General features: G+C 43.3%; 9 protein-coding genes, 1 long non-coding RNA gene and 1 other non-coding gene across 24 annotated transcripts in view; 4 read left to right on the top strand and 7 right to left on the bottom strand.

Annotated features, from left to right (window-relative positions):
- Positions 1-4035: 4035 nt before the first annotated feature.
- On the bottom strand, positions 4036-17604 carry LOC115194145 (splicing factor 1-like). Its single transcript, XM_029753578.1, has 12 exons — positions 17199-17604; positions 16488-16619; positions 14164-14239; positions 8351-8503; positions 7943-8032; positions 7612-7795; positions 7339-7454; positions 7094-7201; positions 6588-6774; positions 6159-6417; positions 5795-5959; positions 4036-5566 (listed from the first exon to the last, which is right to left on the bottom strand). Exons 1-12 carry the CDS (start codon positions 17452-17454, stop codon positions 5238-5240), a joined length of 2055 nt encoding a protein of 684 aa, XP_029609438.1. The 5' UTR covers positions 17455-17604; the 3' UTR covers positions 4036-5237.
- Positions 6844-6969, bottom strand: LOC115195063 (small nucleolar RNA SNORA17). The gene has a single exon (XR_003878601.1). It is a non-coding gene; the product is annotated as a small nucleolar RNA SNORA17 (small nucleolar RNA).
- Positions 17605-21874: 4270 nt separating the features above from the next.
- Positions 21875-30941, bottom strand: LOC115194143 (RNA-binding protein 4.1). Of its 7 annotated transcripts, none has more exons than XM_029753572.1 (4): positions 26690-26821; positions 25658-26085; positions 24334-25225; positions 22550-22663 (listed from the first exon to the last, which is right to left on the bottom strand). In XM_029753572.1, the coding sequence occupies exons 1-3, from the start codon at positions 26767-26769 to the stop codon at positions 24354-24356; spliced, it is 1380 nt and encodes a 459-aa protein (XP_029609432.1). In that variant the 5' UTR covers positions 26770-26821; the 3' UTR covers positions 22550-22663; positions 24334-24353. The 7 variants fall into 7 exon arrangements, with proteins under 7 accessions (XP_029609437.1, XP_029609432.1, XP_029609434.1 ...); XM_029753576.1 differs by lacking the exons at positions 22550-22663; positions 24334-25225; positions 25658-26085; positions 26690-26821 and adding exons at positions 26985-28236; positions 28475-29302; positions 29609-30044; positions 30814-30920; XM_029753577.1 differs by lacking the exon at positions 24334-25225 and having other exon boundaries at positions 21875-22663; positions 26690-26822.
- Positions 30942-31278: 337 nt separating this feature from the next.
- Positions 31279-48531, bottom strand: map4k2 (mitogen-activated protein kinase kinase kinase kinase 2). 3 transcript variants are annotated; one of them, XM_029753568.1, is made up of 32 exons: positions 48131-48531; positions 44691-44748; positions 44343-44433; positions 43415-43479; positions 43257-43312; positions 41503-41550; positions 41342-41384; positions 41085-41157; positions 40683-40814; positions 40118-40180; positions 39824-39905; positions 39016-39126; positions 38756-38834; positions 37613-37671; positions 37376-37428; positions 37007-37045; positions 36556-36589; positions 36252-36408; positions 35805-35980; positions 35224-35265; positions 34862-34946; positions 34690-34769; positions 34546-34606; positions 34157-34280; positions 33929-33990; positions 33725-33828; positions 33412-33595; positions 33226-33306; positions 33042-33128; positions 32809-32879; positions 32632-32687; positions 31279-32514 (listed from the first exon to the last, which is right to left on the bottom strand). In XM_029753568.1, the coding sequence occupies exons 1-32, from the start codon at positions 48224-48226 to the stop codon at positions 32427-32429; spliced, it is 2640 nt and encodes an 879-aa protein (XP_029609428.1). In that variant the 5' UTR covers positions 48227-48531; the 3' UTR covers positions 31279-32426. The 3 variants fall into 3 exon arrangements, with proteins under 3 accessions (XP_029609428.1, XP_029609429.1, XP_029609430.1); XM_029753569.1 differs by having other exon boundaries at positions 33929-33987; XM_029753570.1 differs by lacking the exon at positions 35224-35265.
- A 121-nt stretch (positions 48532-48652) lies between these two features.
- LOC115194141 (menin) lies at positions 48653-58045 on the bottom strand. 3 transcript variants are annotated; one of them, XM_029753566.1, is made up of 10 exons: positions 57974-58045; positions 55329-55849; positions 54872-55080; positions 54520-54648; positions 53643-53683; positions 53381-53468; positions 53053-53189; positions 51763-51895; positions 51392-51565; positions 48653-50409 (listed from the first exon to the last, which is right to left on the bottom strand). In XM_029753566.1, the coding sequence occupies exons 2-10, from the start codon at positions 55762-55764 to the stop codon at positions 49903-49905; spliced, it is 1854 nt and encodes a 617-aa protein (XP_029609426.1). In that variant the 5' UTR covers positions 55765-55849; positions 57974-58045; the 3' UTR covers positions 48653-49902. The 3 variants fall into 3 exon arrangements, with proteins under 3 accessions (XP_029609426.1, XP_029609425.1, XP_029609427.1); XM_029753565.1 differs by lacking the exon at positions 57974-58045 and adding an exon at positions 57239-57533; XM_029753567.1 differs by lacking the exon at positions 57974-58045 and adding an exon at positions 56325-56439.
- Positions 58046-61440: 3395 nt separating this feature from the next.
- LOC115194139 (reticulon-3) lies at positions 61441-95361 on the top strand. Of its 3 annotated transcripts, XM_029753562.1 has the most exons (8): positions 61441-61792; positions 67726-67773; positions 87243-87450; positions 88183-88321; positions 89531-89600; positions 91774-91820; positions 92527-92585; positions 92743-95361. In XM_029753562.1, the coding sequence occupies exons 1-8, from the start codon at positions 61696-61698 to the stop codon at positions 92789-92791; spliced, it is 717 nt and encodes a 238-aa protein (XP_029609422.1). In that variant the 5' UTR covers positions 61441-61695; the 3' UTR covers positions 92792-95361. The 3 variants fall into 3 exon arrangements, with proteins under 3 accessions (XP_029609422.1, XP_029609423.1, XP_029609421.1); XM_029753563.1 differs by lacking the exon at positions 67726-67773 and having other exon boundaries at positions 61463-61792; XM_029753561.1 differs by lacking the exons at positions 61441-61792; positions 67726-67773 and adding an exon at positions 77184-79770.
- Positions 95362-95702: 341 nt separating this feature from the next.
- Positions 95703-100959, bottom strand: LOC115194140 (uncharacterized protein C11orf95-like). The gene is made up of 5 exons (XM_029753564.1): positions 100459-100959; positions 99450-99974; positions 98801-99142; positions 98068-98547; positions 95703-97961 (listed from the first exon to the last, which is right to left on the bottom strand). The coding sequence occupies exons 1-5, from the start codon at positions 100592-100594 to the stop codon at positions 97471-97473; spliced, it is 1974 nt and encodes a 657-aa protein (XP_029609424.1). The 5' UTR covers positions 100595-100959; the 3' UTR covers positions 95703-97470.
- A 7489-nt stretch (positions 100960-108448) lies between these two features.
- Positions 108449-111105, top strand: LOC115194138 (uncharacterized). Its single transcript, XR_003878301.1, has 2 exons — positions 108449-108581; positions 110963-111105. It is a non-coding gene; the product is annotated as an uncharacterized LOC115194138 (long non-coding RNA).
- An 80-nt stretch (positions 111106-111185) lies between these two features.
- Positions 111186-117909, top strand: LOC115194931 (uncharacterized). Its single transcript, XM_029754848.1, has 8 exons — positions 111186-111346; positions 111668-114731; positions 115152-116060; positions 116236-116291; positions 116384-116445; positions 117031-117348; positions 117475-117586; positions 117784-117909. The coding sequence occupies exons 1-7, from the start codon at positions 111186-111188 to the stop codon at positions 117576-117578; spliced, it is 4674 nt and encodes a 1557-aa protein (XP_029610708.1). The 3' UTR covers positions 117579-117586; positions 117784-117909.
- Positions 117910-120793: 2884 nt separating this feature from the next.
- Positions 120794-127898, bottom strand: ecsit (ECSIT signaling integrator). The gene is made up of 8 exons (XM_029753560.1): positions 127880-127898; positions 127299-127373; positions 126837-126998; positions 123638-124049; positions 123214-123492; positions 122524-122672; positions 122190-122295; positions 120794-122027 (listed from the first exon to the last, which is right to left on the bottom strand). Exons 3-8 carry the CDS (start codon positions 126975-126977, stop codon positions 121768-121770), a joined length of 1347 nt encoding a protein of 448 aa, XP_029609420.1. The 5' UTR covers positions 126978-126998; positions 127299-127373; positions 127880-127898; the 3' UTR covers positions 120794-121767.
- Positions 127899-128715: 817 nt separating this feature from the next.
- Positions 128716-142060, top strand: part of LOC115194135 (echinoderm microtubule-associated protein-like 3) — a 30128-nt gene continuing 16783 nt past the window's right edge. The window contains exons 1-2 of one of the 2 annotated variants that reach the window (XM_029753558.1): positions 128716-128936; positions 129045-129156. In XM_029753558.1, coding sequence (XP_029609418.1) covers positions 129132-129156 — 25 coding nt within the window. In that variant the 5' untranslated portion in view covers positions 128716-128936; positions 129045-129131. The remainder of the gene's footprint in view (positions 128937-129044; positions 129157-142060) is intronic. The other variant, XM_029753559.1, reaches the window with a different exon arrangement.

Genomic DNA, 142060 nt, shown 5'->3' with positions numbered 1-142060 from the left:
CATGTGTCTGCTCAAACGGTCAGAAACAGACTCCATGAGGGTGGTATGAGGGCCTGACGTCCACAGGTGGGGGTTGTGCTTACAGCCCAACACCGTGCAGGACGTTTGGCATTTGCCAGAGAACACCAAGATTGGCAAATTCGCCACTGGCGCCCTGTGCTCTTCACAGATGAAAGCAGGTTCACACTGAGCACGTGACAGACGTGACAGAGTCTGCAGACGCCGTGGAGAACGTTCTGCTGCCTGCAACATCCTCCAGCATGACCGGTTTGGCGGTGGGTCAGTCATGGTGTGGGGTGGCATTTCTTTGGGGGGCCGCACAGCCCTCCTTATGCTTACCAGAGGTAGCCTGACTGCCATTATGTACCGAGATGAGATCCTCAGACCCCTTGTGAGACCATATGCTGGTGCGGTTGGCCCTGGGCTCCTCCTAATGCAAGACAATGCTAGACCTCATGTGGCATTGTCTCACAATGCTAGACCTCATGTTCCCTTTATTTTTTTTAGCAGTATATATATACATATATACACTGCTCAAAAAAATAAAGGGAACACTAAAATAACACATCCTAGATCTGAATGAATGAAATAATCTTATTAAATACTTTTTTCTTTACATAGTTGAATGTGCTGACAACAAAATCACACAAAAATAATCAATGGAAATCCAATTTATCAACCCATGGAGGTCTGGATTTGGAGTCACACTCAAAATGAAAGTGGAAAACCACACTACAGGCTGATCCAACTTTGATGTAATGTCCTTAAAACAAGTCAAAATGAGGCTCAATAGTGTGTGTGGCCTCCACGTGCCTGTTATGACCTCCCTACAACGCCTGGGCATGCTCCTGATGAGGTGGCAGATGGTCTCCTGAGGGATCTCCTCCCAGACCTGGACTAAAGCATCCGCCAACTCCTGGACAGTCTGTGGTGCAATGTGGCGTTTGTGGATGGAGCGAGACATGGTGTCCCAGATGTGCTCAATTGGATTCAGGTCTGGGGAACGAGCGGGCCAGTCCATAGCATCAATGCCTTCCTCTTGCAGGAACTGCTGACACACTCCAGCCACATGAGGTCTAGCATTGTCTTGCATTAGGAGGAACCCAGGGCCAACCGCACCAGCATATGGTCTCACAAGGGGTCTGAGGATCTCATCTCGGTACCTAATGGCAGTCAGGCTACCTCTGGCTAGCACATGGAGGGCTGTGCAGCCCCCCAAAGAAATGCCACCCCACACCATGACTGACCCACAGCCAAACCGGTCATGCTGGAGGATGTTGCAGGCAGCAGAACGTTCTCCACGGCGTCTACAGACTGTCACGTCTGTCACATGTGCTCAGTGTGAACCTGCTTTCATCTGTGAAGAGCACAGGGTGCCAGTGGCGAATTTTCCAACCTTGGTGTTCTCTGGCAAATGCCAAACGTCCTGCACGGTGTTGGGCTGTAAGCACAACCCCCACCTGTGGACGTTGGGCCCTCATACCACCCTCATGGAGTCTGTTTCTGACCGTTTGAGCAGACACATGCACATTTGTGGCCTGCTGGAGGTCATTTTGCAGGGCTCTGGCAGTGCTCCTCCTGCTCCTCCTTGCACAAAGGCGGAGGTAGCGGTCCTGCTGCTGGGTTGTTGCCCTCCTACGGCCTCCTCCATGTCTCCTGATGTACTGGCCTGTCGCCTGGTAGTGCCTCCATGCTCTGGACACTACGCTGACAGACACAGCAAACCTTCTTGTCACAGCTCGCATTGATGTGCCATCCTGGATGAGCTGCACTACCTGAGCCACTTGTGTGGGTTGTAGACTCCGTCTCATGCTACCACTAGAGTGAAAGCACCGCCAGCATTCAAAAGTGACCAAAACATCAGCCTGGAAGCATAGGAACTGAGAAGTGGTCTGTGGTTACCACCTGCAGAACCACTCCTTTATTGGGGGTGTCTTGCTAATTGCCTATAATTTCCACCTGTTGTCTATTCCATTTGCACAACAGCATGTGAAATTTGTCAATTAATGTTGCTTCCTAAGTGGACAGTTTGATTTCACAGAAGTGTGATTGACTTGGAGTTACATTGTGTTGTTTAAGTGTTCCCTTTATTTTTTTGAGCAGTATATATATACACATATACACATACACACATATATATATATATATACACACACACACACAGTTGAAGTCGGAAGTTTACAGACTTAGGTTGTAGTCATTAAAACTTGTTTTTCAACCACTCCACAAATTTCTTGTTAACAAACTATAGTTTTGGCAAGTTGGTGAGGACATCTACTTTGTGCATGACACAAGTAATTTTTCCAACAATTGTTTACAGATTATTTCACTGTATCACAATTCCAGTGGGTCAGAAGTTTACATACACTAAGTTGACTGTGCCTTTAAACAGCTTGGAAAATTCCAGAAAATGTCATGGCTTTAGAAGTTTCTGATAGGCTAATTGACATCATTTGAGTCAATTGGAGGTGTACCTGTTGCTGTATTTCAAGGCCTACCTTCAAACTCAGTGCCTCTTTGCTTGACATCATGGGAAAATCAAAAGAAATCAGCCAAGACCTCAGAATATAAATCGTAGACCTCCACAAGTCTGGTTCATCCTTGGGATCAATTTCCAAATGGCTGAAGGTACCACATTCATCTGTACAAACAATAGTTCGCAAGTATAAACACCATGGGACCACCCAGCCGTCATACCACTCAGGAAGGGGACGCGTTCTGTCTCCTGGAGATAAACGTACTTTGGTGCGAAAAGTGCATATCAATCCCAGAACAACAGCAAAGGACCTTGTGAAGATGCTGGAGGAAACGGGTACAAAAGTATCTATATCCGCAGTAAAATGAGTCCTATATCGACATAACCTGAAAGGCCGCAAGAAAGAAGCCACTGCTCCAAAACCGCCATAAAAAAGCAAGACTACAGTTTGCAACTGCACATGGAGCAAAGATCGTACTTTTTGTAGAAATGTCCTCTGGTCTGATGAAACAAAAATACAACAGTTTGGCCATAATGACCATCGTTATGTTTGGAGGAAAAATGGTGTGGCTTGCAAGCTGAAGAACACCATCGCAACCGTGAAGCACGGGGGTGGCAGCATCATGTTGTGGGGGTGCTTTGCTGCAGTTCACAAAATAGATGGCATCATGAGGATGGAAAATTAGGTGGATATATTGAAGCAACATCAAGACATCAGTCAGGAAGTTAAAGCTTGGTCGCAAATGGGTCTTCCAAATGGACAATGACCCCAAGCATACTTCCAAAGTTATGGCAAAATGGCTTAAGGACAACAAAGTCAAGGTATTGGAGTGGCCATCACAAAGCCCTAACCTCAATCCTATAGAAAATTTGTGGGCAGAACTGAAAACGTGTGTGGGAAGGAGGCCTACAAACCTGACTCAGTTACACCAGCTCTGTCAGGAGGAATGGGCCAAAATTCATCCAACTTATTGTGGGAAGCTTGTGGAAGGCTACCCGAAATGTTTGGCCCAAGTTCAACAATTGAAAGGCAATGCTACCAAATACTAATTGAGTGTGTGTAAACTTCTGACCCACTGGGAATGCGATGGAAGAAATAAAAGCTGAAATAGTTCTCTACTATTATTCTGACATTTCACATTTTAAGTGATCCTAACTAACCTAACAGGCAATTTTTGCAAGGATTAAATGTCAGGGATTGTGGAAAAACTGAGTTTAAAATGTGTATGTAAACTTCTGACTTCAACTGTACATGTTTTTTGTGTGGTTTTCATAAACCCAACCTCACCTGCACACTTTTGTTTTTACCTGCAAGATTGATTTACACAAGACATGTGAAAGAAACTAAAGTAAAACCAAGAATACAAGTAGTTTTCTTGGATGTAGGACTGCAGACATAGTACACAGAAAAACAGCCTCATGACTGGGATGTTACATAAATTGAGGGAGGCTGAGCAAGCATTCTGTCTACACGGATTAAAACGATGGTCAGCGGAAGCTCTATTCAAGCGTCAGTGATGAAAGACACTTTGCAAGGCAAGAAGAAAATGACTGCAAAATTAAAGATTTCCAGTTTAATAACAATCAAGCAACATTGCAAGGACTATTCATTCAGGCTAGACTGAAAACAGGGCTGACAAACCAATTCCAAAAATAGAGTAAAAATACAATTGTATAACATTTCTTCTTTTTTTCTCATTAAGCAACAAAAAGGGAACAGAAGGCGTGGTGATGTTGCGGAAGCAATATAAGCACTGCACACAGCTACAGATCAAAGCAAGGAGGGGAGAGGTTGTTAACAGAACAATCAAGCATACGATCAGAATCAGAAGTTGTTCAGTGTATCTTTTAAACAAACTCGCTCTAGGATCCTATTCCCTGCTGCATCCTCATGGACCTAAATTAACTCGCATCTGGGGAAAAAGTTCATTAGAAACAGTTTACAGGGTTTAAAAAAAAATACAAACTAAAATTATAGGGGATTAGAAATTATGCAAACAAATTGATAGAACCCAAAACCTATATGAAATCAGACAGTATTAAAAAAGACCCGTTTTCTGACAAAATAATTAGGAAGGAGATTCTCACATCCAAAAGATCTGAGCAATTACACTTCACATCAGGTTTAATTACAAAAATATCCAGTGCCGTGAAACCACAGCAAATGAATGGAACATGACGATGAATGAAGCTTGAGTCCATTGGACTGCCATGCCTACTAAACTGGCTGGATCATCAGAACAGTAAAAGATCACGTAAATGAAAACAAATAGTTACTAAGCTTCAGCTCCAGTCCAGTCGGCAAACCAAAGCTTTTGTTTGAGGTGATTTATTTGGTGTGAGAGATGGTGAGACAGTTATAAACCAACCATGGAGGGAGTAAGCCCTGCAAAATAGATACAAGGCATACCATATACTCTATGCACAGCAACAGTGTTGGATGGACACAAGAGAGCCTACACAGTCAACAAAAACACTAACTTTTAAAAACAGAAATTCTGTAAAGAAAATGTACAAATTCAACCACACCACCTCCCTTGTTTGAGGAGTTTCTCTGCACGTTAACCATGACTGTGATTAAGGGAGTATAGCACAGGTCATGTCATTTTACTGAACAAAAACTATATGCCCTGGGCAGAGCTGTGTATCAGTCCATTGGGTAGCTGGTTGTGTGGTGTGCTGCGAGTCCATGGTGCTGGGTAAAATCTGTGAGGGCTGTGTGGTTGAGACTGAGGAACCTGGGGGGGGTTACAGAGGGTGTTTAATTCTGAGGGGGTGGAGGTGGTGGTGCGGGGGGCATACCGAAGGGGGGCATGCCTGCCACCCCCATCCCCATCATGGTGACAAAGTTGGAGGGGTCCATGGGCGGAGGGGGAGGAGGGGCGTACATCATGCCGGCCGAGCCGGGGGGTGGGGGAGGAGGGGGAGGTGGGGCGCCGGGGGGGAGAGGGGGCTGCACCCCGGGCGGAGGGGGGACCATGGAGGGGTTGCCCATGGGCGGAGGGGGCTGGGTGGCCGAGGCAGCGGACTGTTGGGGCTGCTGCCAGGGGGGAAGGTTGCCAGAGCCAGGACTGGATGTCGTGGTGGTATCTGGGGAGGAAAGAACTTTAGCTAGTAGGACATACAACAAAAAACATGCTGCACTTACTCAACATTAGAAATCCCTCTAAGATCTTACAGGAATGATGAAACACTTAAAACATTTTCTATGTAAAGCAGCCATGTGTCAAATCTCGAAAAGTGTGAGAAACTGGCTGTACTTTTCTGTTTAACTGGTCAAAGCTTCAGAAACAAAGAGCCTGCGGCTAGTGTTCTTACTCTGTTGCCATGGCAGTGGTGCACTAGTGGCCATGCTGCTGGCGGGAGGGGGTGGGGGGGCCTGCTGTTGCCATGGTGGCAGGGGACCTGAAGGTGGCGGGGGAGGCTGGTTGTTGGGGGGCGGAGGTGGTGGTGGCATCATACCCATGGGTGGTGGCAGCAGACCTGAAAACAAACGGAGAAAATATGGACACAAGATGGCACAACCGATTGGATTACAAAGACAAAGCCCAGACGGCCTGTGTTTATTACATTTGTGTGTACATGACACCACCAACGCAATTTACAAACTGGGATAACAAAACGGAAGCGGGCTACAACAACAAAGACGGCACATTTCGACAGCAGGCTGTCTCCCTCCTACCCATATGGTGTCCGTGTCCCTGGCCCATGGGGGGCGGTGGGGGCTGCATCCACGGGGGTGGCATTCCATTGTTGGGGGGCATGTTGTGCCCTCCCATGTTGGACATGGGGGGTGGGAAGTTGTGGTGGCCTCCGTGACCTCCGTGACCCCCGTGGTTGCCATGACCCCCGTGTTGGTTGCCATGACCACCGTGGCCTCCGTGCATGCTGTTGAAGTTCCTGTTCTCAGACTGGCCAGAGTTCATCCAGGGAGGACGGCTCTGCAGTACAAACACAGAATGAGACGAGAGGCACTTGTATTGTTTATCGTCTCGTCTGCTGATGAAATTCAAATCCATCAATCTTCTAACTTGGAATGTAAAGGCCTATTTTTATGGATAGACTAAGAAAATGGAAGCTTGGGTCGTGCTAGTCACTTCATTTAACTCACCGGTGGTGGCTGGTTGTTGTTGTTGCCTCTGTTGTGACCACTGTTCTGGTTGTTGGAGTGTCCCCCGCCAGAGGAGGGAACAGGGGCCTCGCCTAGCTCAGCCATGAGGGACAGATACTCCTTGTCCATACGGGCCTTGTCCTGGGCAGACTGGGGAGGCTCACCGGCCCTGGGCGCCGCAAAGGAGCTAGAGAGAGGAGAGAGGTCCTTATAATACATGGTCGATTTTTGGAAAAGATCCTGAATGGCCTTATTTTCTGTCAGAGCTATAATCACTCCAAGTAGCCACTGTTCTGGGTCCTCTGTGTAGACATGTCACTCTATGCCCCTCATGACACAGACTCCACACTTACAGTCCGACTGCAACGCCTCAAGGGGCAGGTTCCTGGCATCTCTAGTACCAGATTGGGCTAGCAAAAAATGATCTTCCATTCAATGTGTTTAAGCAAAAAGACTGCTTTCTGACCAGAAATCCTTTACACAACAGTATGTAGCTGGTTAGTTACCTGGTGAACTTGCAGTCAGAGGAGATGTGGCCTGCGCCACCGCACTTGGTACAGAGGGTGGTGTTGGTGACACTGCGGGGTTCAGTGCTCTGCCACGGACGAAGGATCCTGGGTGGTGAACAAAGAGAAGCATTTCATATTTAACCAAGAGACGTGAAGAGGAGAGCAGATTTATCCAGGCCAGGCAGGGTACATGATTATGCAACCGTCACAGAATGGCTGCTGTCAAAATGTGGCAGGCTCACCGGTTGTCGTCCTCTCTCAGGGTGCCGTTGAGTCTGGCCAATTCCCTCAGCTGCATCTTCCTGAGGTCGTTCTGGTCCTCGGGGGTCTCGATACCCTGCTTCAGGATGGTACGGATCTACGGAGGAGACAAGATTGGACCACTCTCAGTATGTGTGGACAAATCAAAATACAACTGCATAGTGCCAGCACAATCCAACTCAATGGACACTGAAAGGTAAGCTAATAGTAGATAATGAGTTGTGAGTATGATGGGTGTGGGGGTGTGAGCTGACCTGTTCCACCGCCTTCTTGACGTTCTCCATGGTGTTGGCGGTGACCAGGGCGTGCAGCGGCTCGTCCTCCCCCGGCAGCATCTGACCGTCCTTACGGCCCACCTTGCCCTCCTTCACCGAGCCCTTGCCACGGATCATGATCTTGGCACAGCACTCCTTCTCTATGTTCTTCAGGGTGTTGCCACTGCAAGGACACAAGTAACACACTCAGTGTGTGTGTTGCAGTAAGGACTCATAGGCGCCACCTACTGGACTTCTAGACAAATCCCCAAATAGACCCACAACACAAAAGGAACATTCGATCGATCCATGGTAAAGGACTATAACTCACCGTGGCCCAATGAGCAACCCAACAAAGTTAATCTCGGGGTACTCGTCCTGTGGGATCATCACCTTGTCGTTGACCCTAGTAGCTGGGGGCCTGTGGGGGACAACTATGTTCAGTATAGTGAAGGCTATAACCCAGTCTCTACACATTCATGCCAAGGTGAAGAAAATAAAGCATGGCTGTTCTCAGAAGCCGTGTGAAAAGTACCAGAGACCTACAGCAATAGCTCTGAAATTCAGACCAACCATAAAGGAAAATGAGTTACTGCCACAACACCATAGGGAACAAACAAGTAATAAACAATTCTGGGAGGAGCAGGAAACAAACTAGAGGGTTAACAGTTGTTGCTTTAATAACAGCTAACGGGGATCCAAATAAACAAGACTATGTTAGGAGATTGAGAAAACATACTTGTAGTCAGCGGGGGGCTTGAACTCAGGGTTGAGTGCCACCATGTCGGTGATGAGGGAGTGACGCTCCTCCTCAATCTTCTTGCGTGTGCGGTACTCCCTGGTATTCAGCCTCTTCCCCTCGCTGTTGTAGATGGGCTCTGGAGACGGGGACCTTGGGGAGGGGGAGAGAGTAGACAGACAACCATTAATATCTCTAAGACCATTGACAATCATACACAAGTTTCTCTACGTCTAACTATGCCTTAAACAATGTTACCATGAAATAAAACATTTTAAGGAACACTTCATAATAGCATGGTCATGTCCCCAAGCCACTTATCAGTGAAGGGAAGGCAATGCAAGAGAAACAATGGTTACAGCAAGCATTTCGGTCACTGGTGGAGAAAAGAAAGTGTTCTCTCATAGGGCTTGTTATGAGATATCAATATTGGTGTTAGTTTTTGCATTCTCAAAAGGAAATGTCGGTTGCTAATAGGCTGTAGCGTTTGACTGGCCAATTGGGTTCTGGTATTTTATACACGTCTGAAAAATGGGGACATATCACCTTGTGATATGTAATAAAGACTACTCTGAAGGGGCAACGACAACTTCATCAAATAAATATATCTACACTGAACAAAAATATGAACACAACATGTTGGTCTCATGTTTTATGAGCGAAAATAAAAGATCACAGGAATATTCCATATGCACAAAAAGCTTATTTCTCTCAAGTTTTGTACACATATTTGTTTACATCCCTGTTGGTGAGCATTTCTCCTTTACCAAGATAATCAAATCGACATAAAAAAAATATATATAATAATAATAATAATCCAGCCACCCGACAAGTGTGGCATATCAAGAAGCTGTTTAAACAGCATGATCATTATACAGGTGCATCGTGTGCAGAGGACAACACAAGGCCACTAATTGGCATCTGACGGCAGGAATGTCCACCTGAGCTGTTGCCAGAGAATTGAATGTTAATTTCTCTACCATAAACCGCCTCAAACGTCCTTTTAGACTATTTGGCAGTACGTCCAACCGGCCTCACAACCGCAGACGACGTGCTTGGTGTCGTGTGGGCGAGCTGTTTGCTGTTGTCAACATTGTGAACAGAGTGCCCCATGGTGGCTGTGGGGTTATGGTATGGGCAGGCATAAGCTACGGACAACGAACAATTTTATCAATGGCAATTTGAATGCACAGAGATAACGTGACGAGATCCTAAGGCCCATTATTGTGCCATTCATCCACCGCCATCACCTAATGTTTCAGCATGATACTGCACAGCCCCATGTCGCAAAGATCTGTACACAATTCCTGGAAGCTGAAAATGTCCCAGGTCTTCCATGGCCTGCTTACTCACCAGACATGTCACCCATTGAGCACGTTTGGGATGCTCTGAACTGACGTGTACGACAGCGTGTTCCAGTTCCCGCCAACATCCAGCAACTTCAAACAGCCATTGAAGATGAGTGGGACAACATTCCACAGGCCACAATCAACAGCCTGATCAACTCTGCAAAGGAGATGTGTCACGCTGCATGAGGCAAACGGTGGTCACACCAGATACTGACTTGTTTTCTGATCCACGCCCCTACCTTTTTTAAAGGTATCTGTGACCAACAGATGCATATCTGTATTCCCAGTCATGTGAAATCCATAGATTAGTGCCTCATGAATGTATTTCAATTGAATGATTTCCTTATATGAACTGTAACTCAGTAAACTCTTTGAAATTGTTACATGTTGTGTTTATATTTTTGTTCAGCATAGAAGAAAAAAAGGGGGAGGGGACAGAATTAATCCTGCATACAGGTTATAAAGGGCAACCAAAAAAAGGATGCATTCCTCAAGGAACTGCTGGTTTTGGGAGTCGGATGGTGCCATATTGGATGCTGAGGTGGTGGGTGTTTAAGCCAGGTCCATACCTCCTCTTGGACGGAACACCTGAAAACCTGTTACGCTGCATTAGAGGCTCTGCGTTTGAAAAAGGTTAAGGTGACGAGGGGTAATTTGGGGTTAGAGAAAATGAATTATGATTAGAAGTTAACCCTTTTCATAGAGCGCTCACCCACAAGAGAGCTAACATTTGGGCGAACAATTCAGGAGAGAAAAAGTAGAAAAATCTAAATAGAGGAAAGGGTTCTCTTTTTATATCTTGAAATTTCCACTGGTGACAACCTGAAACACTCCCGTTATTTGTTGGAGTGACATTATTAGCGTCCTGCGATGTGCTTTTTGTTGTCGCTGTGGAAATATCTGATTAAGATTACAATGAAACTATGTCAAATACAGATGACAGGGACAGTGGCCAACAAAGAGATATCAATCTCACACTCAAAAATAATATGACATTTCCTGCTGGAATAATAGATGCAGACTACTACAGTGTCAGAGCCGATCTGTGTCGTTCCGGAATAGCCAGGATCAGAGGGGTTTCTCCTCCAGAGCCTCAAAGTTCCAACCGGAATACTGTCGAACCCACTGGGCGGAACTTTGGGAAGCTTCATTACGGAAAACCCATTAATGACCATGGAAAAACACCCAACGGTTAAATGTTCATTTGTCAGGTTTCAGGTGGAATCTAACAATGGTTGGACCATTTGAATTTACGAGACAAGCCAAGAAAAAAGGGTAACACATTAGGATTAAAGTCAGGTCAAGCACTGGCAGAAAAAGGTTATTCTAAAGAAACCCATTACTGAAAACCAAACTAGTTGGTTGTTCATATAGCAATCTGTATATCATTGAGTAACTATTTAAGATGTTAGATCTGGGTCTACTTACTCACTTTAACTTACAGCTCTATGACTATCAAAAGGAGAAATATACAATCACAAACTCTAAATTATAAGCAATCATAATAAGCTGTTAAACCAATAATAGATTAACTTTGTCATAAGTACTGACCCAAACCTACTTTTAAATTGAAGAAATGGTGTTAATCTAAGATGCATTCTAAAAAATTCAAACACATTGTCAACATCTGAGTTGACAGAAAATGGCTAAACCATGACGCACACTTCGACATATTAGCTCAATTATAGTCAACAAAAATAAGACTATGATAGATAAATACAAGAGGTCACAGCTAAGGCCGTAGGAAATATATAGTAAGTGTGATATACACTCCCCTACGTATTTATTTGGACAGTGAAGCGACATTTGGCTCTTTAGTCTAGCATTTTGGATTAGAGATCAAATGTTTCATATGTTTTACCATTTAGTAATGAAGGAACTTTATGCATCTAGTCCCCCCATTTGAATAAATATATATTAGTATTTGGCAAAATTCCCCTCATAGCGTATTAAAGTAGTCAAAAGTGTAGTATTTGGTCCCATATTCCTAGCACGCAATGACTACATCAAGCTTGTGGCACGTCAAACTTGTTGGATGCAGTCGCAGTTTGTGTTTCAGATTACGTTGTTTTGCCCAATAGGAACTAAATGATAAATAATGTACTGTCTTTTTGTAGTCACTTATATTGTAAATAAGAATATAATATGTTTTTGAAAACTTCTACATTAAGGTGGATGTTACCATGATTCTAGATATTCATGAATTAATTGTGAATAATGATGAGAGAGAAAGTTACAGTGGAACAAATATCACGGCCCGGTTGCATAAAACACCTTAGGTAAATTTCCCCCTCATCTTTTCCCTTAAAGTTTCCTTAACTTGAAGTCAGTTGGACAAAATATTTTAGGGTGAATTTCCCCGTTAAACTAAGTACAAAAGTTAAGGGTGTCCATAAGGTCCCTTAACTGCCTCATTATGTATGGATATCAATGTAAACAACATTTGTATAGGTGAATGTTGATTTCATCTGCTCTGGTTACAAAAGGAAAACGTCAACCAGCTAGCTACTTAGCTAAACAATGGAAGGTGCATGATCCATGGCTACAAAGCTAGCTGGCTAGTTAGCTACAGCTACTCTGTAAGCTAGCTTGACGTACTAGAAAGTAATATAAACAAGCTGAGAAAAAAGTAACTACAAGAAACATGGTTTATTATCTTCTGAAGCAAATTGGTTATCCTGTCTTGGCTGTATAAACTTAACTTTGCTATCTCTTTGAGGAGATGTTTAGTCAGTGAATCAGGCCATCACCATGGTAACCAGATACTCCTCCTGCTATACATGCCTTTAAACTACCCTAAAACCCCTTAAGTATGCCCTTACCTAAGGAAATATTTGAGGGGCTTTATGCAACGCCCTTAAACAATTCCCTTAGGTAAGGGAAAATTATTCGATAAGGTAAACCCTTACGGGAAACACTTAACTTGTTTTATGCAACCAGGCCCATACCCACCTGAAAACTGTTTTTAAGCTTTCAAATGGGGGAGGGAGACTACATGCATAAAGTGCATTCATTTCTAAACGGTAAAACAGACATGTATGAAAATCTCCACAAATGAAAGGTGAAATTCTGTACTTTTGCCTGATAAAACATTTGATACCAGATCCAAAATGCTGGAGTATAAATTCAAATGAAACATTTTAGTTTCACTGTCCAAATAAATACATAGGGCAGTTCAGAATATTAGGGCAATTGTCTTTTGACAGAGCACAAAGTAATGCATAGTAATAATTCCTGTCAGGAGACAATGATACCATTTAAGTATAAGAAAATAATGATGGAATATAAGAATATTATAAGGGTACAAACTCAAACGAGGCTCATTTAGATGGGAATAAACGTAAACTGGAAATGCTTGAACACCAAGTAAGCCAGAGGTGACCATGGTAACTTCACAGCACACCTTGACACAGAGCCATAAGGTTTATATAATTACCACTTTGTAATCCTTCCAATTTAGATTCCTACCAATTCAGAAATGAAGATCTACATCTAACAAATTGGCCGGGGAGTAAAAAAGTAATCATACACACACACACATATATGCACCTTTCTTTTCCTACGACCACTGACTTTTCTGATAACTACTTTGTTGAAGGAAAATGTACTTGCTACAATTGTGATATGTTGTCTCACCTAGCTGTTTTAAGATTAAGGCAACAATGTAAGTCGCTCTGGATAAGAGCACCTGCTAAATGACTAAAATGTACATTTGAACACCTTTGTTTTCTCAATGACATTCAATTCAGCATTGAAAAAAGGTGCAAGTTTGAGTTTGTTCCATCTGAGCGAGACTGACCACAGGTCAGAGACCATTATGATGGCACACCAAATGTGTTTGATGGGTTTCCGGAAAAGAGCAGGAATAGGAATGGGTCCTTTTTGTCTTCTAATGCGTCTAAAGGGGAAGTGATCTCATTAAGGAGTTTGGGTAATCCAAAAGGTACCTAACTGATTACAGTTTTGGACAGGTAACTAGTAGCTAACGGATTACATTTACAAAGTAACCTACCCAACTCTGCAGATTGGGATGTAACACTGAAAAGTAATTCTGAGGAAAACGTTAGTCTTCAGTCTTCCTGGAAGTTGTGACTATAAGCACCCAGAAGTATGACATCCCTAAATACTACTGGAAGGAGAAGCATATCATGTTATATTATGGCGAAACGTTGGATATTAAATTTTTGCATCTGAGCTCCTAGAGTGTGTGGCTCTCCCTTATTTTCAAGTTTTCTACTCCGCTAGCCAGCACCTCGCCTTAATAGGTGTGCGTTTCTTTTTCTTCTATATTATGGCACTACCACTGCTGGATAATAACTAATCCTTACAATGGCTACTAAACTTTAGGACCTAAAGCATCTTCTGAAAAATATGTATAATTTTACCAAAGACCAACATTTGGCGTCAAAAGAACGACAAGGTAGAGAAAATGTTACTGTTCGTGGGTTTAAAACTTTTCCCGACCTGTCCTCAGGGTTAACAGGGATTCCCAGGTCTCCTGTACGCAGTTTACGAGTCAGGTCTTCGATCTGCAGTTGGACTGGAAGAATTCAGGTTAGGAAAGAAAAACAAGAAGGATGGAGAGAAATGTGGTTACAACAATAACATTCAACTGGAGACAGTGCTTGAATTAAGATTGCACTGTCTCATTTGTTTGAAAGGCAAAAACACATGACTACAATGAATGATGAATCATTTACATGAAAATACAAGGAGAATAAAATTACTTTGAATTTCAGCAAATATTCTACACGAGTAAAAACCCTTCTTCATTTCTGGGAAACGGAGGTACCAAAATGACCATGCAAAACTCTAGAAACAATTCATTGAACTGAAAGTGAACTGTCATCAATAGCTAACAAGCTCCAGGATGTTTTACAAATGCACAGGTGAAAAATTTGGCATCCCAGTGATGAAGGGTTTAAACAGCAACATTTTAGCGTGGATCAGTAGACCAGGGTTCCATTCGATGCACGCCAGCATAAATTAACCAGATTCCAAACCCCACCCCAAACGATTCAAGAATAATTCAAATTTGAGATTGTCATACGACGGTAGTTGAATGTGGCTTTGGCATAAAAGGGGAACCTGATCCACAAGTAGGACTAACACAATATACATTAATAAAGTTGAAGAGTCACTGTCTGCACTCCTGTAGAGCTACAGCTGAAGAGCTATTTGTTATGTAAAATGAGAAGGAACAAAAATAAAATCACTCATGACATGCACATTTCTGTCTGTATGGGATCATGACCAAATTTACCCCCCCAACTGCCAAAAACTCCCACCTCTTCCTGGCAAGATTCAACAATGACTCAATTATGAAGTTTCAGCTTAAATGAGAAATTATGCCAGAGATGAAGACAGCCCCTGTAAATTGATATTTCACTGCTATTTCATCTTACGGGCTTCCAACAAATCTCTTTGGACCCCCCCCCCAGTTCTTGTTTTGAATGATTAATGTAAACAGAAGTGAGAACATAAGGCAGGCACAAATTAGGCTTGGGCGGTATGCCATATTCTGAGGTATTTTGAAATACAGACAGCATGACTTAACACCAAAATATATATATATAATAATAATTGCTTATAACTAAGTTAACGATCCAAGATGTGCCAAATCAATTCTCAAGCTCAGGGCTCCAGCTATGCATTTGTCTTGCTAACTTGCCAGCTAAGTGGCTAGCTTGCAAGATCAAGCTTCTTAGGGTACAGCTGACAATCAATCCCCTACTGGATCAAGGGGGGAAAAAAAAGGATCTGGATACCGCCCAACCCTGGCAGAAATGAATGTTTACATACCGAGGAAGACCAACCATAAACAATGACATACATTGATAACCCCTTCTGTTAGTGAGGGGTAGACTCACCTGCTTCAAACACCCTACAAGTGTCTAAAGTCCGTTTGGTGATGTTACACTACTGCTGAAAGGCATTTATTGTCAAGACGACCGTTTCTTAAACTAATTTCGTTTGAAAACATCCTGATGAGTGCCTATTTTAAAGGATGCACTGGAAATGAGTATGATGCTTTCGCCATTGCTCACACATTAAACTCACATGTATGATATCAAGGAATCATTTTACATGTTACAAGGACAACATGGGTAGCCCCTTTCATGCCAGGGCAGCTGGTGAAGTACAAGGGGACAGTGACCTGCAGCCCAAAACAATTACACGGCAAGCAGCAACACCTTTCTGATTTGCTAATGGATGTCCAGTGGTATGCAAACCTTAATGCCACCAAAAGTGTGCTATAGGAGAACCACATTACTGTACCTCCTTGTCTTAGGACAATGGCCTTCCTTCACACTCCACATCAACAAGTTAGTATACTCAATGGATTAGAATACTGAATTTCGTCTGAGCAATAGGATTTTGAATTATAGCTTCAGTTGCATAATTTTTGACAAAGCTTTGTCAATGTATTGGCAAATACTGTACTTGAATCATCTTGAAGAATGCATTTGAACCAGTTTGTGGTTATGCACCAGTCTGGACTTTGGTCAGTCTCCCAGCTCTACCAGTGAGTGACCCAACATGTCCTGTTATCTGATTCAATCAACTCTAACTGATGAAATTTAGCAAACATGTCAGGAACTATGAATAACATTTCAATATGCAAAAAGTGAGGAAATCATGGCAACTGGATCCCACAGAGTCAGGTGAAGAAGAACACGCTACAGTAACGCCCCTTGACTTTGATTTCCTGTAAATCTAAAACACTAGTAAAGTGCAGTTTACAGTTCAGTTAGGTTAGGTTATACTGTAGTGGAAAAGATGGTTACCTATATAGGCCCTCTCCTGATCCCGAGTCAGTCCAGGCGGGATGACGGTGGGCATGCCAGGAATGACCGTCTTCTGGTCGGGTGTCTCGCTACTCCAGCGGCTCCTTTTCCTGGCTTTTTTCTGACCGAAGTCTGACAGATGAGATGGAGGGTATTCTCAATTTGAGTATTTATACATGTTCGTTGAATTTACAAATGGATTAACAGACAACTAGCTAAATGTTAAGTTAGTAACGTTAACGTCAGCTAACGTTACACAGCTAAGACGATGCCAGGGTGAAAGATGCCCTAAAAATAAGGCCTGTTTTTTCGTGATTACTTCAAAACTACGACAGGCAGCTGGGACATACGGTAATATTATGAAACTGGGCTCCACCGCGGATTCAATGAACTAGTTTTTATTACAAAAAAGCATTGTTAAAAGTGTAATGTGTCCAGCCTAACGATGGCTAGGTACTTGTAACTACCACGCATTGTTTGCTAACTAGCGTTAACTATTACTAATTAATGTCTAGCTATCTTTCTTGTTCACTTCACTTGCAAGTGTGATAATGTTGCAATGTTTCGCATAAACGTCAATGAGCAGTTAGTTAACGTTAGCTTTCAGCGTCTAAAACATATCTAGATAGCTATGCCCAGCAACACCAGCCTCGCACATACAGCCCTGCACTCCAGACCTTTCTCTAGATAACGTTAGTTAGCCTGGCTTACCTGACTGAGACGGAATTCCTGCTCCTTGGGGTGGTTGTGGCGGGGTGGGAAAAGCGGCCACCGCAGCAAATACTGGGTGAGCTTGCGGGAAAGAGACGTTTGGAATTGGGGGCTGAAAGTTCGGGAGCGAGGGAAAGGAAACAGGCGGCCCCGGTGTAGGCATTAACCCCGCACCGGGCCCGGCTTCAAAGCCTCGTTTAGCGCCAATACTCGGGTGCAGCTTCCCCAGAGGGGTTGCATTTGCTCCCGTAGCCATTTCCAAATGTGCTCTGTTTCAAATGAAAGTTGTATCAAATTCAATTAGGCTTGTAAATATATTAAGAAATATGAAATTCAACAACTTCCACAACCTTCTCCACTCGCGCTGGGGGGTGTACAAGATGGCGCACGGCGGAATATCACAAAGGAGGACGAACTGTACAGCAAAGCTCAGCTATTGGTGTAGAGCAGTGCTAGCCGAAACGTTCCCGCTTTTCATTGGATAAAACATAGGATCTCAACTTCCTCAAAAAACGATTGGACTCTTATCTTGACAATCATTTAGCCCCACTCTTTGATTGGGCTTTGAAATGTGTTGTCCGCCTACCATTACCCGCGCGCGCGACCGCCCAGTTGTGACTGTAGTGCCCGTTGTTATCATTGGATAAAACATAGCGTCAATCTGCCATCGATCAATGTCCTCGAAAAACGATTGGACTCTAATCTTGACAATCATTGAGCCGCACTCTTTGATTGGGCTTTGACATTTGCCTACCATTACCCGCGCGCGCAGACAGCCCAGTTGTGCCCCTGGTGCCCGTTTTTGTTATACCTCAGTGGTAGCGCCTGGGAAGCACTTCACTTGTCACTTTGGATTAATACATTTAAATAAAAAAATAAACATGCACTGACAAACCTTAAAACATGATTGCATTAAAATTAGGATTATCACCACTCCATACTGCAAATAGTAGATCAAAACATTGAAAAAAATAGTTATGGTGGGTATGCTCTTCTTGATATTAGATTATTATAAATATAGCTGTCAGCAGCAGTGAAGTGAGTTCGAAGGATGGCAGTTGGATAACAAAGCAAGCATTATCATGTAGCATTATCATAATTATCATTATGTCCATGTTTATCTATCAATACCAGAAGGATGACTCAAGTGAAGTTTGATCTAGTGCTGTAGGTTAGTTATCTTTGAATGCAGCAGGTAATCTTCTTAAAGTCATTACTTAATATACTGAGGTCGCAATTGTAAATGAGAACTTGTTCTCAACTTGCCTACCTGGTTGAATAAAAGTGAAATAAAAATAATAAAAAAATATACAGATTCTGGGGTCAATTTGACTAATGGTGTATGTTAACATTTGTGAAATATTCTCAGCGTTAGTGTATTGGTATATTGCAGGCATCTTTGAATACTGGGACTCATTTTGTCTAAATCTGTTCGTGTATTTTTTTATTTAACCTTTATTTATCTAGGCAAGTCAGTTAAGAACAAATTCGTATTTACAATGACGGCCTACGCCGGCCAAACCCTAACCAGGATGACGCTGGACCAATTGTGCCGCCCTATAGGACTCCCGATCACGGCTAGTTGTGATACAGCCAGGGATCAAACCAGGGTCTGTAGTGACGCCTCTAGCACTGCGATGCAGTGCCTTAGACCACTGCGCCACTCGGGAGCCCCGAGTGTTGTAAATTATTTAAATCTGAGTTGGTACACTCCACATTAGCATTCCAAAATACTAAAACACACTCTCACAGCTGTAAAAGGCTGACTGCTCAAGTGGCAGGAATTTTCCTGAATAAAATATCCACATTTCAATAAGTTCAGACCACATAATAGGGCAATATGTGATTATACAGATCGACTAATCACAATATTTCACAGTTAGTCTGCATAATTTAAATCTAACATTAATTTGAAGGACAAAGTCCACTTGATCAATAGTTATTGTTTTAGTATCTAGGGTGACCACGTCTTGGATTGTGCGGGACAGTCCCGAATATATGCCCTTTTTCCTGCGCCGTGCAACCAACCAATCATGTTCCGCATTTTATCAACAGAATTAAAACGCACTAATTGTGAAAAAAGGTCAATTTGTCCCATATTTCAGTCAGACTTCCTATTCATTTGATGAAAAGTGACATTCCAACCTGTCTCTTTTGCGCTTATGACAATATATTATATCATATGGATGTGGTGCTGGTGACGTTAAACATTTCTCCTATCGTTGTTGAGATCTGCTATGATGCGCAGCGCAAGAGACGTACGTCAATGTCATATCACCAACCAATCACATTTGTCAAATCCTTATGGGATAAATTCCAGCTAAACTTGGAGGACAGTTAATTTTGCTGCAGTAGGCTAAATCAGGGTCACACAGAGTGTTTCTTGGTAGTCTTAAACAAATCTACTTTGGAAAACAATTATACACCTCACACACATGGTTATGGGCTTAAAATACAGTGCCTTCAGAAAGTATCGACACCCCTTGACTTTTTAAAAATTTTGTGTTACAGCCTGAATTTAACATTTATTAAATAGATTTTTTTTGTCACTGGCTTACACACAATACCCCATGTCAAATTGGAATTATGTTTTTTGAAATCTTTACAAATTAATAAAAAATGAAAAGCTGAGGGTCTCCTGAGTGGCGCAGCGGTCTAAGGCTCTGCATCTAAGTGCTAGAGGAGTCACTACAGACCCGGGTTTGATCCTAGGCTGTATCACAAACAGCCGTGATCGGGAGTCCCACAGGGAGGTGCACAAATTGGCCCAGCATCGTCCAGCTAGGGGAGGGTTTGGCCAGGGAGGCTTTACTTGGCTCATCGCACTCTAGCAGCTCCTTGTGGCGGGCCAGGCGCCAGCATGCTAACCTCGGTCGTCAGTTGAACGGTGTTTCCTCCGACACATTGGTGCGGCTGGCTTTCGGGTTAAGCGGGCGGGTGTTAAGAAGCTCGGTTTGTTTTGGAGGACGCATGACTCCTTTGCCTCTCCTGAGATCGTTGGGGAGTTGCAGTGATGAGACAAGATCAAAATTGGGGAGAAAAAAATGGGTAAATGTATTGAGTCAATAAGTATTTAACCCCTTTGTTATGGCAAACCTAAATAAGTTCAGGAGTAAAAATGTGCTTAACAAGTCACGTTAAGTTGCATGGACTCACTATGTGTGCAATAATAGTGTTGAACATGCTTTTTGAATGACTACCTCATCTCTGTACCCCACACATACAATTATCTTGAAGGTCCCTCAGTCGAGCAGTGAAAATCAAACACAGATTCAACCACAAAGACCCACCTATTGGTAGATGGGTAAAAAATAAATAAAAGCAGACATTGAATATCCCTTTGAGCATGGTGATAATAATTACGCTTTGGATTGTGTATCAATACACCCAGTCACTACAAAAATACAGGCATCCTTCCTAACTCAGTTGTCGGAGCGGAAGAAAACCGCTCACGGATTTCACCCTGAGGCCTATTGAGACTTTAAAACAGTTTAATGGTTGTGAGAGGAGAAAACTGAGGATGGATCAACAGTGAAAAGAAGGACGCCTGTACAGAAAAAAAATATTTGTAAAAATGCATCCTGTTTGCAACAAGGCACTAAAATAATACTGCAAAAAATGTGGCAAAGCAATTAACTTTTTGTCCGGAATACCTAGTGTTGTTTATGGCAAATCCAATACAACACATTACTGAGTACCACTCCATATTTTCAAACATAGTGGTGGCTGCATCATATTATGTATATGCTTGAAATCATTAAGGACTGGGTCGTTTTTCAGGATAAAACAAAATTACGTAATGGAGGCACAGGCAAAATCCTAGAGGAAAACCTGGTTCAGTCTGCTTTCCACCAGACGCTGGGAGATTAATTCACATTTCAGCAGGGCAATAACCTAAAACACAAGGTCAAATCTACACTGGAGTTGCTTACCAAGAAGACAGTGAACGTTCTTGAGTGGCCGAGTTACAGTTTTGACTTAACTTGAAAATCTAAGGTAAGACCTGAAAATGTTAATGGCTGGAATGGATTAAATGGAACGGCATCAAACACAAACATATGGAAACCAGTTTGACTCGGTTTCATTAATTCCATTCCAGTCGTTCCAATGAGCCCGTCCACCTATAGCCCCCCCTCTGCTACCAACAAAGTCTATAGTCTCTAGGTCAAACGGGGCAACGGATATGAAGGTTTAAATGAAACTGCTTATAACAGTGCCACCTATAGGCCAATTGGTGCTAAAATAAATAAATACCAAGTTACTTATGGCCTCTAGTTTATGTGTGCCAAATTAGGAAAAGCTACCAATCTATGCCTGAGTTATTTGACCATGACAAGAAAAAAAGGAAAAATAATTCGGAATAATTTTTGGGTGAATCATCAAACCAATGTGTAGACCTAACCAAATGGTATGTTTTAACATGATTTGTCCTGGATTAACAACCTATCAGGTGTGTTAATTAACCTACAGTATAGAATAGATAATGGCCATACAATATTACCACTATAATGTTAGGAGTCTAAGAGGAGAAATACACACTAAAATGTTTTCATGCTACTGCTGAGATACTGAGGGGAAACATTTGAGCTTGAAAACTACATTCCAAAAGAAGAGTTCACGGGGGAGTAAAATGAACAAAACATGGAACGAAATCATGAATCAAATGACAAATAGTATGCCTTTTCAGAGTGATTTTATTGAGAAACAAATGGACATAAATATTTCTCATATCATTCAGGGCAAATGGTGCCAAATGCACTCCTAAAACATTTTTTTTTTTCAAGATGGAATGGGCCTATAGGCCTACACAACAGTTTAGAAATTTTCTAAAATGTTCAGAATGTATAAAGTGTAATATTTCATTCAAACACATTTGAGTAATACAGTCATATGTTAAGTGGAAAATTAGATTTGAAGCAGGTGTCCCCTTCTGAGTGCAATTTCACTTTCAAAAGGTATTGAAACATATCAGCCGAAATGCATAATATGCCTCCCCTGCCTTAGGTGTGGAGTAAAATAAAATTTATATTATTTACACATTCATTCACAACACCTGTATCTATTGTTTTAATGGTTTTATATGTATTTTAAAAGGAAGGCGAATGTGATTAGCAAATGATTGCATTCATCGCACTAATGCATAAAACGGCTAACTAGAGTCAAGTGCAATGACTGATTACACTACTGCTACATCACCTCCAACTGAAGGACTCACATTAAAAAATAAACAACGTGCACGTGGTTGCTTTTTGTTAAACACCTCAAACCTAATAATACCTGAAATCTATATTTACATTGTTTTCTGCGGGGAAATACAAACGTTACTAAGCTATCAGTTAACACACAAGACATATCGAACAGCGAAGCTAAATGTCTGCACATTCCCCATCCATCCCACGACCACGTCGAAACGCATAGCGAGACGGAACTAAGATGGCCAACCGAGCACGAAACTGTTGCGATACCTGAAAAGAGAGCATACGAAATAGTAACACGGTCATCCACAAGATGCATTCAAGTTCTACGGCATGCATTCTCTCCTATTTGATCAACCTATGACAAGACAGAAAACCTGACTAATCTAAGACATTACCTAAAGAAAATATCAAACACCCAGTGTTTACATTAATACTGCACCGAACAAAAATATAAACGCAACATGCAACAATTTCAAATGTGTTACTGAGTTACAGTTCATAACTGAACGGCAGCGAAATAAATTCATCGGGCCCTAATCTACAGATTGCACATGACTGGGAATACAGATAAAGAAAAGGTAGGGGCTTCAATCAGAAAACCAGTCTGTCTGGTGTGACCACCATTTGTCTCATGCAGCACAACACATCTCCTTCACATAGAGTTGATCAGGCTGTTGATTATGGCCCGTGGAATATTGTCCCACTCCTCTTCAATGGCTGTTTGAAGTTGCTGTACATTGGCCGGACCTGGAACACGCTGTCGTACATGTAGATCCAGAGCATGCCAAACACGCTCAATGGGTGACATGTCTGGTGAGTACGCAGGCCATGGAAGAACTGGTACATTTTCAACTTCCAGGAATTGTGTACAGATACTTGTGACATGGGGCCGTGCCTTTTCATGCTGAAACATGAGTTGATGGCGGCAGATGAATGGCATGACAATGGGCCTCAGGATCTCGTCATAGTATCTCAGTGCATTCAAATTACCATAAAAAAAATACAATTGTGTTCGTTGTCAGTAGCATCTGCCTGCCTATAGCATAACCCCACTGCCACCATGGGGCGCTCTGTTCACAACGTTGACATCAGCAAACCGCTTGCCCACACGATGCCATACACGCCATCTGCCCGGTAGTTGAAACAGATTCATCCGTAAAGAGTACACTTTTCCAGCATGCCAGTGGCCATCGAAGGTGATAATTTGCCCACTGAAGTCGGTTACGACTCCAAACTGCCGTCAGGTCAAAACCCTGGTGAGGAAGACGAGCACGCAGATGAGTTTCCCTGAGGCGGTTTCTGACAGTTTGTGCAGAAATTATTCGGTCGTGCAAACAGTTTCATCAGCTGTCTGGGTGGCTGGTCTCAGACGATCCCGCAGGTGAAGATGCCGGATGTGGAGGTCCTGGGCTGGCGTGATTACACGTGGGGTCTGCGGTTGTGAGACTGTTTGGACGTACTGCCAAATTCTCTAAAGTGACATTGGAGGCGGCTTACGGTAGAGAAATGACATTCAAAGCTCTGGTGGACATTCCTGCAGTCAGCATGCCAATTGCACGCTCCCTCAAAACTTGAGACACCTCTGGCATTGTGTTGTGTGACAAAACTGCACATTTTAGAATAGCCTTTTATTGTCCCCAGCACAAGCTGCACCTGTGTTATGATCATGCCGTTTAATCAGCTTCATGATATGCCACACCGTTCTGGTGGATGGATTATCTTGGCAAAGGAGAAATACTCACTAACAGGGATGTAAACAAACTTACGTACAAAATTTGAGAGAAATAAGCTTTTTCAGGGTATTGAACATTTCTGGGATCTTTTATTTCAGCTCATGAAACATTGGATCAACACTTTATATGGTTTATATTTTTGTTCAGTGTAGTTCCCAAGGAACTTAAAATCACGCTAACCTGTGAAAGCTAGTCAGGTCTCACCTGGACAAGTGGGAAAAAGGTTAGTAAGCATAGCGCGCCCGCTCGGCGTAGGGGTCCCGCGGGATGTCATAAGCCAAGCTTCTGGGGAGGGAGGACACCGGGGAGAGGCGCGCGCGCTCGTACGCGTAGCCCTCAGCATCAGCAGGGATTCGCCGGATCGGGCTCCGGTCGCGGGAGTAATATGAGGAGATGGAGGCTGGTAGAGGAGGGAGGGGACAGCGCTCGTATAGGTCGAGGCTAGAGGGCGGCAGGCGCTCCCTCATTATGGCCGAGGAGGGGGGAGGTGGGGCTGGCAAAGGGACAGACCGGCGCTCTTCGAAATAACTGGCTCCATACGAGCGAGCCCGGTACTTCTCGTAGAAGTCCACAACACCATAAGGATCCCGGTCCTCGTAAGATGACCGGCGCACTGGGTTGGCTGGGATCGCACCATAGCTCGAGCTGGTGCCGCCGTACACTGCCTCGCTGGCGTATGTCCGGGCCATGCATTGTTCGGCAGCGCTCATTCCATAACCCTGCGGGACACTGTAACTCATTGCGCTCTCGTAGCCCGCGCCCCTGCCATACCCGGGTACACTGCCGCTGCCGTAAGCAGACCCTCTGCTGCCAAAGTCGTGCACGGAAGCGTAGCTGCCACTGTAACCTGGATCGCCGCCACTGAAGCCCCGTTGATAAACGCGGTCGCTGCGACTGCCCTCGCCGAACCTGGGGGCACCGCCATCGAATCCGTCAGAGCTTGGCTCGGCACCCTCTCTGTAGTTGCCCAACGTGTCGAGCGGACATTCTTTGGACCAGTGGCCTTCCTGCCCGCACCGATAACAACCAGTCCTCTCTCCCATGCCAGGCGTAGTACGCAGGCGGCTAGTCGAAAGCTTCACGCTCAGCAGTTTGCCTTAAAAAAAAAAAAAAAAAAGACGCAAGAGTTTACGACGATACAATAAACTGTTCCCTCTATATCTATGCATATGATCTACGGAATCAGAAAGGCGGGCACGTACTAAAACACTACCCTAATAGCCTACATTTTAAAACACCTCTGAACGTAAACACTGACGATTGTTCCAGCCAAGCAACACTGACCCAGGTATACGGAAATATATCCACAACTGACAAGTCCATATTCTGGGTTGAATTTTAAAGATACAAAAATGAGTACAACATGTGCATTTGGAGATAGCGTTTGACTGCCCCTTACCTTTATCCATGACTTACCTATCAGTTTTGTTAAGACCTTTTCTTAGTGAATAGAACTCATTATAATTATCAGGGTGGACCTACACCACACCGGGCACTGACCAACCAAGCCCTGCCTGTGTGAGTTCACCTTGGAAGGCTGTGTTGTCCAGCCCACTGACGGCCTCCATGGCATCCTCCACACGCTCCAAGTGGACAAAGGCGTAGTCCTTCACTATGTCACACTCCACCACTGGGCCGTACTCCTCAAACTTGGCCCGTAGTTCTTGGTTGGTACAGCTGCTGTTGATATTACCCACGTGCAGCTTGGTGGAGGCTTTGGGTCTGCCGCGGCTCATCTCCACATTCATGGCCTGCCCGTTGAGCTCGTAGTGGTGGAGATTCTTGATGGCATCTTCCGCCTTGGCTTTGTCATCCATGTGCACAAAGCCAAAGTTCTTGATGATATCGCACTCTGAGATCTTGCCATACTGGGAGAAGAGGGAGCGCAGCTCCTCTGCCGTGGTGTCTGGAGACAAATTCCCAATGAAGATTTTCACCATGGTGATGATGCTCCTGCTTCAGTATATAAACAGTGGAAGAGGAAATTAAACAGATTTAACAAATTGAAACATTTTAAATAACTTAGCATATTGATTAACCAAACTATTAGAACATCACATTATTTGATAAATTCGCTCTATCAATAATCCACTGTGCAGTGCAAGTGGATGCATTGGATCATTAACAGGACCAATTTACCAATCATAATGCTGGTTACTCTCTGCCACCACTGTCAGAAGTAGCTAGCGGGTTTGGAACTAGACAAGCTGTCCATTGGTCATTAATTCAGCCCAATGATTCAGGCACGTAAGCGAACGTTTAAAATGTATCGCCATTTCAGCGATCAGCATAGTTGAAGCATATATTTGCACGTGTAGTCATTTGTAACGTGCAAGAGAGCTAGCGACACCGAATTGCCTTTTGTGGCAACTCTAGCAAGTGTCTGCATATGCATGCATAACGAGCATGCTATGCTAACAATAGATCCGAAACGCGTTGCATGGTCATATCTTTCATAGCAGTATGTCAGTTATTTGCTGTTCACATAAAGCAATATGCAACGTCACAATTCACATTTTTTTACATTACGCGATAGAACACACATTTTCTACTTTCGTACCTTTCACGGTCGGATGCCACTGGTTTCCGAGGAGATGAAATGGCGCCGCGCCTGCTAGCCACAGCACAATCTCTGCCCATCCCCTCAAAAGGCAAAACCAGATTGGAGGGCGTCGAAATCAGACCGGTTGATTGGACGAAAGAAGCATACATGCGTTTCTTCCCTACTGTACTTGATTTAGTATTACCAGGTTTTAGTAGGAATTATCAGAAACATATTCATTTCAATGAAGTGTAGATGTGGATAAAGTCTGGATAAAGGCTGAAGAGAGCATACATAAAGAAAACTCGCACCAAAATACTTTATGGTTTATTAAAAAATAAAACGCAAAAAACGTACACGCTTGGACTAAGGAAAAATACAAACTACAATTCCCAAAATAGCTTAGCTATAAAGGCACCCATAGAAAGTGATTAAGACAAGAGCCCCTTTTACCTTAATGATTATGTCATAGCCCTGAGTTATGCTCATGTTATTTGCTGTATTGAACATGTTTATGTTGAGTAGCAATGAATACAGGTCAATTTGATGTATTAAAACTTAGATTGTTAGAAAACAATACTTAATATATTTCTATATCCTCTTGAATTGGTGTATATCAGATTGGGCAATCTAAGCAAGAGTACATTTGGAAGTGCATGAATCTATACATGCTATACACACTGTTCAAATTAGTACAAACTGAATGCTTCTTTTTGGTTAGGAGACGTATAAAGATATTATTGATGAAGCAAATCAACTGACACAAATTGGAATGTTTGTTTTGGGATAAGGATGTCACCGTGACAGCCAATAGCAACTCTAAGCAAAAGCAGTATGACGAGGATTTCCTCGACACTAAGCGGAATGTCCTCTTGAAACCAGATGTACATGAACATTCTCCTTAAAGCCAGTGCATGAATTTCACAAATATTCGTACCGGTCTATTCTTAAATTGTGTATTACTGGGGCAAATTCAAAACAAAAATGTGGTTGAATGACTGAGCTATACATGGCATGAATGAGATTATAATTTGTAATATATAGCTGAAAACAATTAAATGAATGAAAAATATTCCTCAAATAAGACAAATGTCTCTAAACTATGGTCACCTCAATACAACAAATTAAAATTGGCCAAATTCAGTGGCCAATTAGCTTTGAGGAGATTCTTAAAAAAAAAAAAAGAAGAAAAAAAAGAAAAAAGAAAAAAAAGAAACAAAGCGAGTGGAAAGCCGGTATAGTTAAGCTAGTATTAACATCACACACACAGTGCCAGACCTGTGGTTTCAGATAGCTAATTGTCCTTGTAAGTGACAACTGTAAATAAAGGAGGTATGTTGACTTGAATATGGATTGATTAGTTAGTTGAGATGAAGATTCATCTGCCGACGGCTGGCACACAGGTGCCAGGAAGATGCACATGCCGATTTCCGCCTGCATCATTCTCGTGCCATCACATTCCGAGTCACGAAAGGTTTGTTTGCGGCACGTGGCACAGCTCGATGGAACCATGCAGCTCGGAGGAGGAATGGTAGCAAAGGAAAAGTCTGGCGAGTCATACACACCTAGAAAAGAGCAGAGCATTCGCTTTGAGAATTGGATTGTATTTTACGGTTTAAAAGCACTGTGGGGGGGACATAGTTTCTGTTCTTCATTGAAGAAATATTAGGATGAACACGAGTCTACAGTTCCCAGCCCCCACTGTGTCATCATCATCATCATGTACCCGTTACACATTCAATGGCACGCACCATTCCAGATGTCACAGAGCAATGGGCCAGTACTCCTGGTTGGTTGGCTCACCTTGGCAGTATGTAGCTCAGTAAGCATAGCGTGTCCGATCGGTGTAAGGGTCCCTGGCCTGTGGGACGGCGTACGAGGAGCTTCTGGAGGACGACACCGGGGACAGCCGTAAACGCTCATAACCATAGCTGTCAGAGGTGACAGGCACTCGTCTGATCGGGCTGCGGTCTCGCAAGTAGTACGAGGCGGCCGCCGAGGATGGTGGTAGTGGGCGACGCTCGTACGGGTCGACACTAGAGGAGAGCCTTGAGAGGGAGGAAGGGGGGAGAGGGGGGATATAGCCCAGGCGGCGCTCTTCGAAATAGCTCGAGCCATATGGTTGTGCCCTGTACTTCTCATAATAGTCAACATGGCTGCTGTAACGGTCTCGCTCATAGGCCGATACCTTCTCGGGATAAGAGCTCGGTAGCCTGCCGCTGTACCGATCCCTGGCATCGGCGCTGTACTCCCGAGCAGAGCCATAGCTAGGCCTACGGCTCAAAGGGGAAAGAGGCGGACCCCCCAGATAACTGGACGCTCTGCTATACCCTAGCCTGCCCATGTAATAGGATGCTGCAGCTCTTGGGGGCATCCCGTAGCCACTCGGGTATCTTTCGCCACTCCTGCTGAAACCCAGGGGACCCCGTGGGAAACCCCTGCCGCGGCCCATCATTAGGCCACCCCTGGGGCGTTCACCATGGTCACCATAGCTACCGCCGTTCTGACCACCGTTCGGGCAATCTTTTGACCAGTGACCCTGTTTCCCGCAGACATAGCAGCCGGTTTGAGCTCCCATTCCCGGGACCGTGCGCAGGCGACTGGTGGACAGATGCACGCTCATCAGCTTGCCTTTTGAGGAGAGAGAAGAGACGCATGAGACGGTTGGGTTCTGACACGCACACCACTCCTTCTTAACGGCTGTCATTTCCTCATTGCAAATACTTATATATTAGCATCAATTGGTTCACCCTGCACTGTTACCTTGAAACCGGATAAAATAATCACGAAAGTCTCACGACTTTACAGTGCCATTACGTATTCATTAAACTCAGAATTAAACCAAAATGCTTTTCGGCATCACGTTACGATCTTTATGCCATCTAAAGGGAAGTGTATTCTGTAACTACAGAAAGCTCAGACTATCTGCGGGTTCACCTTGGAAGGCTGTGTTGTCCAGCCTACTGATGGCCTCCATGGCATCATCCACAGACTCCATGTGGACAAATGCATAATCTTTCACTATGTCAGCCTCCACCACAGGGCCATACTCCTCAAACTTGGTCTTCAGCTCCTCGTTGGTGCAACCCTCTGGGATGTTGCTGACATGCAGCTTGGTGGTGGCCTTTGGTCTGCCGCGGCTCATCTCCACGTTCATTTGCTCCCCGTTGAGGTCATAGTGGTGAAGGTTCTTGATTGCCTCCTCCGCTTCCGCTTTGTCGTTCATGTGCACAAAGCCAAAATTCTTGACGATGTCGCACTCTGAGATCTTGCCATACTGGGAGAAGAGAGTGCGTAGCTCGTCCACGGTGGTGTCGGAGTCAAGATTGCCTATGAATATTTTCACCATCTTCAAATCTGTGTTGTGTTATTCCTGGAAGTGGAGACAAGCAGTTGTTTGTTTACCAATTTCAAATATGTGAAGCGTGAAGAAAAATACCACGTCCAAAATTAGCTATGAAAGACAACTTTCATAACTAATGTAATGATTATAGGCCTACTTTAATAAAATGTCAAAAGAGAATAAGTTTGCAAGCTGACGTATAGTAGCTAGCTACTTAAGCTAGCTAATGTTATCTAGTTACCTAACGCTAGCTAATTCTCCAGCTAACAGTAGCTGACCAGGCCAAATAGAAAAGTTAACGTTAGTATTGAGAACTTACCATTTAATATTTAATGGCTATTAAGATTTAAAAATATATATTTATAAAATACGTTACCTTGCCGCTAACTTCGTAAATCTGACCGTAGTTATAAAAAGTAGAAATTCCCTCACTTTAGCCAGTTAACGTCAGCTAGTTGCTTGTACTATCGGAATTAACTTAGCTAGTTTAGCTAGCTACCTGTTCTGTTAACAACCTGTCTGACACTCTCTAAAACCTCCAACTGAAATTCAAATGAGGTTGATAACCTAGCCAGCTAGCTTGGTCTTCGTTTGCGTTAACTAGTTTCTAACATTATATATATATATTATTTGTTGTTGCAAAAAAACGTTTGCACGGCATGGTGTTAGCTATTGCCAATTCTGGTCAAGCAAAACACATCATGATAATATCGTACAGGATGTCTTAGTCCTCCCTCTAGCAACTTGTTGAATACAAATCAACACTGATTGAGATGTGAATTTCCACAATGTCCCTTACCTGAATAACGACTCAAACTGCAAATGCCAATGAATGAATTCTGAAATGGCGCCGTGATTATTTTTAGGAAGTGTGTGACGCAATCAAGGGGATCAAAAATAAGCAATGGAGCCCCCGTCTGTTCAGTCGAGATACTACATCAATTATAAAGTTACGCATCATGTCATGTTTTTACGGAAGCTTACCCATTTCATAATACTGTTGTAAATAATCTTTCGTACAGGAAAGATTCTGATCTCGTTTCATTTTCTTATTACAAGTGGATAAAAATGATTACATTTTTATCAACTAATTGTACAAAGAGCCCTATAATGAAATTTATACTAATACAAATTAGCATGCCAACCTATTTTGACACTGGTCACACACATTCTTGAGGCTTGCTAAACTAGACTAACTTCATAGGTAATGTTGTCTAATGTCTTTAGAAAATCACATGAATCTTTTATCTTTGCATCAGTCGACTCACATTTTTTAAAATCTTTTTATTTTATCATTGGGAATTCAATGTTTTGGCGTAAGTTCAACAAAGTATACATAAAAACTCTCAAATCCATATTCTCACATATTTCTTTCTTAAAAGAAACAATTAAATAGCAACATGCATTCTCCTTCAAGTGTCTTTCAGGGATGACGAGTGTCACATTGGGCCCAGTCCCTCCCATGCACAACCAAACAAAAGCAAACCAGTATCATTAAACACAATGTAGTCTTACTTTGTGGCAAACACACATGTCTGGTTTGAGACTAAACACAACAGAACAATATTGGAATTCATCATACAATTTAACTTCATTAGGGCTGGTTTCCCCAGATGCAGATTAAGCCCAATCCTGTCGTAAAAAGCATGCTCAACGGAGATCTCCATTGAAAACACTTTAACTACTGGAAAAGTCTTAATCTGATCTCAGAAAAGTCTTTCAAAGCACTTTTAAAATGTATTAGCACTCTGATTTTAGGTGACATATTTTCAAGCGTATGAGGTGAAATCTGTTTATGTTGACATCTGGGAGCAGTGCCACCTATGCCATTACAGGTAGTGAACAGAGCATGGTGGTCTAACGGTATATTCCGTTCACCGATGTAGTTGGTTTCCACTTCACAATGTTGTATCAGGAGACAGTGCAGACTTCAGTCATCAGTTAGTGTATTTCCAATGGCATACCAGTAAGAAAACACAATGGGGTTGGAACCAGGTTAAAAGTAGTGTGTGCGCATTCAAGGGGTTAGGGGTCATGACTGGGGGGGGCTCTCTCTAACAAGTCTTTTTCAACAAGTTCTTTCTTGAACACACAACAGCTCAGTTTTCTCCCTGTGGCTAATTGTGTGAGAGTCTCATATGGTCTGTCTGTTCTCGGTATGCAGGTAGAGGGGGTTACATCAGTTTGAGACAAGTCTACACTGAGGGGGCTCGTTCCAGTTTATTAGGTGCCAGGGGGCTCGTTCGAGTTTATTAGGTGCCAGGGAAGAGCCAGTGGCCTGTAGTGCCTCCTTTCTTCACACAATAAAAGCTGCCCATCTCTGGGACACACTCTTCTTCACTTCTTCCTTGAATACAGCTTTCTCTTCTTTCTTCTTTCAGTCCTTCACCTGTCCTTTTTCTCTGTCTTATCTTAGTAGCTGCTTTCATGTCCAGTCAGGATATAGAGGTTGCTCATTGCTGATGGGTCCTCTGTGGGGGTACTCTGAAGGACAATATCCCTATGGAAACGACAAAAGACAGCGTGATTGGTTTTCTCAAAATAACCTTTGACCCCTTATGGGATCACACATAATGTGGTTTTCAAGGTAACAGGCCAGCTAGAGTTTGGAGCATACCTGTTTGTCCCCAAGACCCGGAATACTCTGCTTTCGTCTGTGATCTCCTGCGTGACCTAAGATGAGTGTCAATGTATTTCACTGTTTCAGAGAGATAAAATACTAACAATGCAGATCAAGCATTTTTGGTTTGAATGAACGCACAAGCGCATGGTGGAGAGAAGGCATTATAATCACCTCATTTGTGTGGAGACTCCTCCCTTTAAGACCATGCTTCCAGAAAGCCAGAACACTGTCCTGTAAACAAACTAGCCACACAACAGTAATGTCACAAAGAAATCACCCACACATACAGTACGTAGTGTGTAGCTGTAGCTATAGTACCTCACCCCTGTAGCTATGATTTGGTGATGAATTGAGAACATTCTATGCAGTAAAGAATGATAATTGGGATTGATTGAAGTTTTTACTTAGTGTTTCAATGGGGAAGTCAAAGACCAGTTCAAAAGCCAGCTCCTTGGAAGGAAGCCCTTGCAGGGTGACAATCTTCACAGTCTCTGTAAAAATACCATTAGTATTGGTCATTAAAGGGTAGGTAGTGATAATGATACTCTAGGGAGATAATATATTCCAATCGAGCTACAATAGACTCACTCTCCAGTGCAATGAGAACAGTGTCTCTGTCCAGCTGTGTCGCCTGCACGGCTCCAGGCCCGGCGCCGACAGGCATACTCTCTGCACACGCACACACACAAGACAGAAAGAGAGAAAGAAAATTATACAATTCTTCTACACAATGTTATATGGTTGAAATCCTGACATCTAACATATCTGTGCTACCTGGTGAAGAGTTTGGTGTGCCGTTCAGCTCTACGATATCAAACTTCAGTTGCTGGTTGGTTGGCGGTTTCCCTTTCTCTGCAGTACAGTCTCTCACACCAACACACAACTGTGGAAACTCATCTGTCACTAACACCAGTAGCTCAAAGATAGGGAGCGGATCTGGTAGACGTATGTCTATATGCTGAAAGAAGGAGAGGGAAGAAGAGAGCATAGGAGGATACATTTTTACAAGTCTAACAGACATGGTTCATCTAAATAAATTGTAAGTAATCATTTTAATAGGACAATATTGAGTGATGTCAATACACACCTTGAGCTGCATAAATTTCTGCATGGGGTCATACCACAAGAGTAGAACTAGACCTGACGGTACAGCCCCACACAGGAACGTGCTGTCTGTGTATGGGTTCCTTGCTGCGGCAGAGAGAGAGGGAGGGAGAAAGAGCAATTGAATACATTTTGGGTCAATTTCATAAACTTCCTTGAACATATTGCATTGTCAAATTACACTTACCCACACTGCATCTTCGACAGCTTTTAGTGTCTGGTATCTTCACAGTTACAGCATATTTCCTGCTGATGGACAAACATTAAAAAAAAAAAATTGAAATTAGGAGATGCACATAAATTGAAGGCAAACTTAACCCGATAACATTAATCCACACACACACACACACACACACACACACACACACACACACACACACACACACACACACACACACACACACACACACTCTACCTGGGGTTGATCCTCTCAGTGAGGCGGTTGGTACTGAGGGACAGGTGACTCTGTTTCTGTTGTTTGTGACCTCTCTGTTCAAACAGAGACATCAGACTGTGGGAGTACAGCTGGGAAGATTTCCCTGAAGATGGTGGTGGAGAGGGAAGGAATGGTAAGAAACCAGTGTTCCAATTTAGCAGTGCTTTTTTCGAGCTTGCCCGGTACAATGGAACCAATGGTGTGCAAACCCCACCCACCTGGCAGTCAAAGTATGCTCAAGCAAACACTCAAATACTATTTGAACCCAGATCTGGTTTGGAGTAGTGTAGTTGATGGTGTAGGATCCTACGACCAATTGGATAGGTGTGTGATTGGGGTGAACGAAAAATGGGGATCGATTGTCCTACCTGACACGGACATCAAAACGTTGTTCATGACATACAGCCAGGCACATCTCTGTGGGAGCAACTGTGGGGGAAGAGAGAGGTATTAGTGGTATGGTCAGGAATTCAACATGAATTCACCCTATTCATAAACGTCTGTACCACTACCTTCTCCAGAGTGTCCTCGTGGAGCTCGTTGAGGTTGAGAGTATATACACCCTCCTCTGCCCCCAGGATAAGGTACTGATCTGAAGACGAGATACGATCATGTCTTGGTTCATATTCCAGGTGGTATGTTAGAACCTTATTTTAACCTCTTCAACCCTTTCTGGAACCCTACCTCTGGTTTTAGGGAGGATCCAGGTCACAGCACAGTGGATCTTCAGAGGACAACCATTGAAGACTTTGGAGAAACAGGCACCCATCTATTAAACAAAACAATATACTGTATTGTTTTAATATTGTGTTGACTAATTCCTATATTACTGTAAAATAGGCACGGTTAGAATATTGAAATGTGTCCACTGTCCATCTACACATAAGTAATGTTGCAGTGAGCATTCCGTCAAGCGTTCGTTAGACCGACAGACATTAGCTAGGTCTGTATGTAAGCATGTGTTGTTAGTTATTGGTGCAGCAGTGTCATTGGTCATGTCCCTGTACTGTAGGGCACATGCTGTTAGACTAGACCTCTGCACTTACATGGACTTGAGGGGTAGGAGGGAGTCCATGACAATCAGCTCTCTAGAAGTTAAAAAGGTTACACACAACAACAAAAAAGAGGGGTAAACTGTGTAGTTCAAATGATAATGTTGTTGAAATGAATGGAACAAAACAGCAATGTCATGGGATCTGGCTGTTTGTTGACTCTTCTGAATTCTCTCCTCCCTATATTAATGTTACAAAATGATTGTTTATTAAAGGAGATAAAACTGGATGTTTTGAAACAGGTTATTAGGTTAACAAACCACACACTTTTTGGTTAACAATACACACACTTGCTGGTTAACAAACCACACACTTTTTTGTTAACAAACCACACACTTTTTGGTTAACAAACCACACACTTTTTGTCACTATGTCCCAGGGTTGGATGCATGACACTTTTCAACTATTGCGTTAAAATTTCACTTCATCCCAAGTGTCAGAATTTAGATTGAATTTAACCCCAACCATGCTATACACTGACAGCCTCGACTATCGGCATCAGCACATACAGTATGGATATGAAACTAATGTACTCATATGTAGTGGGTCAACATTTCCCTGTGTTTTAAACTCACAGAGTCCTCTGTCTTTCTCCTCAGTGTGCTCCACTCTGGAGAGAGAGAGGTTTCCCTGCTCGGAGAGGCCACTCCCCCTGTCTTCTTCTCCGCCTGCACGGCGCTCCCCTCAGAAACACTGGGGTCACTGCACCACTGTCTGCTGATGTCCTGGGTAGCGGAACACCTGGCCAAGACTAGAGAACCACACGAGAGGAGGAGAGATGGGAGAACCCATTTTTCATGATGTCAATCTTAGCATGAATGAGAAAAGCTACAATGATTCGGATTAAAACATACAGAAGATATACTGTATAATTGAACATATTACGATTGCATTAGAATATACTGATCACTAGTCAAATATTCACGTCAACATATAATCTCGGGACCCAGAACCAAATCATTTGTCATGAAAGATTGACATTTAACCTGGAAACATGTACTCTGTGTGTGGAGGTTCAGTACCTGACATGGAGTTGTTGGGTGTGGAGTCGGGCCCCAGGGTGGAGCTGGGGCGGAGGGTGAGGTCCTTGTCCTCCAGGGTGGGACAGAAGGAGCCGATGGCAGGCAGGGAGGCTGTGGAAGGGCTGAATAACCCACTCTTCCTCCCACCTTTACCCCCCTACACAACCAAAGACAATAGACAAAACACCATCATATAATGCAGTAGGAAATAGCTGAAAGGTCAAAAGGATTGTCTTCATATATTGCATTACACTATTTCAGAAGGTACTCTTTGTTTTCTTGGGGTTGTGTTATTGGCACTTACGTCAGTAGATGGCACTCTTTTGATGGTTAAGCTCCTGGATGAAATAGTGAATGGTATTATTGTTACTGAAGCACTCCGTGGTAAATCAAAGGTAAATCAGATTTCCTTTCCATGTGGGATACTTGCTGTCACAGTCAATAAACTGACATGGGCGCAATTATGTTGGATCTTAATAGGACAAGATTTGGAGCAGGGCAGGTTCAATGAATTGTAAAAAAAGACAATATTTTTTTATATTTTATTTAAAATATGCATACCCAACAATAATAATCAGTGGTCAAATATTCTATACTTCTTTACCAGATAATGTCAAGTTACCATGAAAAGGTATTCATTTCAATGTAATTAAACAAACGTTCATTGCTTCCTTGATAAGAGTTGCCACAGGGTAGAATAGTGTTGAATAGTGTTTTTACAATGGGTGGGAGGGGGAGGGGGTCTGCTGGCCTACCTCAGCTGCAGAGCTTCCTCCACACATTCTAACAGGCTCCTGAAATAGGAAGACACGGTGTGAATGTCTCTATGGAGCCATTTGTTCTGTGTGCGCATGATGTGACAGAGCACTGCCTGTTCTGTGACAATAGGAGCGTTGCAGCCAGTGTTCTCTCTCTCAAGGAGGAAGCAAACTTTTCCTTTTACTGCAGAGTCTATTAATAATGCATCAGGAGTTTTTTCAATGTTTTCCCCTCTCTAGTGGGGACGTCACATCCATGGACACACAAACACTGATAGTAGATTTGAGATAATGCTCCGAAATACTATGTCTTTGACGTAATGCTACTAGATTTGAGAAAATTGGTGAGGAAGAGGAGCATCTTACGGTGATTCAGTTTCATCTTCTGAGAGGTCCCAATCGTCTTCATACGAGCTTTGCTGAAATATGACAAAAAAAACATCAACCACATACACATTCATTGTATCCCTATTAATAACATCTTAAAATCATGCCATAAAAGAACTCATACATCTCGTAATCCCACTTCCCCAAATAGCCATTCTATGTTGAATTGACTTCTAACCCCCTACATGTCAAACACAGGAAATAAATGTCACTCACCATATCAGGATAAGGCTCTGTGACTTTCCTCAATGGGGGCCCAAACTTCACTTGGTCAACTAAGGCAAGCACAGCTTAGTTAACCATGAGGAAAAGTTACACTTAAATACAACGTATGTACTTATAATTACTAACTGCTGATCCAAAACATGTTTTATGTGATTCATTTTACTATCATTTATTATCACTTGTTATATATTCCAATCGATTGGTCAACTACTTTCTTGCTCAGGGGCACACTCTCACAGGCTGTATCACACTCATATCACAAACCTCAATCATGTGTTACAGTACTACCATCGGCTTCAGGCAACTCACCGTACTGCTCACCCCAGAAAACCTATTGTGATGCCCATTCACAATGACTCACCACATCCCTTTCCACAAACATGCCCGAGAACCTATTGTATTTGCATAAGAGACGAGTCACAACACCCCTCTCCACTCCCACCATCTATTTGTTTTCATGTTGACATGCTTGTCTAAATATACGCTGTTTGTCCCAGGCTGCTGTAGAGCGGCCGCATTGTCCACCATCACCGCGCCCTGTGTATGCTGTAACCTCACTGATAGGAGACATAACAATAGTTCCTCAGTCGCCCCTCCTCGCCTCACACGTGCGACGCCAGGCACGTCAGGGTCATGGCAGAAAGGGGACATGGCATGTGCGTGTGCGGACAGTGCCACCTCTATGCGTCCCTCTGTGTTGGGTGACCGTGTGACTTGGTGACTTCATCTCCCCCTTCAAGTCTCAATGGGCGTCTTGTAACAGGAGTCAGGACCCCAAGAGTCTTGTGTTGTGGGCTACTCTCCTCTACCTCGGCCACCGATCCATACATTAAGCCAGCGAGGGTGATGTTGACCTCAACTCTCCAAGCACGCAGGATACACAAGGATACACACGCGCACACACACACACACCCTCTCTAACTATAGATGAGTGTCCACTTGAATTATCGTGGACGGATGTACAGTCAAAGCCCATGTACAGTGCTCAGGGCAGAAGACCCTCATCGATGTTGATTTTGATGGTTTTGCTAATAGAACTTCAATAACCCTTGTCACAAATTGTAGTGATGATGCCATGTGTGGGCTGATGATGATGCTTCAGTGCCATAACTGTATAGCGATTTGAAGACTCACACTGCTCTTCAGACAGAGTCCTCTCCACAGGCAGGTGTTTCCCTGCAGACTGGATCTTATCAGGAGCAGCTTCTCCATTCTGCAGACAAACACACACACACACACACACACACACACACACACACACACACACACACACACACACACAGATGTGTTACACACTCACATAATAAATCACACTAGGAACAAGCAATGTTCCTGAGAGTTCTGGGTGATGGCCATGCATGTGCGTCTGTCTGTCTATCGTCGCCTATCCTCACCTCCAGGTCGTTATCATCCATGCCGTGTGTGGAGTGGAGGTCTGGGTTGTTGGCCATGTCCAGCAGCTCAATGATCAGGTTACGAGTCAGTAGCTGGGTCACAAACGGATGCTGGGGATACGACAACGGATTTATTTTTTTAAATGTTAAAGCTCTACATCAATAAATAACGTCATCATTAATTTCCTTGATCTCTCACAGCTCCCGAGGTCCTGTTAGGGGTCCCTGTTAGCTATAGACATGAATACAGGATCGCTATGCTTTTAGCACCTCAGTCAGAGGCTCTAGTCCAGACGCTCTGTCTATAATGACGGTGAATATTGATTGCCATTCAGGGGCTTTTCATGAACGTTTCCTCCGCTTGTTTTATATATATATATATATATATATATATATATATATATATATAAGAGAGAGAGAGAGAGAGAGAGAGAGAGAGAGAGAGAGAGAGAGAGAGAGAGAGAGAGAGAGAGAGAGAGAGAGAGAGAGGAGAGAGAGAGAGAGAGAGAGAGAGAGAGAGAGAGAGAGAGAGAGAGAGAGAGAGAGAGAGAGAGAGAGAGAGAGAGAGAGAGAGAGAGAGAGAGAGAGAGAGAGAGAGAGAGAGAGAGAGAGAGAGAGAGAGAGAGAGAGAGAGAGAGAGAGAGAGAGAGAGAGAGAGAGAGAGAGAGAGAGAGAGAGAGAGAGAGAGAGAGAGAGGAGAGAGAGAGAGAGAGAGAGAGAGAGAGAGAGAGAGAGAGAGAGAGAGAGAGAGAGAGAGAGAGAGAGAGATAGGAAAGCAACGTGCTCTCAGTGGTGTACAGAAGTGTACCTGCAGTAAGGTCTCAGACGACGGTCTCTTCCTGGGGTTCTTAATGAGGGACATCTTCACAAAGCTCTGGAACCCCGCAGACCTGCAGAGAGAGGAGGGAGGGAGGGAGGGAGATGAGACAGCAAAAAAAATGCATAACCATATTGAGAAATATGGAGAATGTCAACGCTGCATTCAAAGAACAGTCTCGTGTCAGGAGGATGCTTTCGGAGAAGAGGTATTTCACATACAGTGTGATGCACGGTGAGGTGGCTGAATTGTTTGGGGAATGTGGTGTGCTCATGTTCATCTCACCACTTGGTCTTGTCCTTGAGCCTGGGTGGCTGGAAACTGCTTTTCGACATTAACATCAAGGCTCTGGAACATAGTTTTAATAGTTTGAAACGTTAACACAGTGGAAAGCCTAGCCTTCTTCGTAGATCTGTTTATTGTGTGCCGTAGCCAGCTCCTTTGTCCTTCGCTGACATGTTTTGCCATAACGACAAACACTACAGAGGGGATTTCCAAAAGCACAAACAGATCTGCTACCAGGCTTGAGATTTTTGTTGTTGTTGTCGTCGTCACATACAAAGCTATGATAGCATATTGGATTCAGAGGTATGTGGATAGCCCGCAAAATGCAACACAGCACAAATATATATCCATCATAATTTATTTTCAGTGGAATTATTGTGGATTTAGAGGAGTGAATGAAAAGGGGATGGAAACTATTTATTGTTGATGTGAAGGCTAGAGTCTAGAGGGGACTGGTACGGAGTCTGCCTGTCTGTGTCTCTGTCTGGATCTCTGCCTTGCTTTGCCTGGATCTCTGCCTCTGTCTCAGTTTGTCTGTAACTCTGTCCGTTGTCTCAGAGCTCACCTCATAGGGTGGAGGTCAAACATGGGTGGCTGGAGCTCTGCCAGCTCGATGGCCGTGATGCCCACCGCCCAGATGTCACACAGATGGTTGTACCCGCCCTTTTTCTCCACTGCTGCCACCTCCGGTGCCATCCTGGCATGGGTACATAAACACCAGTCAGGTGAAATGGGATGTTGGGGGTTATGAATTATGATGTGGTTATAATGCATTATAAGACTTGTCATAAGGACATATGACCACCTTATAAAGTGTCTCATAGCCATCCTGAAAGAACATGTCCAAAGAAGGAAACGTATGACTACTGTAAGATGTATCAGTGTCAGCATAAATAAGCATTGAAGTATATCGTTTTCAATGAGAGTCATAACATTGAAGGTCGTGGTTTGAGCCCAGTTATCATACCAGTAGGGGGTTCCTATAAAAGACTTCCTCTTGGCTACAGAAGCACTGATCTCTGCAGCAACTCCAAAATCGGCTGCATGGAAACAGAGACAGAGAAGACAGTCTTGTGGCAGGGGGAGACAGAATACAGAATCCAATATGTCTTATGAGTGGTTTATTTTTACCACGCTAGTTAACCTCAAAGTTATCGCAGACAATGTATATGAGTGTGTGTGAATGATTGATTGATTGATGGTATAGAATAGATGTTCACTGACCCAGTTTGACATCTCCTCGTTCTGTGATAAGGATATTTGCTCCCTATAGACAGATGGACACACACACACACACACAAACACACACACAAAGATATGAGCTCACAAAGATGCAGATCAGAGCCATTCACTGACAACAACATACCGGTATGTCAAAATTATACCTTTATGTCTCTATGCATTTTACTTGTTTCGTGCAGGTGGTACAAGCCCTGTTGAAAAACAAAAACACAGAAACAGTTTGACAAATCTCTCAACCTCATCCTCAGTTCACCACACAAGCCCATAGAGCCAGACACAACTCAACAGTGTGCAACAATCACGAAGTGTTGACACGAATGAGGGAGGTAATGTTATGTTGCTGTGCTGTGTGTGTGGTGTCATGAAACATGCTGCATTGCTTTACTGTGGTTAGAAACACATGATTATACCAGTGGCGTGTATTGAAGGATTTCAAAGGGAAGCCAACCTTCCCTAAAGAATAGACAAAGAAAGCAAAAAATATATATAGATATATATTTTGTCTCTCTCTGTGTTTTATCATTTTTATCCAATTCGCAAGAGGTTGACTGTATCTCACTGGAGAAAACATCAGAGCGAGCGAAACAGCGCCCCTCTGTCTCTGTATCTGTAAGCCATCTATCTGATGCTGTCTGGTCAAAAAGAGTATGACATTGATGTCGCTCGTAGCATTGAATGTAAGGGAAGCCAGCGAGGATTCAGTTCAGCATTGAGCTGAACTCAGAGAGCTCTACTGTGAATGGTCCTGGAGCACCAAAAACAAAGTGTCAAGTTAAATAAAAGTTTAATAAAAAATAAAAAAATCTATTAAAAAGAGGCCAGTTTGGATTTTTCTTCACACTCACAAGCCAAGCGTCATTTACAAAAACAACTTGAATTGTTGCATCTCGTAGTGTCGTTGTCCTCCGGTGGCTAGCTAAAATCACCCCTTTCCTAAATTAATTATGGATTGAGATAGGGATTTGGCCTTGTGGTTGTATTTAATTCTCCGTACTGGCCATTGATTAATACAGAGATTCTGATCCAACCATAAATTCATATTGCGCCTCTGGCCCTGAGAGGATGTAAGTTCAATATGTAGCTAGATGTAGTAGGGTAATGTTAACTAGCTGGTCTGGCGCATTGTTGTCCATGAAAAGAAGTCAGGCTAGCGATCAATTTTAGCCAGGTAGACTAGGACAACAATTTTTTTTTAAAGTGTGTACTGTATGACAGAGTCATAAAAGAAAGGAGGATGACATTGGCGTTTCTGGGTGAGTCAACATGTTTTTTTTGTACTTGCAAGCTCGCGCATACACACAGAGAGAAATCAGAACCATCGACAGCCACATCATATTTAGTTTACGTTGATTGGACTAAATAGTTTTTTGGTATCTTTTAGTTGTAATTATTAGACTAAGCATAGGTGATTTGATGATGTTGAAATGTTGAAGATGAAATGGTGCTGCAATAGTGGAGGCATCTCCTGTTTTCTTTGCGACTTGCGGTAACTCTCTGTGGTTCTAAATGAATTGTTGTTTAGTGTTCCCGAAAATGTCGGAAACATTAACTTGCTTGACCATGCTGCAGGTCATGTAACTGTCTGTTTGTGGACTTCACCGGACAGATGCTCTCTGGTCTTGTGATGAAACCAAGGTGTGGCTGAATTTATTCTGCCACTGTGTCATCTTATTGTCTCGGCCTTTAGATCACAGTCGCAAGGCATATGAATTAACAGGTTAAAGAGCAAACAACGCAATTATCACAACACATAAGTTGTAATATGTATTTTCTTTCCTGGCTTGGCTTCCTCAGTGATTTTATCCACACACTGCTACTGGATTATACTGTGACCATCTGTCCCAGTTAGGAAAGTGACAGAGCTCATAACTTATAGTACATCCCTGGGCTGACTAACCTGGAGGGTTTCTCTGCAGATGTAGGCTATCTGCTTCTCCTTTAAGGGCCCAGTCACTGTGGAAATACAAGTAGAGACCTTAGATTAACGGCCATACAAGAGAGGAAGGAAAATACATGGCTATAAAGTAAGGTCAGTTCAGTTTTAGCAATACATACCGTGGTAAATGTCTTGTAACGACCCCCCTCCACAGTACTCCATACATATCCACAATTTAGTGTTTCTGCAAAAAATGGGAGATACACAGTTTGATTACCAGTCGGGGACGCATTTATTTGACTTTGCAGACAAAAAATAATAATTATAATCGGAATATGGATTTTTTTTAACCAATTACTATGAACTTCGTTGTTGAGGAGAACTGAGTAGGGACTGTTTCGCCATCCAAACAAATCACAATATTATCTGACCTTGAAATGTTACAGAGGTAACATTCAGACGTTCCAAGAAGACTAAGATAAAACGGTGAAAACCTTGAGCAAAATCATTTGAGACTCAGCAACAGTGTGGGTGTATGCACGCACGCACGCACACACACATGCGACATGCATACATGCATACGTTTTTTCCTGTGTGTATGCATGCGCTTGTTAGTGACCGTAGTCTATCAACAACAGAGCTTTTTGTGTGTATAACATTAATTTTGAGAGCCACAATTTCTGTAGTGTGGGAGAGAATGTTGCATTCTAAGTCCTAGTAGTGGGTGTTTGAGGTAAGAGGTTTCCCGAGTGGCGCAGTGAGTGAGTAGCGCAGCGGTCTAAGGCACTGATTCGCAGTGCTAGGAGGCGCCACTACAGACCCTGGTTCGATCCTTGGTTCGATCACGGGCGATATCACAACCGGCCGTGATCTGGAGTCCCATAGGGCGGCGCACAATCGGCCCAGCGTTGTCCGGGTTAGGGGAGGGTTTGGCCGGGGTAGGCCATCATTGTAAAATAAGAATTTGTTCTAAACTGACTTGCCTAGTTAAATCAAAATAAAAACAGTGGAATTCAACACATCCAAGAACACTCACAATCCAAGGAATTCCACGGATGGACGTGGAACTCTGATGAAGTGTAAAATTAGACAAGCCTAAACATGTACCTGTGATAGCTGCCGAAATAGGCCACGATGTTCTTGTGTTTACATTCCTTCATCATAGTGATCTCCTGCTGGATGGATGTGATGTCATCACCTGAACAGGGAGCATGCAGGTCACATGACCAAACTAAGACACAGATATAGGCCATTTCCTGACATCTCAATACTAGTACTAGAACTACTAGCTACTTCTACTACTAGCCTACTGCTGCTAGTAGTTAACTGTGTCACATACACACAATAGATTGTCTCCAAAGACTTAAGAATGTACTACACAAAGCATACAGGAAGGCAAAACATGCAAGAAATAGCCCATAATACAGGTCTGACAAGACTAGGCTGGTCACTTACCAGGATCCAGTTTGACTATTTTGATGGCGGCCATTGCCGAACTCTTGATGTTGCGAGCCTGAAAGAAAGGGTGAACTTAGCTGTGAGTGATTAATACTGTGAACTTTATACAGGGAATACAGACTACAGAATGACATGTCCATGGATTAGTCAGCAGTACATAGGCCTACAGCACTAGACACCTACATTGGGGAGAGTGGAACAACACCAACAGTAATCAGTTTCCTCGAAGCAATTGCATCCAATTGCTGACGTCTCATTGCAATTGTTCTATTTACAACAGCCAATTAGCTGTTTACAACCATTTCATTTTTCTTTTTCTCACAATTTCTAACTCTAAATACAATTTCTTAGTATTGGCAATGGAAAACAGAACAGCTAATGCAATTAAATCACAAAATATTTAGATCTATATAGCTATGATAGTCCTATTTGTGAAATTCAAATGAAAAGCCATTTTTTGGGGGCCAAAATGCAATTTTCTCTGTAACTCATTCCTAAATGCATTTTCATCTCAGTTTGGAGATCTGCCACATTCCTCCCATCACTATAGGAAGCCCTGGGCATCCATTCAAAACCCAAACCCCCTAGTCAGCCATCTTGATGATAAAAGACCCATTATTAGACCCTGGTCTGGCCGGGCTGGTCGCATTCTGTCTCTGACCTTCAGCTTCACCTTGTAGAAATGCAACAGCAGGAGACAGAGACAGGGGCTGCTGGGGACACTATAGTAGTGAGAGGTATTTACTACACAGTCCCAGGTTGTATCTGAAATGACACCCTATTCCCACTATAGTGCACTACTTGTGACCAGGGACCGCATCAAAAGTGGTGCACTGTATAGGGAATAGTGTGTCACTTCAGATGCAGACCCAGAGCCTTAAGGGGTCCCGTGTGGCTCAGTTGGTAGAGCATGGTGTTTGCAATGCCAGGGTTGTGGGTTCGATTCACACGGGGGACCAGTACGGAAGAAAAGAAAAATGTATGAAATGTATGCATTCACTACTGTAAGTCGCTCTGGATAAGAGCGTCTGCTAAATGACTACATTTTTTTAAGTGACATGGTCTATGTCAGGGCGTAAGAGAGAACAGGGGGAAAAGTCCCTGGCTTTGAATCCAGAGGATGTTGTTTACAATGTCCATCAGGACGTTCGTCCGTCATTTCCTCTCGTTTTATCCTTTAAAAACATGGATTGCTCCCATTCTTTCTGACAGGTCAAACGGTGAAGTGACGTCAGGTTGTAAGGTCCTTTACTCTATGCTCAACAAACATAGAATCAGCCAATGGTCTATCAGATTGCCTATAGACAAAACCTGAAGCTTGGCTACACGGACTTCCTGTTTTTTTCCTGTTATAACAGAGCACTTCCTGTGACTAAAGTGACAGTAATGTCTCTTTAAGGTTCGCCACGGGGCAGCATGAAAAAACAGTGTGTTGTGGGATAGAGTTTACAGACAATGGTAATGAAAATAAAACTTCATCACTATGATCAAAGTTTCAAAAGTAGTTATTTCTCAGGGCTTGATGATTGAAATTCCACACAATAAAAACACAGACGGCTTTTCCCTGCTTTTCCATACAATCATTCGGAAGTATGTCGCACTAAACTGGCCTCAAGACATTATTGATATTCAGTGAGAGACAGATCCCACAACAGCATAAATGGAAATGTGTGTGTGTGATGTAACTTGCAATAACAAATGACTAGCAGCCCACAGTGTGACAGTGATGACTGGGCTCTGCAGTGCTGCTGCTGGTTTGTGAAACATATTTCTGTTCTGTGGGTTTCCCCTACCAACGAACCTCAGGCAATCTCAGTCAGGTCACAAGTTTATAACCATAAATGTATGTACGTATGACTCCTCAACCTGTCTTTGGCATAGTTTCACTAGACTACAAGACAAAAATAACTATTCACTCGTAAAAGCAACCTCCCTCTGTGGTCTTTGAGATGAATATCAGGGCTACTTCTGAGGCATGAAATCTACGCTTTCTTGTCTGACATAGGCTTCATTCTTTATTTCCGTAGCTGCAACAGGTCACACACTTGAGAGCAGAACCCTCAGCTGAGTAGCTGAAGAGCTTCCTGGATCTTGTGAACAATGGTCATCTAATGAATGTCCACAGAGTCAGAGAGCCCACTAGGTCACATGGCCAGTGGTTTGACCCCTGACCTCCACGGAGCTCCAGTGCGGCTGGAGAAACAGAACAGTGGAGGAGAGGAAGAGAACAGCGAGGTAGTGGGAGGTGATAATAGGCCATTGTCTATGGGACAGTAACAGTTTCTCCATTCACAGCAGGCAGGCAGGCATAGCCCGGGCAGTGACATGGCGCTAAGGCATGGCAGGCGTGGTACAACATTACATAACGTCAAGACTGAGTGAAACAGAGGACATGCCTAGGGGACATTTGGAATTATTCATATTCATAAAGCATTAGTCCAAAAGTTAACAATTGTGCTTGCAGTAAATGTTGTCTGTTGTACTTGTTTACTTTTGTAGTCTGTTGGATACCAAATGTTTCAGGTAGGGGAGGAGAGGCACACCGCAATTTGAGTCTGTTGCTCTTGCAGGATGCATGTATTTTACATTCAGGGTGGGATCACAGGATGTTTTTTTATCCTGCAGCTCACATCACGAAGTCAAAATAGACGAGACTGACTGAAAAATACCTTATCGATAGTCAAGATACATAAATGCTGATAAATGTCACGGTGCCCTTCAGACTAGATTTCTTGTAACATCCCCCGGTCTTAAAAAGGTGATCTATGAAGTAAGTTATTCTACCTTCATAAAAAAAACAGCACAAAATGAGAGTATATTACAGAGAGCTTTATAGCATTGCTGAGACAGCTAATAAAAAGTTATAATGAAATGCCTTGATAAATGTTCCTGTAGTGGCCTGGGTCCTAATGGATGTTGAACTAATGGAATAGCCCGGATGCTATCCCAGCCTGATTATGAATACTGAACAGCAAAAAATTAACGACCAGCCAGTAGTTTATGGGCATTAACCATAGGCACTAAAGGCATCATTAGGATTAGGGGCTCATTGACTATCCCCGCATTATTCTCACATAGCAGTCGCACTTGCAGGGGTGTCATACCCAACCTTTTACCAGTTATTGGTTACCTGCATACACATGATTTGTTGAGTGGTCATATATAAAGTTTAACATAGAAGATTATGTTAAGAACGTTAAAGTATGGTGGCTGTGCTTCTATCCACTTTTGAATGTTAAGAGCCTGTCAACATAAAATTCAATAAAATGTCCCATTGTGGAATACAGGAAGAAAAAAAAACGTGTTTATTAACAGCTAGGCGACGTTGGATTACTAATTTGACATGTCAACGGTTTAGCCTAACCCCATAGGTAGTCAATCAAAAACCCATGCATACGCATACGTGCGAACTGATATTTTCCCCACTCACGACTCACCTTGAACACATCTCCGTAAGTGCCACTCCCAATACGATGAATTAACTCGTAATCATTCAACGGGTCCAAAAACGAGACTCCAATAGTAGTATCCATGCCTGCAGACAGAACTGCGTCTGGTCACTCACGCACGTTTATATCCACTCATGACAACACATACAGCGAATCAACAACTGGACGCGAGGTATAGTTGCAGTAAACCCAGGGGTGCAGTCTCGATGAAATACTACTACACCGCGACTCTGACCAAGCAAATATAACTGATAACCTGACAGTATCTGTATTGATTACGTGGCCAGACACCACAGATATCCTTCTTCCGAGTCATTCATGTTACCCTAGGCGAGCCCGCCAGATCATGCAGTCAAGTGATCTCAATTCTCAAGTCTTCGACTATAGGCGCATGACGGAATTTTCCTGGTCATTAAAGCAGACGAGCAGAGGATGCACACTGTACATCTATGAATAGCCCATTATGACACGTGCAACAGTATTCTCATTATATTCAAAACAGAAAGGGTATCATAATTGAAATTATTTTATTACCTGCAAATAAAAAAAACAAATTAATCAAGCAAAATACTACTGTATGTAGCTGGGAAAACTACAGCAATACCCATTAAACAGTGCATGGTCTTTCTGGTCACTTTCTAATCATGAGGTTGCCTATTGCAGCTCTGTCTAGTCTCAAAACTAAAAAGGCCACCTAAATTTGAAATAAAAAAGGCGACGTATAAGGCAACCAATAGCTAGCATGTAAGTGAGAACATAGCATGGTTGGACATTGTTACACAGTAATAGTCCAAATCACTCCCAGGGATTTCAGTCAAAAATATGAAAATTAAGTCAAGACTTGAAAATATAGAATGGAATTCTGACTGCTTTAACAGAGCAATTCTCCCATCCCATAAAATGTTCAGGGACAAGGTGTTTTCATCATCTAAACGCCCATTACTTTGGCTGTAAAATAACTTCCACACAAGTCAATGAGAACTCAACAGTGGATGTGCGCCACTGCCCAGTTGATCCTCACAGTGACAGCATTTTAAAAAATTAAACAAATAAAGTTAAATTGTTTGATACACAATCATTATTGAATCACAAGATTAAAAGGAGCAACTTGGTCAACATATGTTCAAACTTGATTAAAGTGACTTCCTCCACTTAAACACACACGTCATGTGCTTACCGACCCTCGTATGACCTTATTGGTAGGGCCCGGACGATGCCAGCAAAAATGAAAACACAAACCATACAAAACCTGCTGTACGTACAATATTGTGCGCTATAGCTTGGAAAATAAACAAACGTGATTCTGGATGCCTACAACTTAATGATTTATGTTTCCAACAGAGCTGTTTTCCAAAACACATTAAACCTGCTTTGTTTTGTTTCCTTGCCACAATACTAACGAGTATCATGTTACTGGTATCGCCCTGACCCTACTTATTGGGACTTATGATATGATTGCTAAAATAACCTTTGAATGAAAAAAGAAAGTAAAATCGCAGGATGCGCAGCAGATGCAAGCAAGTTGATGCGGCAGTCTTTTTTTGTGCTGCCTCGCCTCTCACAGTCACAGCACAACGGAAATGTCCTTCAGACGGCCTCTTCTCGTTTCTCTCCCAATGAAGAGAAAGTCTAGCCTGGTCCCAGATCTGTGTGTGCTATATAGTCAACTCTTATGATAAATGACCATAAGTGTTGGCTTTACAACACAACCAGACTTGGGAACCATGCTAGAGTAATGTTCTACAGACAGAGTCCTCCTTCTACAGAGATTTACGCTGGCGCTTCATAAAGGACATGGTGTAGTCTCCCGACGGCGTGCTCTTCTGCCTCTTCATCTGCACCTGAGATTGGGCGGTGAGCTGGAGCTTGATGGCGCTGGCGTTGACCTTGGGTGCAGCCAGCAGCTCCTTCATGCCCTTCATCTTCTTGCTCCGGAAGGCCACCAGGGGACTCCCACAGGCGGAGGGCAGCTGCTGGAGAGGAGAGGGCACCGGGCTGGACGACTTGGCCTTGCCTTCGGGGTCTCCACCGAGGAGCCCTGAAGAGCGACGCCGCGTCCCGCCCTCGCCACCTACTTTCTTAGCCTGGTTGGGTTGGGTTGGTGGTGGGACAGGGGTGGTGGATTGTGTAGGAGGGGAAGCTTGGTCTTCCAGTCTGGACTCACGCCTCGGGCCACGTCTCCGGCCTTCGCGAGGGTCCTCACTGGATTGGTCATCGTCGTCCTGGGGCTCAGGCTCTTTGGTGATGATGGACACCCTCTGACGGATCTGTGGAGGATGTGCATACATTACATATACACACACACACAAAAGTCTGGGGACATCCCTTCAAATTAGTGGATTCGCTATTTCAGCCACACCAGTTGCTGACAGGTGTATAAAATTGAGCACACAGCCATGCAATCTCCATAGGGAAAAACATTGGCAGTAGAATGGCCTTACTGAAGAGCTCAGAGACGGTCTACGTGGCACCGTCATAGGATGCCACCTTTCCAACAAGTCAGGTCGTCATATTTCTGCCCTGCTAGAGCTGCCCCGGTCAACTGTAAGTGCTGTTATTGTGAAGTGGAAACGTCTAGGAGCAACAACGGCTCAGCTGCGAAGTGGTGGGCCACACAAGCTCATAGAACGGGACCACCAAGTGCTGAAGCGCGTAGAGCATACAAATCGTCTGTACTTGGTTGCAACACTCACTACCGAGTTCCAAAATGCATCTGGAAGCAACGTCAGCACAATAACTGTTCGTCGGGAGCTTCACGAAATGGGTTTCCATGGCCGAGCAGCCGCACATAAGCCTAAGATCACCATGCGTAATGCCAAGCGTTAGCTGGAGTGGTGTAAAGCTCGCCGCTATTGGACTCTGGAGGAGTGGAAATGCGTTCTCTGGAGTGATGAATCGTGCTTCACCATCTGGCAGTCCGACGGACAAATCTGGGTTTGGCCGATGCCAGGAGATGGCAGCAAAGGTCAACTCCATGATTTTGGAATGAGATGTTTGACGAGCTGGTGTCCACATACTTTTGGTCATGTAGTGTAATTTACATTGAACCCAATGTGAGACAACATAATTAAAAGGTGAGAAAGAAAAAAAAGGATAATAATAACATTGTTTCAAAGGGATGTACCACTACCATCTACAGCCAACGGAAAGACCAAGTTAGATTGATTGTATTATGAGTGGAACACTATATCTCTTTAAAGTAAATGGGGAAGGGTTTCGGATTTAAAATTCAGGTTTGTGGTATTTTACCTGTGGGTCAAAGCGACTGAGGGACTGGACCAGGTAGGTGGCCCAGCCAACATGAAGGACAGGGGTGGGGCTACCCTCCTCCCACTTACAGATGCCGTCATAGAAACGCAACAGGTGGGCAAAGCATTCTGGGTCCTGGAGGGCGGAGAGGGCAGCGGCCTGTATGGGCTGGTCCTGAGGGGGGTGGGGGGGAAAATAGTGTGTTATGGAGAATAAAAAGGAAACCTTCAGAGAATAGCTTGAGAGGCAGTAGCTGTAATATGAAATATGAATGCCTCATTCTTTGACTTGAGATTAAAATGAGAAGGGGAAACATTTTATTCCATTCTCATCTAAATTTCCAATAGTGCCTTGGTGGCGAGAGTCATTACCTTCTCTCCTCCCTCGCTCCCTTCGCCGCTCTCGGCGGCTGCAGCCGTCTCCTTCAGCAGGGTGGGGATGACGTCATTGGCAATGTCGAAAAACTCCTTGTAGATCTCTTCGTCCTCGCGGAAGTAGTTGTAGCTGAGAGACGGGTGAGAAATCACACCTTGTTCTAAACACAGATATTGAAAATTGGCAATTCATGATTATCACTAATACAATTGTTCTGTTATTTGTTTTCCACATAAACAGGACAAGGGGTATTTAAAGGCGTGTGCACTTATAAACACTGTTCTATCCCTTCTTTTTGGCGGGAAATCAAAAACACTATAGCAAATACTCAAAAACGTAACGTTTTGTATACGTTTGTAGATCACACTCCACGTTCCTTTTTGTCGTGACAGCGAACAGATGGAACCGAGATTAAAGAACAATAGGTGAAACAGGAAAGGAAAGGCAGAGGGGGAAAGGGAAGGCGAAAGAGGAGGGACGGAATGCAGACTGCTACACTGCTCTGGGCGTGCCAGTCTCACACACGCTAGAGAAGACAGAGAGAGACGGGAGGGGTCAGCCCCTCGGATGTTCCCTGTGATCCGGTCGGTCAGGTTTTTTTTTAGCCCTGGCGGCCCGATGAACAGTGTGTATAAGCGCGAGCAACGTGCACATTTACTGCCCTCCCACCCTCTAAGAACAAGTGCCAAGGCTGGATGGTTGGGAGGAAGTTTCCTGTGATTGCATGTCCTGATGACATCGTTTTTAGTTAGACAAAATGATACCCCTGGAAGACGTGCATGCATTATGATCACTAAAATCATAAGCAAAAGAGAACCGTTTCAAGCTATATAAAGGGGTATAACGCCATACAAAATGGAAATACTGCCATGCAAAACCTCAAGCTAGAATGAAATCACAATTTCAGACAACTTGTTCCAGATTTGAGACTACAAACACTAACACCATAAAGTACTGAGGAAGTGTTCAAAAACATTACCGCTAGGGATCTGCTGCCCTCTGCTGTCAGAAAGGTGACACAGCAACTGATGTAAACTGTCAACACGTACCTCAGCCAGATATGGTCAACGGGCTTTGTCTCAGCATCCATGCAGATTTCAATATAACTTATCATACCATATAAGGCATTATCATAACCACCTAACAAGGATTTTTAAATAAGTGACACTAAATGTTATTTCTGTGGGTGAAACGCACTTATTACAATAAGAAAGACAGTTGACACAGAGCAGTAGTGTGTAAGATGCATAGAGAAGATAGCTAGGCTAGCTGCTCCAGTAACGTACTCCTGCATGACCTGTGCAGCCTCGGCCCAGGCCCCCAAGGCCTCCCGGACCTCCCTGTGTCTGTAGTGGTAGCCGGCCAGGTACATGAAAGGGTAGATGTGCTCGTTGTTGTAGTACTTCTTAGCAGAGTTCACAGCCTAGAAACAAAATAAACACACTTTAAGCAAACAAATTCACAATGATGATATAAGTTAAGGAGTAAAAGCCATTTTTTAAAAAAGCAATTATTTACCAAAGTTAATGAAATAACCTGTTATTTTAAGATCATGACATTTTGACTTTTGAGTAAGCTTTTTACAAGAATATATACAGCTCTCCACACACTCACTTTAAGGTGGATGGCGTGGGGGCTCTCTTTGCCAGGGATGGGCTCCTGGTCCTCCAGGTCTGCCAGGGTGCCCATGGCCATGGGGTATCTGTGGAACAGCAAGGGAAAAGATCTGGAGTTGGTTGATTTAACAGGATAAGAACATGTTTACTACAGAAAATAATTCATTTGGATATAACCATGAGATATTTTCACTGGAACCATTCAAAAACAACTGATTGTTTTTTCCAGATACTTTTCGAAATGTACCAAAAAGTCTCACCTTTCCAGGTCTCCTCGCTCATACAGCAGCCATAGAAGCCTCTGTGTACAAAAAACATCAGAGAGAGATCAGAAAGAGGACATCACACAGAAGGACTGATCAGGTAAATATAAACTACAGTTCGGGCATGCTTGATGTCTTGGACTTGGATGATGCCAACAGGTGCAACTCTCCCTTTACAATATCAGGAAGTACTATTCATTATATCACAAGTGCTTGTGTAGGGACCCCTTGGGCTCCCGAGAGGCGCAAGGCACTGCATCTTAGTGCTAGAGGCGTCACTACAGACACCCTGGTTCGAATCCAGGCTGTATCACAACCGGCCGTGATTGGGAGTCCCATAAGGCGGCGCACAATTGGCCCAGCAACGCCCGGGTTTGGCCGGTGTAGGCCGTCACTGTAAATAAGAATTTGTTCTTCACCAACTTGCCTAGTTAAATAAAGGTTACATTTTTTTTTTTTATAAAATAATATCAGATCAATATCACTTTAAAATTTAGAGTGCGATAAAAATAGCATACAAGCAGTTTTACAAGACTTCTGCAGTGCATGACCGGAGTAATTAAGTCTCAGGCCCTGGGAAATAACATCTTAAAGGCCCTCCTCTTGCATTCAGAGAGAACAGCAATTCTACACAGCTTGCCTTGGGCAGAGAAAACATTTTGCAGTTAAGCTAATTTATTGCAATTCTACAAATTTTGACATGGGGCAATATGCCATTTGCAGTTTTAAAGCTTAAATTAGAGCATTTATGTAAAAAAAAAAATATTAATTTAGTAGATATATATATTTTGAGATCTGGTCATGGACCCCTGACCCCACTTTGGGAAACCCTGTGCTAGTGTACATCTATTGTTAATATTGGTGGTGGTCTGACCTGCTGAAGTTGTAGCATCTCGGAGCTGTCAGTGTGCAGGTCCAGAGAGGGGTTGATGGCACACACCATGAAGGCCACCTCCATGTTCCTGTTACACTTCATATAGGAGCCCTTTAAGTACAGCCAGCTCTGGGGAAGGGGGGAGAGATAGGGGTTAGGGTTGAGAGGTGTTGTGTTTTACTCTGTGATTACAAATGCAAGGTGAGAGGAGTGTGTGTGTGTGTGTGTGTGTGTGTGTGTAGAACAGCTGTTATATGTAGTTGATATGTAAGCTATATTTAAAAAAGGTATGTGAAAGTGCATGTTATTATAATGTTTCTGCGGGGGACGGAAGTATCGCTATCTTACTTACCCTCTCACTGACACCGGCAGCAACTGTCTGCCCCCTCCGGTCCTCGTTACCCTTTCCGTGCCAGGTGACCTCTGCAGTCTCCTCTCCATTCTTGCCAAAGATGACCCAGGCGTGGTCCTCGGACAAGGCCAGGTGCACATCCCGCAGCCCCAGCACCTGGCATGCTGCCACCACCGCAAACGCCACCCCCGAGCTGTCCAGCTTTGTGCCTGTTCAAAATGACAAAAATATGATCGATTGTTAGTAGCTTTACCCCTCTTTCAGACAACTGACTGGTGTGAGGATGGACACACTGCAATGACACAGAAACATGTTTGTCCAAGAAATATAGCTACTGGGCCACAAATGCAATATAGCTAATCATCCAACATAGGAGACTGTATCAATATTATAGATCATATTCAATTAATGTAGTTGTACCCCCATATAACCCGTCCCTGCATCTAATGACCCCTACCAGTGATGAGACTGAAGAGGGACTGGATGTGGGCGCGGTCCTTAAAGTAGGAGCGGCTCAGGCTGTTCCAGATGACGTCAGATACTTTCTTCACCAGTTCCCTGCTGGACCCGCCAGCAGGCCTGCGGTACTGGGACAGATCCACAGTGCCCCGGATCTGGGCTGCGAAGCGCTCGTGCAGGGCCGATAGCATCCCTAACTCCACTGTAGGAAAGCAGGAGTTTGGGCAGTCTGGCTCCAGCGGCTCAAAGCGCACCCCGGGGACGTTTATTGGTATGACCCGGTTGACAGCCAGGAAGTGTTCTGCAAAGCCCAGGACCAATGAGAGGAGGGCTAGGTCCGGTTGAGATTTACGGAGCTCCGCGTCGAACAGTGCAACCACACCACCAATCCCCTTCAGGGGAAAGTGCTTCTTCTGGGCTGAGTGTAGCCCCATGTTGACCCCTCTCCTCTGCCACAGCTCAGTCACTCACTTGGCCAGTGTGTCTTCTCTACGCTCAGCTGTAGTGATGTCATAGGGGCTGGATGAGAGCAATGTGGAAATCAGTACCAGCACACACCTTGAAATCACTTGAGCTGTATTTTTCCTTAAAAAATTGTATTTTTTTTCACTATGGAGAAAATAGAATAGACTAGGTTGCCTTATTGGGCGAGACATTTATCCACTTATCCATTCATCATGCAAAATGTGTTTAAAAATTGTAAACTAATACGGGGAACAAATACTGATATCTGATACAAAACTGGGATAGTTAAGAACAAGGTTTTCAATTAATAACAAATCCAGATTATTATAGCTAACTAACTTTTCAAAGCGCTAGTAGTTAATTCCGATTTATATCGCCTGAAGAATGCGCACAAATTAGATACATGCACAAGAGGCATACTTGCCGAGCTCTTGCAAGTGTATAGCGAAATGGTTCTGCGCATGCTTCAGGTGACACCAACGGTTTGAAAAGTTTGTAATTATACTTTCCTGTGGATATATTGTCTCACATTACTACCACCAAAAGGACCAACCGCACAGACAACCGGTGAGGTACATTAAAATATAATTGTATTCAACATTCTGGGTTGTAGAGGTCGTGAGTAAACTCTCCGGATTCAAACGCTCATTCTAGCGCCTTAAGAGGCCGCACAGGTATCATTTGGTTATCACTACGGCAACAGCTTCCGGGAACAACGAAATATTTACATCTTAGTTATTCAGAAAATAAGGAAAATGAATTAAATATGGAACACTGTTTTACACATTTCATATGTGTATATACTGTTCTAGTCCATCCTATTCAACTATTGCTGTACATATTATTCTGACCACGTGTTCTTCAGATAACGACGTTACTAACGTTATATTCTATCCACACACGGTCCATAATGTCTATACATCCAATCACACAGACATGTGTACTGTTAGCAATTGCTGCACTGCTGGAGCAAGGAACACATGCCTCTCTACACGCGCAATAACATATGCTAAACATGTGTATGAGACCAATAAAATTACATTTGATTTCTGCCTTGGCGTAACGTTAGACTTGATTGCAATTCAACGTCGGGTTTCCAGGCAACTAACTACAGTAGCTAGGTCGGTTAGATAGTTTACTGAAACTGAACGGTTTCAACAACCCACACAGGACCGGAAAATTAAAAACAAGCTAGCTAACGTTAGCTAGCTTATTATTAAGATTAATTTCTGGTCAACACCAAACATGCAGGTGGAGGCAATACACTGAAGCTAAACCAGGCAGCTACAAATACACTATGCAATATGGCTAGCAAGCTATTCTAGCAGTAATCATGCCAACATGAAAAACACAACTTGTGTATTTCAATCTACTTACAAACATTACCAAACTCATAGCCTGCTCGTATGCTCATTAAAATGTAAAAATAAACCTTATACGCACCAGTTTGTTCAAAGCTGCACCCACATGTTTTTGTTTGTGCTATGACTGTATTGGTCTGTTCAAATCTGTCAGAACTCGAAAGATTTGGCGCGCTTGCTTAATCTTACATTGAGTCGCGCTCAATGTAATATTAATTCAGAGTATCCGTAGATCTACGAAACTGCACACCCAGCGCTCAGTTTAAACGTGTTTGAACAAACCCCCTTGTTTCTGTGTTAGTGCTATCGAAGATCATGGATATACTGACAAGATGCATCTCTCTCCGCCCTAACAATGGAGTCGTTGTCAACGGCACGGCGGGCTGTCTACTTCCCACGTATCCTTTTTTTTGGATTGGTCGACACATCTCATTATTGTAATCCTTTTTGAATATTCGAAAAGGGTTGTTGACGTCAACCGCCTGTATTCAATGGAGAGAATACAGTCTTTATTTTTTGGGGAACTTTTGTGAGCGTAATGTTTACTGTAAATGTGTATTGTTTATTTCACTTTTGTTTATTTATTTATTTCACTTGCTTTGGCAATGTAAACATTTGTTTCCCATGCCAATAAAGCCCCATACATTGAAACTGAGTGAGTTGCTTTGCTACTAGCCTCATGTCATGAATACCCATAGCCATCTCCGATATAAAGGGTTTTCTCTCAAAGTTGCCGTAATGTCACATGTCCTACCTATCAGTACACTAGAAACAAAATAAGTACTATTACATTTCTATTCAATCAAATAAACCTCACCTAGGAAGTAAGCCATTCATTTTTGTTGTTGTTGACCAGTCGACTCTCTTCTTGACCTCCATACAAAAACTCCTTGCTTGGTGTGCGAAACAACGAAAATACGCCATCTGTTGGATGGAGACAGATGTTCCGCCGACTTGGATCTCTTGCTCTCTGGTGCTATCCAAAATATGTCCCGTAGAGCATGATAGAGGCCTCTAGTTGCCACAAAAGGCCGTTTTACCATGGGAAGCGCCATTTATTTTTTATTTAACCTTTATTTAACTAGGCAAGTTAGTTAAGAACAAATTCTTATTTACAATGAAGGCCTAGGAGGGGATACGACAGATTTTTACCTTGTCAGCTCGGGGATTCAATCTAGCAATCTTTTGGTTACTGGCCCAACGCTAACCACAAGGCTACCTGCCACCATTGAGGGCTTCCACCATTTTAAAGTAGTCAACTGGGTGGGAATTCTTATGGGTTGTAGCCTCTATAGAGCGCCACGGTGGAGGTGTCATAAAACCTAGCGGTCAAACAGCTAATTAGCGTTTCATTTTGGGGGGTAAATATAGGCAAATATATTGATAAGTCACCTTGCCCTAAAGAGATTTACATGGTTATCAAAACACAGCCCTTATTTGAAGTGTTTCTAAAGTCCCCTAGTGGAAAAACAATTGAAACCATTTACCTGTTAGACCGCTCGGTATTATGACTCATACTGTGGTACTCTATGAAGCTGTCATAACGGCACAGATATAAAGATGAATCGTCCCAAAGGGGGGGATATGGACGTCCCAAGGATCCCAGATAGCAAAGACCTTGTCTTGTATTGAACTTCCTTATCGACTGAACAGATGCATTTATGGAGATGTAGTTAAATATTGAACCATTGTTGCCAAAACATCCTAATAAGGATCACCGGCAGAGGGCAATATTATAACGAGATACTGATACATTGTTACAAAATGGGAAAGTCTGGCGATGAACATTACATAATGAAAAAGAGGCGTGTACACTCCCCATGTGAAATGGAATGGTCTCGCAAAGCAATGTTTTTTTTGACATAATAAGCCTAACATGTTTCAATGGAATGTTTTTAGATTATTGTATGTAGAAAGATTGATCATAACACATGCATACACTGGGCTTCATTTTTATTATAGCCTTAGTATTTTATAGGCCTATTTACATTCTCAAAGTAGAAATAAAATAGGGTAATGTTTGCATAATAAAATGTGGTAGGTATTTTGCCATAAATAGGATATGCATATACAGTGCATTCGGAAAGTATTCAGACCCATTTACTTTTTTCACATTTTGTTATGTTACAGCCTTATTCTAAAATGTTATTTTTTTTTTAAAATCCCCTCAATCTACACACAGTCCTTGCCGCTGAAAAACAACCCTGCAGAATGATGCTGGCACCACGCTTCTCCGTAGGGATGGTGCAGGTTTCCTCCAGACGTGACGTTTGGCATTCAGCCCAAAGAGTTCAGTTTTGGTTTCAACAGACCAGAGAATCTTGTTTCTCATGGTCTGAGAGTCCTTTAGGTGCCTTTTGGCAAACTGCAAGCGCGCTGTCATGTGCCTTTTACTGAGGAGTGGCTTCCTTCTGGCCAATCTACTAAAAATGCCTGATTGGTGCAGTTCTGCAGAGATGGTTGTCCTTCTGGACTACCACCTCCACAGCAAGAAACTCTGGACAGAGCTTCAGAGTTCCTGTGGACAGAACCCGAGTGACCATCGGGTTCTTGGTCACCTCCCTGACCAAGGCCCTTCTCCCTCAATTGCTCAGTTTGGCCGGATGGCCAGCTCTAGGAAGAGTCTTAGTGATTCCAAACTTCTTCCATTTATGAATGATGGAGGCCACTGTGTTCTTTGGGACCTTCAATGCTGCAGAAATGTTTTGGTACCCTTCCCGAGATCTGTGCCTCAACACAATCCTGTCTCGGCGCTCTAAGGACAATTCCTTCGACCTCATGGCTTGGTTTTTGCTCGAACCTGCACTGTCAACTGTGGGACCTTATATAGACAAGTGTGTGCCTTTCCAAATCATGTCCAATCAATTGAATTTACCACAGGTGGACTCCAATCAAGTTGGAGAAACATCTCAAGGATGATCAATGGAATCAGGATGCACTTTGAGCTCAATTTTGAGTCACATAGCAACGGGTCGGAAAACTTATGGAAAAAAGGTATTTGTTTTTAATTGTTTATGCATTTGCAAAAATGTTAAACCTGTTTTCGCCTTGTCATTATGGGCTATCGTGTGTAAAGTGAAGGAAAAAAGTAATTGAATCCATTTTAGAATAAGACTAACGTAACAAAATGTGGAAAGTCAAGGGGTCTGAATACTTTCTGAATGCACAGTAGGCTATGCCGCGTTCAGGTGCTAGTGGGAACTAGGAAACTCAGAAATTTCCAACTTGCTAACTGGTTGAACGCAGCATGTGTATAACTGAACCGGAATCTGGGTTTATAGGAGATTTCCCCTTTCAGCACAGGAAGCACACATTCAACTTTCCACTCACCAGCTTTTTAAGCATAATAATGTCAAAATACATTCCGTACTTACCAAAGAACGGAGTTTCACTGAGAAACTTGTCATTATTTCCATCACGGCCGGAATGTTCTTCCAAATAAGGTCTAAGTAAAAAGTTACATGCAAGTATTGCTTTTACCAAGTGCACATTCACCAAATCCACCTCTTCTGCGCCTCCAATAAAATCAATCATTACTGCCAAGCACAGGTCGGCTCATCGAAAGGTCATTGATTTTATCCGGAGAGGAAGAGGCAAAGTGAGAGGTTTCACTCTAGCCATAATCTGTCCAAAATAAGGCCAAATACGTTTCATCTGCCTTTGGGACAACGAATCCCATTGTTAGGACGGAGACATGAGCATCTCGTTATTATATACAGATCTGTTTTATCACCTACAACAGTGTACTACAGAGGAGGTTGGTGGCACCTTAATTGGGGAGGACAGACTCGTGGTAATGGTTGGAGTGAAACAGTATCAAATACATAAAACACATGGTTCCAACTTTGTATTTAGACCCTTTTTGGAATTACCTACTGGCAGTAATGATGATAGTTGCTCAATGAAACTCCATTTTTTGATAAGTAGGCTACCTAACATATTTTGACATTATTAAGCTTGAAAAACTGGTGAATAGCAAATTGAACAGCTACTTCTCGGGCTTAAAGGAGAATCGTCATATTCAACGTCTCATGTAAGGCCAGATTCTCGTTCAGTTTATAACTACAACTTGTTAAGTCGAACATTTCCGAGTTTCCGAGTTCCGACTAGCACTTGAACGCGGAATGTAACATGCTGTTGCCCTGAAACGCAATGAGAAAATGTTGGGTATTGCCCTTTAAATGAGCCAATGGCAAATATCAATCTCGGGTATATTCATTCGCCAAACAGTTTGTAACTAAAACGAGAGTTTCTATTGGACAATTTTAGGTAGGTCCCTCCCCGTATCGTTCCGTTTTGCAACAGAATTGGCGGAATGAATACACTCCTTGTTTTGCTCTCTCGATCAGTCCTCAACCATACAGTGCCCTCCATCCACACAGTGCTTGGTACATGCGCGTGAAGGTGCACAGGCTCGGTGACACTGCGTCCAGGTCTTGGGGAATACGAGGCAAGTTGGAAGAAGACATTTTAAGGACAGCAATAATACACTACAAATTCTCGCCGCCACCGTGCAGAATTTTTTGAAATTATAGTAAAATGGCAGATCCAATGACCCAGTCCGCCCAGATATCATCGTCGCAGGGGCTGGCCGATGGACAAAACTCTGTTGCGGCCAAAGACTCAAAAATGTCCGGTAAGAGAAAGCTGTACCTAATTCAACGGAAACGTTCAACATAGACATGGTGTTTTAAACTTTCAATAACACAGGTGCTTTGAGATAAAGTAGCCCGTTGCTTTAATGGCAGACCGTCAAAACCACCATTTTTTTAGGTCCGTAAAAGGAACGTAAATTAAAATACTTGCACTTATTTTTTTCGTTTGTTATGCAGACTTATATTGGCCTCTTTCCTGTAGACACTTGAAATGGTAAAGTTGTTGAAGAGGGACAAGTGCAGGCCTTGTAAGCCGATATGAGGCAATTTTCTTCATTGTGGGCGTTAAAAGGGTGTTAGCCTAAATGCTCTATTAGAAATTCTGCTAGACCCCCCACCGCCCGTTATGGAATCGAACGATATTACACTGACGATACATTTTTCGAAAACACAGATAGTTGGCTTGAGAAACACGCACCGCGATTGGATGGAACACTAAACCAGTCTCCCGCTGGTTGCAAGGCTTCGGGGGCTGTCTTTTGTGTGCTTTGTCAACAACGTTTCCTCCAACCTCTACTTTGACCTAACTTTTTATTTAGTATCAGACAAGGGAGCAGAACACGGTGACACATTTTACTCCCTAGTTGGCCCGCGGTGAAATGGCTACATGTTGCGGCGACGGTAATCTGCATTGCAGATGCCTTGTTACCGGGAAACGGCAAATGAAGGGAGGACCTCCAAATCGTCTCGGCATTGGTAAACAAACCCATGCGAGAAGATTAGTGTTTCACAGTCCAATCCCTCTCGTTCGTTACAATGATGCATTTATTCTATGGTCTGTTTTTCTTTTATTTTAAAAAAATCCTAGAATGTGTAGCCTACTGTAGGCTTTATGGCGTGTTCTAAACAACGGGAAGCTGGGAAATCTCTGACTTCCTACTAAAGTGCGTTCACTTATCAGAGATTTCCGAGTATTTAGTTGTTTTGAACTCGGCATGATACCATGTCTTGTTTTGATGTCATGTCTATGCTAATACAGCAAACATTCACTAGCTATCTAACCAACAATTGTAACGATGTATTTGATACAAGTTCAAATGTATTTGTTTTCAATAAACATTCAGAGACTAAATATAGTTTACATGTCAACGGTCTAAGCCAAACCTGTCTTTTTTTGCCCTATAGTTGCGCACGCGCCTGTATTTTCTTTTTCTTCAGCACTGAGCAAATTTCACGTCTGCTGAGCTTGAACGTTTAATGTGAACACTGAGGGTGTACCCGCCTTAAATTACAGTTTTAAGTGACCGAGTAGACTACTGTGGCCATTTGGTCGTAATGGGGGCCTACCAGATTGGCCTACAATGGAGAAAATCCATCCCATAACATTTTAACATGGAATTCGCTGTTCTATCATTTAGCCAATGTGTTGTATTCAATGTAGGCCTACATTCCATGGGACTTTTGAGAAACAATTGCAGGGCTTGACATTAACCTGTTTATCCCCTTTTCCTTTAGACAAGGAGGCGACTGAACATATTCTTGTGTTTGATGCAAGAAACCGTTTTACAATATAAAATGCAATATTATTCCCATACCATTATTACAGAAAATCAGACAAATTATACTACCCCCTTAGCTTATTCAAGCCTGTCTCAAAATACAACACTGCCCCTTTAAGACAATAACAATCTCTTTACCTGACACGCTTTTCAAAGATGTCTAGAAATGTACATGCTTTGTGCTTTTGCATGGAGTAATCACTCCCCTGTTGCTGACGACAAATGATCAATAACTGGGCTAAGAACTCATTAACTGGCAAAGGATATGAACAAAATGTGCACACGTGGCTACATGCAGCTCTCGCTTTGATCTCAAAATAAGCTCATCTACTCACGACCGCTCATGCTGTAAACACAGTCCAGTTCAAAGTAAATGGCACAGATCCATACATGGCAATGGTCTATTTGCATGCAGCTGCAGCTGTGATTCGTTATGCTACACCGGTCTGTATAGAGTACGCGCTGAGTCATGTGTGTCATTGTAATAGAATACTACTCCGATGCATCAAAATCTCTTGCATAGTTTTTGTTTCGGTATGTTGCATTGAAAGTGGCTAATATTGCGTTTATTCGATCACAATTGCCACAGTGAAGTGAAACATTGATAGTGTTAACAGGGAAAACTCTAGAACAGTGGTCACCAATCTTTTTTGAGTCAAGATCACTTTCTGAGTCAAAATATTCCTCAATATTAAAAAAGGCCAAAGCCGCTAATAATAACAAAGCAACCCTATCAATAGACTTTCCTACTCATTCATTACTGCTGCAGTGCTTATTGTAGCCCTGAGTGGAACTAGGAAGAACGTATATTTTATGGCTTATAAAAGTGTTGAATACAAAGTGCTGAGTAAGAACGTAAACATGAACTCACTCATAAAAACAGCAGCTCTTTGTTTTATTCGTTGACAGTTTCTTTCTAGTCATGGTTTTAAATGTTTTAAAACCTCACAGCATCAAATTCGTTGTAGCTTTCTTTTATGCCTTCTACGTTACTGCAGATACGGTAATCTGAGCCACCCGATTGGCCAGCGGTAGGGCACTTGATTTGCTCCCCCTGGCCCAGTGGGAAGGCAGAGTTTGTACCTTCAGACACATGAAATTGTTCAAAATGGCAACAGTGTGCCTACCCGGCACGCAGGGCAGCTGAATCTGGTACACCTACTGCTAACAGCCCAGACTAATGATGGGGGGGAAAAAAGGCTTTATCTTGGGTTTTTTACAGAAATGTTTGGCAATCGACTAGGAATGCCTTGGAGATCGACCAGTCGATCACGACCGACCGCTTGGTGACCACTGCTCTGAACTTAACTCAACTTTCTAATCTCGTGCTTCTCTCCGTGGGCTGATATTTCTTCTGCGCAGCAGTCCTGGGGGAGCTACGCGGCCATCTCGGGCTACTGTGCACCCATGCAGCTTAGAGCGAACATTGCCATCTAGGCCCATATGATGAAAACAAATGGACATTCTTGCCTCTGCAACAATCTTCAAACTGACAGCTTATTGGTCATTAGGGAGGGGCATTTCAAATCAATTTAATTGATCTATTCAGCTAACCATGTCTTACAAGCATCCGTTACCAGAAGTTAATAACAAACCTCTTTTTAAGTATAGCTTACTGTATATAATTTAAAAGGCATGCTGAAAAGAGTATACAGCTCCCATTGCTAATTGGGAATGCTTTCTGTAATCTGTATTAGACTGAATACCAGTTGCATTGTCTCAAAGTGGTTATGTCACAACAAAGGTATTTACTAACCAATACATGTTTCAACGGGGAGAATAATAATTAATTTTATTCTGTTTTGAAAGTGTAACCAAGGTTTTGAACAATTCTCCAAGAAATTGGCATTGCCGTCGCGTTTTTCTGAAGTCAATCCTTCAAACCAAATGTTCACGTGTTCTTTCATTTCACCCCAGTCATGCGGAACAGTTACTAGCTGACTTATCGGTGCCTTTTTCCTCCTCACCTCAGCTGTATGATCAGGCAATGATGACACCAAAGATGTCACTGGACCCTTGCCGTTACTGTCATACAGTATCAGATGTCACATGGCAGAGTTAACATAGCACCCAGTCTAGAGGAAACCAAATGGAACTATATAAATCTACTGAAGCCAGCAGAGTTTTCAGCTGAATGCAATAGGACCCAGACCAGGGTAGTGCTGTGTTATTCACTGGGTCCTTTACTTTGGTATCATACCATCTGTTGATGCCCAGTGTTGCACCAGACTGCTCGACCGCTGGTTAGTCTCTCTTAGGCCTAGTACTTCCTTCTCAACACTTTTGAGTGGCATGTGTGGCACTGGTCACGAAAGGAAGTGACCTGAGAGATCTTAATGGCTCAAGATATCATGCAAACCCGTAATTGCTTGAGTCAGTGCTGTATTTCAGTTCTTCCTGCACTGCCAGTAAAACCAAAGCAACTATTGGAGAAACATTATTCAAACTCATCGATAATGTAATTTTACCGGCCGTTATCAAAGCTAAACCCCAGTGCTCTACTGGCTCTCCAGTTTCATAGGCTATGCACATTTGATTGCGGTTCTGCACCTGTTTTCAATAAGAATGACGGTCAAGGTCAGAGACAACGACGAGGTTTATGTTTAGTTTGACAGACATGTGCGCTTCCAAATTACACCAAATATACAGTAGTGACTAGGGAGTCCTTTGGACTTGTGATCTAATCAGGTGAAATGCTGTATTTCCCTGAGTAGGGATTCGACATGCTGCTGGTTTTATCTTGAGAGCGATAAAAGTACAGATACATGCTGAGGAATGATCTGGAATCTAGGCCTATGCAGTGAGGAGCATGCAGATATGGCTGTAGTTTATGAGCGAGAGTCTGGAGAGAACATGGGGTACTTTCGGCTCCCTTTCCCTCTGTGCCATTCTTGTTCTATCTCTGCTACTCATTTTCTCCCTCTCTCTGGGAGACTGCTGCTCTGCTCGGCGCAGACCATATAATCTCTAAGGTCAGTGAATCGGGCTGAGGCAGCAAACTGACCCCGGGGGGTATTTGAGTGTCATGTCTTGGCTCTCTTCGGGATGGGACAGAAATGGCTGGCGTGACTGGGATGCCATGTTAGGGCCTCCTCCAGTTCCGTATCATCGGCCCTCAGGGGCATAGTCCTACATCCAGATCTAGTAGTAGAGTATAGGGCGGTGTAGTGCCAAAGCAGGTTCACTTCCTACTCCGGTCAGCTGCCCATGATAGATTTGTCACATGGCTGGAAGTGTTGGAAACATGAGCTATATGAAGCCATGTTTAAACCTTATCTAGAGCCATGGTCCAAGTCTGTAAAAAGGCACATTTTACCTTTGTTAGTCCGCTAAAAGTGTTTCTCTTGCATAGATCTTCTTAGATAAGTGACATTTTGAGGATGGCTTTTTATGGACGCTTCGGTCTGAAGTGGTTCTTGCAATGGTTTCAGGCCATTTTGGAAATGTCAGCAAAAGAGGAAGACGGTTGACTCATCTCTGATTGCGGGAAAGAATGAAGGTGTGTCATAGGTAGGATTAACGTGTCTGGGCGAGTCTTTTAACAGATGACTGCTGTACAGCAAGAGCTCGCCAACCTGCCCAGCCGGTCTCTGATGTGATTTCACTTTGGGCGACCATATTGCTTCTTGATCATCCAGCTCATGAACTTTACATACCATCCCACTCACGGCTGAGGAAATTCCCCGGAAAGTCTCCCCTTGGTGTTCCCGAACCGTGGAATGTGTGAGAACGAAAGAGCAAAGCCGTGCACTTCTAGTTAGTTTGATATTCATGGAAGCTGTTTGATGGTAATGGTTCTCTACAAAAGCTGTTCTTGTTCTTCAGGATCACATGAGATTCAGAAGTGAGGCAGAAAATTTGATCACTCTCTGCGTAATTGCCATGAAGTGAGTGCAGTGTTGCTGCTTGGTTGGCATCGGGTTTCGTAAACCATGGGCGGAAATATGTACACATTGCAAATAAATTGTGTGGAAAATGCCATATAATTGCATGTTATAGAATGCGTTGTCGGAAGCATCGTTGTTATTTGTGTGTAGTAAAATAGAATTTGTGTTTGTCATAGTTTGTTGTTGGTCATATCTCTGTTATTGTCTTCTCTTTGCCTGCATAGGAAAAGTTAAGTGCATGGATTAAATTGTTTATTGGTAGTACATTTGTGGATGCTAACAGTTGCATGGGGTTAGAAAGAGTATATTAGTAGTTTTTTCACTGTAGTTTCTGACACTAAGTTTATAGAGCATATTGTACAGTTATAAGGTTGGATAGTGGAAGCCCCACCAGGCATCCAGTTAATCAATGTATTTTGTTTTGTTAATGTTTAAAATTGGGCAGGGTGGGTACGGGTTGTTATGGAGATGGGAATTATTTTCTGCCACTGAAGGATGTTCATTATTCTGTCCTTTTTATTTTTTCAGATTCCTTTCTTTCCTCTTCGCCTGTATCTCTCATTCAGTCTCCGCAAGGCAAGTGTATGGTTCTCTTACGGTGCTCGCCTGCTGTCCTCTATCCTCACTCTGCCCTTTTCTCTCTTTCTCTGTCCTTTTCTCTTGCTCGGCTGCCACTGTAATGCCTTCCATCCCTCTCTCTAGTGCCCCTCTCCTCCTCTAGGCCAGACCAGACCACGAACTTCATACTAGAGGCCCGCAAAGAAACCTGCCACCTATCATCCCCCACTCCGCAATCTTCAACCAACCCCCACTCCGCTCCTTCCCTCTAGAAGCCCTGTAACGTCATCCCATCTGTTTCCTATGCTGCTGACCCTCTGCTGCCTGCACTAATTGCATTTTTAGCAGGGCAGCGAGGCCCATCCCGCTTTCAACAGTGTCTGACAGTTGGAATTTTTAACCCCCCCCCCCAACTGGAGGCAAGTAATACTCAATTAATAGCAGCGAAATGGCTAACCCCATAGCCCCTGACTGACACCAATGGTGCATGTCAAGGGTAGTTTGAGTTCAGACTCAAAAACAGTTTAATCTCTGTTGCCAGAGGAAAAATCTCTTCAGGCATACATGTAATGTACCCAACCTAGGTAGCATATTGTCTACAGTATATAGGCTAGACACAGCTGGATACGTGATGGTGATTCATCCACAGGTCTAATTGCTATCTACAGTAAATGAGTAAGCCATCTATTGATGTTGCAGTGCTACAGTACGTTGATTCCCAATGGAATGCATTGACATTCCCAATTGGACTAGAGCCGTTGCCAATGGAATAGATTGGAATTTCGATTGGAATAAATTGGCATCAAACACTTGAAAAGGGTGACCTAGAGTAGCGTTATATACTCAAACAAGCAATACAATGAAGAAGAGCAGAGCATGTTTCAAATTAGTTTAGTCATTACCCCCAAGCTCTCGTACTCTCCTCCAAAAGCAACCGGCTCTATGTTTTTACCCCATCAGAAAACTGACAAGACCTAGAAATCAAAGATGTGGGGGGAAAAAAACGTCTCCACTCCCCACAGTATAACAGCAAGCTGATCCATTTCCAGTCTTTACTGCCTGCTCTGTCACATTATTTAGGTCAACGGCACTGTAGGTCCAAGATAATCCCAAGATTGCCACTTATTTTAAGAAAGCAGAGAGAAGTTCAAGATCACTTTGTGTGCGGGAGGAGCTAAAACTCTAAAAATGGATTAGGTTGGTTGTCCCAGGGGACCCTAGATGTCCTTGGATAATGGCCCCTTCCCTCCAGGCCTTAGGCCCTATCTCTAGAAGCCCCCCTCCCCATCCATCCCGCCCCAGTACCATCACCGGCACTGGAGGATGAGAGGCACTGTGAAGGTATCCACTAAACTCACTGCTCTATGCATTCTCCAGGCCGGGGTCTGAGTCCTGGACCCTGGCTGCTCGCTGCCCCACCACCTCTGCTCTATGCCTTCTCCAGGCCAGGGTCTGAGCCCTGGACCCTGACTGCCCGCTGTCCCACCACCTCTGCTTATGGCTTCTTAGGCTTTTTGCATGTGACCTCTGCTGGAGCCAAAAAGTAGGTTTTCTTTTATGGTTTCATTGTTTAGATTTTGTTCTTTTGATTTTCTCTCTTGATTTGGCTTTTTGGGGTTTCTTTTCTACAACACAATTTTGTAGAATTTATAATAATACAGTGTGTTTGTAGGCCTAGGAAGTAACCTAAAGAATGGATAGTATAGAGATTATTAAACCCCCGACTAGACGGGCAGAAACTGAAAATCTATCCTATGTAGTGCTAGGATATTCACACAGTCAAACAGTGAGCTAATCACACAGTGAGAGGGATATGGGCCTTGGGACCTATTCCCTCCATCACTAATTGGATATGACAGGGCTGTACCCAATGGAATTTGATCTCTTATCATTCTGTGACTCCTCTGCAGCAAAAATATTTGACTGGATTCAGACTTTTTTTGCAAATGCTTAACAATAACAGATTGTAGGTCTACCACCACGGGATATGAGGCACAATTGGAATGTGACTTAGAGGCGCAATATCCTCTTGCCTTGAAGTGCATATGTAACATGCAGTTCTTGTCCTTATAAAGATATCTAGCTTTTGCTTGACTAGAGGCAAACGTGCATCCTAGCTAAGATGGAATCCTTAATGGCATTACTGGAAGACTGTCTTATCAAGTAAACAATTTGACTCCTTCCCATAGTGTCAAAATGATTGAGGTGATTGAGACTTTCGCATCGTGAAGAAGCACATCCCTTTTAAGTTGCCTTGCTAGGCATATTATGAGATGTTGGTTGGCCTGTGCCAATGATTGTCTATTATATTGACAAATAGTCAAGTGACCGCTCTAATGATGGAAATGCATGTCCTCAAAAATGGAAGGCAGGCGGGAGGAGACGATATCAGGTTGGACCATTCTAGCCAATGAGAGGGCAGATAAGCATGTGAACAACAGGCCATAAGAGATATAGGACTCATCTTTGACAGCATCTCCATTTTAAAGTAGTCAATCGTGATTATTGGAGCAGTTGCTTGGGACATCTTGTGTCCCGGTCCAACTCTAATCTCCATTTTAAAGCAGTTAATTTTCTTTTTCATTGGCCTATTGCTAACCAACGCATAGGAATCCCCATCCAGTTGACTACTTTAAAATGGTGGAAGCCCTCAATGGCAATTTCCATGCTAAAACGGGTTATAGATAGTGAGGACTCAATCGTGGATATCTCTGACAACAGGCACAATGGCAATATAGTTGTTATTTTCAAAGTTGCCGAAATGCCATTCACATATCAGTGCATTCGTAACAACCTAACATTATGAAACATCTATTCGATCAAATAAGCATTGCGTAGCAAATTAGAACTAAAACGGTTTGTTGACCAAATTCGACACGGTCATTGACCTCCTAACAAAAATTCCTCACTTCGTGGCCTTAATTTCATGGACAGATTTTGGGCAGAATAAAACCTCTCACTTTGCCTCTTCTGTTCTGCCTCTGCTCAACAGTCCATTAAAATGGGGATTAGTAATGAAAGTGTCCCTTTTTGAAGCCCACACACTTTAACACTCTCACTCAACTCCAATGACTATGGGGAGTAGATTGCGTAAGAGGAGTGAGGCGTGGAAGTTCAGTGATGCTCTCATTTGAGGATGAATGAGTATTACAAAACAGTTCAAGTGGGCGACAATAGATAAAACTCCCCTTTGACAGTGTTTCTTATGAAGTGTTTTGGGTCGTGTTATTAGTGATTACAAAATACTACGTTGCTTTCTGCTAGATAGAAAGTCCATTTTGTGTATGTGGCCCAGTTTGAACAATGCAAAATGGCCCTCAATGGGAGGAGAAGGCAGGGGTCCAGACCAAGACAAAGTTCACCAGTGAGGTGTGGACCGGTGAACAACATGTCCTCAGTACTTTGTGTATTAGGTTGCTGCAGGGTCACGCTGACAAGTCACAATGCTCATACAGAGCACCAACTTACACCAACAAAATACTGCAGATAACTCGTTGATGTAAGTTATTGAGTAGGCTAGTTTATGAAATGTACGTTAACGTTTTAATATGAAATGAAAACGCCATTGATTTGTTAGTCTTTCATACCTTTTTGACTAATTCGTATTAATGTCCAGTCTGGTTTTTATAGCTGCCAATTCTTCATGTTCGCTTGTTGCTCTGTGTTGAAATTGATAGGGGGGGACCATGGGACTGAAAAGGGATCATGTGATTATTGCGGACAGTGTATGTATGCCACCCTGCCCCAGGATACCTGTGGCACTCTGTCATTGGAGGGGGGGATCCTTGTTCCAGTCCAATTCTAATGTCACCTCTGCTCTGGCACGAGGAAATGGCGGCGGGTTAGCTCGCTTAGTGACGTGATTGACAGACAGCAGCGCGGGGGGGGACGTTCATTATTTAGGAAGCCTCCCCACACCAGGGGCATTGTCCAGCTTTTTCTCTGTGTTGTGTTAGCTGGGTGTTTAGAAAATCTGGCTGCGTTTTACAGGCAGACGAATTCTGATCTTTGTTCTACTAATCTTGGTCTTTTGACCAATCGCATCAGATATTTTCACATCAGATCTTTTCAGAGCTGATCTGATTGGTCAAAAGACCAATTCGTGTGGGAAAAAAATGACCAGAATTAGCCTGCCTGTGTAAACGTAGCCTTTGGGGTTCAGTTACGTCTCCCTGTTGATTAACAGATAGGAGGGTAGGCAGAGGCCAGTAGAGTGCAAGTTACAGCCATAAAAATTAGCCCATAGGCCCTCCTCTGCAGATGAGACGAGTCCTGTAAATCAATTACGTGTTACATTCACTCCGCTTTCTATTCGTTATATATATTTTTGCTCTAAGGTAGTGCACTGTATACATTCCAGGGAGGAGTCATTCAAGTACATTAAAGATATTGGATCTGCGTTAAACTGCTTGATTAATATCCTACCTAATTTACAAGATTGAGGTATGATGCAAAAACATGATTATTATAATGAGCTCTGCATTACATTACTTAAAGACATCAGGAAGTGGATTCCCCTTGGTATGTAGGCCTGAAGAGGTTGTGTTCAAATGGGAGCCACAGCTCCTGGGTAAAGGATGTACAGTGGGTCCATAATTATTGGCACCCTTGATAAAGATTAGCAAAAAATAAATAATACAAATACTGAGCTATAGTGTATGCTAAAAACAATTGGGAAATATATTTTTTTACTAATACAATTGCTCAGGGAAAAATACAGTACCGGTCAAAAGTTTGGACACTCATTCAAGGGTTTTCCTTTATTTTTACTATTTTCTACATTGTACAATAATAGTGAAGACATCAAAACTATGAAATAACACACATGGAATCATTTAGTAACCAAAAAAGTGTTAAACAAAATATATTTTATATTTGAGTTTCTTCAAAGTAGCCAGCCTTTGCCTTGATGACAGCTTTGCACACTCTTGGCATTCTCTCAACCAGCTTCACCTGGAATGCTTTTCCAACAGTCTTGAAGGAGTTCTCACATACGCTGAACACTTGTTGGCTGCTTTTCCTTTGCTCTGCGGTCCAACTCTTCCCAAACCATCTCAATTGGGTTGAGGTCGGGGGATTGTGGAGGCCAAGTCATCTGATGCAGCACTCCATCACTCTCCTTCTTGGTCAAATAGCCCTTACACAGCCTGGAGGGATGTGTTTGGTTATTGTCCTGTTGAAAAATAAATGATAGTACCGCTAAGCGCAAACCAGATGGGATGGCGTGTCGCTGCAGAATGCTGTGGTAGCAATGCTGGTTAAGTGTGCCTTGAATTTAAATTTAAAAAAATTGTCACCGAATACAACAGGTGTAGACTTTACCGTGAAATGCTTACTTACAAACCCTTAACCAACAGTGTAGTAGAGTTAAGAAAACATTTACTAAATAAAAAGCAACACAGTAGAATTACATAACAATAACGAGGCTATATACAGGGGGCACCGGTCCAGAGTAAATGTGCGGGGGTACAGGTTAGTCAAGGTAATTTGTACATGTTGGTAGGGGTAAAGGGACTGCATGGATGATAAACAGCGAGTAGCAGCAGTGTAAAAACAAATTGCGGGGGGGGGGGGGGGGTTGAGAGAATGCCAAGAGTGTACAAAGCTGTCATCAAGGCAAAGGGTGGCTACTTTGAAGAATCTCAATTATAACATATATTTTGATTTGTTTAACACTTTTTTGGTTACTACATGATTCCATATGTGATTTCATAGTTTTGATGTCTTCACTATTATTGTACAATGTAGAAAATAGTAAAAATAAAGAAAAACCCTTGAATGACTAGGTGTGTCCAAACCTTTTGACTGATACTGTATGTTTAACAGGTAATAAAAATTAATCTAAAAAAGATATGGGTCAAAATGATTGGCAACCCTGTTTTCAATACGCCAGCACCCTACCCTTCCGAGGATAACGACACTGAGCCTTTTTCTAAAATGTTTCATGAAATTGGTGAACACATTGGGAGGGATCTTAGAACATTCCTTCATACAGAACCTCTCCAGATCCTTGATAACCTTTTGTCTGCGCTTATGGACTGCCCTCTTCAATTCAAACCACAGCACCGCCTTGATTTTGATAAATGTCATTGGCACTTGGATTGAAACCAGTTCTATGATCAGATGACATGAAAATAGTGCTCTTTGGCCACCCACACCAGTGGTGTGTTTTGAAAAACGGAAGCAAATGCAGAATAGTACCACATACCTATAATAAAATATGGTGGTGGGTCTTTTATGTTATGGGATATTTTATTTCCACTGGTCCTGGAGCCCTTGTTAAGGTCAATGGCATCATTAACTATTTTTAGCCAAAATCCTGGTTGTCTCTGCAAGGAGGCTGACTCTTGGATGCAAGTGACTCTTCCAGCAAGACAATAACCCCAAGCACTAATCAAAATCCACAAAGAAATGGCTAATTAAACACAAAATCTATATTTTGCAAGGGCAATCTCAGTATCCGGACTTGAACCCCATTTGAGTACATGTAGCTTGAAATGAAGTAGGCAGTCCATAAGCGCAGATGAAAATAAAGCATTTTTATTTACCTAGGCAAGTCAGTTAAGAACAAATTCTTATTTACAATGCCGGACGAACCTGGGCCAATTGTGTGCCACCCCATGGGACTCCCAATCACGGCCAGATGTGATAAAGCCTGGAATCGAACCAGAGACTGTAGTGACATGTCTTGCACTGAGATGCAGTGCCTGAGACCACTGCTCCGCTCTTAACTCTGGTTATTAAGGATCTGGAAAGATTCTGTATGGAGGAATGGTCTAAGATCCTAACCAATGTGTCCTCCAATTTCCTAAAACATTTTAGAAAAAGGCTTGCTAGTATTGAAAACTGGGGTGCCAATCAATGTTCCCTCTAAATGTTTTTGACACTGAGCAAACTTTAACCTTGTGAAAATTCTGTACAACTTGCAGCGCACGCTTGCTGTGAAAACTGAGGGTGTACCCGCTTTAAGTTACAGTTTTAACAGTGGCCATGTAGACTACTGTGGCTATTTTGATCATAATGTAGGTCTAACAGAGTGGCTTACAATCAAAAACAATGGAGAAAATCCATCCCATAACATTTTAACATGGAAATAGCTGTTCTATCATTCAGCCTACAGTAGTAGCCAATGTGTGGTGTTCAATGTAGGCCTACATTCCATGAGACTTTTGAAAAACACTTGCAGGGCTTGACATTAACCTGTTTATCTCCTTGTCCTTCAGACAAGGAGGCGACTGAAAATGTTTTTGTTTGATGAAAGATACAACTTTACAAAATAAAATACATTATTATTCCCATACCATTATTACAGTGAATCAGACAAATTATGCTACCCCCTGCCGATTAGCTACTTAGCTTATTCAAGCCTGTCTCAAAATACAACACTGCCCCTTTAAACAAAAAAACATCTCTTTGCCTGACTCGCTTTTTCTAGAAATGTACACATTTTGTGCTCTTGTAGGTAGCAGTCAACCCCCCCCCCCCCCCCCCCCCCCCATTGCTGACTCCAAATTATCTATAACTGAGATAATAACTGAACAAAATGTGCACACGTGGCTACAGGCATCTCTTGCTTTGATCTCAAAACTCAGGACCACAGGTGTAAAAACAACATTACAGTTCAAAGTAAATGGCACAGATCCATATATGGCAATGGTTAATTTGCAATAGGTCTACTCCAGCTCTGATTGGTTATGCCACACGTTCTGTGGAGAGTGCGGCTGAGTAGTGCACAATAGAAATCCTACTCAGATGTGTTCTGCCTACAACAAAATCTCTTGCGTAGTTCATTTTTGTTTCGGTATCTTGCGTTGATTCGATCCCAATTGCCACACTAAAGAGAAACGTTTATAGTATTAACTAATAGGGACCACTCTAGAAAGTTGAGTGAAGTTCAATCTCGTACCCCACCCTATGGGCTGTAATTGTTTTGCGAGGCAGTCCAGGGCTATTGCGCTCCTGCGCACAGTTTGGTGCCAATGCATATTTTTTTTCTTGTTAAAGGGCAACTCCACCACTTTTCAACCTAATTTTCATTATCTCAGCACAATACCAGTTTGTACATATGTGAAAACGGCGCATTTCTATGTTTTGTCAAAAAAGAACCCAATGACCTCATCAAAAGCTGAAACATTTTAAAAACAGTGATTTTTCAAATACAATGAAATTTGCGGTGACGTGGTGCACAAGAAAATACCGTTCCTCTGGCTAGAAACTCATTGAAGGGTTTTGAAAAACCCAATTTTTCTTACTTTTAATCCTACCGTGTGATGTCACGAAGAAGGATTATTTTAGGGCCGTTCTTATCTTTTTGACCACAGATCATAGAATTGTGCCATTTTCACATATCTAGAGACTGATATTGTGCCGGAGATCATGAATATGAGGTTGAAAAGTGTCGGAATTGCCCTTACAAAATCTCTTCCTCTGAGCAACTGTATTAGTATAATATAATTTCCCAATTCTTTAGGGAGCAGACAATATAGCTCAGTATTGTTATTATTTTATACCTTTTTTTTGCTCAAATTTATCAATGGTGCCAATAATTATGGAGCCCACTATGTGTTAATTAGACCATTATGGAAATAGTGTAATATCATTTAACTCTTTTATACCAGGCTGCAGTCACTTGACCCTAGTCTCTGGCCCATAAATTGCCTTGAGAGTTCAAACAAGGAGTGTTTATCCTATGTGACCTTTGCTTCCGGACTTGTCTTCCAGGCGCGTTTTATATCTCGTCCCCGTTGTGTCACATTCAGTTCTATGGTATCATCCCTGTGGTCTTTTATGTTAGTCTTCTGGCGATGTGAGTTAGTGCTCAGTGGTTCTCATGAGATCATTGATATAACCCAGATAGGGGAAGGAATGATGAGGGAAGAAGATTTTGTGTGTTAACCAATCTTGTTTCTTCAGATGTGAAAACTTTGGGTGGTGAGTTGATAGGGCTGCCAGATAAACAGAGCGGTTTGTGCTGCCCCATGTTTTTTCAGTAATAAAGTGCCATGTATTTTGTAGAACATGTCAGACAGAGTACCTGATTAACAAAACCCCAGCCATATTCTATGCAGCTGTAAATATATGAATATGCATTTAGATATATGAATATACAACCACAGGGCACACAGTTGTATAACAGTATTGTTTATGTATGCAATTTTGTTATTTTGTTTGGAGCTGCTTCATTTCGACCATGCAAGTCATTTCGAACGTTGCCTCATTGAAAATGCTCTTCAATGGCAACAACTTCAGATGTTAAGTCAGCATGCAGACTGACACACCCTCATACATTGCTGCAGTTATACAGTGCCATGCAATGCATGACTGCTTGGGCTGCAACAAAATGGCCTCCGCCGAATATAACTGGAAGTGCATGGGAGTTTGAGTGTGTCTGTGACTTTTATTCCCTCCCTCCTTTCTCCCCCTTCCCCTCCTTACCTCTGTGCATGGCCGATGCAGACAAAAGAGTGGTGCTGGGCTCTGACAAGCCCTCCTCAGAAGCCGTGACCACCTCCCTTCGCTTCGCCGGGCCTTCTCAGTCCAGCTCGTTTTCGCCCGCTAACTATGGGAGCGAAGCATCATCAGGTCCGTCTGATGGAAAGCCAGATTCGCCAATTGTGACATCCCCCGTGTCTGAAAGGATAAAAGCACTGGAGGCCCTGGCAGCAAAGAAGGAGCCAGAGCCCAAGACCGATGGAGGCTTTCCTCACTTCAAAGAGCGCCACTATGAAAAGTCTCCTACAGAGGTGCCGGCAGAGACCACCTCACCCTTCCAGAAAAAAGGAGCCTCCACTGATCAGGATTCACCAGAATCTCCCTTTGAGGTCCTGGGAGAAGCACGGCAAGGGAGTGATTTTGAAGATACCGCAGACTGGATGAGAGCTCACTTACCCCCTGTGCCTGACTTTGAGGACAAAGTAGATTCAAACAAAGATGCTCTTGTGTTAGAGAACGATGGCAAATCCCAGGATATAAAAGGGGAAGATAAAGCTATAACTGATGTTCCAGAGGCGTTTGCGTGTGTCCCTGACGCTTTCATGGACTCTCCCATCGAAGGGCCTAAACTTAAAAATGTGTTCAAAGACCCTGCACAGCAGTCTAGCGTTGAGGACGAATCTGAATTTGACCTGAGCTTCCTACCTACAGCATACATGACAGACACCCAAGGCCCCTCTGACCTTGACTCTGAGCTCCCTGCCTCTCCTGCCCCTCCTGCTGGTTTTAACTCTCCCCCTCCCTCTGACTCAAAAGAGAAGGACTCAAAGACCAAGCAGGCCCCGTGGGGTGATGAGGTAGTCGAAGTCGACAGCTCAGGAGACTCTGATGACACTGTCATTGAGGATGCGGTCTCCATCCTTGCCCCTTCCTTCCCTGCCCCCTCTTTGTCAAGTGATACTGCACCTGTCCCCAACCCCTCTGTTCCCTCTCTCCCTATTGAAGAAAAGGAAACTCCTCCAGCAAAGCTGCCAATGCAGGTCCCTACCATCAATGTTATTGAGACAGACGAGCCGAATTACAGCGATGAGGAGATGGAGATGGAAGTGGAGGAAGAGGAGGAGGAAAGTTCTGAAGTTGTGAAAGACGCCGTGAAAGAGGCACCAGAAACCCATGAGCCACAACCAGATGTGACTAAAAAGGAATTCTCCAAAATTCCCCCCTTAGAATATGAGGGCTACTCTCCTCCCTCCTCTCCTGTCGACTCTGATGCTGAATACTCACCTAAACACAAGATCTTGAAGTCTGAATGCGATACGGATAATCAAAAGACAACGCTATCTAATGATGGGATGCAAAGTGCTGCTGTGTCAAAGAGCTCTAGTTCTGAGGTGTCACAAGCCCAGAAAGTTGAGTCTGATAAATCGCCGACCCCCAATGAGTCTAATGAAAAGTCTTCTCCGTCCACTGCCAAACCTTCTGAGAAAACCGCAGAGAACCTTTCAGACTATGATGATGATGACTGGTCAACTGACGCACAAGAAATCTTAGTGAAGTCTAGCTCTGCTAACGTTACTTCTCAGGATCCGCAACTTCACCCCACATCCAAGTTTGAAGAGAACCCCAAGTCTGATATTATACAAGATTATATGCAGACGGTTGAGCTCTCAAAATCCAACTACATGCAGGATGACACAATCCGTAAATACGACAGACAGTCTTTTGAGGACGAAGACGCACTGCCACCCACGGATGACACCATTGACAATAAAGAGCTGAACTTTGACACCGTACCAGAGCCTTCTCCCTCAGATCCAACCTCTCAGATCCATATCGGAACACTACTCCCTCAAAACAATGCAACTACCATGATCTCCGATTTTGAGAATCTCACCTCGATGGATGAAGATTCCTTCCCCAAGCCAGTCGGTGGCCAGCCATCTCCCAGGGAGTTTCCCAAAGATCCATTCTCCTCTTTCCAGAGCGAACCACCTGGCAACACCATGGAGCCCAAGACTGAGAAGAAACCTAACGATGACATCATTGCTGATCGCATGGTCAACAGCAAGACTCTCCCACCACAGGAAGCTGTGGCGGAGAAGGACACTAAAGCAGGACACCATTCACCAGACAATACCAGTGATCCAGAAAGCATTGAGCCCGACTGCTCTGTCTCTGGTGCCACGGACAGCTTCGTCGAGTTCATGAGGGAGTGCCTGAAGTCACGACAGGACGAAGATCCAGAAGACCTCCGTCAAGGTCTAACAGCCAAGGATGAGTGTCCTCCCTCCCAGTCCACACCAACCATGGTCATGGATCTGGAGCAGGAACAACTCACCATCAATGCACTTAAAGAGTTGGGCAGCAGCCAAGAAGAGGGGGATGACCTTCAGTCTAGTATCAAGGCCTCTGAGAAATCCCAGTCTTCCTTCACCTCAACAACCTCCGACCATCCTTCTCCCCAAAACAAACCTACGTCCGACAGCGCGTATTCCAAAGAGGTAGAGGCCATCGACGTGTGGGTGGCCGAGGCCTACCACCTTGCAGAGCATGTCTTGGCAGCAATACTAACGCACTTGTCAGGTAACATGCCTCCCCTCTGGGCTCTATGCCTGCTAACCTCACGCAAGCATAGCACAATGACCACACTCTTCCTCTCTCTCACTTGCACCTTTCTCCTATCGTCTGGTCCTCTTATTCAAAGTGTGAGTACACTAACTATATAACACATGGATGCATGTGTCTGAGAATTTTGATAACACCATTTAGATTTTGGCATTTTTCCTGATACAGCGTCATGGCTGTATTACTTACAGTACCAGTTTAAAGTTTGGACACACCTACTCATTCAAGGGCTTTTCTTTATCTTTACTATTTTCTACATTGTACAATAATAGTGTAAACATCAAAACTATGAAATAACATATGTAGTAACCAAAAAAAGTGTTAAACAAATCAAAATATATTTGAGATTCTTCAAAGTAGCCACCCTTTGTCTTGATGACAGCTTTGCTATTGGCATTCTCTCAACGAGCTTCACCTGGAATGCTTTTTCAACGGTCTTGAAGGTGTTACCACATATGCTGGGCACTTGTTGGCTGCTTTTCCTTCACTCTGCGGTCCAACTCATCCCAAACCATTTCAATTGGGTTGAAGTCGGGTGATTGTGGAGGCCAGGTCATCTGATGCAGCAGTCATCACTTTCCTTCTTGGTCAAATAGCCCTTTGACAGCTTGGAGGTGTGTTTTGGGTCCCACTAAGCACAAACCAGATGGGATGGTGTATCGCTGCAGAATGCTGTGGTAGCCATGCTGGTTAAGTCTGCCTTGAATTCTAGCAAAGCATCCCCACACCATCACATCTCCTCCTCCTCCATGCTTAACGGTGGGAGCCACACATGCAGAGATTATCCGTTCAAAAACACAGCGGTTGGAACCAAAAATCTCATATTTGGACTCATCAGACCAAAGGACAGATTTTCACCGGTCTATTGTCCATTGCTCGTGTTTCTTGGCCCAAGCAAGTCTCTTCTTATTGGTGTCCTTTAGTAGTGATTTCTTTGCAGCAATTCGACCATGAAGACCTGATTCACGCAGTCTCCTCTGAACATTTGATGTTGAGATGTGTCTGTTACTTGAACTCTATGAAGCATTTATTTGGGCTGCAATCTGAGGTGCAGGTAATTGTCAATTTCTGAGGCTGGTAACTCTCATCAACTTATCCTCTGCAGCAGAGGTAACTCTGGGTCTTCCTTTCCTGTGGCGGTTCTCATGAGAGACAGTTTCATCGTAGCACTTGGTTTTTGTTGACTGCACTCAAATTTCTTGACATTTTCTGTAATGACTGACCTTCATGTCTTAAAGTAATGATGGACTGTTGTTTCTCTTTGCTTATTTGAGCTGTTCTTGCCATAATATGGACTTGCTCTTTTACCAAATAGGGCTATCTTCTGTATACCACCCCTACCTTAATGCATTTGATTGGCTCAAATGCATTAAGAAGGAAAGAAATTCCACAAATTAACTTTTAACAAGGCACACCTTAATTTAAATGCATTCCATGTGACAACCTCGTGAAACTGGTTGAGAGAATGCCAACAGTGTGCAAAGGCAAAGGGTGGCTACTTTGAAGAATCTCAAATATAAAATGTATTTTCATTTGTTAAACACTTTTTTTGGTTACATGATTTTTACTTACATGATTCCATAGGTTATTTCATAGTTTTGATGTATTCACTATTATTCTGCAATGTAGAAAATTGTAAAAAATAAAGAAAAACCCTTGAATGAGTAGGTGTGTCCAAACTTTTGACTGGTACTGTATGTGCCAGACTGAAATCTGGCTCTTACAGTCAATCCTTATGAAGGTCTCCACGTTCACAGACAGAGTGCAGTTGTCCCAAAAGTAAAGGGTCAAACTATACTGTGTGTGTGTGAGAACATGTCAACTGTATGTATTCTAAAACAATCCCCTCCCTGTTTTGAGGCTTTGACCCTGTCCCCCCCATGTCCTTAAAAGCTTGGTAGTAATCATGGTCAGGTGGTGGGGAGTGCAAACATGGTGTTCCAGTGTCTGCTTGCAATGCCCCTGGATGTCAGGCGGAGCAGTCGATCCACCAGTGTTGGGTTTCTGCTTAGGTGCAACTTTCCATACTACACTGCACTTAGACAGGACAGGAGACGATCATTCCAGAGACGCGTGATCATTTTGAAGGCGCAGACTTTACTTTACCTTTTATGATGGTCATTATTATCGACGAGCTGGATTGGATATTACAAAAGCATGACCAGACACGTTGGAAGAACTGCAAAAAATAACAACAGCTTACTCGTGCTTTGTCCAACTCCCCTGACTAACGTTGCCATGCCAGTTTGAGTTGGCAAAAGCCCGTACAGAAGGGACCAGGCTAGGGGGCATTGGTCCTCTTATTTTGTGTGACAATTGTCACTTGCCTCAGAGGCTGGATGTCATAAGAGGTTTTATTGCCCTCTTGCCCTCCTCTTGAGTCTTGGCACAGCCCTCCCAACCTCCTCTAGAAAATTATACATGTAGAATAATACATTTTTCTTGTGACCTTCCTTGATTTTAATGGCACAAAGGACACAGTAATTACGTGTTATATACGCTGAACAAAAATATAAACGCAACATGTAAAGTGTTGGTCCCATGTTTCATGAGCTGAAATAAAAGATCCCAGAAGTGTTCCATGTGCACAAAAAGCTTATTTCAAAAATGTTGTGCTCAAGTTTGTTTACATCCCCGTTAGTGAGTACTTCTCATTTGCCAAGATAATCCATTCATCTGAGGTTTTGCATATCAAGAAGCTGATTTAAACAGCAGGATCATTACACAGGTGCACCTTGTGCTGGGGACAATAAAAGGCCACTCTAAAATGTGCTGTTTTGTCACACAACATAATGCCACAGATGTCTCGTTTTGATGGAGCGTGCAATTGGCATGCTGACTGTAGGAATGTCCACCAGAGCTGTTGCTAGAGAATTAAATGTTAATTTCTCTACCATAAGCTGCCTCCAATGTCATTTTGGAGAATTTGGCAGTGAGTTCAACCGCAGACCACGTGTAACCACACCAGCCCAGGACCTCCACATCCGGCTTCTTCACCTGCGGGATCGTCTGAGACCAACCACCCAGACAGCTGATGAAACTGTTTGGACAACCAAATAATTTCTGCACAAACTGTCAGATACCGTCTCAGGGATGCTCATCTGCATGCTTGTCGTCTTCACCAGGGACTTCACCTGACTGCAGTTCGGCATCATAACCGACTTCAGTGGGCAAATGCTCACCTTCGATGGCCACTTGAAAGCTGGAGAAGTGTGCTCTTCACTTGGATGAAGCCCGGCTTCAACTGTACCAGGCTGATTGCAGATGACGTGTATGGCGTTGTGTGGGCGAGCGGTTTGCTGATGTCAGCATTGTGAAGAGAGTTCCCCATGGTGTCGGTGGGGTTATAGTATGGGCAGGCATAACCTACAGACAACAAACACAATTGTATATGACAATTTAAATGCACAGAGATACAGTGATGAGATCCTGAGGCCCATTGTCATGCCATTCATCCGCCGCCATCACCTCATGTTTCAGAATGATAATTCAAGGTCCAATGTCACAATGATCTGTACACAATTCCTGGAAGCTGAAAATGTCTGTTCTTCCATGGCCTGCGTACTCACCAGACGTGTCACCCATTGAGCGTGTTTGGTATGCTCTGGATCGACGTTTACGACCGCATGTCTCAGTTCCCGCCAATTTCCAGCAACTTCACACAGCCATTGAAGAGGAGTGGGACAAGATTCCACATGGCACAATCAACAGCTCAATCAGCTCTGCGAAGGAGATGTCGTACTGCATGAGGGAAATGGTCACACCAGATACTGACTGGTTTTCTGATCCACGCCCTACCTTTTTTTAAAGGTATCTGTGACCAACATATGCATATCTGCATTCCCAGTCATGTGAAATCCATATATTAGAGCCTAAGGAATTTGTTATAAATGGACTGTTTTCCTTATATGAACTGTAACACTGTAAAATCTTAGAAATTGTTGCGTTTTCTATTTTTCTTCAGTGTGAAAAGCTTGAATACGGCTCTTATCTGAGCTTCATCTAGTTTATGTATCACATCTGCCAATATAACATGCCTTATCAATGCTGTCATTATTACCTACTGGCTTATAAGATCTGACATATACTCTATAAACACACTAGGTCACAACTAACTGTACATTTTGTGTAACCGTCGTCTGTGATTTGATTTAACCCAAGGCAGGGTGGCCCTCTAATTCACAGTGTAGAGTTGAAGCAGATCAGCTCCCCCCAATAGGGAACCCCTTTCTATGCTATGCCTGCTCAGTGCAAACATGAAATCCAAACCTGGCACACACAAAATGGTATGTAGACAGGAGTTAAAGGCAGGATGCCTGAAGTATGGATTCAAACATGTTCATGTGCTGCGAGCGTAACCTACACCACGGGCACGCTATGGAACTGTAGGTCATCACTGAGGCAACCAGTAACTAGGGGAAAGTTTACACCATGCAGGAGTCGTGGAGGGAATTATAATGAAGCATTACAGTTAGCTGCTGTTAAAGAAGTGCTTTAGGACAATACATATAGATGGTATAGTGCATATTTTCTTCTAACATATCAAATAATAATGCACTCTTAATTATTTTTACTAGTGGTTTCTGTATACTTAAAAGACCAAAATTCAAATAGCATAGCTTACATTTTGGGGGTTATTTTCCCTCAATCTGCTACAATCTGCTCTTTTAAGTACCCCGTTTCCCTCTTGAACCTTGTCCTTTCCCTCAGCCGCTGACCATTCTATTTTAGTCATCCTTCCGCGGTGTTGCTGCCTCAACTCGGTGGTTTATTAGGCGGGGTATGCCTGGCTAGGTGAGTTAAGGTTACTTTAGTGGGTGTAACTACCTGTTTTAGTTGGCTTGGCTCCATTGATAATGCGGAGTGGACATACCAGTTCTCCCTGAAAAGGCCTCGACAAGAAATGGTCCCACTGACGGTGATATGAATCGGTCATCCTCCCAAATAGGGTACACATTTGAACAGTGGCCAGAAAAGGCTCTTCTCTCTTGGGCTAGTGAGAAAATCTTGACTTCTGCCAGGCCTTTAAAGATTAGTTCAAATCAGCCAGTCCATTTGTAGTAGGAAGATTTGTGTTAATCCTGTGTGTGTGTGTGTGTGTGTGTGTGTGTGTGTGTTTAGACTGGGAGGGATAGGGCGGGGACCAGCCAGTCATTGTCAGTCGGGAGGGAGTGGATCATGTCAATACGTGAGTCAGACTTATTCACCCATGCCAATGTATATAATCACCTATGGTATTTGACTTGCTTTAGAAGCTGGTTTAGCTTTGCAGGAGTAAAACGTTGAAATCTGTTGCCAGGCTATGTTGTAATGGGGTCACACACATTGACGCAAATAGACGCGCGCACACACACACTGGAATGCAGGCAATGTGGTGTGGTGCCTGTACCTTTAAGAGCTGCTCACTGCACAGTGAGGTAGAAAGCAGGCCACTGCGGCTCTGCTGCCACTGGGACTCGCTGCTAGATCTGGAGCCTATAACGCAGAGAGAGAGGGAGGGAGTGATGATTAACGAGGGCCGTCAGCCCAGGCTGCCTCCCTGTGGGTACCAGCAAAGCATGCTGGGAGGGACTCAGACCCCTGCAGTGCTGGGCGAGGAAACCCCACTCATTCTCTGAGCACCGCTCACCAGCCAGTCAGGCAACATCAGGAACAATGGAGTGCTGTCTGTGTCCTGCTACAAGGGGGGCGCTGCTTTGCTTCTCTGCTTTGTCAGGATGACTTGTCTGTAAACAATGTTTTTTTCACTGTGCCATGCAGCTGTGCTTCACATTTGAACTGCTCCACAATATTGCTCCTAACTCTCTCTTGTAGTATATTTTGAACATTTTGATATTTAATCATGGAAATTTAGATTTTTGTGAACATAAAAAAAAGGGTTATTTTTATTACATTTGTTGTAGCAAAACTAAACTAAATTGGAGGAAGGGTTAAAGAGAACTATGATAAACCAAGTTTCCTAATCTATTCACTCAATCCTCCCTCCAATAAACCCCACATAGTTGTCTAGAATTGGAAATCTTTATATCAGTTAATAATACTGAATCCTAAATGGTAAGTGAGCATTTTAATCATGGAAAACTAACCAGCTGCACTGTAGCCTAATTTCACAACACAATCCTGTTACTGTAACAGGATATAGTTAAGTGATTCTGTTTTTTTGTTGTTGTTGCCTCTACTCAATCTCGTGTACATGAGTGCCTCAACTATGTGCAGTCCTGGATCAATTCCTATTACCGTTCTGTAGCGTAGCCCCACGACGAAGCTGCTTACCAGCTCATAACATATGCTGATACTAATCGTAGCTGTTTTTTTATACAAGCCCTGCCCGCGGGACATGCTACATCTCCTCAGTGTCTGTATGTGGGACCAGATGATGCAGAGCCACAGTAGCTCTCTCCCAGCTGTACATTACATGTTAGTGGAGCATGAGTCACTCTCTCTCTCACACACACACTCGCAGAGTTAGGTAATGGTGGGCGAGCAGTGTGCCAGGCACCTCCCACCCCAGAAGTGTGTGTGTGTGTGTGTGTGTGTGTGTGTGTCTCTGTGTGCCTTCTGTATGTCTGTTTGTGTAGCCTATGCACAGGGGTAGAAGCAGTGCTCTGTCCAGCACAGTGTGGAATGAACAAGATTGGGGATGAAAGGAAGAAGTGGTAAAAAAAGTGGGCGTCTCCGTTCCCTACGGTTTCTCCAAGAACCTTTTCTTGGTAGTCAGCCCAGCCTGCCACCACGGTGTCAAAAAACGTAGAGAAACCTTCGAAGAAGAGTGAAACGGAAACGGCAACCAAATTGCATTAATGGATCGTCTGTGGAGCGAGGGGAGGGTTGTTGTGTGTGCCGCGCTCTCTGCTCTGCTTTCTCTGCCCCTTAATTGGCTGAAATGCACAGCAGCCCAGGCCTGGAGCCCAAAGAGGCGTAGTCCCATGTGGAGTCAGTCATTTGATACAAGGTTTCTTTAAATGCGCCCTTTTTTATGCAAAGGATGGAGGGTGGATATTTATGAGCCCAATAAGAGGGTTGCGTAACAACACTGTATAAGGAATATCAGATCAGTTTGTATGCACACACAAACATATACAGGGTTGTGGGGGCAGGTGTGGGTAACAGTATCTAATGCAGTCTGTATACAGTATGTTATTCTTAGACTGTAGTTGCCAGAGGGGGAAAACACAGCATTTTTTTGTTGTTATAGGTTGGCGGTTGGATATCACCATTTTCTGGTCTTGTGTTCCTGATGTGTGTTGTGCAATAAGCAACTTGAATTCTTCCCTCTTGTCTCCCCCCCCCTAATCTCATAAACAATAATGCCCTCTCACCCGCTTTCCACACACTAAAACATGCACTCATACAAACACACATTTTCCTTCCATTAAACACACACACACACACACACCTTTCTGCTACACCCTTTCTTTCACCCACTCTAGTCAAGGACTTGGTGCACTGGCGAGACCCCAAGAAGTCTGGCGTGGTGTTCGGCCTGTCCCTGCTGACGCTCCTGTCCCTGGCGGCGTTCAGCGTCATCAGTGTGATCTCCTACCTGCTCCTCGCCCTGCTCTGTGTCACCATCACCTTCCGCATCTACAAGTCCGTCGTCCAGGCCGTGCAGAAGTCCAACGACGGACACCCCTTCAAGTAAGGCGGCACACTCCATATGGAAACTTGCGACGCTACTAAGTATTGTATTCATTAGAACGAACGTGGAAAACTATTAGAACGGACGTTGAACAAGCCAGTGGTAAGAGGTTGCTTGGTAGGAGTGGTTGTTTTGACAAAACGTCTAGCTGAGTAGTCGCAACTCTGGCCAGGAGTTTTTTTCCTCACCACATGACCAGAAAAAACGAAATTCCCTATTTATATGTTGTCATTGTTACCATTGCTGTTTTTATCTCCAGTAGGATGTTTGTGCTTGTCGTCACAACCCCTGCCTGAGTAACTCATTTCCTGCTGGATTTATAAATAGAAACATCATGTATGGTCCAGGCAGAGTGGGAGGGGGGGCTTATTTCAGTACAGAGCAGCACAGCCCAGTCGAACACAGAATAATGACTTCTTATTTGTTTATTTATTGAACACTTATTTTACCCGGCAAGTAGATTCACCTGGTCAGTCTGTCATGGAAAGAGAAGGTGTTCATAATGTTTTGTACACTCAGTATACGCATATGAAAACAACTGCTGGAGTAGGAAAAAAGCCAACCGGAGAAATCTTCAAATCCAGGTTGGCTGAGCTGATTTTAGCACTTCTTAGCAGGTTCGCATTAAATGATCAAATAAAAGCCGTTGTCAGAGTTGACGTATAGCGGGTTAGCCTGATTTTATTTTGAGTTCACAGCGTCACACTCCTCCTGTGGTTGGTTCTCTTCAGGGCTCTGATGGAGAAGGATGTCAGCATTCCTCCCGAGACCTTCCACAAGCACGTGGACGTCAGTTTGACCTACATCAACCGGTTCCTCAAACAGATGAGCAAACTCTTCCTGGTCGAGGACCTCATCGACTCCCTAAAGGTGGGTTTAAGTGTCTGTCCAGCTGCCTGTCAGGCGGTTCACCCCCTGTATCTGAGCCTCTGACTATGATCCATTCCGTTGTACCCTGGTGTGTGTGTGCAGCGTTTTGCCGTTTACCTCGTTCATAAATCTACGTACACAACCCTAAACTAGGTATCAGGCAAGACGGTCCTAAACAGGTGACAAACCGGACTTGTTCTCATAGGCCTATGTCTATTCTTTCCCCCTTAAACTCTCCTCTCCTGCCGTACAATCCTTTGTGTTGACTCTCACGCAATCTGAACACTGAGCGATCCCTGCTGTGTGTGTCTATTATAAGCCTCTCCACCACCAACCCTGGTCATATAGTTAGTAACTCAACCCTATTGTATGCTGCAGCGTTAGTGTGACAGTGATCAACAGTAAAGCTCTTCGTCATGTGACCATGACAGAGAGCGGGAGAGCTCACGGTATGTCAATGGCATGCCCGTGTGCGTCAATCACACAGGGCAGGCGCGACACTAGCCCTGGCTTAGCGCTGCGGCCATCCGATAGCAGCTAGCTAGCTGACCCAGAATGCAGCTCACAGCTAGCTCTCTGTGGAGCGAGTGAATAGGAGGGGAGGGAAGAGAAGAGAAGAGGAGAGGAGAGCTACTGCCAGTCTTAACACTTCATTATAGCCCAGCCAACCAGACATACCAGCCCATCAGACCAAGACGACTGTTGCTGGTCGATCCCATGCCCACTCATGCAGGGTTAATGCTCCTTGCTGTGGCTCCACTCCCAGCCTATTACATCAACATTCCATCCCTTCCCTAGCTGGAGGTAGAAGTAGCCCCTAACCACAGATCTAGGATCAGATTATCCTACCTCCCATGCCATTGCATAAACCAACAATGGGATTAGAAAATTTTACAATATTTGACCCTAGAACAGTTGTTAAGGGGCAACTTCTTCTTAATCCTCCCATAATCCTCCTGAGTATGGATACCATGGGTATGTATAAACCGAGGATGAATTTGGGAGGATGCAGCTGTACCTAACTTTCAGATAGAAATGTAATGCATAGAAATGACACGATGATAGAAAACCGTGCCTGTTCTACATTTCACTCTGCAACGTTTGAACCGCTTCACCCCTCTGAATAGGCCCCAGGCACCCAGTGTTCTAATCATTGACTTAATATGGCATCATTGGCTCTGACCCGGGTCTGTTTTCTTCTTCTCCCAGCTGGCTGTAGTGATGTGGCTGCTGACCTACGTAGGAGCCGTCTTCAACGGCATCACCGTCCTCATCCTGGGTAAGAGGCTACATCAGCACTGCACTCAGCACTGCACTGCAGCCAATCAGAGTAGCAGCTAGGGCCCTGAGGGGAAAGGTTTTGAATCAGCAGCTGAATGATTGATTGCAGCTCAGTGATTGATTGACAGGTCTGAAACCCTACCATCTCTGTGACCTCAAAAATATCCTGCTCCTCCCCTGACAATCGCATCCTCAGTGATCAGTTGAGAGGCCAAACTGTTAAGAATGTGGCTAGGATAGCACATGACAATGAGGAAATGAAATTGAAAATGGGAGGAATAATATTGTTTTCCCCAATAACAATTAGAATTTTGTACCTTGTCGGTTAAGAAAAAAAAACAGTTAAATTGCACGTTAAATTCTCATTTTCTTTTTTTACACAAATAATGTGATCACAATAATGTAGTACAATTACAAATGTGAATTTATATTTATCTTTTAACCATTTTCTTTCTCAATATTGCAGTGTTATCTGGTATGGCATTGAACAAGAACTGTAATCTTGGAATATTCAAACTGGAGTTTTGGTTTGTCGTATGTTAACATAAAAATAATATTGCAAATATTTTGGCATCCATATATTATATATATCTACTGTGTGTGTGTGTAATATAGATCTAAATATCCATAAATTGCAGCCCTGAATCTGCAAAAAAAAAATGTAGCTCTGGTGATATGTCATATTTGAACAGTTTGGGTTAGAATAGTGGTCTCCCACCTTTTCTTTCATAATAGCTACTTCATACAAAAACATGTTTTTTTTTCCAAGCTACTCATATAAAATTAGATTTTTGTTGTTGTTGTTATTCTGTAGGCCTAATTTGATGAATAGAAACAAAGAACAGCATTGCCTAGATGATGTAACTGCGGTTTGGTTCTTAAAACCACACATTTTGGGATACCTAGTCAGCTGTACAACTGGAATGTGTCTTCCGCAGTTACAGGACTAGGCTGCTATAAATGAATGTCTAATAAATGTTTAATTGTCATTCTGTTGAATAGTGGCCTATTTAACAACACACCACAGTGAGTCGGCTAAATGTATTTGACAGCAAATCGTGAAGAAACAGAATAATCATGAAAAGTAAGAGGAATAACAAGTGTGGCTTGACTGTTCGCTTCTCGCCTGACATGGAATTTTTCTGCCGTCGTTGTTTAAAGCGCTGTCGGTGTCACCGTGAAAATGTTTCAAACTTTTTCTCAGTAGCATACATATTTGATGCAACAAGTGTAGAAATGGCTTATTTGGTCATTATTACTTACCAAGCAAAGCAGAGCTGTTTTTATCAAGGTACACACATCTTGTGCTTTTTCATTTTGCTGCATAGGTGCATACAGACACAAAATCATTTCACAGATTTAATCATGTAATATTTGCACGCCTGTTTTGAAAGTGGGAATGCAGCTGCTCTATTGCTCAGGCGCCTGTGGACGTACAGTAACTGTCAAATGCTCAAATGTTTCATGCATGTTTAAACCAACCTGGGCAATGGGACACACTTGAAAGGGGGTCGAAGTTCATAAAATGTTTATCATCAAACATTTTTTTTTTTTTTAAACGTTAGTTCACAATCTCACTGGATTACTAAAAACCCAGTCCCAGCGTTTTTACTGTGCAATTACATCGCTATAATGCTTGGTAAATGGCATTGTTTAGAATAGAAGCTCAAGACAATTGCTGAGAGACTAGAACACTGTGTGGGTCTTGTTAGCGTGTTGTTAGCGTGCCACACTTGTTCAGTGTCCACCAGTGACCTTTTCCTATATTGACATGACTGATGACAGTCGGAGGTCACTGGCGGCACAGACTGTGGCCTTCAGATGATTGGCTCATTAGACCAGCACTACCCAATAGCCTGCTGCTCTGACAAACACTGTATGTGAGGAATATTGATCAGAACTTGCTTAATGGCGTGTCACGACATCGCAGTTTACAAGGTGTTACAGCCTAATTGGTTGTTTTTTGTGGGGGGATTTCTTACTAGTAAAATGTTCTGCACTGTCCTTTGTCTACCTCCCTGAAAGTGACTTCATTATTATTATTGTTATGATTATAAATGGTCACTTTATATAGTCCTGTGAGTCCTGTGATGCGTTGTGCCTTTTGTCGAGGTCAGTTGCTAGTTGTTATTTTTGTTATTTCAAAGTTTTTTTCTTTCTCTCTCCTCCAGCTGACATCCTCCTATTTGCCGTGCCCCCGTTCTATGAGAAGAACAAGGTGAGAGTCTGACCCTTGACCCTTTTGTCTTCTTACAACCTCAAAGAAGTAGAACTTTTATTATCGCGTTACGTGCTTTAGAACTATGTAGAGATGAGTCATGCTGGTGAATCATACCATTTACCGAGAGCTTAGACCTATATATGGTTCTGGATCACCCGTGAACAGTGATGATGATGATGATGACGACATCACTTTGCAGGCACGTACAAGTCATCACCCACCGCTCCACTCTGTGTGACCTCACCGGATGACCGGGCTCTCCGAGTCGTTGGAGGCTATTTTTGCATATTTATCGTCATCATAGGGCAAGGCTGATGGGACAAGTAACTTTGCTGTCACAGTTACAAGATGGCTTTAAGTGTCCGGTTGAATAAAGTCATCACCTTTTACTTAATATTTCCATATCTTTTCCATGCTTACTGTGAACTGTAGAGGTCTGTTGAATTCACGGAGGCCTAGATTAATGGCAGCGTTTTACTCGTCTAAACACACACGCGGTAACCATAACAACCCCTAATACCATAACAACCGTAATACGGTAACGGTCGTGGCATCTGTCTACTTGTGTTTTTTTATCTCGTAACTCATTTTGTGTGAACAATGAGGCATTGTTTCATGTTATTCGGATCAGGTCTGTTTTTGACCCAGATGATCTGTAATTTAATGTAAAACTCACTTTTGTCTTCCTCTCTTTCTTCCCCAGACCCAGATTGATCGCTACATGGAGATTGCACGCACCCAAGTCAACACCACAATGGCAAAGTAAGTGTTCCTAACCAAAACTGTTCAAATGCCAACAGGATGTCTCCGATTACAATCTACCTAAACTAACAGTTTCATATACAATATCAGTGGTGCCAGGTGATCAGAGATGTGTATGTTGATGGTATACATGTTCTCTTTACCTTGTCTCTTCCAGGTTGCAAGAGAAACTCCCTGGAGCCGTCAAGCGTACGAAAGCTGAATGAGCGGCCCGCAGACATCTTCATCACCATCCGCATCACATTTATCCCATCTTAAATCCCCTCCTCCCTGCCCTCCCCCCCTTCTCAGTCCTCCTCCCCCTATCCACCCTCTAACCCCACTCCCTCCCTCCCTTCCACCAACCATCATACCATCTGCACTGAACCAGCTAGGTAGAAGAAAACAAAGTATTGCTACTCAATATTCAATGTAAACCGCGCAGCTTAACTAAGAGCATTTAGAAAAAGAACTGCGCCTACTGTGTCGACAGGAAACACGTCTAGCGGGAGGAAATGATGTAATGCCGTGGCAGGTCGCCTGTCTTTGGGCACACTAAAAATGATGCAGGGGTCAAGTGAACTAGACGGAATCTATGACCTGGTTTTGTAGTGTACAGTTGGAGTGTGTAGGGTTTATCATTGATGAGTAAGGATGAGTGTTAGTCTCGCTAAAAAAGCAAATGTCTGTACTTTTAACTAATATATATTTAGCTGAAAGTAAACAAAACAAGTAGAAAAGTAAAACACATAAAAAGAGCAAAATGATTTTAAAAACGTACCTTTGGGTGTAAATTGTGGCTTGTCTTTTTCCTGCTCTCTCGCTCTGTGGCAGTTGTATGGATAAACAAAAAATATATAAAGTTTGTGTTTGGAACGTGGTACTGGGATTTCACTGTTACGGATTGGCCTGTTTTGGTGTTATTGTGTTTTGTTCACCTTAAAGGCACTTATGTATGTATAACGTTTCTGCAATGCACTGAACTTATTTTTTTTTTAATCCCACGAGCAGGTTTAAATAAAAGGATTGGAACACTGAACCAGCTGTGATACTTTTGGTCTAGTTCACCCTGTTTGATTTGAATGCATTTGGTATAATGTTTCTGTATATACACTACAACGGGCTCCCTCTTTCTCTGCTGTATGAAACAAGTTAGCCTTGCTTGTTATAAAAGGAGAACTCCCTCTTACAGCGGTCATAACTTGTTTTTTGTCGCACCTGTTCAAGTCGACATCAATGTTTCACAGTCACCTGTAAAATGTATATTATTACTATTACTGATATGTTTCTTATTGCTTACAGGATTGCTGCTTTTCAGCCTCGTAAAGGCTCCATAAAGCTTCATAGTTGCTTCATGAAGCTTCATAACCGCTTGACTTCTCCAGTGAGACCTCTTGGATATGGGTTCAAAGAGCGACCCAGTTTTTGACAGTAGCTGGACGTATTAACTATGACAGAACGATAGATGCGAGAAAAGATTAGGTGGGTGTTGTAATGGGTTTTAGTTTATTTTTTCTTTGAATGCCATGTAGCGCATGTCATTGCATGAGCTGGAAACATTCGCATACTTTTTTTATGTAGGCTGTATCATATTCTTAACCCATTTTGTTTTTGTTTATAAGATGATCATTATTTGTGATTGCTTAGATTGTGTTTTGGTTTCAATAAAAACCATAGTCATCTATTTTAGGGCTACTTCTCTGCAATGGCAAAGTGTCTTCGAAAGGGATTTTAGAAATTGAATTTGAAAAATATTAAGACTGTTCCTATTCTGATCGTCAATACTCCTGTAGACAATGTGCTCAAAGTAAGTTTGCACCTCCGTTGTAATTTTTGGGAGGAATCCCTCTACATTGGATGGTCACTAAAGATAAAACAATGTTGTAACATAAATTATACAATGACCGTTTCGCATTGCCTCAATGCATCTTCTACTACTACTACTACTACTCAAATGTATGTTAACTGCTGAATGTTACCCTGCAACATTGATAGAACATTCCTCCCCATGCATGAAAACCAGTGTTTCGCAGTGGCCCTGATGTTGTCAGTGTGCACACCGCCTCACAGAGATGTGGCGCAACAATGCTTATTGGTTCCCTTGTGCATACATGTGTCTCTGTATCCAACTCTGTGGCAGTTCATTCAAAGGTTCATTCATAAGGTCTAACTCTACCCTCAATTCATCAACTCGAGCTATTGGACATGTTTGTTCTGGATGTTTGTTTTTCACACGCGCACACATACACGCTCACCCACAGTCGAACGTATCCAATGTCTGCAAGCCAATGTGTCCTTGTGACTCTGGACTAATTATACATTCAGTTGCCATGATGACCTCATGGTTACAAGGTGTTCCAGACAGTCAGGCTTTTCATGGGCGCTCCCCCTCAACCTTTTCATTGAAGGCAATGCTACCTATGTTTTCAATAGATTATAATACAGACCTCTTACTTTAGTGTCTTTATTCTTCCTTTGTCAATTACGATATAATTCTACATTTTCAACTGGTTTCCTTGAAGCATGTATTTTTTTTCCCTCATTTTTCCTGCAGTTTTTTTGCTTTCTTGGAGGGGGTTGGCAGGAGTTTTTCTTCTTCTTTGGCATTCTTTGTTTAGCTTTTGACTATATTGGTAACTAGGTGTGTTAACTAACATCTCCAGCTCTGTCTGTTAGCAATGACTTTTGATCACATTTTGGAGCTTTGGGGGGAAAAATGAAGAAAATTTGCGAAAAAAAAACAAACTGTGGTCCCTGTAGTGATGTTAAAGTGGAATTAATAAACATATGCTTTGGCTGATTTGTTTTTCCATCTGTGGTCTGCTCTACAACATTAAAACACTAAACATTACAGCATGTCTGAACCACGGGGAAATACATTTGTGTCAAGATTGAAAACGAGATTGAGTCCAGCATTCGCGCTCCCGTCTGGACAGAGGGATGGGATTGGTGATATGAGTGGTTTTGATAAGAAGATAATACTGTAGCTACTCATTTTAGACTAGGTCTGCATGTTGAGATAACACAGACATGGTAAACCCAATCAGCAAATGTATTGCTTTATGAGTTAGTGCCAGCTGTCTGCAAATGACCTAGTCAATTTTAGCCATAATTTCCCAGAGAACCAGTCAGACAATATTATTCGGACACTTTTTTTATTACAAGTATCATTTATGACAGAATGCATGTCTCAACCTTTCACCATGTACAGACGAAATGCAGAGCGGATACTTGAAACATGAAATTGAGGAAAGATGAGGGACTCAGTCCCTAAATAAAACTGAAGATCATTGCTTGTGTCCTCACCCAAGCCAACTAAGTACCACCAAAGGGTAATTTTAACGTGCCCCTTATACACACCGACACAAACATACACGTAAATCATTGCAACAAACAAGGTTTATTCTGATTTATTCAATCACATATTCACCATATTTAAGTTCTATTCATATTTAAATAATAAGTGCTGAGTCACTCAAAGCTTTTAACCTTTGTGGCCAACGTGGCTCAAAGCCCAGATGTAATAAGTATTTCACCACTCCTTGCCCATTCCCGGCATGCTAAAAAGACCACTGCACAAACTGGGGCTGTGTCTGAAAACATTACTAGCTGTCAAACCCTTGCTTCCTCTCCTTGTTTCCTCAATTCCTATTGAATTGCATTAGAGGAGAGGATTCAAGGTCCCTCTGGCCCTGCAATGCGCTTTGAAAGGAATTCATGAAACAAGGACGGAGAAAGCACAGATTTCACTGGTAACAATTTCAGATCCAGCCCGAGCCACCAATTAAGCCAGCTTAGGTTAGAGAAAGAGAGTGGTATTCGACACTTATGTCCCTCCTCTCCACATAACTGGAGAAATGCTGCCATCTGGTTCTTTGAACAAATCAATTAGTCCATGGGTTGTAAAGTATTGTTATGTTTCGTGTAGTAATTTTGATGCTCTATAACAAGCGAGCGAAAGAGCGAGCACAGATGGAAAATGGACAATCCCTGAGTTGTGCTTTTCCTGGTGGAGTGATATTTTAAAGATCACTGAAATAAGGGCAACCGAGGCGCTCATTTCATAGGTGGTCAACTTGGCGATTTATTTCCTGACGCTGTTGTAATAGTTGAATTTTATTTATCACTTTGTTGCATAAACCTTGTAATAGGTGAGTTACTGAAATGGAAATCTTGCATGTGACATCTTGTATAAATATGCTCTCTTATAAAAACGCCTAAGCCATTCCAGGCAATCCCTCCACAATCATGCATGACTTCAGAATTGCCATGCAAAATGAAATTTAAGTGGCATCGTTTAATTTGATCAACGAAGTAGACAAAATGGCCGCAATTACAAACCCTTTTGTAAAAAACATGTCTAAAAGTGCTTGTAAAAAAAAAAAATATTCAAATATTGAACACTATAAAATAGATATTTTTTTTGTGTGTTAAACTTTTTGCTAAGGAGACTCATGAGAAGCATAAATAGTTGCTGGCCGGTGCAACAATAGTACTGTGACACTGGAAAAGACATGCAAGGTAAGATCTTCTCATTCAAGAATGAGAAAAATGTATGGAGGAAGTCCATTTACCTCATTGTAAACAAGGAATTTCTGAAATAACTTGATGTATTTGACATAAGTGAATAAAGATAATCGCATCTTTAAGTGGCGTTCATTGTCTTAAGCAATAAACCTCAAACACCCTCTCATTCAATCACCTACACACCCAAAGCTAGGTTTAAGTACATTTTTGGGACAGAAAGTGCTATATTGTAAGCTCCCTGACACATCAATCACCGACTGTGCCAGACACCACTCACGACAGGGCTCTACCAAGCCTCGTGTTTCTAACTTCCTGAGAAAGAGAGACTTGGGGTTGGAGCGGGGAGAACAGAGAACAACCGTGCCTGTCGCCCCTCATCTTAACTGACGAAGAGGCTGGCGGCCGTCTCTCCGACTGCCGAGTGTCCGTGGTCCTGGGAGGAGAAACAGTCGTCTGAGTGGACGAAGTGCAGGGCTGTCTGGTTGTAGCTGAGCAGGGCTTGCTGTCTCTCGTCAGGGCTGTACTCCAGAGAATGAGGGTGGACCTGCTGGATGTGTCTCTTGATGGTGCTGACTTTAAGAGTGGCTAATGTCGCCCCGCACACCATACAGATCAGCCCGTGTCGCCGGCAGTCATAGTCCATCAGGAACTCTATCCGCCAGCGCACCTGGTAGTTCCGCCGCTGGTCCTTGCCCGGGTAGTGTCCGTGGCGTCCCAGAGTGGCAGGTATGGTGGCGACCCCCTCCTCCTTCTTCACTGTCTGGATGGCGGACATCTTGGAGGTCCGGTGGTTGTTGTTGTTGTCGGGTGCTGCCTTTTCACCCATCTCTCCTGCCACATGGACTCTGATGATGTCACTGGGGTCCACTTCTGTGGGGGGGGGGGGGGGGGGGGGGGGGGGGCAAAAAACACTTGGTGAATCACTTAGTATTTAAAAATGTTTTCTTTACATTTTTTTGGAACTTGTAAGTTTTACCTTCTTTCATCTGCAAGGCCAGGTGGTTTTCCGCGGGGGCCTCTTTGGTCCAGGCCTCGGCCATGGCCTCTCTCTCCTCCCGGGCCAGGCTGGTGGTCTCAGGGTGGCACTCCTGAATGTGGCGCCGGAAGCTGCTCACCTTGGCCACGGGCAGGGCCTGGGAGCACACCATGCAGAAGGTGCCACGACCCTGAGGCCCATAGGCCACCAGGTAGTCCAGGCGCAGGCGCCAGGGGAAGCCCCCGCGGAGACGCCTCTTCCTGGGCTGGCGGAGAGGGGGTATGGGGCCGGTCACCTCTGGAGCTCCAACACCACCTCCATCACTGCTACCAACCATGTCATGTATCTGGGACAATTCCTCATTGTTGTCCGCGCCGATCTGGATGGTCTCTAGGTCATCAGGGAAGAAGTCCACCCCAGCCTCTCTCTCGTCTTTGGTGTTGGGCTCCGATTTGATGAAGTCGTTCAGAGGGTCAGATTCTGAATTTGGGGCATGTGGTGGGGGTGGGGAGAGAGTATATGAGTGAGTGAAGACATCAATAGGGAATAACAGAATATCAAGCGCTTTTTCAACAAAAGCTTTTAAATTCGGCGCTGAAAAGATTCCACTTAACTCTTTCTAGCATTATACAAGACACAAGACATATTGCATATGCAAAACTAGAGCCGCAGTGACAGAATGCCTCTTTCCCTGTACTGTTATACTCAACTACGCCCTCCTCCCCTGTCTCACCATGCGTCTGAGCCCAGGTCTGCAGGATGCAGTGCTTTTCCTCCGAACTGTAGACCAGCGACTGAGGATGGATGTCCAGCACGTGGCTCTTGATGTGGTCCAGGTGGAGCGAGGGCAGTGGGTGGCCGCACACCATGCACACCAGCCTGCCCGCCTCCGCCTGGTACTCCATGAGGAACTCCTGTCGGAACCAGGCGTGCAGCGAGTCGTTCAGGTAGCGCTCCAGGGTCTGGGCCGAGGGCCCGGGGAGCTCCTCCTGCTGCTGGAGGGGGGCCGGTGTAGGGGGAGATGGGGTGGTGGACCGGGGCTGGAGTTTGGGGGTCACCACACCATCGGGTTTTCCTGTGGGAAGAGATGGAGAGGGGAAACGCAATTGAAATGTATGTTCATGTGAATCACGAAATAGGCCACCAAGGGAATGCCTTACTACTACGCCAAGCTACTGCACAAAGACATCACCATCTTACATTACTGTAAAAGTGGATGTTAGCAGCACGGGCATGACTGTACAACATACACACTTCTTATCAGACATGCTCATACTGCCACCAAGCGCAAAATCCTGAAACTCAATAATCGTATCATAAAACTAGGCCAATGTCATTTCATTCCATCCCCCCCCCCCAGTCTCCAGAAAACCCCAACCCACCGGTGGAGCGGCGTGCGCAGTCCAGCAGCTGCTCCTCCTGACCCTGCGAGACGGCGACCACCCCTCCGGCCGGACAGTACAACCTCTGGCCCCCCTCCAGACTCAGGTGGCTCTCCCAACCCGAGCGAATCACCTCCTTGTCGGACACACTCCACAGCAGGGAATCTGGGTGCTTCTGTCGAATATGCCTCTTGATGGTGCTGAGTTTGAGAGTGGCCAGCGAGCTCCCACACACCATGCAGATCATGCCGTGGCGACGGGGGTCAAAGTCCATCAGGAACTCGCTGCGCCAGTACTCGTGGTAGTAGCGCCGGTGGTCCCGGCCCGGGATGCGGCTGAAGCCGGGACGGGAGGCGCGTTGGACCCTCTCCTTGATCCCCGAGGGGCCCGGGACGGGGGACAGGAGAAAGGGGGAGTCGGGACCCTCTGTGACACTCCAGTAGCTGGTGCCCGGGGAGCAGAGTGGGGTAACCATCTCCTCATCGCCGTCATTGTCCACGTGGCCATTGGTCAGATCGTCTTCCTCTAGGAGGGAGAGAGTGTTAAGAGATGCACTTACAGTAGGTATAGGTTATATAATGAAACTGCACATTTCAAAGCTTTGTAGCCTACAATTCAAGGCCTATTTCTCAGATGGCTGGTGGCACATACTCTGCCTGACATTCCAGATATTCATTCTGCTAGAAATATGATAAGGCAAAAATAGGGATTCATAATAATATCGTTAATCTGTGGATAATATTGCGCACAGCACCACAGCCATCAGAGAGGGGGAAGCGACTCCATTTAGCCGATTTAGCCAGCCGCTGGTTTCCGCTGGGTGGCGACTGTGCATCACAGCAAGCAGCCAGCATGCTATTTTGCCTTTGTTTATAGTGGAGCCACTGACACAAGAGGGCATGCTGCTAGATGGAATTGTCCGTCACACGGATTAACTGTGTCTAATGGTGGCGGGCGGATGAGGGGTCGAGTGTCCATAATCTCGAAACAAAAACATGACAATATTTACCTCTTGAACAGTGTCCCAAGTCACTCGGCTCTCGTGTTGCTTCCTCCTCTCCGCTTATTATTAATGAGAGAGAATCTGTCTGCTCAGCACACGGGTGGACCACGGGCTCGCTCTCCCCCGTCTCTTTCTCTTCCATTACTCTGCAACGTTACACTATTTACGATTGCCTTCAATTCGCCTTGATAAACCAGGGAGGCACGGTATTTTTGGAGAATCATTCGGCACGCGTTTTGTAAGCTATCTAGAACACGTTCGGACCCATCGCTTTTTGGGTGCCCCCGTGCTGTCTTTATAATGTGCCCCTCGTCCCCCCACGCGCTCAGCTCTGGAGCCAAGTTAACTTTTCATATATCAGCTCGACATTTGGTCGGTCATATCCTTCTTCGAGTCTGCGGGTGTGAGTGTCTCTTGTGTATGGTAAGCTATAGCGGCCTCCTGTATGTATTTTAAGGCTCTGCTTGTCTTCGGGGTAGGGAGCCGAGCTTGGGGCCCCTGGGGCTCCTTAAGGGGCTCCTGGGTAAATTTAAAGAGACAGTAGCGGCATTCACGCAGCGACACGCAGACCCGGGGGCCAGATCAATGATTTACAGTGTTTATAGAAAGTCCACAACCCCCCTCCTCCCCCCTTGGATTTCTTCACATTTTATTGTGTTACAAAGTGGGATTAAAATTGATTTAATTGTAATTTTTTGTCAACAATCTACAAAAAATATCATAATGTCAAAGTAGAAGAAAACAGTTGTAAAAAAATTTGATTAATGAAGAAAAATATATACATATTCACACCCTTAGTCCATACATGTTAGAAACACCTTTGGCAGGGATTACAGCTGTGAGTCTTCATAAAAGCTTTGCACACCTGGGTTGTACAATATTTGCAGATTCTTTTCAAAATTCTTCAAGCTCTGTCAAGGTGTTGGGGATCATGGCTAGACAGCAATTTCCAAGTCTTGTAATAGTTTTTCAAGCAGATTTACAGTTGAAGTCGGAAGTTTATTAAAACTCGTTTTTCAACCACTCCACAAATTTCTTGTTAACAAACTATAGTTTTGGCAAATCGGTTAGGACATCTACTTTGTGCATGACACAAGTAATTTTTCCAACAATTGTTTAGAGACAGATTATTTCACTTATAATTCACTGAATCACAATTCCAGTGGGTCAGAAGTTTACATACACTAAGTTGACTGTGCCTTTAAACAGCTTGGAAAATTCCAGGAAATTATGTCATGGCTTTAGAAGCTTCTGATGGGCTAATTGACATAATTTGAATCAATTGGAGGTGTACCTGTGTATGTATTTCAAGGTCTACCTTCGAACTCAGTGCTTCTTTGCTTGACATCATGGGAAAATCAAAGAAATCAGCCAAGACCTCAGAAAAAAAATTGTAGATCTCCACATGTCTGGTTCATCCTTGGGAGCAATTTCCAAACGTCTGAAGGTACCATGTTCATTTGTACAAACAATAGTACGCAAGTATAAACACCATGGGACCACGCAGCCATCATAACGCTTAGGAAGGAGACGCGTTCTGTCTCCTAGAGATGAACGTATTTTGGTGCGAAAAGTGCAAATCAGTCGGAAAACAACAGCAAAGGACCTTGTGAAGGTGCTGGAGGAAACAGGTAAAAAAGTATCTATATCCACAGTAAAACGAGTTCTATATCCACATAACCTGAAAGGCCACTCAGCATGGAAGAAGCCACTGCTCCAAAACCGCCATTAAAAAGCCAGACTACAGTTTGCAACTGCACAAGGGGACAAAGATCATACTTTTTGAAGACATGTCCACTGGTCTGAAGAAACAAAAATATAACTTTTTGGCCATAATGACCATTGTTATGTTTAGAGGAAAAAGGGGGATGCTTGCAAGCCGAAGAACACCATCCCAACCGTGAAGCACGGGGGTGGAAGCATCATGTTGTGGGGGTGCTTTGCTGCAGGAGGAACTGGTGCACTTATATGGCATCATGAGGATGGAAAATTAGGTAAATATATTGAAGCAATATCTCAAGACATCAGTCAGGAAGTTAAAGCTTGGTCGCAAATGGGTCTTCCAAATGGACAATGACCCCAAGCATACTTCCAAAGTTGTGGCAAAATGGCTTAAGGACAACAAAGTCAAGGTATTGGAGTGGCCATCACAAAGCCCTGACCTCAATCCCATAGAAAATGTGTGGGCAGAACTGAAAATGCGTGTGCGAGCAAGGAGGCCTACAAACCTGACTCAGTTACACCAGCTCTGTCAGGAGGAATGGGCCAAAATTCACCCAACTTATTGTGGGAAGCTTGTGGAAGGCTACCCGAATATTTTGACCCAAGTTAAACAATTTAAAGGCAATGCTACCAAATACTAATTGAGTGTATGTAAACTTCTGACCCACTGGGAATGTGATGAAAGAAATAAAAGCTGAAATAAATAATTCTCTCTACTATTATTCTGAAATTTCACATTCTTAAAATAAAGTGGTGATCCTAACTGACCTAAAACTGAGAATCTGTACTAGGATTAAATGTCAGGAATTGTGGAAAACTGAGTTTAAATGTATTTGGCTAAGGTGTATGTAAACTTCCGACTTCAACTGTAAGTTAAAACTATAACTTTGCCACTCAGGAACATTCACTGTCATCTTGGTAAGCAACTCCAGTGTAGATTTGGCTTTGTGTTGTAGGTTATTGTCCTGCTGAAAGGTGAATTCCTCTCCCAGTGTTTGGTGTAAAGCAGACTGAACCATGTTTTTCTCTAAGATTGTGCCTGTGCTTAGCTCCATCCCATTTATTTTCATCCTGAAAAACTCCCCACTCTTTGTCGATGTCAAGCATACCCATACCATGATGCAGCCACCACCATGCTTGAAAAAAAGGATGTGTTGTGTTGGATTTGCCCCAAACATAAGGCTTTGCATTTAGGCCAAAAAGTGTATTCCTTTGCTGTGTTTTTTGCAGTATTAGTTTAGTGCCTTGTTGCGTACATATGCTGTATATTTTTATTCTTTTTTTCACTCTGTCATTTAGGTCAGGATTGTGGAGTAACTACAATATTTTTGATCCATCCTCAGTTCTTTCCCATCACAGCTATTGAACTCTGTTTTAAAATCACCAATGTCTTCAAGGCGACATCCCAAAGCAGTTTCCTTCCTTTCATTCAGTTCAGATGGACGACTGCATCTTTGATGCATCTGGGTGGTTGAATACCTCATCCACAGCACAATTATTAACTTGAGAGTGCTTACAGATATATTCAATGTCTGATTTGTTATTGTTACCCATCTACCAATCACTGCCCTTCTTTGAGGCTTTTGAAAAGGTCTTTGTAGTTGAATCTGTGATTGAAATTCAATACATGACTGAGGGACCTTACATATGTTGTATGTATGGGGGACAGACGAAGGGGTAGTCATTCACAAATCATGTCAACCCCTATTATTTCACACAGAGTGAGTCCATATACACTGAACAAAAATATGAACACAACATGCTACAATTTCAAAGATTTTACTGAGTTACAGTTCATAAGGAAATCCGTCAATTGAAATAAATGAATTAGGCCTTAATCTATGGATTTCACATGACTGGGAGTACAGATATGCATCTGTTGGTCACAGATACCTTCAAAAAAAGGTAGGGGCATGGATCAGAAAACCAGTCAGTATCTGGTGTGACCAGCATTTGCCTCAAGCAGCACAACACATCTCCTTTGCATAGAGTTGATCAGGCTGTTGATTGTGGCCTGTGGAATGTTGTCCCACTCCTCTTCAAAGCCTGTGCGAAGTTGCTGGATATTGACGGGAACTGGAACACACTGTCGTTCACATCGATCCAGAGGATCCCAAACATATCTAGTGAGTATGCAGACCATGGAAGAACTGGGACATTTTCAGCTTCCAGGAATTGTGTACAGATCCTTGCGATCCGTGCATTATCACGCTGAAACATGAGGTGATGCGGCGGATGAATGGCACGACAATGGGCCTCAGGATCTCGTCACGGTATCTCTGTTCATTCAAATTGCAATCAATAAAATGCAATTGTGTTCGTTGTCCGTAGCTTCTGCCTGCCCGTACCATAACCCCATTGCCACCACGGGGCATTCTGTTCACAACGTTGACATCAGCAAACATGACGCCATACACGCTGTCTGCCATCTGCCCGGTACAGTTGAAACTGAGATTATCCAAGTGAAGAACACACTTCTCCAGTGTGCCAGTGGCCATTAAAGGCGATCATTTTCCCACTGAAGTTGGTTATGACGTCGAACTGCAGTCAGGTCAAGACCCTGGTGAGGATGACAAGCACGCAGATGAGCTTCCCTGAGACGGTTTATGACAGTTTGTGCAGAAACTCTTCGGTAGTGCAAACACACAGTTTCATCAGCTGTCCTTGTTGCTGGTCTCAGACGATCCCGCAGGAGAAGAAGCCAGATGTGGAGGTCCTGGGCTGGCATGGTTACACGTGTTCTGCGGTTGTGAGGCCGGTTGGACGTACTGCATTCCAAATTCTCTAAAACAACGTTGGAGGCAGTTTATGGTATAGAAATTAACATTCAATTCTCTGGCAACAGCTCTGGTGGACATTCCTGCGGTCAGCATGTCAATTGCACGCTCCCTCAAAACTGGAGACATCTGTGGCATTGTGTTGTGTGACAAAACTGCACATTTGAGAGTGGCCTTTTATTGTCCCCAGCACCTGCGTAATGATCATGCTGTTTAATCAGCTTCTTGATATACCACACCTGTCAGGTGGATGGATTATCTTTGCAAATGAGAAATACTCACTAACAGGGATATAAACAAATTTGTGCACCATTTGAGAGAAAAGCTTTTTGTGCGTATGGAACATTTCTGGGATCTTTTATTTCAGCTCATGAAACACAGGACCAACACTTTACATGTTGCGTTTATATTTTTGAGATGAGATTTGTTAAGAACTAATTTAGGCTTGCCTAAATAAAGGGGGTGAATACTTATGCAACTACTATATTGTAGTTATTTAATTGATTTGTACAATTTGAAAAAAATTATTTGCACTTTGACATTATGGAGAATTTTGTGTAGATCAATGACAAAAAAATGATATGAACTCTATTTCAATCCCACTTTTTTAACGCAACAAAATTTGAGGTCAAGGGGATGTAGACTTTCTATAGGCAGTCTATTGGCACTTGCCTTCGGAAAGTATTCAGACCCCTTGACTTTTTCCACATTTAGTTACGTTACAGCCTTATTCTAAAATTGATTAATTGTTTTTTTTCCCCTCATCAATCTACACACAATACCACATAATGACAAAGCAAAAATAAATTTTTGCATATTTATTACAAATAAGAAACTGAAATATCACATTTACATAAGTATTCAGACCCTTTACTCAGTACTTTGTTGAAGTACCTTTGGCAGCGATTACACCATCGAGTCTTCTTGGGTATGACGCTACAAGCTTGGCACACCTGTATTTGGGGAGTTTCTCCCATTCTTCTCTGCAGATCCTGTCAAGCTCTATCAGTTTGGATGGGGAGCGTTGCTGCACAGCTATTTTCAGGTCTCTCCAGAGATGTTCGATCGGGTTCAAGTCCGGGCTCTGGCTGGGCCACTCAAGGACATTCAGAGACTTGTCCCGAAGCCACTCCTGCATTGTCTTGGCTGTGTGCTTAGGGTCGTTGTCCTGTTGGAAGGTGAACCTTCGGCCCAGTCTGTGGTCCTGGGCGTTCTGGAGCAGGTTTTAATCAAGGATCTCTCTGTACTTTGCGCTGTTCATCTTTGCCTCAATCCTGACTAGTCTCCTAGTCCCTGTTGCTGAAAAACTTCCTCACAGCATGATGCTGCTGCCACCACCATGCTTCACCGTATGGATGGTGCCAGGTTTCCTCCAGACGTGACGCTTAGCATTCAGGGCAAAGAGTTCAATCTTGGTTTCATCAGACCAGAGAATGTGGTTTTTCATGGTCTGTGAATCTTTAGCTGCCTTTTGGCAAACTCCAAGTGTGCTGTCATGTGCCTTTTTACTGAGGAGTGGCTTCTGTCTGACCACTCTACCATAAAGGCCTGGTTGGTGGAGTGCTGCAGAGATGGTTGTCCTTCTGGAAGTTTTCCCATCTCCACAGAGAAACTCTAGAGCTCTGTCAGAGTTACCATCAGGTTCTTGGTCACCTCCCTAACCAAGGCCCTTCTGCTCCGAAATCTCAGTTTGGCCGGGAGGCCAGCTCTAGTAAGAGCCTTGGTGGTTCCAAACTTCTTCCATTTAAGAATGATGGAGGCCTCTGTGTTTTTGGGGACCTTCAATGCTGCAGAAATATTTTGGTACCCTTCCCCAGATCTCGGAGCTCTATGGACAATTCCTTCGACCTCATGGCTTGGATTTTGGTCTTACATGCACTGTCAGCTGTTGGACCATCTATAGACAAGTGTGTGCCTTTCCAAATCATATCCAATCAATTGAATTTACCACAGGTGAATGCCAATGAAGTTGCAGAAACATGCATGATCTCAAGCATGATCAATGGAAACAGGATGCACCTGAGCTCAATTTCGAGTCTGAATTCTTATGTAAATAAGGTATTTCAGTTTATTATTTTTAATACATTTGCTAACATTTCTAAAAAGCTGTTTTTGCATTGTCATTATGGGGTATTGTGTGTAGATTGATGAAGATTTGATTTTATTTAATCCATTTTAGAATAAGGCTGTAACATAACAAAATGTGGAAAAAGTCAAGGGGTCTGAATACTTTCCAAAGGCACAGTACCAGCGTGTAGGTTAAATTCTACTGCAAAATCAATTGGAGAAATGTGACAGTTTGCCAATGGGGTTGTTATGTTACTTGTTTTGTTACAGAGACGTTTATGACATGAATATGGGGTGGGGGGGGGATCTACTGTCTTTGAAATGGGTGTCCATAGACAACATAAATTTTCACTATTTATGAACAATTCCTTCTGTTCAGTGACTTTGCATAATCTCAGGGGATATCATAACAATCTATCTTGCACTGTCATTGTCTTATGTTCTTTATAGTGAAATATTGAGAGAAATACTTGCCAAAATGCTCAAATTCGCAACCATGGATAAATACAACGGGGGTGGCAACATTGTCTATTACTTTATCCCCACATAAGAAACCCTGTGATTTTGTGGAAATCCATGGTCAATTTTGCATCAGCCAAATGTGCTAGAATATACTGAGTGTAGAAAACTTCAGGAACACATGATCTTTCCATGACAGACTGACCAGGTGAATCCAGGTGAAAGCTATGATCCCTTATTGATGTCACTTATTAAATTCACTTCCACCAGTGTAGATGAAGGGGGGAGACAGGTTAAGGAAGGATTTTTAAGCCTTGAGTCATGGATCGTGTATGTGTGCCATTCAGAGGGTGAATGGGCAAGACAAATATGTAAGTGCCTTTGAATGGGGTATGGTAGTAGGTGCCAGGCGCACCGGTTTGTGGGTGAAGAACTGCAACCTGATGGGTTTTTCACGCTCAACAGTTTCCCTTGTGTATAAAGAATGGTCCATTCTGTGGGAAGCATTGGAGTCTGTGGGAAGCATTGGAGTCAACATAGGCCAGCATCCCTGTGGAACGCTTGACACCTTGAAGAGTCCATGACTCGACAAATTGAGGCTGTTCTGAGGGCAAAAGGGGGTGCAACTCAAACATTAGGGAGGTGTATATTAAATTACAAATGATTTAACTGATTGGATTCTAAAGGATGAATTGATTGATTGGGTGCAGTCCCAGTTTTACATATCTACAACATTTTCAGCATGGTCTAAAATAATATAACCAATAGCCTATAATAAAATGGTATTATAGAGTGGAAATGTTTGGCATCGTGGATATGGATAGAAATGGCTCAATTTCATTGTCAATCTATTTGAAATACATGTTGCTGTCCAGATAAACAATTATGTCCCCTGTTGTGGTAGTATTGCTTTAAGAGGCTTGTATCTGTCCACGCGACGCAGTTTACACACAAGCAGCAAGGTCCCACATCCTGGTATTTTTCACCGTTGTCAAGGCAGCGATAGAGAGAAAGGCTGGCTCGCGGAAAGTATCTGCAGTGTCCTGACAGTATATCTGTCCAAACGTTAACAAACTGTCCCGGAAAGTTAGGTGTAACTACCAGGTAATGCATATGCATGTTTTTTTTTCACACGTTTCCAAACATCCTGCTCTTTCACCGCTGGCTTGGTTTTATGCTTTTCGATTAATTTCGACAAGGAACACACACGCAGACAGGCGCCAGTCCGTGTGGACAGGGGAGGAGGAAGATATTGTCCATTGTACGCTGGTAGAGACAGCGCTGGTAACGGCATGAATATCACCAAATTTGTCCAATTTTCCGGGCGCTTTTCTTTGGAATTTGTGGCGATACTCGGACACTCGTCAGCACACTGCGTTTGGTATTCATATGAGAATAAATAAAGAATAAAAAACGGCACACGACAGACATATTTTGTGATAGACGAGGGACATGACTTAAAGAGACAGTGCCATTTTTCTTTTCCTGGTTGTGGTGAATACTGATAGGAACACAGCCTGCATTTTGGAAGCGTTTCAGATTTGATTTGCAAAGATCATGTTGTCTTCAAAGAAAATGTGTTTTGCAACACTGTCTCATTTAGGTTGCATGAAGGCTACTCTGAAAATATGTCCTATAGTAGAACAAATGAATGAAAATGTCCACAGATAGCTCAGAGCTGTTAGTATAGTAATGATGTTCTTCAAGTTGGTGGTTGATCATTGCTAGACAGCCATTTTCTAGTCTTGCCATAGATTTTTAAGCCCAAACTGTAAGTAGGTCACTCAGGAACATTCAATGTTGACTTGGTAAGCAACTCCAGTGTATATTTGGCCTTGTGATTTAGGTTATTGTCCTGCTGAAAGGTGAATTTGTCTCCCAGTGTCTGTTTGAAAGCCGACTGAACCATGTTTCCTTCTAGGATTTTGCCTGTGCTTAGCTCTATTCCGTTTCTTTTTATCATCAAAAATGATAAAGTTCTTGCCGATGATAAGCATACCCATAACATGATGCAGCCACAACCATGCTTGAAAATATGAAAAGTGGTACTCAGTGTTGGGTTTGCCTCAAACATAACGCTTTTCTATTCAGGACATAAAGTCCATTTCTTTGCCAGATTTTTTGAAGTCTTACTTTAGTGCCTTATTGCAAACAAGATGCATGTTTTGGAATATTTTTTATTATGTACAGGCTTCCTTATTTTCACTGTCGTTTAGAGTAGGATGAGTATTATAGAGTAACTACAATGTTGTTGATCCATCCTCAGTTTTCTCCTATCACAGCCATTAAACTCTGTAAAGGTTTTAAAGTCACCATTGGCCACCATTGGTGAAATCCCTGACTCGTTTCCTTCCTCTCCAGCAACTGAAAATGGAAGCACCAGTGGTGGTAAAAGTGAAAGTCACTTAGTAAAAGTATGACAGTATTTGGGTTTTAAATATACTTAAGTATCAAAAGTAAATGTAATTGCTAAAATATACTTAAGTATTAAAATTAAAAGTAAAATCATTTCACATTTCGTATATTAAGAAAACCAAACGGCACCATTTTCTTGTTTTTTTCCATTTACGGATAGCCAGGGCCACGCTCCAACACTCAGACATCATTTACAAACAAAGCATTTGGGTTTATTGAGTCTGCCAGATCAGAGGCTGTAGGAATGACCAGGGATGTTCTCTTGAAAAGTGTGTAAATTGGACCATTTTCCTGTCCTGTTAAGCAATTACAATGTACTTTTGGGTATCAGGGAAAATGTATGGAGTAAAAAGTACATTATTTTCTTTAGGAATGTAGTGAAGTAAAAGTTGTCAAAAATATAAATAGTGAAGTACAGATACCCCAAAAAACTAAGGTATTTTACTCAAGTACTTTACACCACTGGGAAGGACGTCTGTGGTTGAATCTGGGTTTAATTTTCACTGCTCGACTGAGGGACCTGGCAGATAATTGTATGTGTGGGGTTCAGAGCTGATGTAGTCATTCAAAAATCATGTTAAACACTATTATTGCACACAGGGTGAGTCCATGCAACTTATTATGTGACTTGTTAAGCACATTTTTACTCCTGAACTTATTTAGACTTGCAACAACAAAGGGGTTGAATACCTACTGATTCTAGACATTTCAGCTTTCCACTTGTAATTAATTTGTAAAAACATAATTCCACTTTGACATTATGGGGTATTGTGTGTAGGCCAGTGACACAAAATCTTAAATTAACCATTTTTAAATTCAAGCTGTAACACAACAAAATGTGAAAAAAGTCAATGGGTGTGAATACTTTCTGAAAGCTCTGTAAATGGGGTTTTGCGAACACTGATATGTGGCTTGAAGAAGTACCTTAGTTTGTTGGTAGTTGATAAAACAAATAATATTTCAAGAAGTGAGAAGTCAGCTGACAATCCAATTGCAAGCCCTGTTATGATAAATATCTGAATGTGAACTTCAGTTGTTTATTCACGTATTGTTTATTTTCATACTTTTAGGACTTTACCATCTGGCATCTGTTAATGTCAAGATGTGGCGGGTGAACACCAGAGATGGGAGACGGACATAATAAGACCTAAAGGATGCTACTCAATAGCTAAAGGCTGACGATATCCATATCTGGAGGACATTGGAAGAAAAATAGTAGGATGAGTGAGGATTCCGCAGCCAGCACAATTTGGTGAAGAGTAGGAACGGTGACCAAGCAGCAATACGACCATCATGCCAACCACCCAGGGAACTGGAGGAGCTGGCAGCCCACGGGTTCAGCGCTACCGTCCGGCCTCGGAGTTTGACAACGCCACCCTCGCCCAGAAGAGAGAGTACTGGAGGACCAAGAAACGAGAGCAGAGGGCTAAGCTTTCAGAGGTCAAGCGGGAGAGGTCAAAAGCAACAAACAGAGGAAGTAAATCCTTGGACAGTAATGCAGTCCATAAAACCATAACCTCAATGGGGTTGAATTCCGGTGCCTCTTGTTCAATAGTAGGGTCTGCCCCCCCTTTGTTGAATAGTGATGGTTCCTACCAAACTTATGTTGGCGGTGCACCTGTAGTCTTATTGAAGGGAAAGGGTTCTGCTGTCTCCCATAATCAGAACCATAGTGTTGGGGAAGGGGGGCAAAACTATTCCTCAGCAAACCAAAAGGAGAGTTGGTTCCAGAGGATAAAACTCAACAAAGTATTGCCTCAGTTCCCAACATCCAGTGCAGGCCCAGGAAAAGGTGCAATGGTCTGCAAGATGGCAGTGAAAAGTTATCCAACAGGGGGTGCTGTGATTGGAACAGTTACCTCAGCCAAACCCAATGGAGTGCTTCTCAACAGTGGCTCCTTTGTGCCTCCGGTAAGAGTGGCGGTGAGAGCCTCAGGCTCTGCCCCTCGCCAACCACAGAGCGGAATGACTTTTCTCAATGGCAGCTCTCCTGTAGTGTCATCTGAGCAGCATCTGACCACCCAGAGTGTATCAAGGCCTGATGCAATGACAAAGACGCAAGTTACAGTGTCTGTTCAGCCTAGATCGCTAACCACTAACATTACCACAGGGATGACCACCGTGACCACTCAGTCTGCCCCTATGCTAGTTCACAAACCAGGGGTTAGGCCTAGAGGGATGAAAGTAACACCGCTAGGCGGGAAAAAGAGTGCAGTGGTCGCGGCCCAAGGAGTTCGAAGCATCAACGACACATCAGCTACACTGGAGACTGAGGAGGAGCGAGCCGCCAAGCGCAGAGAGAATTGGCGCATCAAGAAAAGAGAACAGCGAGCGAAGCAAGCGGCTAGGTTAAGCAAGGCCAGCAAAAGAATCACGAACATGGAGGTATCGTTGCAGAAAGTAGAACTGTTACCAAACGTGGACGTTGAACGTCCCCAGTCCGCTTTGAGTGCACAGGGCCAGAGGCAGTGTGCTAGTAGGGTCAGTGCCCCGTTCATCTCAGCCGGACGGCTGCTGAAGAACGCCAGAGCGGTGGCTAGCATTGCTGTCAAAAGGGAGTCTGACGATTCAATCCTGGCTAAGCTAACCACAGTCAACTCTAATGAACAGACCGTTCAGCTAAGAGCAGAGAATCTGCAGGAGGCTAAAGCAACAATGCAGACTGGTATCACATCTAATATCATTGGTTATAAACCAGCAGGGGAACCAAGCAGAAGGCTCCCTGGTCCAGTGCAGTTTTCCAACGTTAACCGAGGTATGGTCCGTTGTAGGACTCCGAGACAGAGGTTCATTGAAACCCAAAGGAATTTCCTGGGTCAGAGAAAGATGAGGAAGTCCCCCTGTCATGCCAAAGCCTTAACAACCCACAACGCACCACGAGATGACCCAAAGGAGACCCCCGAGCAGAGGGCGGCCCAGATGCGGGAATACTGGCGTGTCAAGAAGCGGGAGCAGCGAGCCAAGCTGTCTGGCGAAGTCCGAGCTAAGATGAAGGAGAGGGATGCTCTGATGCAAAGAGTCAAGCGTTACCAGAGCATCCTGGAGGATATGAGGAAGGCCAGAGCAGCGGGCTGCAACACGCTGCCACAACGAACGGAAAATAGGCCCACTCACACCAGCGCCTCAGAGATCATTGGAGGTTTCATCATGGAGGATGGTACAGTGACCAATAACATTCCTCAAATTGATCTCACTACAGAAGCAAAAGAGACTGGGGGTGAAATTGGTAGCAGTAGTGGGATGCCTGTTAATCATTTATTTACCAACACACACCGCCAACACCAACTGCTTCCCAAACCTACTGGTGATACCTTTAGTAATGTGGTGTTAAGTCATCAAACACAGGACAACCCACCACCTCCTCTAATCCGTTCTGCTCAGTTTAAAGTCTCTTGTCCTCCCGTCGGCCTGTCGATCATGAAGCCTCCCAGGTTGGTTTCAATCAGACCGAGGACTGAATTTCGCAGCACACCGAAAAACCTGAATTTACACACAGTCTTCCAGCCCCAGAGTCATATCACCCTCACACACCCTCAAAACATCCAGAACACCTTTCCTGGTGTGCCTACAGCGATGCCAAAGCCGGCTAGCTGTGTCATGCAGATGGCTGTCAAAGCTTCTACAGAGTCATCAGTGCTTAACTTGGACCCAAAGCTAACAGAGGAGGAAAGTATGGCTAAGAAGAGGGAGTACTGGAGGGTAAAGAAACGAGAGCAGAGGGCTGCCCGCGCCATCCGCCTAAGGCAAGGAGTTCAAGCTAGGGGAAATGCTGCCTCACAGAAGAGGCGGAACCAAAGGTTAGCACGATTAGCCACAGCCAATCCCAGTGTCAACACCTCTGTCAACCACACACTCGCTATCAAGCCTCTCTCAAACACCAGTCTGTCCATGCCTCCACAGGGAAACCAAATAAAACAAGAAAGAGAATCAATCTCAACACACGCTCCATATCCTCCACTGGAACAACCCCTCTGTGTTGATATCAAACTGTCCCAGTCTCCACCACATCCAGAGCCACCAGACCTAGCCTTGAGTGCTGACAGCCAGGCCACCACTCTCCTGGCAGTGGCCTCTATGAAGAAGCTTCTGGAGGAATCTCTCAGCACTGTGGCTGATTGTAAAACGGAACAGCCTGACTGTATTACAGAACAGCTGCCTTGTAAAAGTGAACCCCAGGCTTGTTCCTCCGAGGAGAATGCCGTCCAGATTGAGGTCAAGCCAATTCTACCTCTGCTCACCCTGGGAGACGAGGAGAAAGCCTCCATATCTGGTGACCTATTGTTGGAGGTCAAAGGGTGGCAGGTGGATGCTGATGCCCCACCACCATGTCAGGTGACCATTCGTCCTCTGAGTCCTCATCCTAAGGACTCTCCCCTATCCAGTCCTTGTACTAACACCCTCTCTTTCTCAGCTTCCCCTCTCAATCGGTCCGAACCCCCCTCTCACTCACCCACACAATCCTGCTCCCACAAGGCAGCCTCCGGAGGACCACTCCTCCCTCTCCCTCGTAGAGCCCAGAGGTTGCGTGCCAAAAAAGCAGGCCACCACCACTGCTGCTCCCCAGAACCTCCGAAGCTACATCACCAGCCACCGCAACAACAACCACCTTGCCAACTTCAAAATCAACACCAGCGTCAACAACATCAGAAACACCCCCAACAACAGCATCAGCAACATCACCACGCCCCAGCGGTGACAGACCAGAATGTGACTCTGCAGAAGAAGAGGGAGTACTGGAGGATGATGAAGAGGCAGCAGAGAGCCAGGAAGGCTAGGCAGGGAGGAGGGGGGCTGAGGCAGGGGGACTACAGCAGACGACTGGCCCTCAAAGCAGCACAGGTGGGTGGATATAATTTGTAATCCATGCTATTAGATTTCATCATCGTGCAGATTTCATGACTCACAATGGTAGGCCAATACCTATCATTTTACTTTAATTTGAGGTAAAAGTACATTTTGTGGTTATGTTAATTGGAATGTGGAACTATGTCTTTTTCAATGCAATACTGTACACAAGGCCACTGTCCAGTCTAACTGAAATGCCATGAATTTCTCTCTGGCATTTGATACAAGCAACAAAAATAGAGGGAGAGGGGGAGGAAGTATATGGATTCTGAGAACTAGACAAACATGAACAACCATAAACAAGTAAATGTTTGTAAAGATAAACAAATAGATCAAATAACCCTGGTTCTAAATGATATATTGTGACATAAAACGAATGTAAAGCTGTCCGTTGATTGTGTTGTTGTCTTTTAGGCTCCGAATCTCCATATTGTCAAGACACCGACACAGAGGCCAGTGCAGAGAGGCGGGAGCTTCAGTCTACAAGGCGCACCATTGCTCAAACCACAGCCCTCCCCCCTTCTCCAGCCTATATCTCCCCCTGCCTCTGGACCTCAGGCAAGCCTCAACATGGTCACCAACATCCCTACACTTCTGGTTGTGAGCCCCACCACCTCCAACATGGGACAGCCGTCTGATACACTACAGCTCAGACCTCCGGTCAACTGTACCACTATTTCCAATTCATCCATTGGCCACACAGGGTCCTCCCAGACATCTCATAGCTTCAGTACCGCGTTTCTCCCTGTAGGAGGCGGTGTCACTGCCCCTCCATTGGGTGAGGGGAAGAAAGGCGGGCTGCTACTGGTGGAGAGCCAACAGGAAGCGGCCCCGGGGTCCAGCCCTGACTCGCCACGTGTTAGAAAATGGCGACTGCAAGAGCAGGAAATCTCAGACGCCGACGCCTCACCCATCGCTACTCTCTCACCTCCGCCCAACCCTCTGACTAGCATCAAGCTCTTACCAATTCATCCTCCCAGTCAAACGTCCACATTCACACCAACACAGACTCCTTTCAAATGTCAAGGTGCTCAGATTCCTCAAAGTGGGAATTTACAAAATGTAGGATTGCCTACAATGCAGGGGCTCACCAGAAGCCCCATCTACATAAGCTCCATGGGTCCGCCCAAGCCAGTGCCGGGGGAGTCGGAAGAGGAGACTCTGAGGAAGAAGAGGGAGTACTGGAGGGTGAAGAAGAAGGAACAGAGAGCCAGGAAGGCCATGAGGGACAGGGAGCTGACTGAGAAGAGGGCTTCGGTCAACTGGAGGCCCATCCTCCCCAGCAGTCAGCCTCAACACCTGCTGCAGGGGCTGGATACACAGGTAATTTTTACAATGGTGAACGTTTCAAAGAAAACACCATATCATATTTTAAGTCCGAACTATATGGTAAATCAGGCATTGGTACCAAGGGGTGAGGATTCAGCCTTGGGTAACTTTGGTTCCTCTTGGTCAGTTCATGTCCATTAGGGCTGACCGTAATTTTTCTCAACCAAAGGAACATGATCCCGACCGGTGGGTCAACACCTCGGAGGACTCTGAACTACATCTAAGGTGAGAGAGTCGTTTTCAGGATCCCTCTGACGTTCCTCTTATCTCAATGTGTATGTTGGTAGTAACCAGTACCGTGGTGTCTTTTCCCATAGTACTTCCACAGAGACAGACATGGGCTACTTTCCTGACCCAAGCCATACGGAACCCACAGAAGGTAATACATTTGAAACGTATAGATCCCTCAAACTCAACTCTGGTCCTCGAAGCCAGTTCCACTGCGTTGTTTTCATGGTTACCCTCTAATCAGGGACTGCTATAGACCTGGGACACCAGGTGGGTGCAATTAATTATCAGGTAGAACAGAACCAGCAGGCTCCAGACCTCGTAGGGTCAGAGTGAATACCCCTGTTATAGATCTATTAGGCACAAATCTTACTACAGCTATAGGTGTTTCTTAGAGTAACCTTGTTGCAAACTAGCCCAAATATTTGTATATATATTTTCAGCCCTTGGCTAGTAGAATGTTTTCATGGGCTGCTGTGACTGGCTAGTGCCCAAAAACTGTGGATGGGCAGTTTTATTATTTTGAACTCGGTTCAGCTTTCAACTTACTCATCAAACCTGTAATAGTAGAATGCACAAGGTGACATTTCGAAATTGGGTAGTACATCGTCAGTTCCTCTTATTGTCATGTCAGTCATTGCATAGCGTAGAGAGCTATGTTCCCCAATGCTTAGAAGGGGCCTGAGTGAAAAAGTTTGGGAACCCCTGTCTTACAATACCACTCTCTTTCCCCCAGAGGAATCAGAGCTCCTTTTCCCAGGCGATGATCATCCCGACAACTACAACGGCCCCATCTCAGATGCCGTATGGAGGAACTGCTACCTCATGGACTACGACCCCCTGAACCAGCTGCTGGTGTGCATGGTGTGCGGGGATCTCCAGTACTCCCACAGCCTGGAGGGGGTGAGGGCCCACATCGAGGAGGCCCACCCGGACACCCTGAGCCTGGTGCCCCCGGAGCGCCGGCACATCCTGGAGGCCTGGGACGAGCAGGTGTCCAGGAGAGAACTTTTCTTCACCAGCCAGCTGCAGCAGCACAGCGGTGGGATGGGAGGTAATAAGGACCTATTATATATTAGAGGGCCCAGAGTTCTTCCTGGTAAAGAAAGGCTCCGGTCCCTTGCGATGGGGACATTTGGGATTTAGGGTTTCTGACATATCCATGCACATTTTGTTTCAGAGGACATTGCCAACCTCCCAGCAGAAGTAGAGGTAATGGTTGATACAGAGGACTCATCATACCTGAAGAACAGCAAGAGCTCCAAAACCACCAACAGACTCTGAGAGCTAAGGTGAGCATTTGTGCCTTCTTTAACAGTACATTGAACTTGACACCATCCACGTCTAAATATCATCATGTTCACCACAACTCTGTGTACCAAGGGGGGTATTCCTATCTGTCTGTAAGAACACATTTTCATGAAACATATTTCTGATGTTGCACATGTTTTTTTTTCACATACTCCTACTTATTTGTCTTGATTTGCAGAAGCACAAATCACTAAATGCCAGACAGCGTAAAGCAGCGTTCAGAAGTGGAGGAGGAAAAAAAAACGTTACTGCTGGTTTCTTTTAACGTCTGTTTATTTTTAGAGAGCAGTTCACCACTACAAAAGATTATCTAAACTTGAACTGCATACATAGGTGACATTGAACCACAAGAGACAAGCTTTACCTCAATAACTTTGGGATACACACACACACTCGCTGTTTTTGAAAGCGCAGTTTTGTAGCGATTGTCATTCTCTACTACTAAACTAAGTCTTCTATGTCCGAAGCAAACAGTTAATATTCATGATGTCACTGGGTTCAATAATGTCATTGTGCTTTATGAAACACACTAAAGCAGACAGGAGGGCTCTCCTAGTCAACTGTAATGGGTTAACATCCCTGTTTTATGCATCCATGATGAACAGGTCAGTTATGTTCTTCAATCTGAATGAATGATATGTCCTTGGTCTTACTCAATGTATCAGGATCAATATGATGCAAGTTAAGGGCAAGTCGCAGACCTGTAAATTTGACTTGAGACCATGCGTCATTTGAAATTGTCTACGGGTGATCAGTTGTTTGATATTCGTCTGTACATCCAGTACCAGTCAAAAGTTTGGACACACCTACTCATTCCAGGGTTTTTCATTATTTGTACTATTTTCTACATTGTAGAATAATAGTAAAGACATCAGAACTATGAAATAACACATATGGAATCATGTAGTAAACAAAAAAAGGGTTAAACTAATCAAAATAGATTTTATATTTTAGATTATTCAAAGTAGCCACCCTTTGCCTTTGCTTTGCACACTGTTGGCATTCTCTCAACCAGCTTCATGAGCACTTGCTGAGCACTTGTTGCTTTTCCTTCACTCTGTGGTTCAACTCATCCCAAACCATCTCAGTTGGGTTGAGGTTGGGTGATTATGGAGGCCAGGTCATCTGATGCAGCACTCTCCTTCTTGGTCAAATAGCCCTTACACAGCCTGGAGGTGTGTTGGGTCATTGTCCTGTTGAAAAACAAATGATAGTCCCACTAAGCGCAAACCAGATGGGATGGCGTATCGTTGCAGAATGCTGTGGTAGCCATGCTGGTTAAGTATGCCTTGAATTCTAAATAAATCAGACAGTGTCACCAGCAAAGCACCCCCACCTCCATGCTTCACCGTGGGAACCACACACGCGGAGATCATCTGTTACCCTACTCTGCGTCTCACAAAAACACAGCGGTTGGAACCATCACAATTAGACTCATCAGACCAAACGACAGATTTCCACCGGTCTCATGTCTATTGCTCGTGTTTCTTGGCCCAAGCAAGTCTCTCTTTATTGGTGTTCTTTAGTAGTGGTTTCTTTGCAGCAATTCGACCACGAAGGCCTGATTCACACAGTCTCCTCTGAACAGTTGATGTTGTGTCTGTTACTTGAACCCTGTGAAGGATTTATTTGGGCTGCAATTTCTGAGGCTAGTAACTAATGAACTTATCCTCTGCAGCAGAGGTAACTCTGGGTCTTCCTTTCCTGTGGCGGTTCTCATGAGAGACAGTTTCATCATAGCGCTTGGTGGTTTTTGCGACTGCACTTGAAGAAACTTTCAACGTTCTTGAAATGTTCCGGATTGACTGACCTTCATGTCTTAAAGTAATGATGGCTGTTCTTGACATAATTTGGACTTTGGTCTTTTACCAAATAGGCCTATCTTCTGTATACCACCCCTACCTTGTCACAACACAACTGATTGGCTCAAACGCATTAAAGAAAGAAATTCCACAAATTAACTTTTAACAAGGCACACCTGTTAATCGAAATGCATTCCATGTGACTACATTCCTCATGAAGCTGGTTGAGAGTGCCAGCAGTGTGCAAAGGGTGGCTACTTTTAAGAATCTAAAATCTAAATATATTTTTATTTGTTTAACACCTTTTTGGTCACTACATGATTCCATATGTGTTTTTCATAGTTTTGACATTCACTATTATTCTACAATGTAGAAAATAGTAAAAATAAAGAAAAACCCTGGAATGAGTAGGCGTATCCAAACTTTTGACGGTTACTGTACATTTTATAATTTCATTTTATATTTTTTCACAATTCCTATCAGTTTTGTTATTCAGATCCAAGGGATGTCCTTGCATGGGGGTATTTTAAATATGCCGTAAAAAGTAGTGATTTTTTTTTTCGGTCCCACTTTAAAACGAAGAACAACTTATAAAGCGGGGTTCCCCAACTGGTGTCACGCCAGTTTGGTTTTATTTGCACCCCAAATTTTCTGAGCCAAAAAATAATACTTTTGTATTTTTATTGTTGGACTGTAAAAACACCAGCAAATCAGCTCTGAGATTTTAATTTTGGAAATCTGTTCCAAAGTATTCCCAAGCAGAAGAGAGATGCGGTCGTATACAAATGTAAACAAGGTTCAAGTTATCTGGAAGCGTATGTGATACTCTATAAATGGTGTACAAACAGTGCATGTCGTCACATTTGGTAATTTACCCTACAGTGGGAATTGTCATCCTTTGGAGAGTATGACATACGCGTATAGATGATTTGTGAAGCATTTATTTAGTGCTTATGAAGCCTTTGTGTATGCTATACAAGTTGCACTTCATTCAAAGTGGGACCGATTTTTCTAGATATTAATGCACCATACTTTACAACACTGTATCTTCAAAATACTTGTGACTCTTCATTTTTATTTTTACCGTTTTCGTAAAACATTTTTTTGGAATGTAAAAGAATTCTTCCTTTTTGAACATTTTTTGTAATGGTAATTTGACACATGTATGCCTGCACTGTAAATACAACATTTATGTTTAAAGGGGTGGTTAAATGTCAATACCCTTAATGTATTATTTGATTGCCTATGAAAATAAACCTAACCCTTTATGGTTAGTGGTACTCATACTGCTTCTGATTTTGTTAATATTTCCTTGTCTCTATACATACTGTGTACATTAACTCTTTCAATGTATTTATTTGGTCTGAACAACCAGTCAGTGACACATGACTTTCATTTGTATTTAATATCTTTGATTAAACAATCAACAAATCAGCATTTCCCCCCCCCCCAATTCAAAATTACTTCTAACAACAAAAGTATGATCCAATGGCCTGCTGCTTGGATGTGGAGTGTTGGACATATAGGAAGTATCAGAAATCATGTGGAAGAGATTTTCATTTGCAGTGTTTTTGGTTCACCAATATGCTGAAAATATTGTCCAATAGAGCAGTCTGTCTTAACGGACTGAAAATGCATTGAAAACAGAATGTACTGTGAACTTTTTCTTCTACAGCTGTAATGAACTTTAAAATGTACAGGGGACACTGACCAAGCTGTACTATTTACCTGTTGAGAATGTACCACTTTCAATTGGTTCCTACCTTGTTTGTTTAAAAGGGAATGTTCAAATGCCTTTTTTAGGTACTAATAAACCCTTTTGGTAACTTTTACAGTGGTTCTATGATTTAATGGGAGGTAGGTGTTATCAAGGGAGGTGGGCTGGGAGAGGCCTGTGAAACAAAACTTGTTCGATATGTTACCATCCATCTTACATGCCATACAAAAGAAACGGCTATAGAAGTAAATAATTTATTGTTTTGTGTTGATTTGAGCATGTCTTGACACAGTGCAAATTCAAAGTTCCTTCAAGAGCCTTATTAAAGGCATTCTTACAGCAACATCAAATGAGTTGAGGGCATCAGGTTACAGCCATACATTATCTACAGTATTCTTCCAATAGCTCACTTAAGCTTGGTTTCCTGAAAGATCATACATGAGTTGACTATAGGTGGGTACATTATAATTAGGTATTAAATCCACTTTAACTTGAAGACATCCTATGATTACCAGATTTTATGATGAGAGCCAGAAGTGACCTGACAAGAAGAACTAGTTATGATAAATGCGCTGTGACAGAAAGCTTGCTCTCCAGGTAATCTCTGGTAGTGAAGTGAGCTGTATCATAGTCCTGGCGCTGGTCACTGCTTCACTCCCTGGCTACGCTGATGCTCCTCCTCCACAACAATATCTGTCTCTACCTCCTCTTCGCCCTCCTCCCTGTACCCGGGTCCTGGGTCTGCCACTCCCTGGAGCTCCCTGGGGCCGGCCTCCAGGCGGAATAGGGTAGGGACACGGCCCAGGATGGGGTTGGTCTCCTGCAGGCCTGAGATCCATTGGTTCAGGGTGGCCTGATCCCCCTGGCTCGTCATACACATGGCGAACACCGGCCCTTCATCCACTGCAGAAAACAAGACGTATATCCTTTATCACTTACGATACACCACTCCACCTCCAAAGTCCCGTACGAATTCTTACAGCTGTGCCCAGCATCACTTTAGTTTGTGAGATATCTAAAGTTTTGTTGAATTGAACTGATTAGGTCCTAGGTGTTTTATCTTACCGTCTTCCACGTCGAAGCTGTCGTCGTCCCCCATGTCACGGTCCAAGTCCAGGTCCAGCTGAAGAGGGTAGTCGAAACACCTCTCAGGGTCGTAAGGCTCCTCCACCTGACAGGGTGAAAACCGGTACGGTAATAAATCAACCGTTACTGCTCAAGCAAAAATAAAAACATACAATAACGCTATTATAATAGTACGGGACAGATACCACTGAGGCAATATTCATCATCAAAATGATAACATTGTAAATGCTACTGTTAAAATATACACCATTATTTACAAATACACAATGTTATCATTCCTTTGGCTTTAACAGAGTTGCACAGGGTCTCCCACCTTCTCCTCGGGGGGCAGTGGGTCAGCCCTGAGTATGTAGTAGTAGACACAGATCTTCCTCAGCCACAGGGGGAAGGGGCCCTCCACAAACACAGGCCTGTTAGGGTTATGTTTAGCCAGCAGCTCCATCTGGTCTGGGCTCTGGATCCCTAACACGGGGGGAAAGAGCAGGGAGGTAGGAATTAACATTGAGATGACAGAAACAACGTTTGACATATGTTTGCATCCCCCAATACAGGGGTGTCAAACTTATTCCATGGAGGGTCTAGTGTCTGCTGGTTTTTCCTTTCAATTAAGCTCTAGACAGCCAGGTGAGGAGAGTTCCTGACTAATCAGTGACCTTAATTCATAACTGCTCCCCAGGCGCTGAAGACGTGGAATGTCGATTAAGGCAGCCCCCCCCCCCCCCCGCACCTCTGACTCAGAGGGGTTGGGTTAAATGCGGAAGACATTTCAGTTGAAGGCATTCAGTTGTACAACTGACCAGGTACCCCCCTTTCCCTCCGTGGATTGAGTTTGACACATGCTCTAATGCCGTTGATCTATTCAATTGATCATTGCTAACCTAAATATTTTCTGACCACAAAATACGAGCTATATCAACTGAAAACCCTTCAACTATAGAGTGAGAAAACCTTGGATTCGGATCAGAGTTTGCACGTAAAAGGAGAGGGAACTTTGATTATCTACCTACGACGTGTGGGAAGGTGATCTCCCCTGACTCAGAGACGTCGGTACAGGGCATCTGGTAGACGGTGACCTTAGCGTCCAGGTCGTTGGCGATGCGGTTGAGACTGAGGCGGGCCAGATCGACAGGATCCTCGGGGAGCTGCACGGGGACGGGGAAAGGGTTGGCGTGCTTGAACTTGGGGAACCAGTACATGATGCGCTGGTACTTCCTCATCGGGTGGCTCTTGTCACCGAAGATCTGGACGATCAGGACCTTACTGTCGACATTTGGCATGATACCTGATGACACAGCAACATTAATGCATGGCAAAAAGGGGGTCTGTCAATAAAAAGACACTAGCTATTTATTTTAAATGGTTTGAAAGACACTGTTCTGAAAAACTATTGGCCCAATCTCTCACTCACACGCTCCCTCCCCACCCACCATAGTTCTCCATCTGTTCCAGCAGGTGCACCCCACACTCCTGCTGTCGGGGGTAGTGGTTGAACATGCGCTGGATAAAATTCCTGGGGACAAACACCTCCTTGGGAAAGACATCCAACAGCTTGTTGTAGACTGTAAGGTCCCGTTCCACACCAAACTCTGGCATCTTCTTCAAGGCAGCGTATATGAACTCTACGTGACCCCGACGCCGTATGTCCCTCTTACTGAAGACATCCACCACTCTGTTGAAGGTGGCCTTAGTCTTGGCCTCCCTGGCCACCCTCTCAAACAGGTCATCGTGAGTGATCAGTGACTTGTCCTTCTTTATTCTATCCTCATGCTCTTCACCTGGGTCTGTGGGTATGGGTTGGCTCTTATAACATCCAGGGCTGCCATGGAAATGCCTGAGTGCCTGTTGATAACGAAGAAACGCATTGATGAGGAGATACAAGCAGTCGACATAGTTCAACAAAACGCATAAAAAGGTTATTCGACACAGATTTTTTTTTTAACCTATTATGGATAGGGGGCAGTATTTTCACGGCCGGATAAAAAACGTACCCGATTTAATCTGATTATTACTCCTGCCCAGAAACTAGAATATGCATATAATTATTAGCTTTGGATAGAAAATACTCCAAAGTTTCTAAAACTGTTTGAATGGTGTCTGTGAGTATAACAGAACTCATTTGGCAGGCCAAAACATGAGAAGATTCTGTTCAGGAAGTACACTGTCTGACCATTTCTTCCCCTTCTTGATTATATCTATCCATTACAAAGGATCTCTGCTGTTACGTGACACTTCCTATGGCTTCCATGGGCTCTCAGAGCCCGGGAAAAAGCTGAATGATGTAATTCAAAGCCCTGGCTGAAACACACGAGCGCTTTTGCTAAGTGGTCTATCAGCGGACAAAGGGCTTCATGCTCGTGCACGATACGACACCATGATTTTATTCTATCGTCTCTGAACGGATTCAACGACTCCCGGTCGGAATATTATCGCTTTTTTTACGAGAAAATTATTTTAAACAGCGGTTGACATGCTTCGAAGTACGGTAATGAAATATTTAGAAATCTTTTGTCACGAAATGCGCATGACACTTATTTACCATTCGGATAGTGTCTGGAACGCATGAACAAAACGCCTCTGTTGGTACATAACTATGGATTATTTTGGACCAAACCTACATTTGTTATTGAAGTAGAAGTCCTGGGAGTGCATTCTGACGAAGAACAGGAAAGGTAATGAAACTTTTCTAATAGAAAATCGGAGTTTGGTGAAGGCTAAACTTGCTGGGTGTCTAAATAGCTAGCCCTGTGATGCCGGGCTATCTACTGAGAATATTGTAAAATGTGCTTTCACCGAAAAGCTATTTTAAAATCGGACATATCGAGTGCATAGAGGAGTTCTGTATCTATAATTCTTAAAATAATTGTTATGTTTTTTGTGAACGTTTATCGTGAGTAATTTAGTAAATTCACCGGAGGTTTGCGGGGGGTATGCTAGTTCTGAACGTCACATGCTAATGTAAAAAAGCTGGTTTTTGATATAAATATGAACTTGATTGAACAAAACATGCATGCATTGTATAACATAATGTCCTAGGGTTGTCATCTGATGAAGATCATCAAAGGTTAGTGCTGCATTTAGCTGTGGTTTTGTTTTTTGTGACATTATATGCTAGCTTGAAAAATGGGTGTCTGATTATTTCTGGCTGGATACTCTGCTGACATAATCTAATGTTTTGTTTTTGCTGTAAAGCCTTTTTTGAAATCGGACAGTGTGGTTAGATTAACGAGAGTCTTGTCTTTAAAATGCTGTAAAATAGTTATATGTTTGAAAAATGGAAGTTTTCGGATTTTAGAGGAATTTGTATTTCGCGCCACGCCCATCATTGGATATTGGAGCAGGTGTTCCGCTAGCGGAACATCTAGATGTAAGAGGTTTTAAAGGATGCACAGAAACCACAAAAAATGTGTGGTGTTTTTAGTGAAAGATTATTTGTTTGCAATATGTGATCTATAGTATAGACTATGAGAGCTTCATAAGCTGTTCATTAATTGTGGGGTTTGAATAGTGTGAGAAGACAACATATGTGGTGAGAATCATAACAGGATACAAAATCAATTCTCTCTCTTAAAGGCGCAGCAGCCTACATTGGGTGTACAATTTTCAATTACAACATTATTTAATCTGCAGTTATTCTTCTGCCATTTATTATGTTACCAATAATATTGACATGTTAATATTATCTTCTGATTGCATTTAGTTAAAATATTAGACATAATTGTAATCTATTAGCTTCCAAAAAGCAAGTACCAGTAAATTCCGGACTATAAACCGCAACTTTTTTCCCACACTTTGAACCCCGCGGCTAATATATGGATTTTTCCCACTTTCAATTTTTTTTTCTCCAAAAAAACACATTCTGTGACGTGCTCAGTTTTTTGGCGGCATGAAGCTTTCATTAGACCAATGAAATTGCCAAACGGGTTAAGGTCAAACAACTTTTTTGTTTACTGTTTAGATTAAATCGAGCGGTCTCAAACTTCCCATCATTCTGATTATGGTAGTCATTTTGTCACCCTCATCATGGCAAAGACACGGAGAAATGCATATGATGCAGCTTTCAAGTTGAAGGCGATTGATCTGGCTGTTGGAAAAGGAAATAGAGCTGCTGCACGGGAGCTTGGTCTTAATGAGTCGATGATAAGACTTTGGAAACAGCAGCATGAAGAATTGACTCAGTGCAAAAAGACAACTAAAACTTACTGCTAATTTTGTATTTTTTGTTACAAGCCGTGTTTCATTAAAGCCTGTGTAAAGTTCATTTGTTTCAATGTACCGGTAGGCACCTGCGGCTTATAGACATGTGCGGCTTATTTATGTTCAAAAAAAATAAATTCAGTGGGTGCGGTTTATATTCAGGTGCGCTTAATAGTCCGGAAATTACGGTAGGTATAGCTCGCTGCCCGATGGAATGGCTTGTCCTGCACAGAAACATAGCAACGTGAATTCAAAAGAGGACTCGGACCACAAAATAGGTAAAGTGAACTGGCAAGAGTCGAGTCCTCATTTAAAGGCAAGGGCAGTGTGAATACAAAGAGACCTGAGATCTTTAGCTTCTTCTTTTTCTTTTACCCCGGAGTTTACTTTAAAGAGGACTATATTTGAAAACCCCCCTCGGGAGTGACTTACCTGACCACGTGTGTTGCGTACTGTTATTTGGGACAGTGCAGTGGCTGGCGGAAGCAGGGCAGCATGCTGGACAGCTGCTCTGACAGAGGGGGCCAGGATCCCTACACTCTGGAGCCGTAGTAGACAGCGGGCACCGTTCATAGTACATGCATCATGTGGATCCTAAGAGAAAACAGTGACATGATGAATAAGTTAAGCAGATGGGACAAATAGTACATGTACACTATTATTATTCTGCATCAACATGATTATTGTTACAAATTGCCAACACATAAGCGCAGTCTGCTGATCAATCTCTGTGGTTTTTAGGGGTTCATGACACGATCATTGACAGTAAAAGAGACAACCGACATACTGTAATGCACTGTGGAAAGATAGTTAACTAAGTACTTATCTTCACGCTAGCTATAAGTAGCCATGTTTAAGTTATCAACTTGTGTGTGAAAGAAGCGCGATACTTACACGGTGAGGTTAATCTCCTTTGTATCAAGTCTCCTTCAGACATGTCTCTCCATGGGCACCTCCATGTTGAAACCGCTGTGGTATAAGGACCAGAGATATTACAAAATGCATGAGATAGGATTCCCACTTGGTAATGAATGGAGGAACGTATAACACCCCACCCAACAGACTATCGACTAATCGCGTAATTTTTAACAATTATTTTTATTTCATCTTTATTTAACCAGGTAGGCTAGTTGAGAACATATTCTCATTTACAACTACGACCTGTCCAAGATAAAGCAAAGCAGTGCGATACAAACAACAGCACAGAGTTACACATGGAATAAACAAACATATAGTCAATAATACAATTTAAAAAAATCTATATACAGTGTGTGCAAATGAGGTAGGATAAGGGAGGTAAGGCAATAAATAGGCAAATGTGGCGAAATAATTACAATATAGCAATTAAACACTGGAGCTATGTGTGCAGAATAGTCAGGGTATGAGTCGAGAAACTTGACTATTTTTCTCTAAAGTATATCATGTCACGATTCAAAAGCTATACGATAATACAGAGAACAAGTTAATTATCTCACATCTCGGAAAATATTTGTAATGTTGTACTTTTTGAGCAAACGCCCCAATTGACTCCCATTCACTTCTTGAAGGAGAACTTTCATTGTCCCATAATCGCCCAGAATGCAAGGCGGCACATGGACGACGCATGGGCAACGTACACAATACTCGTTAATACGAGTTTTCCATCTCCTCAAAAGTGTTTCTGTTAGAATGCCGGGTTCATTTCCTGTTTCAACCACGTTTTCATTCCCCCATAATAACAGAAACAAGAACGCCGACACCCATTCCGCCATCATGTGTACATGCAGTACACAAACACGCCACGAGGTGGCAGGAAATCTATGTGAAAATCAAATCAGCTGAACAGAACTTTTGGACGACAGGGGGGTGTAACCAGTGATTTGTGATTTACACTAGATGGCACATTTTGGGGGCACTGTGTTGAAGCCGCCTCACCTTCATACTGGCACTCCCTTACCGGGGTAAATTTGGGGGTGAAACTATAGAAATGCACTTATTAATGTCTACATTCGTTTCTGCCACGTGTATTCTATTACAGACACTTTAACATTATATTATGTGAGCAAAACACAAATAAAAAATGAAAGAAATATTTACAAACATTCCCTAAAGTATCATTTTTTTAGATGACTAATGTTACTGTCCCCACTACAACAACAAAATACTTAAATACATGTAATTTTGTCTATGAAACATTTAATTGAAATAATGTAGAATTGCATTAATTCCTATGGATGACTGCTCCTACTGGGGAGTGCCAATATGGCCGACCGGTGTCTTCAGAGCCTTTCAATGGCCAATACATAGCGTTAGCAATCCAGTGTTTATATACATCATTAGGTGTATGTAACCCAAAAAGTTGTGTTACAAGTTTCAGTAAGGAGCATATTATTGCATGCACGTGTAGTCATATAAAAACGAGGGGATAGTTAACCTATCCTTGTCTCCAGGATAATATTTTTTGGCTATTCTAGTGCGGTGTGCATGTGAATCTATTGGGCGATTGTGCATTTTCCCACTCGAAACTCAGCTCATTTCCTGGATTTATGTACAGTAAGTATTTGAGTGCATTTTTTAGGCCAATCCTCTCCGGCAACTGCGTACGTTCGTTGCCATGCGTGCCTCCTCTCTTTTCTCAAGAACGACTTCTGACACCCTCAGGTAAAGCAGCGGCATACAGTATGGAAAATACACCAAAAAACAAACTTCACTACTAGAGAACAGTAAATAACTCCTGGACAATCAATCATGGATGGTTCTACGAATAGTCTAGGTAAGTCAAGCATCTAAAATCTTATTTTTTAGGTAACTTTATATTTATTTAATTTTGAGTAGACTACACTGTAAATTGGCCGGTGTAACCTAGTTTAGATTTTTCATTGTAACATTTCTAGTGTTGATGGTGTAAATTTAAAAGAACCTCAGTGTAGTCCCAAAGCAGCTGTTTTTATCTCAATATCAAATAATTTCTGGGTAACAATTTAAGTACCTTAATGTGATAGTTTTCAATAAAGATTGTCAAAAATAAACAAAAATAGATTCTTAGCAAAATGCTATTTCTCAAGCAACAATTTTGCTAGGACTTCCTGGGCATGGTCTGAGAGAGTGGCCTAATTGGTGGAACTTAACGGGAGGGATGTGTAACCTGAACTAGCTATTATGATTGGCAGAGAGGAGGGCAAACTCTCTATGAATTTATACAAGCGGTCCAAAAAACCCACCCAGCAAAACAAGCTAAAATTTCAGGCAATCTTTTCTAACACATTCTACAGGAAAAGTGTATTATCATAATTTTCAGAATTTAACAGTATTATTTCAACCTCATGTGGAAATGTATATAAAACACATGGAAATTTCGTTTTTGACTGCTCTGCCCCTTTAATAACCAGAGTTGAACCAAAACCACGGCCATATTTGATCATATTTCCCAGCATGCTCAATTGCAGGGTGATTTTATTTTTAATTTTTTTGCTTTGTTTCAATGTTTTTGCATGCACATTGATTCATTAATCTTATGCTAATCAATTATAAATAACACATTTTTCTAAACTAATCCTATCTGTTACTAGGCCTTATTGCACCCATTACTGAAATGGTTTAGATGATTTAGGTAGTCTAATACACCAGGTGAATACTTGATTGTCAAACTTCTCATTCCAAAATCTTGGGCATTAATATGCAGTTGGTTCCCTTTTTGCTGCTATAACTGCCTCCACTCTTCTGGGAAGGCTTTCCACTAGATGTTGGAACATTGCTGCGGGGACTTGCTTCCATTCAGCCACAAGAGCATTAGTGAGGTCGGGCACTGGCTCGCAGTCTGCATTCCAATTCATCCCAAAGGTGTTCAATGGGGTTGTGGTCAGGGCTCTATGCAGGCCAGTCAAGTTCTTCCACACCGATTTCGACAAAAAAATGTGTATGGACCTCGCATTGGGGCATTGTCATGCGGAAACAGGAAAGGACCTTCCTCAAACTGTGGCCACAAAGTTGTAAGCACAGAATCGTCTAAAATGTCATTGTATGGTGTAGCGTTAAGATTTCACTTCACTGGAACTAAGGGGCCTAGCCCGAACCATGAAAAACAGCCCCAGGCAATTATTCCTCCTCTACCTTATTTTACAGTTGGCATTATGCAGTGGGGTAGGTAGCGTTCTCCTGGCATCCGCCAAACCCAGATTCGTCAGTCGGACTGCCAGTTGGTGAAGCGTGATTCATCACTCCAGAGAACGGGTTTCCACTGCTCCAGAGTCCAATGGCGGCAAGCTTTACACCACTCCAGCCGACGCTTGGCATTGCGCATGGTGATCTTAGGCTTGTGTGCGCTGCTCGACCATGATAAACAGCCCCAGACCATTATTCCTCCTCTACCATATTTTACAGTTGGCACTATGCAGTGGGGTAGGTAGCGTTCTCCTGGCATGAATCTCCTGACCAACAGTTATTGTGCTGACGTTGGGTCCAGAGGCAGTTTGGAACTCTGTAGTGAGTGTTGCAACCGAGGACAGATGATTTTTACTTGCTTTAGCACTCGGCGGTCCTGTTCTGTGAGCTTGTGTGGCCCACCACTATGTGGCTGAGCTCTTCAGTATGGGCCATTCTACTGCCAATGTTTGTCTATGGAGATTGCATGACTATGTGCTCAATTTTATACACCTGTCAGCAACGAGTGTGGCTGAAATAGCCGAATCCACTAATTTGAAGGGGTGTCCTCATACTTTGGGCCGTGTAGTGTTTCTTGGTTTTCCTAACCCTGGGCAGTCTTTCTGAATGCAGGTTGCGGCTGAATAAAAATTAAAAACGTTGGATATCCCCACTCTGGCTGGATTCCAATAGGAATTAAGTCACTTTGCAAGCCAGCATAATGTGAGTTGCAGGCCTGATGTGGCCTGTAAACCATGAGTTTCAGGCCACCGAATTTCAGGCCTTTAAAATACAGCCTTATGAAATACAATTATTTAAGACAATAGAGTATGTATTTTAATTATTACATATTCACTTAGGATTTCACTAGGTGAAGGCCACAGGTCTGAAAATGAATGAATGCAACAACCATGTCTCCGTCACTGACAAATACATTCATGGATGGTAACTCTGCAATTCACTCAAAAGGCGAGGCACACTGAGAAATATGCAAATAAGGCTTTACACTAAGCAAAGTGTTAATTTAACACTGAAAAGTGTGGACCCATATAGACACTGTAACAGTGTGACATTTAACAGTCTGTGTTGATTTAACACTTGAGAATTTGCTGTGTGCTTTTCACCTGTCAAGCCCACTCAATAGAACGGTTACTTATGTGGGTTTATCAGTTTGCAAATTACAAAACAGCATGTAAACTTTATGTGCATAACATGCAATTGCAAAACAGAAAACAACATATGTTTGCAATTGCTATAAATGAGTAACATCCATTTGATGATGACCTAGGGCCAGTAATTTTTTTTATTGCAAAAATAGTATAGTACAACATGTTCTTGCTCACTGTTTTCAATCGTGAAATTGCACTTTGTTGTATCCTATAGACAGGTGTGAAACAAAGTAACTTCTATCCCCCGTAGTCTCTCCGGAGATGGGTTGTGTGAGGTTCAAGTGAACGGAATGGCAGGCGTGAGAACTGAATGTTACCTTGAATGTTACTTTGTTTCTCTCCCAAATGGATAGGAGGCTACAAAGTATCAAGTTCCGTTTCGATGCCAACAAATTACCGGATGCCAGATTTGCTCCTTAGTTTGTATCTGTCTCTCAACAGTTGCTGTAGTTGTTGGACCACCAGCTGCACCGGAGACATTTCAGATGTTCCTAGGTTAAGCAAGAGAGGAACTCATTAAAAAGTCATTTGCATCATCGGCATATTGAAACAGGATGTTTATTAGTTTTAAGAGTATCCCCTACCACGATGCATGCACCAATTTGTGATAACCCCAACATCTGGGCCCCAAATGTCTTCACCATGGTTGTAACTGGGACAAAAACTCAGTCTGTGGCTCTTATTCTAATTGTTTATGCCTCCTTTTTGCAGTGGCATTGGTTATGCTCGCGCCTTGACAATGGAACTTTTACTGCTTCTACAATGACGGAGTACAATGGGAGCCATTGTGGCACATCTGTTACTGTCCCACCTCATGTGCTGATGTTTTGTTTACTGTCTTGTAAAATAGTGGGCGGTTAGGCACACATGGGAACACACAGGGGAACAGTCAACATCACGTGGGCAGACCCCCCGTTAGCATCTGTGGGCAAGGCCTGTCTGTCAGTATGTCTCACTGGCTAGAATACGTCCTCGTTAGCACAGATCTAGGATCAGCTCACCCTACGGCAATCCTACACTCAACCATTTGAGGGCTTAAGAAACAAAACTGCCCTCAGATCAGCGCTATGTGTTATTCAGTAAGAAGGATTGGGGTGTCAGTGTGAGTCAGCAAGTTTACATTCAGGGGTCATTGTCTGCCTCTGTGGGTGTTAGGCTGAACTGTCCATCAAATCCCCTTCCTCTCTGTCTCTCTCCACGGCACGCTGACACTACCATGCTGCTCAGTCACCAATCACAAATCAATGCTGACGAGGGTCTAAGAACTTGTCAATGTCCGTTAACTTCATTCAATACTGCATTTTCATTGCAGTTTATAATTGTGTTTCTTACAAATTGAAAATCGGTTCGTTGTTCTGACAAGATCTGTGTCCCAGTCCCTCGAGTACCTAAGCTGTTACATTAATCACCCATATAAAGCCGAAATCTACGGTAAACATATTAACAAAAAAACTCCACTTCAGATATGTTTAAATTGAGAGAGAAAAAGGTAGGGGCTTTTAACAGTTGACTATATCCAGAAGCTGTTTGCACTAGTGTGTGTGTGTGTGTGTGTGTGTGTGTGAGAGAGATCATACCTCTATTTCTGTAAGATTTATGCTGCCTTTTACATGCAGTCAACAGAATACTTCATAGCTTTGTTATCTGCAAGCAAAGCAAGTCTGGTCTTGCATAATTTCCCTCTGATTTAGACTTGGCATCACAATCAGCTCAGTGACAGTGTTGACCCCAAACAGCTCAAGAGAAATCTCCTTGTGCGTTTTTAAATGTTTATTTTTAGATTGCTTAGATCCTCTTCATCTTGTGTTTAGCCTCAATATTTGCGGCCAATATTTAATCTTCAGCTGGTACCAAGTACAGAGTATTATATGGTAGGCTTTGGTGAGGGTGTGTTATGGATTGATGAAGACGATAGTCCACAGTTACCGCCATTCAATCAGACAATTCTACTCTGAATTCTCTCATTCGATAATAAGGTCTGATCGTTAAAAAAAAAAGTTTTCTGTTGAACTTTGGACAGGGAGGTATAGCAGCAGGCAGTATTCATTTCCCTGCATATATTCTCTAACGCGGGGTGAGACAGTGAGTGTTCCACTGTGATATGTCTGTCTGTTTCGGGTTCAGAGTGACGAGTTAGACTGAAGACGGCATCGCCCACCGCCCCGTGCAGGGGAGTACAGTACGGCACAGGATGTGTTGTGGCGGCAACACGTTCGTGATCACACGGGTCCCGGGGACAAGTGACGGGGAAGGACGCTCTCTGTAGGTGGTGATGCTGCCATGGTGGTGGTGTTCACAGGAAGGAGCTGACAGGGTGGGCGAACTGTGGGAAGACGCTGTATGTCTGTGTGTGTGTGAGTGAGAGAGAGAGACTCAACCAGCTGTCACTGCTGACTCTTCTGAGAGTCTGGGTTGGAAAAATAGCCACTTCTCAATTTAGACTGTTTGAACAACAATGAAGTAACAATGATCAATCAAACACATTTATTTGACACATCCCTTTTTACATCAGCAGCTGTCACAAAGTGCTTATAAAGACAGCCCAGTCTAAAACCCCAAAGAGTAAGCAATGCAGAAGCACAGTGGCTAGGAAAAACTCCCTAGAAAGGACCTAGAGAGGAACCAGGCTCCGAGGGGAGGTCCTCTTCTGGCTGTGCCGGGTGGGGATTATGATAAATCACTCAAAATAGGCCCAATATATTAAGGTGACCTTCTAGATATATAGGAAATTGACTTTGATACAGCAACATAAGAATGAAGTGGAATTGGAGAAGAAAAAACATCAAAAAAAAAAAGTTAGAGACGATAGCGTCCCCATAACCATAAAACCACTACCTTGATTGAAAAGTACTTTTTCCTTGAATGAAACTACTGTTCTTCAAAATGTCAGCCTGGGCAAGAGTGCCTTTTTTTGAGAGGGAGCTGAGCAAATTGATTGAAACATTCTCCAAATTGGATGAGAAAGGTAGCGGCTTGGGCAAATGCACTCTGAACAAAGAGTCCGTTTGCTCTATCCAAACCCGCTTGGCTCCTCATGGAACAAGACCTTAGATGACCCAGGCCGCTCAGCATATACAGCAAGTGATAGTGAAATTGACTACTAGAGCAACATCCTACAAGGTTATAAACTAGCTAGAAACCTATCCGAACCTGTCCTCACTCAAGATTCAGTCGTAATTGTGTCGTTTTCTTTTCCTGCCAGTATTGTCGGTTTTATCAGCCAATAATCAGTGACGGTTCTGATCTGTCTTTGTGTTAAGGCGTCAATCTCTGAAAAACATTGGCTTCAACTTAGCCCTTGAATGACAATTTGTAGTTTTGAGGTGTTGAGGCATTGTTAGTTTCTCACACAATCATGGTCTTTCAGTCACTGTCATCAAGCCAGTATAAAGCCAGTCGAGAATGTTGTTTTCATTTCCTACCAGTATTGTCGTTTTATCAGCATATCGTCTTTGTGATGGTTCTGATTTGTCTTTGTGATATGTCGTTCAACCCTGGACAAACATTGGCTTTAACTGAGCGCTTGAATAACAATTTGTAGTATGAGTTTCTCACTGTCATCGAAGGAGAGCGAGAGAGAGAGCGTGTCACTCACTCACTCACTCACTCCAATCAGACCAGAGACCACACTCCAATTCAGCTCTCTGGCTGTGGCCAACTCTCAATTGCTTCCAGCCCCGTGCAGTCAGCCATTGTGAATCTCTCCTCTCCAGCTTCTTCTAAACTACTGTGACTTACCCTCAGGCCAGTTGTAAAACAAAAAAAGAGAAGCAGGGAAATGTGTAATGGCTGTGTGTGTGTGCATGCTTGTTAGGCTACGTTTACACAGGAAGCCCAATTCTGATCTTTTGCCCAATTATTGGCAAAAGAGCTGAAAGATTGGAGTTAGCTGCCTGTGCACTTAGCCTCAGTGTGCATGTGACCGTGTGTGTAAGCAAATAACCCTCACTGGTTCTCTTTAACTAAGTACAGCATTATTGTACTGGAAGAAAGGAAACATGTCCCCCTCTTCCCTTTCGCCTCCTGGACATCCTATCCCCATCTGTTGCTCCCGTTCACAACTATAAATACCATACCTCCCCTAAAAACGGACCAAGAACACAAACCTCTAATTACTTCCCGATGTGTTCAGGAGTGCTATTGGCTACGTTCTTGAACATCCCCCTGAAAGTCAAAGATGGCCTGTGGCTAGAACTGCAAGAGTTCTTGATCTTATGCCTCATCATGAATAAATGCATAGTTACTATTGTGTGTATATATAGTATACCTTGTATGTGGACACCCCTTCAAATTAGTGGATTCGGCTATTTCAGTCACACCTATTGCTGACAGGTGTATAAAATTGAGCACACAGCCATGCAATCTCCATAGGACATAACATTGACAGTAGAATGGCCTTACTGAAGAGCACAGAGAAAGTCTACGTGGCACTGTCATAGTATGCCACCTTTCCAACAAGTCAGTTCATCATATTTCTGAACTGCTAGGGCTGCCCTGGTCAATTGTAAGTGCTGTTATTGTGAAGTGGATATGTCTAGGCGCAACAATGGCTTAGCCACAAAGCGGTAGGCCACACAACCTCACAGAACGGGAACGCTGAGTGCCTGTCCTCAGTTCCAACACTACTACTGAGTTCCAAACTGCCTCTGGAACCAACGTCAGCACAATAACTGTTGGAGCTTCATGAAATGGGTTTCCATGGACTAGCAGCCGCACACAAGCCTAAGATTACCATGCGCCATGCCAAGCGTTGGCTGGAGTGGTGTAAAGCTCGCCGCCATTGGACTCTGGAGCAGTGGAAATGCGTTCTCTGGAGTGATGAATCGCGCTTCACCATCTGGCAGTCTGACAGACGAATCTGGGTTTGGCGGATGCCAGGAGAATGCTACTTGCCCCAATGCATAGTGCCAACTGTAAAGGTTGGTGGAGGAGGAATAATGGTCTGGGGCTGTTTTCATGGTTTGGGCTGCACAGAGCCCTGACCTCAACCCTATCGAACACCTTCGGGATGAATTGTAACTCTGACTGCGAGCCAGGCCTAATCGCCCAATATCAGTACCCAATGTCACTAATGCTCTTGTGGCTAAATGTTCCAAAATCTAGTGGAAAGCCTTCCCAGAAGAGTAGAGGTTGTTATTTTACCTTTATTTAACTAGGCAAGTCAGTTAAGAACAAATTCTTATTTTCAATGACGGCCTAGGAACAGCGGCTTAACTGCCTTGTTCAGGGGCAGAACGACAGATTTGTACCTTGTCAGCTCGGAGACTCGAACTTGCAACCTTTCGGTTACTAGTCCAACGCTCTAACCACTAGCCTACCCTGCCGCCCCAGGGTAGCCTTTATAGCAGCAAAGGGGGACCAACTCCATATTAATGCCCATGATTTTGGAATGAGATGTTTGACGAGCAGGTGTCCACATACTTTTGGTCATACTTTTGGTCATGCAGTAACTCTCCTTTGCGAGTGCAGGCCTACCTGCAACAATGCGATCTGGGACTGCAAGTGCCCAACTGTACCTTTTGTACATGCCAACTGTACCTGCAAGTGCCCAACCAGGCCCAACTGTATCCTTTAAAAATGGCTAAGGTCTCTCACCCAATTTGTTACGGTGAAGACGTTATAGGTACCACACCGGCACACCACTGGTTGCTGTAGGAGTCTTGTGGCAGATACTGTTTTCCATGAAAAATGTACTCCGCACGCTAGCTTTATAGGTACATGTATTGAAATGGAGCTCTTTATTATTGGTTTCATTAGTGGTTTCAGTTTTAATGGTTAGCATTAGCAACAGCAGCTGTGGGGCTACCAGGAGAGGGCTAATATTGCAAGGCTAACCTTACATACAGTATATTGGCATTCATGCAATTGCTCCAAGATTCTGCCCACGTTCTTGGCTACATCTTTCATACCCCCCCATGACTCATAGAAGCCATGTTTGCTTAGATCAGACCTGTGATATTTGGCATGAAATACTAGTATGGCTCCTTTCGCAACAGATAATGATGATGCACTCTCTTTTAATATCTGTGTTCATTCAAATATATTAACGATGTTCAAAGCCCTGTGATTCAGAGGTGCGGGCCCACACAATCTGAGGTTAATCAAGTACAATGTTTGTCCTGTGCAACGTTTACGTCAGTCATTTGCGCATGAAGTTTAAGCCCTTTGTCCTGCAGAAACGCTGGGGTTATGGGAGTGTTGTTGCCTCATGAGATTGTTTTTGTACATGTGTTTGGCCTGTGTTTGGCCTGAAGTTAGGATGTGATAATCATTCTCTCTGTGTGTGTTAATGGTGCAATGGTCAGCTGTTTTTTGTTTTGTTTTCATCCGCCCGCAATAGCTGATAACCCATCCGCAACCGCCCGACTATACAGTGCATTCGGGAAAGTGTTTAGACCGCTTTACTTTTTCCACATTTTGTTATGTTACAGCCTTATTCTAAAATGGATTAAATAGTTTTCCCCCCCCCCCATCAATCTACAGACAATACCCCATAATGACAAAGCAAAAACAGTTTTTTAGACATTTTTGCAAAAACTGAAATTTCAAATGTAAGTAGGTATTCAGACCCTTTACTTACTTGTTGAAGCACCTTCGGCAGCGATTACAGCCTTGAGTCTTCTTGGGTGTGACGCTACAACCTTTGCACACCTGTATTTGGGGAGTTTCTCCCATTCTACTCTGCAGATCCTCTCAAGCTCTGTCAGGTTGGACCGGGAGCTTGGCTGCACAAGTATTTTTTTCTCTCCAAAGATGTTCGATCAGGTTCAAGTCCGGGCTCTGGCTGGGCCACTCAACAAAGCCACTCATGTGTTGTCTTGGCTGTGTGCTTAGGGTCGTTGTCCTTTTGGAAGGTGAACCGTCGCCCCAGTCTAAAGTCCTGAGCGCTCTGGAGCAGGTTTTCGTCAAGGATCTCTCTGTACTTTGCTCCATTCATCTTTCCCTCAGTCCTGACTAGTCTTCCAGTCCCTACCACTGAATAGCATCCCCACAGCATGATGCTGCCACCACCATGCTTCACCGTAGGGATGGTGTCAGGTTTCGTCCAGACGTGACGCTTGGCATTCAGGCCAAAGCATTCAATCTTGCTTTCATCAGACCAGAGAATCTTGTTTGTCATAGTTTGAGAGTCCTTTAAGTGCCTTTTGGCAAACTCCAAGTGGGCTGTCATGTGCTTTTTACCGAGGAGTGGCTTCCGTCTCGTCACTCTACCATAAAGATATGATTGGTGGAGTGCTGCAGAGATGGTTGTCCTTCTGGAAGGTTCTCCCATCTCCACAGAGGAACTCTGTCAGAGTGACCATCGGGTTCTTGGTCACCTCTCTGACCAAGGCCCTTCTTCCCCCAATTGCTCAGTTTGGCCGGGCGGCCAGCTCTAGAAAGCTCTAGTGTGTGGTTCCAAACTTCTTTCATTTAAGAATGATGGAGGCCATCAAGTTGTAGAAAACATCTCAAGGATGATCAATGGAAACAGGATGCACCTGAGCTCAATGTCGAGTTTCATAGTAAAGGGTCTGAATACATATGTAAATAAGGTATATCTGTTTTTTTTATTTTATACATTTGCAAAAATGCCTAAACCTGTTTTCGCTTTGTCATTATGTGGTATTGTGTGTAGATTGATTTTAAAGAATTTGTTTTATTCAGTCCATTTTAGAATAAGGCTGTAACGTAACAAAATGTGGAGAAAGAGAAGGGTTGTGAATACTTTCCGAATGCACCGTATGTGATGGGCTAGTGAAAATCTGTGACCCGCACCCGACACTAACCCACTAATATAGAAAATGCGCTGCAGGCTAGTCAGACAGCGGAACAAGTTTTTGACAGGGGGTGCCGAATTTCTTTTGCCTGATTTAGATGTTTCTGCTTATAATTTCAGACATTTTGGTAGGCTATTTTTCTATATAATTTAGATACATGTAGCTTCTCTTCTGTCATTATATGTTACCCTAGAAGACTAAATAAACTCTTGCTCACCAAAGTAATGTCATAAATTGATGGAATGAATGCTTCAATTTAGTTGACATCGGTAAAGTTCTGTCATCTCTGCAGAGTGAAGAGATTTAGGGACCGGGGAGAAAATGCAATAGTTTAACTCAAAAAAATAAACTAAAGATTTTCTGTGCAAAATGTCCATATGACATCAATTTGACCGGTTGTAAATAGAAAGATTTGAAAACGACCCAGACCCAACATGTTTCTGAAAACATTTCAGTTTGGCTTGGATGCATATTTTATGTGGTTGAAATACTATCAGCTTTCAAGATACTAATAAAGATAGCACCTCTATACGAACAGAGGGTTGGTGCCACTTTACTTGGGGAGGACAGGCTCTTGGTTATGGCTGGAGCAGAATCAGTGGAATGGTATCAAACACATGATTTGATGCCATTCCATTTGCTTCGTTCCAGCCGTTATTATGAGCCGTCCTAACCTCCACAGTCTCTTCTGATACAGACGGTATCTAACGCCGCATTATCTCAAGATGCTGAAATAAATAAATGATATTTCTCCACTCCTGTTCCTGAGTCCAAGTTTAGCCTATCGTTTTACTTTTTTTTTTTTTTACTTTTTTAATTTTGCATGAGTTAATATATAGGCTCAGTTTGCATTTAACCCAGTGGGCTACAGTTCCCGTGACATGCCATATGCCTATTTGAAGTCCCCGTCTTGTGACTGTCAGATTTGTATGGCGCCTCACAATCATCACATTTAACATAGCCTGCACTGCTCTCATCATCTTTTACCACTTAGCCAAATCTTTCCCAAACATTAATTTTCCGGTCTTCCTTTCTCTTTATTTTCAACTCTCCTTTTGCAGCTTTTCTCTTATTTAATTAAACTCTGACATTGACCTTTTTGCCTCCGTGGTTCGACACTGACTTTTTCTGCCCGTTCCCAAAAGTGATTGACCTGTAGGCTATTTGGCGCCTGACAGTTATGCCCCAAAGCTTAGGTTTACGCACAAAAACCAGATAGACTAAAATAATGAAGTAAAAACCTCAATGTAGCCTAAAGATATAAATTCCACAAGAATGAGACATTTATGGATGTCTTAAGGTAGGCCATTGTTTTCTTTTTATTCAACCTGCCACCCACCCGCCCTTCATCCACACGATATATAATGACCCTAAACCCTCCTGTCCTGTGACTATAACAGCGTGTGTGAGAGAGAACGAGTCTGGGAGAAAACGAGTGATCCAACAATACTGCATGGAAGAGTATCTGTATCGACAAGTGAATAGAATAGATCATGTTTCAATGCTCCTGTACACAGTCCATTGCATTGTCTCTCCCGTACGTTTCGAATTACTTGGTTACATTTTTGGCCACAAGTTTTTTTTGTTTGTTGCTTAATGCTTCACGCACAGTTGATCAAGTCAGCTGAGATTTGCGAAAAGAGAGAGTTGGAAGGCTGGCTTTTGATTTTGGTTTAAAGCCAGCGGATTGGAGCAGATCCTAATGATTGTGTTACAATACAGCTGAGTCCCATAAACTGTGTTTAGACACATAAGCCCAATTCTGATATTTTTTCCCCCCTAATTGGTCTTTTGACCAATCACATCTAATGTGAAAAGAGCTGATCTTTTTCAGAACTCATCTGATTGGTCAAAAGATCAATTGGTTAAAAAAAAAATCAGAATTAGGCTTCCCGTCTAAACTCAGCCATAGACCCTCACAACCACATTGTTTAATGTAGTCTCTGAGATTAGACTTCTTTGTTGCTTTAGGGCCCTATTATCTGTAGGCTGCAGAGCATCTACTCTTCACAATGCTGGTGAATATCAATGTTCCTTAGTGGACATTGTGCCCTACCTCAAACACTTGAGTCGGCTGTTTCCTATCCTTAATTAAGAGTACAGTAGTCTTGCTCTCCCGCTAAATTCTAAGACCTCTTCAAACAAGTGTGTGTGAAGTCATGTTTGCCTGTGTATGTCATCATGACCAAGTTCATGGAGTTGGGAGAAGAAAAAAACCCAGTTTGCCTTTGTGGAATTTCAACTGGCAAGAATATATGTGTACTGTATGTAATGTATCAAAACCATGGCATAGAGTCTAACACGAGCCAGAGCCTTAGATATAAGAGAGACACTTGATATTCCACTTAGTATTTTGTTGTTGACTAAATGTGTGGTGCCACTTTATGCACATATGAACACCAAGACTAATGTTACGCACTTTTGAGATGGTTTTAACCAGAGCCTTAGATATACGGTATAAAGCTATGGTTCTAAAGTATAGACCTAAATGAATCCAAAAAGATTCTACTACTGTAACGTTAATATAACTGGAAGTTATCCGTTAGCGTCATTTTCTCATTTCCTTAATATTATACTGGGTGAAATGTCACTGTGTTCTTCCATTGCT

This window comes from Salmo trutta, chromosome 5 (assembly GCF_901001165.1).
Source record: "Salmo trutta chromosome 5, fSalTru1.1, whole genome shotgun sequence".
Taxonomy (NCBI): Eukaryota; Metazoa; Chordata; class Actinopteri; order Salmoniformes; family Salmonidae; genus Salmo; species Salmo trutta.
Note: the sequence above shows the minus strand (reverse complement) of the source record. Positions and strands in the feature narration are given on the sequence as shown.

Coding starts and splice junctions, on each gene's coding strand:
- LOC115194931 (XM_029754848.1), top strand. CDS start 111,186: ATGCCAACCACCCAGGGAACTGGAGGAGCTGGCAGCCCACGGGTTCAG. Junction 116,061..116,235: donor TGCAGGGGCTGGATACACAG/GTAATTTTTACA, acceptor TCTCAACCAAAG/GAACATGATCCCGACCGGTG. Junction 117,349..117,474: donor GCACAGCGGTGGGATGGGAG/GTAATAAGGACC, acceptor ATTTTGTTTCAG/AGGACATTGCCAACCTCCCA.
- ecsit (XM_029753560.1), bottom strand. CDS start 126,977: ATGAACGGTGCCCGCTGTCTACTACGGCTCCAGAGTGTAGGGATCCTG. Junction 124,050..126,836: donor TACGCAACACACGTGGTCAG/GTAAGTCACTCC, acceptor CGTTATCAACAG/GCACTCAGGCATTTCCATGG. Junction 122,028..122,189: donor CAGCTTCGACGTGGAAGACG/GTAAGATAAAAC, acceptor TGTTTTCTGCAG/TGGATGAAGGGCCGGTGTTC.
- LOC115194141 (XM_029753566.1), bottom strand. CDS start 55,764: ATGGGGCTACACTCAGCCCAGAAGAAGCACTTTCCCCTGAAGGGGATT. Junction 55,081..55,328: donor CCTCTTCAGTCTCATCACTG/GTAGGGGTCATT, acceptor CATTTTGAACAG/GCACAAAGCTGGACAGCTCG. Junction 53,190..53,380: donor CCCACGCCATCCACCTTAAA/GTGAGTGTGTGG, acceptor TTTTGTTTCTAG/GCTGTGAACTCTGCTAAGAA.
- LOC115194143 (XM_029753572.1), bottom strand. CDS start 26,769: ATGGGCAGAGATTGTGCTGTGGCTAGCAGGCGCGGCGCCATTTCATCT. Junction 26,086..26,689: donor GTGGCATCCGACCGTGAAAG/GTACGAAAGTAG, acceptor TATATACTGAAG/CAGGAGCATCATCACCATGG. Junction 25,226..25,657: donor GGACAACACAGCCTTCCAAG/GTGAACTCACAC, acceptor TTTTTTTTTAAG/GCAAACTGCTGAGCGTGAAG.
- map4k2 (XM_029753568.1), bottom strand. CDS start 48,226: ATGGATACTACTATTGGAGTCTCGTTTTTGGACCCGTTGAATGATTAC. Junction 39,906..40,117: donor CTCAAGGACAAGACCAAGTG/GTGAGATGAACA, acceptor CTCTCTCTGCAG/GTCTGCGGGGTTCCAGAGCT. Junction 36,590..37,006: donor GAGGAAGCTCTGCAGCTGAG/GTAGGCCAGCAG, acceptor TATTTCATCCAG/GAGCTTAACCATCAAAAGAG.
- LOC115194139 (XM_029753561.1), top strand. CDS start 77,199: ATGGCCGATGCAGACAAAAGAGTGGTGCTGGGCTCTGACAAGCCCTCC. Junction 79,771..87,242: donor AATACTAACGCACTTGTCAG/GTAACATGCCTC, acceptor CACCCACTCTAG/TCAAGGACTTGGTGCACTGG. Junction 89,601..91,773: donor CATCACCGTCCTCATCCTGG/GTAAGAGGCTAC, acceptor TCTCTCCTCCAG/CTGACATCCTCCTATTTGCC.
- LOC115194140 (XM_029753564.1), bottom strand. CDS start 100,594: ATGGAAGAGAAAGAGACGGGGGAGAGCGAGCCCGTGGTCCACCCGTGT. Junction 99,975..100,458: donor CTTGGGACACTGTTCAAGAG/GTAAATATTGTC, acceptor TCTCCCTCCTAG/AGGAAGACGATCTGACCAAT. Junction 97,962..98,067: donor GGCCTTGCAGATGAAAGAAG/GTAAAACTTACA, acceptor CCCCCCCCACAG/AAGTGGACCCCAGTGACATC.
- LOC115194145 (XM_029753578.1), bottom strand. CDS start 17,454: ATGGCTACGGGAGCAAATGCAACCCCTCTGGGGAAGCTGCACCCGAGT. Junction 7,796..7,942: donor GGGTTGCTCATTGGGCCACG/GTGAGTTATAGT, acceptor GTGTCCTTGCAG/TGGCAACACCCTGAAGAACA. Junction 5,960..6,158: donor GGGACACGGACACCATATGG/GTAGGAGGGAGA, acceptor GTTTGTTTTCAG/GTCTGCTGCCACCACCCATG.